The sequence below is a fragment of the Furipterus horrens genome, unplaced genomic scaffold, assembly GCF_987537825.1.
Source record: "Furipterus horrens unplaced genomic scaffold, mFurHor1.1.pri manual_scaffold_12, whole genome shotgun sequence".
Lineage (NCBI taxonomy): Eukaryota > Metazoa > Chordata > Mammalia > Chiroptera > Furipteridae > Furipterus > Furipterus horrens.
In genome coordinates, this window is record NW_028327182.1 from 77,800,384 (window position 1) to 77,943,217 (window position 142,834).

The window sequence follows — 142,834 nt, forward strand, 5'->3', positions numbered from 1 at the left end:
CAAGTTGGTTCTCGGAACCTCAGTTTTGTTTTTTTTTAACTGCAGAATTATTCCAAGTGTTTTTCCTTTTCATAATCTCTTGAGCAAAGACTTCCTTTTCATAAGATTATACGCAATTCCTATGTCTGAATTATTTTATACTTAACATTTTATGACCTCTGGTGTTAGGTTCAAATGCCTGTAAACCATCTGACTACTGAGCTAGTTGTCATTGAGTTGGTTTAAAAATAGATAATTTGTGAGTAGTTGTACCTAATAGTTTTTCACGTTTTGCCTTTTTTAAAAATATGCTTTATTGATTATGCTGTAACAGTTGTCCCAATTTCTTTTCTCTCTGCTCCCCTCCACCTGTGACGGCCCCTCCCTCCATTTGTCCCCCCCTTAGTCCATTCCCATTGGTTGTACATATAGTTCTTCTCAACATCTTCCTGTCTACTCCACTCCCTCCACTATTCTTCTTAATTCCTGTACCATCTCCCTCCCTTTCCCCCCTTCCCACTCCCAGCTGACCTCACCCCATAATGTTCCCCATACCTATAATTCTTTTCCGACTCTCGCTGCCTACTTAGTTTGCCTTTGTTTCAATTCCCTAGCTTCTGTTGTTGGTTGTTGTGATACAATTTTCATTTTAATGTTCATAGTTTCGATCTTTCTCCTAAACGAGTCCCTTTAACATTTCATATAACAGTGGTTTGGATCTGATGAACTTCAGTTTTACTTTGTCCTGGAAGCACTTTCTCTGCCCTTCTATTCTGAATGACAGCTTCACTGGATAGAGTAATCATGATTGTAGGTTTTTGCTTTTCATTACTGTGAATATTTCTTGCCAGTCCCTTCTTGTCTGAAGAGTTTCTTTTGAGAAATCAGCTGATAGTATTATTGGGACCCTTTGTACGTAATTCTCTTCTTCTCTCTTGCTGCTTTTAAGATTGTCTCTTTATCTTTAATTTTTGACATTTTGATTATAATGTGTCTTGGTGTGGTTCTCCCTGGGTCCAGTTTTTTTGGAACTCTCTGTGCTTCCTGGACCCGTAGGTCTATTTCCTTCCCCAAGTTAGGGGAGTTCTGCTTCATTATTTTTTCACATAATTTTTCAATTTCTAGTTCTTCTTCACCTTCTGACAACCCTATGATTCAGATGTTGGCTTCGCTTATAGCTGTGCTATAGGTTTCTGAGCCTCCTCATTTTCCTCACTTTTTGTTTCCTCTTTTTGCACTGGTTGACTGTTTGTTCCTTCCTTATGTTCTGACTTGTTGATTTGATTCCTGGTTTTCTTTCCCTCACCACTTGTTTCGTATGTGTTTTCATTCATTTCAGCCGGACAAGCTTTCATTCCTTCCCTGTCTTGTTTAAGATCTGCTGTTAGGTCTGTAAGCATTCTTGTAACCAAAGCTCTGGACTGAGCCTCAGAAAGATTTCCTATCTGCTGAGCTGTTAGATTAGATATTTGCTGTCTGGTCAGCTGCATCACTGGGATCTCTTACTATGATCTGTGCCATCCTGACAATTTTGTGTTTACCTTTGTTTCTTGGACGGGGCAGTCACACCTCCTGTGCTATAGGGGACGGAAACTCGTGCACTTGCCACAACCGGGTGACCCTTGTCACCACAATGTCCCGTTTTCTGCGGGGGTGGGGATCCAAGATGGATTCTTGCCATTCACTCTGCTGAGAGACCGGGAGCTTCTTCCTCCATCCCCACCCCCTCCAGCCTTCACAGTCTGAGGCAATGGGGGTCTGCCTTCCGGCATTGGAGTTGCGAGCTGATGGGTCTGGTCTGCAGCTGCTGGTACTCCCCAGGTGTTTCTCACCTCTTTTTAAATACGGTGTCTGTGCTTACCGCTGTCCCACCACGGTCGCCACCGTTGCCAGCACACCTTGACCTCTCCACCCCGGTTTCACCCCTTCTACCCGTCTGGACAAACACCACTTGTTTATAACTTCATACATTGGACTTCCATTTAGCTTTATTTTCTGGAACTTCTGATTATTTCTGGCTTTTCGGTAGATGTATTCCTTCTTAGTTGTGGAGGGAGCCAGAGCATGTCAGTCTAGGCCTCCATCTTGGCTGGAAGTTCTGTTTTGCCTTTAATCTTACTATTTAATAACCAGAATTTGTTTTTGTTTTTCTGAGCACCAGTTTCAGAACCTCTGACATTTGAAGGAATTTAGACTGTAGTTACCTTGTTTTTCAACCTTTAAACACTCCAAATGCAATAATGAGTTATAGTTCATTCTTATGTTAAAGGAGAAGGGACTGAAATTCAATGGGTCAAGAATTTCCCAGTGATTGCAAGGTTTTGACCATTGCTTTTAGACCTTTTGTCACACAGGCAGCAGCTAAGAATTGTACCTAACAAATGAAACCAGACTATTAATTTCCTTCTTCCTAGTCTCCAGGGTGCTCAGCAAAATGGCTTGCCATTAACTCTGCCTAGCCCAGGATTTTTGCAGATACTAAAATCATATGTTTTTCCTGTTCATACCTCTGTTTTATCTTTAATAGTTTCTTCCAACAGGGGTTCCCATGAAACTGCTTTCAAAGGAGACAAATAAAGAAGCTCTACCAAAGCCCCTTTCTTGGCCCTCTTTATTCTGATACAGTTGTGTACAGCAGCATATCTCTTTCTCTTCCAGCTGGTCTCTTTCCCTTTCCTTGGCCCTTGGTCTTAACATTGCATGCTCTTAGCTACATTTAAACCACAGTATCTGCTCTGCTCCCCGACTGATAAACCTCACTCCCAACTGGCCCTGCATACTAAGTGATAGCCAGGTACCCTTATACTGTCCATTGTGGAGGGTTTCTCAGGGAAGCCTATCAACGTGAACCTCTGAGGTATTACAAAGAGGTGAAGAAGGCTGGAAAATGGTCTTTTTCTCACAAGAGTGTTGGCTGGCAGTCTCAGGCAGAGGGCAGTGCGGACAGCAGAGGGTGCACAGAACAGATGGCAGAGCGGATGCACCAGGCAACCACTGGGCAGTTGCCAACCTCTAGTCTTTCATGGCAGCACTGCTCGGCTCAGGAAATGGATCAGAAGAACGTATGCACACCTATGTTCATAGCAGCACTTTTTACAATAGCCAAATGCTGGAAGGAGCCTAAGCGCTCATCAGCGAATGCGTGGATCAAAAAATTGGTACATTTACACAATGGACTACTACGCAGAAGAAAGAAAGAACTACCTTTTTGCAGCAGGACGGATGAAACTGGAGAGAACTATGCTTAGTGAAATAAGCCAGACAGCAAAAGATGAATACCATATGATCTTACGTAATACAGGAACCTAATGAACAAAACAAATGAGCAAAATAGAACCAGAGGCATGGTAACAAGGAATAGATTGACAATGACCAGATGGGAGTGGGAGAAGGGAAAGAAGGGGAAGTGTCTAGTCAAGGAACTAGTATAAATGACCCATGGCCATGGACAACAGGGTGGGGATTGACTGGGAGAAGGGGGAATAAGTAGGACAGGGGAAAGCAATGGGGGAAAATGGGACAACTCTAACAGAATAACAATAAAAAAAAAGAAACAGATCCCAGGAATTGTACCTGGCAAGGAAATATTAGATGAGAGGCAGTTAATAAACAGTTCCCTACACTTTGGTTGCCCCTCCCAAATTATGCATACAAAGGAGGACCCAAAAACTGGAATTTATAAAAAACTGTATTCCTATATGTTTAAACTTCAGTCTGCTTCAAAGTACTCTGCATTTGATGCAGTACACCTGTCAGGATGTTTTTCCCCTGCTCAAAACAGGTTTTGCACTCATCAATTTTGATGCCTTTTAGTGCTTCTGTTTTTGTTGTTTCACCTCTTCCATATCAGCGAAATGTTTCCCTTTGAGGACTTTTTCCATACAGGGAAACCAAAAAAAAAACAAAACGAAACAAAACACGGGGTGAGATTGGATGAATAGGGGTGTTGGGCCATGGGGGTCATGCTGTTATGGAGTCAAAAACCACAGAACACTCAGTGTGGTGTAGGCAGGTGTGCTCGTAAATCACCCACTGTGAAATGGGCAAACACACTTGAGTCGTCAAAAAAATTTTCACTGAAGTCAAACACAGCCTCTCACAACAACGTCAGCTGGTACACTGAAAGACAGGTTCCTAGAACACTCACCTAGTGGGGGAAGCCTGTACTACAAGGGGCTGGCCCTCCAGAAGATAATTCCAAGTTTTTATATCCCTCCCTTGTATGTACTTAAGTGTGTGTGCGTGTGTGTATATCTGTGGGCATTTTCTCACCTTTCAAAAGTCATAATACAAGATGAGCTGCATCTAACTTCCTTTCCCATTAGGAGCCATCATTCCCAGGGAGGTACGAAGCAGGCATTTCAGTTGTAGGTGTGGCATGGCCAATGTCCTAATGCTGAATCAACCTTCCAGCTGGAAGCTAACCAACCCTGCTCATAAGGAAAGAGGAGCAGCAGAGACTCTAGTCTGAGCCATCACCTTGGAGTTAATGTGAGCTGAGCAGGAATGTCGTTGATGACACAGCTCATGTGCACATGTGCTGTATACCAATGCAAGGACTCCTAATGATGATGGCCTGTTAGGAATATATTAAATCCTGGAGAGGTGAAGTTTTGGCCAATGAGACTGAACATGATCAACTTACTTTAAACCTGGGTTGCAACCTACTAGGTCTTGATAGGGATTTAGGGGATTATAACCAGCATTTTTTTATATTGGCTTTTGTTTTTTTGATGTTGTTTGTGCTACTTATTTTTTACTGTTATTCTATTACAGTTCTCCCAATTTTCCCCCTTTGCCCCCTTCCATCCAGCCCACCTCCCACTCACAGTCAATCCCCACACCATTGTTCATGACCATGGGTCATTCATATATGTCCTTTGACTAGTCCCTTCCCCTTCTTTCCACCTTTATCCCACCCCTGGCCACTGTCAGTCTGTTCCATGTTTCCATGTCTCTGGTTTTATTTTGCTCATTAGATTCCTTTTATAAGTAAGATCATTTTTTTGTCTTTCACTGACCAGCTTCTTTCACTTCAGTTCCATCCATGCTGCTGCAAAAGGCAGGAATTCTTTCTCTCTTCTGTGTAGTATTTCATTGTGTAAATGTACCACAGTTTTTTGATCCACTCATCTACTGATGGGCACTTAGGCTTCTTCCAGCACTTGGCTATTGTAAATAATGCTGCTATGAACACGGTGCATAGGTTCTTCTGAATTGGTGTTTTGGGATTCTTAGGGTATATTCCCAGCAATGAAATCACTGGGTCGAAAGGCAGTTCCATTGTTAATTTTTTGAGGAAATTCCATACTGTTCTCCATAGTGGCTGCACCAGTCTGCATTCCCACCAACAGTGCACTAAGGTTCCCTGTTCTCCACATCCTTGCCAGCACTTGTTTGTTGATTTATTAATGATGGCTATTCTGACAGGAATGAGGTGATGTTACATTGTGGTTTTAATTTGCATCTCTCTGATGGCTAGTGATGTTGAGCATCTTTTCATATGTCTATGAGCCCTCTGTATGTCCTCCTTGGAGAAGTGTCTATGCAGGTCCTTTGCCCGTCTTTCCTGGTGTTGAGTCGTAAGAGTTCTTTATATATTTTGGAGATTAAACCCTTGTCCAAGGTATCATTGGCAAATATGTTCTCACAAATACGGTCAGTTCCCTTTTAATTTTGATGATGGTTTCTCTAGCCATGCAGAAACTCTTTAATTTGATGTAGTCCCCTTTGTTTATTTTGTCCTTTATTTCCCTTGCCCTAGGAGATATATCAGCAAAAATATTGCTGTGTGGAATATCTGAAATTTTACTGCCTATATTTTCCACTAGGACTTTTATGGTATTATAACCAGCATTTTCTAAAAGATTTTATTTATTTTTAGAGCAAGGGGAAAGGAGGGAGAAAGAGAGGGAGAAAAACATGGATGTGCAAGAGAAACATCAATCAGTTGCCTCTCTCACTCCCCCAACTGAGGACCTCGCCTGCGAACCAGGCACATGCCCTGATCGGGAATCAAACTGGCAAGTTTTCGGTCCAGAGGCCAGCACTCAATCCCCTGAGCCACACCAGCCAGGACTATAACCGGCATTTTAAAAAATTGGAATAAATAGAAAATAGAGTGCATTACATAATAAAATTAGGTTGTGTGTGAAACTTCTCATATGCATGTATATAAATATTATACACATGTATGAAGTTTTATACACGGATACATGCATGTATAAAATATAATTGTTACTGTGGGTAGCTGAAAAACTGCCTTAGTTTGTAGTAAGTTGTTAGGTGCTATTGCAATTAGGAAGTAAAGGTATATGTCCGTTCCCCATCTTTACTTCCTGAAAATTACTCCCTGGATGGAGCTAGAATTTGCCCCAGATGGCTGCAGGGTCCTTCTCTCACAATCTTCAGATCTCAGCTCAACTTTCACCTTCCCTGACTACCTGTTTTAAGTAGCACTCCTCTCCCTCTCCCTACCTGTTTCCTTTCCAACTTTATTTTTCACTATAGCAAGCATCACAATCTGACATCAATACACTTGTTTACTGTCTGCTCCCCTCAGCCACTAAAACATAAACCCTGAGGACAGGATTTTTGTCTGTTGTGTTCACTCCTATATTCCCTCATATAGAATGATGCCTCGTATATAGTAGGTCTCAAAGGATGGAAGGATGGATAGATGGATAACTGAGAGCATGCAGTGAATTCAAGCTTCAGATACTTCAGAGACGAGAAAGGCACCAAAAGGTAAGAACAGCTGGACCCACTGAGCAACCAGGAGTTGAGTAATTAGTAGGAATCCTTACATTGAATATGGCACTGTTCTGTCAGGACAGCCTTCACTCTATACCACAGCTCTCCAAGGTGTGAAGAGTTTGGAGATACTTAGTGTCAAAATATCTAGAAGAGCATCTCAGGGAAACCTGGGGTCAGGGGTGAGAGAGGACTTGTCAGGGTTTCTGGAAGTAAATAGATACTCTAATGCCTGTTTTTCCTCCCAACTGCCCTCCAGGCCAAACTGGGCTGTAGTGCCCCCCCATCTTGACATCACCACTCCAATGGATACCCTAGAGAAAGAGTGTAAGAGGCAGTTTCATGGGTGCTTGCTTTTACAGAGCTTGTATCCAGATAAGGGAGCCAAGATCAAAAGTAAAGTTTCCTATCCTTCTCCCAAGATCTCCTAGCCTGAAAGGATTAGGAAACCAACCCTAGGAAATGGAAGGTATATGCTGCTTCCCTGCTTCAAACTCAGGGTCAGTCTGCCTGGCTAGGACTCCCCTACCTCTCTACTCCTCAGGTTCTGCCAGGAGACTTGGAAGTACAGAATAAAATCAGGTCCTTCTTTTCTCCTATTTTCTACCTACTCTCTTTCCCTGCTACCCATCCTTTTAAAAAAAATAACCCCCCCTAACTACAGCCACTTGGCTAGACCCATGGGTAGAAAATGGCCTCAAGCTGTTGCTCTGGAAATATAGAAAATTGTGTGGTGTTGAGGCACCAGCTAACCAGTAGCTAGGACTTATAGGAAGAGAGAGGGCTCAATGTTGGGCATAGCTGAAGGTCAGAAACCCAGGTTATCTGGGATTCCATCTCTAAGACCTAATTTTATGGACATATAATTTACCTCTAGTAAAATGCAGTCTTTTTAATGCATGAGTCTATGAATTTAACCACTGCTTCTAGTTGTATACTATCACCCTTGCCCCTTTATGTATTTAACTTCTCCCTCCTTCTCCAGCCCTGGCAACCACTGATTTGTTTTCTGTCCCTATAGTTTATGTTGACAACTAATTGAACTTTTTCTTAAAATAGTGTGCAAGTCAAATGAAATAGCTGGAAGGTTAAATTCAGCCTACTTGCCTTCAGTTTGCTGTCCTGGGTTAGGCTTTTACAAAAGACAGGAAACTTTATGTTCCCTGTCACATTCCCTGGGCAAAGAAACCTACAGCCTGTCTCGGCTGTTGGAAATGGAGGGTGAAGGGCAAACAAGGGAACCGAGTAAAATCTAACAACTGAATAGTCATTCAACACCCTCAAACTTGTTGAGCAGCTACTATGTGCCAGGTTTACACTATGAGAGACAACTATTGGCCTCATTTTTCCAGAGAAAAATGAGATTTTAAAAGTTAAGTTGTATAACCAAGAGCACAGACTGGATTGCCTGACTTTGCATCCTGGTTTCTTCACTTCAACAGCTCTCTGAACTTGGTCAAGTTTCTCATCTGTAAAATAGGGGTAATAATTTTACCAACTTCTTGGGTGGTGATAATGAGTATTAAGTGCGTTAATGTGTAAAAAGAGTTTAGAATGGCGCCTGGCACAGAAGGAGTTCTCATGGTCAATTATAATCTGCTGAATCCTCCATGCTGTGCCAGACTCGGGATACATTCCATACCCTCAATGATGAACTTAAACTTACAGTCGCCCTTGTGCAAATAATGATATCTATGAGATAATGGTGACTAACTCAGATTAAGGAATTAAGTGCTGGATTACATAAAAATGTGCTCTAAAGGAAAGTAATCTATAGTTACCTCCAATCCAATGAGTCAAACTTGCCCAACTTTCTTTTCCCTTCTCATAATGGCCACTTTGGAGAAAACACTCCATTCTCTCAATATGCCCTATAAGCAGTCCAAGGTTTGCCCTCACCTCTAGGCTGGCCACCCTTAAGAGATGGAAAAAAATCAGCATTTACTGAGAATCTACAAATTACTAGGTTCTGTGCTTTTCAATTATTTATAAAATATTTATTCAGTACCTGTTAATTATCTAGCACTGTGCTAAGTGCTAGGTATTAAAAACCTTGGGAAAAATGCAAGACCTTATGGAATTTACAAATATGTAAAAAATGGGGAACTGCGTCAGGGAGCAGAGGGTATATGGAAAATCTCTGTACCTTCCTTTCAATTTTGCTGAGCTAAAACTACTCTAAAAAATTAAATCTTTTAAAAAGTGTGGGGCGGGGGGACACAGGAGGAGGGAAATGGGCAACAGTCTTATTGATACTGTAACAAATATTTACCAAGGGGGCCCAAAGGAAAAAGTATTGATTCTAATTAAAAAGTAGGGTAAGGTGGGGCCCAAAGGGAAATCCTTGAGGACAGAGAATACTGTGGGCTGCCTTAAACGTGGAGAAGTTATGCATGGGGCAGACTGCAGGTGGGCACCTCAGCACAGTGCTGAGCATCGCTGGAGAAGACAGCCAGGTGAAAGTTCAGAGGGCCCGAGACTGGGCTGGGAAGGCTGGACTTCTCCTTATATGCTCTTTATGTGCTGTTACCTCCTTTAAGCCGTACAACCAACCTAAAGGGATTACAAAAAGAAAAAGAAAACATATCCCTATTTTACAGATAAGAAAGTTGAGATTGAAGAAATGAGCAGCTCCCATCATAAAGTGGGGGAACCAAGACTGGAGGTCTCTGAATCCAAAAGCTGTGCTTTCTCCACTCCAATTCACAGAATCCCCACTATCATTCCAGTAAACATAAGACAGGTGGTGTTACCCAGACAAGCTCAAGGTCCCACTCCCAGCATCTGCCTCCTAAGAACCTGCAGTCTTCCACCACACCCTGTAAACATTCCATGGCTGAACAACCAAAGTTCCCCAGGACAGCCAGTTCTAAATCCTCAGATCCCTGCTCCATGCTATTGGCCACTTGTTCTATCTGAATACCCACACCCCACCCTCTGTCTCAAACCTGGCTCACTCCTTATTGTACTTCCCACACTCAGCCCTAATGTCACTTTCTCCCAGAAGCCTTCCATGACACTCCTCCCTCTCCCTGTGTAATGAGGTGTTCCATCCCCTTGTACTTCCAAAACCCCTCATCTGTTCTACAGCTTCCATATGGGTGATCTGGTGCATTTTCCTCACACAGTGACTAAGTAAAGATTGTTGAGTGAATGGTACGTGGAGTCCTCTTCTTCTCTGCTCATCTGTCTCCCTCCCCTGGCCCTGGGGCCTTCCTCTCCAGCACTCTGCACAGCCTGAGTCAGAGCTCTGTTATCTTCCTTCCTGACCAGTTGTGTCCATCTGATCTCCGGGGGGGCGGGGACCTCTGCTCTCACCAAAATCAAAGCCAGGCCCTGGCCAGGTAGCTCAGTTGTTAACAGTATCATCCTGATACTCCAAGGTTGTGGGTTTGATCCTTGGTCAGGGCACATACAATAATCAAGCAATGAATGAACCAATAAGTGGAACAACAAATCAACAAGTCGATGTTTCTCTCTCGCTCTCTCACTTTCCATCTTCTCTCTCTCTCAAATCAGTAAGTTAAAAAAAAAAAAAAAAACTAAAGAAGGCAAAGCCAGATACAATGTATGAATCAGATACAGATGACATCAAGAACCAGAGGAAATTCCCAGACCTCTCTCCTCACCTTCCTCAGAGGGACAGTAAGAGTTAACTAGTCACGCAGCCTGGAAAAGATGAGGAAGAGAGGAAAGCCTTGGCCCCATGGGAGGTCACCAGCACCCCCTCCTGTGAGTCAGTGGCAGCCTCTGACATCAGCAGCAGCAGCCCCCGCCTCAGTCCTCCAGGCTCCCCACACCGCCTCCTCCCCTCTCCCAAAGGCCATAATTCTCCATGGGATGGCAACAGCAGGGCCTTGAACATTATCTGCAGGGCCTATCCCATAATAACCCCCTCCCCACCTCCACTGGAACACACATGTGCATGACTGTGCACGTGTACCAAGAAGGGAGGAGCAGCTGCCCCAGCACACCATCTGTACCTTCTCTTTCCAAGTCTGTAAAAGGCAAAACTCCCATTCCCACCCGCTTCCGCACAATGAAAAACAGACCAAACCCTCTCCCTTCTGTCCTGTCTTCCCTTTGGGGCTCTTTGAGGACTGGAAACAAAACCAAGAGGCAGGTTTCCTAATTCAAAAGACATACTCTGCACCCCCAGCTGCTTCCCCAACTGGTCACCCGATAGAGAAGGAGCAAGAGCCTGCTCTGTGCCCTGCCTGAAGCTGAGTGCTGGGGGGCGGGGGCGGGTGCAGACAAGGAGTCTCGGGGACAAACAGTCTCACAGAGGAGACAAGCAAGCACACACAAACTGTTACACAAATCAGGACCAGAGCTGTGTCCTCCGGGTACGCACAGTGAGGATGTGAGTCAAAGGAACAAGCCATTCCAGAAGGCTGCACCGAGGAGGGCCCCAGGGGGCCTGGAGCAATGGGCCTGGGGCCTGCAGACAGCCACTGGTGAGAGATGAGCTGAGCTGCTGGGCGGTTCCCACTGCTTCACCAGGGACTGAAATGGGGGGAGTGGGACTCTCCCTGTTCTGTATGGATTTCAGGCACCAGGCCTGGCTCTGAGCAGGTCCTGTCCCTTTCGTCCTTTCTGTAGTGAGGGAAACAGTGGGCACCTGCTGCTGCTCCCTGCTTTTTAGGCCTCCATCTCTGGGCAGTGGTGACAGGGCACAGAAGTCTCACACAGGAGGCAGGCTCAGCCAGTGGCAAATCCGTGTGATTCTCTCAACCCCCCAATATTCCTTCCACGTGAATTTGCCTTAAAAGCAACTGCAAGGTCAACCTTAAAGGGAAAAGATTTCACCTGAGACTAGCATGCAGGCTAGGAGGGGAATCTCCCTCACTGGGCCTGGGGAACAGGGTGTATGGACAGCAGAGAAGACTCAACTGCCTCGTGAGTCTCATTTTAGAGCACAGGCCCCCCCAAAGTGCAAAGACCAGGGCAAGCACCCCAGGACCCTGTCTTTTCAGCCTTTCAGCTCATGCCCAGCCCTGTGGCACAGCCTGCCCCATAGAGGCACTTGGAAAAAGTGTGAGGAAGGGTAAAGGGCACAGCCAGGCTCAAGTTCCCTGTCCTTGTACCTCCTCTAGCCAATTCTCCCTCCTGCTTTGCGACCTTACAAGACTCAGCCCTGAGGTATCATACTCACACCAGCACAAACCCATAAGCAGGAGGAACTAACTCTGAGCTAGGTTTTGGTACAGTAGTTCATGTAAATGGTTGAGTAATTAATTCAGCAGTTCAACACACAGGTGTCTGAGGGCTGTGTATGTAAAGATGAACTGAAGGTCAGAGGATTTATTGGTGTTCCAGCCCTGACACTGACTAGATGATTGATCTTGAACAAGTCATTTCCACTCTCTGGATTTTGGGCTCCTCATCCAAGGGCTAGATGGCCTCTACCAGCTCTGACCCACTAAGTTCTTAGCAGATACCCTGGGCACTCTCCTAGGCAGCGTTTCTCAAAGCCTATGGCAATCACCTGTGAATTTTTTTAAATAACAGTTTTCAGAGCCTCTCAATTCTAGAACTATTAAATCTGGAGTTTCTGAGGACAAGGGCTAGATATCTGTTTTAAACAGCAGCCCATGTGCTATTTGAGAGCCACTGTTGGATGGTGTATGCTTCCTTCTACACTGCCTTTAACTCAGCTGCTTCTTTTTCTCTCCCCTTCATCCACTGAGTCTGGCACCAACCTCTCTACTCCTTTCCGTGCACTGTTCTACCCCCCCACCCCCCAATGGCCAAAGCTGCAGCGTGAGGCAATCCCTCTATCCTTGACCCCTTCCTCTGCACAGTGAGTGATGGCTTTCTTATCTCCCGGTGATGAAACACAGCCTTCAGCTGGGAGCATTTAAGACGCAAAACACACAGTCACAGTCACAGCTGCAGGGCCCAGAAGCAGACCCTGACGGGCTCAGGAAGGACAGGAGCTGCCTTTGAGAGCAGACAGCAGCAGCAGCCGCAGTGCTACCAGCCACTGGAAAAGAATGCTCCTCGCGACGTTTAAGCTGTGTGCTGGGAGCTCCTACCGACACGTGCACAACATGAAGGGTGAGTTCTCTTTGGGGAGAGGGTGTTCGTAGTGGTGACCAGAAGCTCTCAGGCATGCCATTTAGTGGCGAAGGTGCTGGACTGGGGGCAGGCCACTCAGGTTCTGATCCCAGCTGTGCCTCTTACTGGGCGAGTCTGTGCAACTCTTCTCCCTTCTGGACCTCAAATTTCCCACCTGAACAACTGGGCTAGATATGAAGATGCCTATATTCCTTACAGATTCTGTAATTCCTGGTCTCCCCCCCAGGGCTCCAATCTTCCTTGAACTCTTCCTGACTTAGCCTTCCTTTGGGATTGGTCCCAGGGGTACCAGGGAAGTCCTAGCCACAAGCCTTGACTCCAACAAGCAGTGCTGGCAAACCTGAGACATGCACAGGAAAGGAGGGGGTGGATGGAGAGAAGAAAAAGAGAGTGAAGTAGCAAGTAGCAAAGACCCCAGAAGCTGGCTAGGGGATGGGTGTCTTTAATTCTCTGGGTTTTTCTGGTTTGAATAAAGCTTCTCTCCCTTTCAAGGAAACTCTGGTGTGGCCCCTGTCCCCAAGCAGGGCCAAGCCAGGCCCAGTCTGGCCAGCCCACATGGAAGGCAGGTTTCTGGGCCCTGGAGGCAGCCTGGTGCAGCCTAAGAAGCACTGAGAGTTGACCTGACTCCAGTTCAGGTCCCTACTAGGAATCTGTGTGTTCCTGATCAAGTCACTTCCCTCTCTAAGCCAGTTTCCTCATCTGTGACAAGCTGAAGGGGTGGAGGGGACTTTCCCACCCCTAGCAACAGTTTCCTTTCCTTCCTGCAGGGCTGAGGCAACAAGCTATGCAGGCCATTGGCCAGGAGCTGAACCGGAGGGCACTGGGGGGCCCGACCCCAAGTGCATGGATTAACCAGGTTCGGCGTCGGAGCTCTCTGCTTGGTAAGTGCTGAGGCTTCTGCCAGTGGCAGGAAGCTCCCAGGGTGCAAACACTGTGCATGTAGCTCTGGTCCCCACCACCCCCATGACTTTTCTTACTTGCTTGGAGAGAGTAGGAAGAGAGCTCCTCACCGCCAGATCCTCTCCCTGTCACCTGCTGCTGCTGTGTCAAACTTGCCCTGCAGGCTGAATCCTACGGCTCTCATCTTGGCTCTTCAGAGGAAAGAGCAGACTGGTGGGAAGCTAGAGGACAGGTAGGAAGCTTGGTCTCTCCTTGGCTGTGTATCCAGGTTCTCGACTGGAAGACACTCTCTATAGCGACCAGGAGCTGGCCTATATCCACCAGGGAGAGGAGGCCATGCAGAAGGCCCTGGGCATCCTCAGCAGCCAGGAGGGCTGGAAGAAGGAAAACCAGCAGGTGAGGGAGGGTGTGGAGGAATGCACTGTCCTTCAGCATTCCACTGCTATCCTCAAGGCCGGCTGGGGGGTTTCTGCTCTTCTCAGAATTCCTGCCTTGTGCAGTAGTCACTGGGCAACAAGTAGTTTTGAGAATTCTCCTTTCTCAAGAATATATCCTCAAATACTCCCTTCTCCTACCAAAGAAAACCTGGAGACTCACATTTAAGAAACATTGTTTCTGTATCCTTATCCCCTCTAAATACATTGTATACCTATGCAGCAGAGACCATGCAATGGAGATTCTGCATACATTAGAGGCCTCAGTACCCTGGGCTAGAAGTTCCAGTGCCAAGGTAGTGTCTGTGTTGTACAGCCTGCCTTATGGCTGAGCTTGCAGGGGTGATCTGGGCTCACCAACAGGGCTGTACTGAACACAGATGGCCCAAACCTTCTGAGCTCTCTTCTCCTGAGCACTGTACCTCCACTGGGAGCCAGTAACACGGCACATGTTCAAGGCCAGTGGCTCTATGGAGACTCTGATTTTATCTTCATCAAAAGCTTACATGCTGGCCATTGCCTGAAGTTACAGTAAAACTTCTCCTTCTCTGAGTTAATAGACTACTAGATTGAGAGTCAAGCAATCTGGGAATTTAGGCCCAGTATTGCTCTTAGCTCTGGGCAAATCCTGACCTTCTCTGGCTCTACATCTCTCTTGGGTGAAATGAAGTACTAGGACTAAAAAAGTCTTTAAGTTCCTACTGAACATTCTGTGCGTGTGATTAGTTGGTTTTAGGCCAGACTTTCCCCACTCCAAGTTTGTCTCTCCCAGGATCTTTGAACTTCTTAAGTCAACTATTAAGTTCTTTTCAGTTGGGCCTGCCCATACCCATGCCCATCAATATTTGCCACCAAGACAAAAGGACCCAGGGAGCAGACAGGTAACTTCTAGTCTTCAGCAATGTATAAGGCTTGTGGCAGGAAAGATTGCCTCCTCTATTTTAATCAGAAATATTATAGTTTCAGATTTCCTCATACTTGAGTTCTTATCCCTGTCCCCTTCCTCCCTTGACTGATATTGTCTTTGTGCCCCAGGCTAGGATATTTTTCTCCAATTTTATCCTCGGGCTCCTTTCTCTCCCTGGCAGGCCAATGGGGACAAGGTGCTGAGTAAAGTGGTCCCAGATGTGGGCAAGGTATTCCGGCTGGAGGTGGTGGTGGACCAGCCCATGGAGAGGCTTTATGAAGAGCTTGTGGAACGCATGGAGGCAATGGGAGAGTGGAACCCGAATGTCAAGGAGATCAAGGTGAGAGAGTGCTCAGGGATAAGTGGCAGGGATCCATGAGAGCCCAGGCTGAAAGGTGGTAATGCCTTACCCCCAGCACTGGCTAAGTTGATTCTGGTTCCTTGTGGCCTGGCAGGTCCTGCAGAAGATTGGGAAGGACACACTGATCACCCATGAGCTGGCTGCAGAATCAGCAGGAAACCTTGTGGGACCCCGTGACTTTGTGAGTGTGCGCTGTGCCAAGCGCCGAGGCTCCACCTGTGTGTTGGCTGGCATGGCCACGCATTTCGGGGAGATGCCCAAGCAGAAAGGTGTCATAAGGTAATACTGGCAGCAGGCTCAGATGCTCCCTTTCTTAACACAGGCTTGGGGGCCATGGATATGATGAATCCCTGGCTCCAAGAAACCAATCCTTGGTCCCTAACTCTCAGCTTCCTTTTACAAAGGAAGATTCTCATTTTTCATAGCAGGAGACAAAGACAAGATGAGCCTTAGTTATATAGCCAGTTTGTCCTGATCTTCCCCAAAAGTTTAAAGGCCTGAATAGTTTACTAAAGCAAGAGGCAGGGTTGAGTTTTAGCTGGTACAGTCAGGTAAGGCTGTACTAGAGATTAAAACATACTCCATACCTCTTAGAGCAGAGCTGCTGAGTTCCTCAGGGGCCTCAGCCACCAACCTCCTTGTTATCCAGCAACTAAAAGGCACCACAGGAAGCCTCTAGGTTCCAGCTCCAGTTCTCATCAGCCTTTGTTTTGATTAAGCTGATAACCATGCAATTGTTCAGTATCACCCTTGGCAAAGGATACTTCCCTGATATTTGGAAAGACAAAGCACTCGAGAAATGTGGTTAGCATAACTAGTCAGCATCAGAGAACTCTGAAATGTCCTGCTGACTTTACTTCTCAATTGCCAGAGCTGAGCATGGTCCCACGTGCATGGTGCTCCACCCCCTGGCTGGAAGTCCCTCAAAGACCAAACTCACTTGGCTGCTCAGCATTGACCTCAAGGTGAGAGGCACGGGAGGTGGCACAATGGGCAGGTGGTGAGAGAAAAATAGGTTCTTACCCCTATTACCACATTATCCCACACAGAATAGGAAAAGTCCTTCCATTCTGAGGGAATCAGTTGAAGAGGGAAGAGATTTAAGTAATGGCTTGATATTCCACCATCTCAACATTCTGCAATGGGCCCCTCTTACCTCTCATCCAATTTCAACTCTAGTTATTTTAGAAAATAGAAAACTTGGGCCCAGAAAGATGTGCAAACTAGCTCAGGGTCACACAAATGGAAAGACAGGTCTGAATTTTGTCTTGAGAGCAAATCCTGTGCTTCTGACACTATCATGACGGCAGAGCAGCAAAGCAGACCTCCAGTCCTGGACCCTGGTCAACAAGGTTGCACCTATAAACAGAACTCAAAGACCAAGGCCATACCAACCCATGTTTGTGATAGGGTCCAGAGGTGTCAAGAGTGGAATACCGCCCACAAAATGGCAAAATTCTTCTATCTTCTACTCTAGGGATGGCTGCCAAAGACTATCATCAACCAGGTCCTATCACAGACCCAGATGGACTTTGCCAACCACCTGCGCAAGCACCTGGAGTCCAGTTCTTCTTCTGAAGCCAGGTGTTGAAGACCAGCCCACTGCTTCCAGCTGTTGTAGCTGCACTGGCTTGCATGCTCATCAGGAAAATCCCTCCCAGAAAACTACAAGTCTGCTTGAGATCTTCATCTGCAGACAGTGGGTTGGGGTGGCAGTGTATTTACATTATGATACTAGGACTCAGATTGGTAAAATTTCAGCACCAAGAAAACAGGGATGGGGCTCTTACACAGAGAGGATGAGCCTTCTAACTTCATTCACTGATTAGCTGTGAAATGAAGGCTAAGGGTCCCTTAACCTGTAAAACTTTTCTCTGGGCCCTTTGCATGTCTACCTAAAAACATCTCACAATGCTACTAGCTGAGAGAGGGTGCAGAGGGTGCTAAATACAAGGATTGGGACCTCAAGCTTTATGGGCTCAAGAGCTCCATTCCCTGCAGGCAGTGTGTGGATACAGCAGGGTCTTACAAGAGGGGCTCCAGCAACTCTCTGCCCCTCCACCAAATAAGCAGAGAGCTGCACTCAAGTGCAAGCTACTCCTGCAGCAGGTGCCGTCCAGAGACCTAGTTCAAGTTTTCCTAATGAAAAAACACAAAATATTAGACTGGTTTACCTACTTCTTCCATAAGCACCAGTCAGAATAAAGAATTATAAGATACAAAAACTTCAGTCTGTACCTGTTTTAAAATTCTACTGTTAAGAGATCTATTTCATTAAACTGCAACTTCATATTGAAGTAGTCCTAAACAAAAATTTTAATCAAATTTAAATCCCCTAGCTCATCAACATGAAAAATTACCAGGGACTTAAGTCATTCATTATTTAGAATCTGTTATCAAAACCTTTCCTAAAAATTTAATTTCCATAATAGGCACAAGCCTAAATCTTAAAAAAACTTCATAACTGATAGCTGATGGATGGGTATTGAAAGATGAAGATAATGACTAAGGATTTTTATTTACTTAATTAAAAGGAAGGATAGTGCAAAAAAAAAAAAAAAAAAAAAGGAAGGATAGTGCAACCTTGGGGTTGTGAACATACAATATACAGATAATGTATTTCAGAACTACACCTGAAACCTGTATGATTCTATTAACCAATGTCACCCCAATAAATTCAATAAAAACAAAGGAAGGATAGTGCCAAATATCAGTGAATGAACAGTATTACTAAAATAAGAGTTAAATTTTTGTTTTCCCATTAGTGACTGTTTAGACCTAACAAGGCAACTGAATCTTTACTTCAAAGTCTATTTATTACATATCAGCTCTCAGCTTGGCTCAGGACTGCCAATTTCTCTGCTTTAGTAAGTCAATATTTTACTATTTTGAGGGATGACTGGAAGGATATGGTGATAGAAAATTTCCTTTCCAAGATTCAGAGAATTTATGCTTTAAAAATTTAAATGGGATAGGATTAATTTGCTAAAATGTATACCACTTGAAGTTTTTCCATTCTAGTGCTAATAGAGTTGATGATTTATACCATTTGGAAATATAGCTCTATTTTATTTATTTAATAAATTAGCAGTAGCATAAATTCTAGTATTTATTGAGGTACTGAAATTTTACAACTACAAGTATTTATTATTATTTATTCTGATTGTTTCTTAAGAGTAGTCTTATTTTTGGCATAGATAAAATTATGGCTTATCTGTCCAGGAGCTTTAGAGTAGAAATATACTTGTAGAAGTCTTTCTAGAACAGAATTATCATCTACTCCCAGCTATAAGAAAAAGGTTATTTGTTTAAAGATGTGTAGAGCAATATACACTCCAGTTTCAAAAGAGAACGGGATGATAATAAAGAAATGGTCTTTCAACACACAACATGGTTTTGAGTTTGATTATAATTTGCATTCTTTGAATTATGCAACTGTGTCTTTGAGATGACTGGGGAGATATTCTCCCACTTGTTTAATTTTACATTGGAATGAAATAAGTTGTGATGATCTGCTGACAGAAACCACTATTTATTCACCTCATCTGAGGACATTTCCATTGCTTTAGAAAGGAAAAGGGGGGGGCGGGGGGGGCTTCAATTGGTTGCCTCTCGTAAGGTCCCAAATTGGGGATTGAACCTGCAACCCAGGTTATGTGCCCTGACTGGGAATTGGATCTGCAATCTTTTGGTCATGGGATGATGCTCCAACCAAATAAATTACACTGGCCAGGGCCAGAAACCATTTCATACAGGACTATATAGAGTGGGTATTTTTTGAGCCCTTCAAATGAACCTTATCAAAACACACGCACACATTTTGACTCCGAAGTATAAACAGACAAAATCATTACTGCTGTTATCTCTGATTTATGAAAGCCAAATGTACAAAAAACTAATTTTGTCATTAAAAGAGTGAGTTGTATAGGTGGAATTATGTTTATATTTTATAATGTATACAATTATGTAAGTGGTAATTTATATTACAAAGAATTTACCTCCAGCTTCCTCTAAATAACACCACCCTCATCTTCTTAAAAGTTCTTCAAACTCTGATGATCCAGAAGCTTTACAACTATGTCTGCCCTTTCCAGTCATGAATGAACAGGTGTCCAGGGACGACAGGCTGAGACTGCAGCCTAAGATGACACTGATTCAGTGTTAGGTTTCCTGTTAAGAGATGTGGAATGGCCAAAACTAATATATCTGTCTCCTTAGGAGACAGATATATTAATCAAAGCTACTGTGTTAAGATCCCAACAGTCACTTGAAATTCTGGAAATTTCTTAAACAGGCATAATATATGGTGATTCTTGGTAACATGTTACCCTACCTCACAGCAAACCACTCTATTAACACAGGTAGAAATTTATATGTGGGGCCATCCTAGGAGGGCCACATTGCTACTGATGTATGAAAAAGGGAGACAGAGAAGCCACAAAGGGACCCCAAGAAAAGGCTCATTCTTACATTCTAGTTTTTAGTTTCTGAAAATTGCCCTTTAATCATCAGCCATACAAAGGACTATAAGCAAAGGCAGGAAAACAACCTGTATATATTAATATACATGTTCAAGGAGAACTGGAGGGAGACCACTAACCCTTCACTCTTCTTCACCTCTTGAGAGCCTGATTTTCTCAGAATAAAGAAGGTGGCTGGACAGAAGGGAAGCAAGAGGAGAGGGGTGAGATGCAAGTCGGAAGCCTGTTTCCTCCAATGCAGGCTACCCTTCCTCAGCCCGCCCACATTTCCGACACTGTCACCAAGAGGAACACACCTTGAAAGGGAAGCAAAGTGCCACACATGCTTGATCACAAGTTTTATTTGGGAAGTTTCTAATTGTTAAAGCTGCAAGCGAGTTCCTTTCACAATTAAGAGTACTAGAGACGGGTAGTTTCAGATCCCAGTGTTCAAAAGCACATTTCAAAGTTAGTAACAAAAACCCCCACCCGAAGGAAAGCTCTTTGATTGGTTATAGAATGTACAACCACTGATTTCGGCTATTCTCAGAAACAGGCCTACCGCTTCCTTGGAAATCAGGTGGGATGCAGTCAGTGCCTACAGGAAGAAAATGTCTTTAAATAAGTTAGCCACTTAGGTAATTTCATCCACTCCTTAGGAAATACAGTATGCTAACAAGCCCCCGGTGGGGTACGTGGCACAGCACCAGTTTCACAGGGAGCTTATGGGATCCTAGGGTCAGCAGGCGTTGGCCTATGGCACACAAAATGAGAGCAGTCACCAGAAGTGGAGAAGTACTGAAGGGCAGGGAATCTCTCCCGGTGCCACCCAGCCTTTACCTTGTTAACAACAGAGGCTGTGTTCTGCAGTACGTATCTTTGGGATAACATTTGCAACAGTTAAAAAAAAAAAAGAAAATCCCCCAACATTATTCCCCAGAAAGTTCATGTCTGCAAAGAAAGAGGGACCTGGTCAGGGTTCCCACGGGGGACTCCGCCTCCCATCCACTTCTGTTTCCACGTGATATAAGACATCAGCCAGAGTATGTTCCACGACTGCGCCCCAGCCCATGTCACTCATCTGTGGGAGGAATGAGAAACAGGAATGAGGTGATTAGAATAACCACAGCAAGAAGTAAAAAAGATGCTGAGGATGCATGCAGACATTTTTAATGGTACTCACAGGGCGGTAAGTGAGATCCTTTGGAGGATACTTAAAGCACGGTCCAAAGTTAATGGAAACCTGGGATAAATTCAATTCAAGCAGACATAACAAAATAAGCATATAGTGAAAAAGTTAATCGGACATGGGAAATTTTTCTCTTTAAAGGTAGCAGTGACATTCAGGGTATAACTAGAACAATGATATGTATTCATATTGCTGAAAGTGGTCAACACCTTAATGTCCATCAAGAATTAGGTAAATAAATAGACATATTGATTTCTGTTTATAACTTAAAGATTTCCTTATTTTACTTCCATGATGCCTAAGCAATAGACTAAAAATACACAGAAACTTCCAGGCATTACATTTTCTAATCACTTAAAGAAAAAAAAAGGCTCTAATGACTAATGATAGTCCCCTTTACACTGAATCATACACACACACACAGGTAAATTCAATACAATAGTTACAAACTAATGATGGTAGGTTATCATGACATATAATGCCAAATTAACTTATACACATAAGTACATTATAGCCTTTACAGTGAACAAGAACATCACCACACAGTACATTCAAAGAACAAGTATGGGGCACACTAATTGCATGATCTAAGCAAATTCTTCCTAAAACACCCACCTGTTTTTGGAACAGTGACAATTGGAAACCATTTCCATTTCACTTAGGCTATTTATATTTCTTTCTAGAAATCAATCAATGGCTCTTCCATCACAACCATTCACCTATTTCTCTCAAGTTCCGTTCACAGGATAAACAGGTGATACATACCGTGCAGCTCTTATACAGTGAGATGGCTGGAAAGTAAACCCCCTCAAAAATGTCTTTGTAAGCCACACCTTGATTAACACCATTTTTATAAAATATTATCTGAAACAAAAACCATGGTTTTACTTTAGAATTTAAGAACAGAACAAACAAATTGAAGAAGAACTGACTTGGAGAACCCTTTATAAGTGCTGCCACCATACAGGTAATACTGAATTCCAAGAACAGCATATAGCTTGTGTAGTAACATCATCTTATATAATCAGGGTTCTCAGAGCCTATTTACATGCACTATTCTATTCTAGCTGGTCTTCAGTTTTATTTGCTTTCTACATTCCTATGCTACTTCTACCAGTTAGACTTTCTATTATCCATTATATTGCATTTATAGAAAGTAATCTGGGCCCTGGCTGGGTAGCTCAGATGGTTAGAGCAACATTCTGATATACCAAGGTTGCAGGTTTGATCCCCAGTCAGGGCACATACAAGAATCAATCAATGAATGCATAAATAAGTGGAACAACAAATTGAAATTTCTCTCTTTCAAATCAATAAATTTTTTAAAAAGTATAGAAAAAGTAATTTGGTTTTTTACCAATACCTATTTAAGCTTATTTATGTCTCCTTCCCTTACATTTCTACTTTGAAAATTTCTTAGGATATTCTGTCAGTTTCTGAATCCTCATTTTCTTTGTCCTTTACCTCCCAAAACTATTCTGAATATTCTCTCTTAATCATTATACATTTGGACTTCAGAAAAGGTTCCTTTTTCTGAATTAATTTTCTGTCTCTTCTTCCCTGCAAGAGATCTCCTTAGCTGTACAATAATCTCTCACTTAACATCATCAACAGGTTCTTGGAACTGCGGCAAAACATATTTTGATACCAGTAAAGTTTCTATGGCATCTTCATCGATGTTATAATAAAACAATGCTATTTGAGGACTTGCTGTATTTTCTGACTGTATCATCTTTAGATCTATTAAGTGGTTCCCTTCACTATTTTTTCAACTGGAATCCCAGTTTATTTTTTAATATTTTATTTATTTATTTTTAGAGAGAGGTGAAATCAGTTGCCTCTCACACACCCAACTGGGAACCTGGCCCACAACCCAGGCATGGTGCCCTGACTGGAAACTGAACCAGAAACCTTTTGGTTTGCAGTCTGGCGCTCAATCCACTGATCCACAACAGCCAGGGCAGGACCCTACTTGTTAAAAAATTTCTCCTACATTAGTTTCTATTATGGACTCAGGTGGCTTCACAGCATTTTTATGGAAAAATATTACCAGCTCAGAATTTTCTTCTTTCTCTTCCCCTTCTGACTTTGAATAGACATGTTCCATAATTCTGGGACAGGGAGGTGGGGAAAGTTCTAGAAGACACTAAACGAGCCATTACAGCTCTGGCTGCCCCCAGGTTATACAGCAAGGTTCTCTCCTCTTCTATTCCAGCGTTCCCCCCTCTGTATGCGATACCTCCTCTGATAAAGAATACACATCTCTACCATAACTGGTGTGGCTCAGTTGGCTGGGCGTCATCCTGCAAAGCAAAAGGTCACCAGTTTGATTCCCTGGTCAGGGCACATGTCTGGCTTGCGGGCCTGGTCCCTGGTCAGGGCATATGCAAGAGGTAACCAATCAACGTTTCTTTCACACATCGATGTTTCTCTCCCTCTCTTTCTCTCTCCCTTCCTCTAAGAATAATTTTTTAAAATGTTAAAAAAAAAAAAAAAAGAATACACATCTCTGACTTGCTTCCTCAATCACTTATAGATTTCTTTCTTAGACTATTGTTTTCACCATTTTTATAGAGTGCTCCTGAAAGAACCTTGGTCATTCCGCTAATAGTATCACAGAAAGAGCACAAACACAGTAGGCAGAGTGTGAGCTTACTCTGCCTAGCTCATTTCCTCACTTATAATTAGGGGGTTGGTCCCAATCTTCAAGGTCTTCTAATTCTGACATTTTTGTGACCATGACTTACCTCACTATTGGGAGTCTGCTTTAGACTCTTCTCCGCTTTATCCACAAAGTCTTTTTCCTCAAAGTACAAGTAACTCTTGAACTTTATCAAAGCCTTGAAAACCAAAAGAGAAAGGAAGAAAGGCTTATTGAAGCATCCACAGCATCACACAAACAGCACTGAGTCATGCGCTCTACAACAGAAATTTAAAATCTTTGCAGAGTTGGCTCTGCTAGATTTTGAACTACATGCTTCTTAAAAAGCAGATGGCACATGTTTGTTCAACATTTTTTAAAAAGGCCTTTTCTAATAAGATTTACAAGAAAACACATACATATAAATACATATACACTCTCACCACAACATCAGAGTAACTAAAATTCTCATATGTGATTAGTGAGAATGGAAAGTCTGGCAATTTCTCATAAAATAAATATGTAATTACCCTACAACCCAGTAGTTCCATTTCTAGGTACAGATCCAAGAGAAATGCATGTTTACAAAGAGATTTGTTCAAGAATGGTCACAGTCTCAAATGTTAAAGACCTCAAGTGTCCATCAACAAGAAAATGGGTATTATATGTTAGTTATTTTTCAATAAATCTGGAAAAAAATAGAAAAGTGGATAAACTGTGGCATATTCATAGTGAAATGCTACTCTGCAGTATAAAGCAAACTATGGATACATGCCACAAAATGGATGAATCTCTAAAGCATTATGCCAAATGACAAAATCTAGATACAAGACAACATACTGCATGGTTCCATTTATATAAGATCAAGAACGAGTAAAACCTACAGAATAGAATTATGATGGGAAAAAATTCTAAATGTAGTCGCCTCTATGGGGATAGACAGGGGACTGACTGGGAAAGGGCATGAGGGAACTTCCTGGCATGATGACAGATTCTATGTCTCAATAGGGGTTTGGGTTAAATTTAAATCTCAGTGAATGAAAATCTGTATATTTCATTTTACATAAATTTTATATCAAAATAAAAAACTAAACAAAGGTTAAGCTCTAGCTAATGATGTGCATCCTGAGTACTTGGTCAGGAATGTGCAGATGTTTGCAATGTTTTCTGAAATACATTAAAAAAAAAAAAAAAGATGAATGAATGGACGGATGGGTGAGTGGAGAATAAATGGATAACATAGTAATAGAATTTAGGTGATGGATATTCGGACACTGACTTTTAAATTCTTTCAACTGTTATATCTTAAAATTTTCATAACGAAATGTTGGAAAAAATGTGAATGGTAGGTCAGCATCAGCAGAGGCCACAGGCCACAGCTGCAGGCACTGGCTGCCACAGGTCTTCAAACCCTGGAACATCTCAGGGGGACAAACTTACCTTATCTTTATAGGTATCGGGCAGTGACTTGGCTGTCTCTGTGTCTTCAGGAAGATTGATATAGAATCCCAGGACATCTCCCTGTCCATAGCCAGAAGAGTAGTGTTTGCCAATGGACTGGTGGAACTTGGTTCCCTTTTTGCTCCGCCAAGAATAGCTAAATTTATCATAACCTAAGGGAGCTTGAAGGTTACCTGTCCCAATAAAAAGATATGCAGGAAGTCAGAGGACTGCAACTTCTGGTTTGCTAAAGAAAAAAATTCTTACTCTCTTTTTTAGGGGGAGGGGAGTGGTCAACTTTGTAAAACTGCTAACAAACTATTTCTCACAAGTAAAGAATTATAAAAATATTCCAGGAATTTCCAGCTACCTAAATCCTCAGGAACTTAATTTTATGCCTACAAGTTGACAGGCACCAAAGTAGTAAACTTAGCCAGGCAGTCTTATACCTCTCTATTTGCTCCAATGTCCATACCACAGCCCCTACTTACCTAAGGGCTGGGACCAACCCAGTCTAGCAGCAGTGTCTGGCGGCATCTCATCCACCGTAATTTCAAAGTACCAGGTGCCTTTCCGTACCCCATGAGAAGCCCGCACCATAGAGTAGCCTTTCTCTCCAACCACAGTCAGCCGGTCATCAGAGATCTTTAACTGGGGAGCTGCAGAGATGGAGATAAAAACAAAAGTCTGTCACTTATTTGAGACACCTGGAGACAGCTGCCACAAAACCATGGGTCCCTTACACTCCAGTAAAACAAAATCAAAGATCAGAAATAGCAGGTCAGGAATTGGAAATATTAATCAAGGAGTTTAAAAATCTCAACGTAAGATAAAGATGATGGAGATGAAGGAAAAGGAAGAAAGTTGTTAGGTAAACCAGTTTTATTATATTTGATTATATTTAAGAGGACAAGTTAAAATTAATTATACTGTTTATTCTCTAAAATATAATAAACCAATTATAATGTGTTTGGATCCTGATTTGAATCGATGATCCTTTTAAGACTTAACTTTTTACTTTGAAACAATTTCAGATTTTCAAAAATAGTCAGGAGGTCCTCACTCAGCTTCCCCAAAAGTTAAGACCATATGCAACCATATATAATTATCAAAACCAGAAAACATTAATACAATACTATTAATTAGCCAACAGAACTTCAAAATAAGCCAATTATCAACGTACTATCCTTTCTCTGGTCCTGGCTCTAATCTAAGATCCCACAATTCATTTAGCTGTCGTATCTTCTTAGTGTCTTTCAATCTAGAACAGTTCCTCAAGCCTTTCATGACAGTGACATTTTGAAAAGTACTAGTCATTTGTATAATATCCCTCGCTTTGGTTTGTTTGATGTTTCTTCCCATTTAAGTTCAGGTTATGCATTTTTGTCAGGAGCATCACTGAGGTAATGCTGTGCCTCTCAAGAGTATCATATAAAGAAGCACGTGATGTCAAAATGGTGATGTTCAACTTTGATCACTTGATTAAGGTGATGCCTTTCAGGTTTCTCCACTACAAAATTACTATTTTCCCTTTATAGTTAATAAGTATTTTGTGGGGAGATAACAAGATATTTGAAAAAATCAAGAAAACCTGATTATGAACTGAAGCCACACAATAGCAATTATTTGTTTTGTTCAGCGTGATAATAGCATATTGATTATAAAACAAAATACCCATATTTTTTAGAAATGCCTATTTTTAAAAGAGTATATAGAGTGAGGTGTACTTCTTAAAAATTCAGATAAAGAGACACAGAAATAAAGGAACAGGCAAAGCAAATATGGAAAATCGTGACAACTGTTAACTATGGGTAAAAAGTATTTGGAGATTCACTATACTCATGTCTCTGCCTTTGCATATGGTTTGAGCCTTACTTTATTATGAGGCCATTATGTAAGATAAGGGAGACAAGTCTAAACCAACTGGAGGGGATATTGTGACTTGGAAGTGAAGAAAAATTATAAAAGGTGGGAGGCTTGATTTTACAAATGTAAAAACATCTCCACCCCAACTAAGGCTTAACTGAGAAAAAAACATTTGAAACAATATTTATAACACTGTAGAAGTTGTCTGAATTCTATTGGAAGAAACAAAATTTAGATTAAGTAGCTTTTATAAGGGCCTGAAAATTTTACAAAGTACTTTTATAGTATGTAGGTAGACAGATAGACTCACTTAAGCCTCACAACTAGCATTTCAAAACATTGTGCTGAGGGAGAAGATTATGTGCCCTTTCGAGACCACACATGTATGTGGCAGACCCTGAATGAAACCCTGGCCTTACACTTCCCTTTATATCACAATGGCTCTTGTATTAGGCAGATACAATGACGTCCTCCTTATATTAAATGCATACTGTTTAACAGAACTTTCTTAGGGATTTGGCAAATTCTACCTTCTCAAATACAAATACCTCTTCCTTTACCCCTTCCTAAACAATTCAGTCCCAAAGCCACTGTGTGGGGCTGAGCAAGCAAGTGTCCATGATAGAATAGGATATTAAAGGGTTTACCTCCTCACAGAATACTTATTAATTACAAAGAGGAAAAAAGTAACTTCACAGGGATAATCTTGGCAGATACACTGCATTAGTCAAATGATCGAAGTGGACATCACCAGCAATGAGACAAATTAAAATCATGTACCATGTGACAGGATGCAATATGAAGAATACAGCATCATTTCAATGATATTCTTGTCAAAGATGCATAATTTGAATGGAATCATGAGGAACCAGACAAACCCAAACTGAGTGATATTCTATAAAGTAACTGGCTTCTGCCCTGGCCAGTGTGGCTCAGTTGGTTGGAGCATCGCCCCCTAAACTGAAGGGTTGCAGGTTCAATTTCCAGTCAGGACACATGTCTAGGTTGTGGGTTCTGTTCCTAGTTGGGGCATTTACAAGAGAAAATTTATCAATATTTCTCCCCATTGATGTTTCTCTCTCTCTTTCCTTCTCTCTCCCACTGTCTAAGCACATTCCCAGGTGAGGAAAAGAAAGGAAAGGAAGGGAAGGGAGGGGAGGGAAGAAAGACAAGGAAGGGAGGAAGGAAGAAAGGAAGGAAGGAAGCAAGCAAGCCCCTAATTTTCAAAGCATCAAGGGAAAGATGAGAGTATTCCAGACTGAAGACTTAAGAAACATGACAACTAAATGCAGCAAGTGATTCTCAACTGGATCCTTTGCTATAATGGACATTATTGGATCACCTTGAGAAACCTAAATAGGATCTGAAAATCAGATGGTAGTAATTAGATGTTAATTTCCTGATTTTGATGGTTGTATAGATTCTATAAGAATGTGAAAATTTTAAAATATCCACTAATTCTTTGGTACTCCTCCTTTCAGGAGGTAGAGCCTAATTTCCCTCCACTTGAGTGGGTTAAGCTTAGTGACTCACTTCTAACAAAATATAGTTGAAATGACTATCCAATTTCAAAGATAGAATCACAAAAGGTACTTAAAGACTTTATTACTCTCTCTTGGATCACATGCTCTTGGTGAAGCTGCCATGGATGGGAACAAATGACAGTCTATGGAGATGGCTACATGGTGAGGATCTGAGAGCATCCTACCCATCACAGCCACATGAGGAAGCCAGCTTGGAAACAGATCCTTGACCCCATCAAGTTTCCAGAGAAGGTAGCCCCAAATAAGAGCTTGACTACCTCATGAGTCTCCCTGAACCAGACTGCACAGCTAAGCTGCTCCCAGATTCCTGACTCTCAGAAACTGTGGGAAATATTAAACATTTGTAGTTTAGACTGCTAAGTTTTATGGGAGTTTGTTACACAGTATTAAGAGAATACCCTTGTTTGTAAGAAATATACAATAAAGTTCTCAAAAGGGAGAGAGCAGCATAGCAAATTACTCTCAAATGGTTCAGAAAAAAAGTTTTGGGCCCTGGCCAGATAGTTCAGTTGGTTAAAGCATCATCCTGATACACTAGCATTGTAGGTTCGATCCTGGGCCAGGGCACATATAAGAATCAACCGGTGTAGCCTGGCTGCTGTGGCTCAGTGGATTGAGCATCGGCCTGCAAGCCAAGTGTCGCTGGTTTGATTCCCAATCAGGGCACATGACTGGGTTGCACATCAGGTTCCCAGTTGGGGGCACAAGTGAGAGGCAACCACACAGTGATGTTTCTCTCCCTCTCTTTCTCCTTTCCCCTCTCTCTAAAAATAAATAAACAAACAAACAAATTATTTAAAAAAAAAAAGAATCAACTGGTGAGTGCAAAAATAAGTGAAACACTAATCAATATTTCTCTTCTCCCCCTCCCTAAAATCGATAAAAGAGAGCAAAGTTTTGTACTGTTCTTACAACATTTTTTATAAGTCTGAGATTATTTCAAAATAAAGTTTAAGATAAAATATAAATTTATCACTAATTTTTATAAGGCTCAGCATAGTCGGTTGCTATTGCTATCCCAAGTATCAAGTTCTAACAAGTGACCATTATAGGTCAGTGTTTTCACTTTTTTTCCTCTCCAGAATTACAGCTATGATGTATAGTGAAACAAGACAAGTCTCACTTTTTAAACCCAGAAGTCACTTATTTGGCCCTTCCCTACTATCAAAGTATGCCTGTCATTGACATAAGCCAAACAAACCCACATATATTGGACTTTACATCACAGGATCACATTACATTACAGTTTTCAGCATTAAATCAAGAAATAATGGCCTTCCAAATACATGAATCTGTTTAGATCCAATTCAAAAAAAAAGAGGCATATTTTTAAACAACCACGGAAATGTGAATACAGACCAGGTATTAGGTAATTAGGGAATTATTATTTGCCTTAGGTATGATAATGACATACTGGTTATGTTTTTAAAAAGTCTTATTGCCCTGACTGGTGTGGCTCAGTTGGTTGGGCATCATCCCACAAAGTGAAAGGTCGCTGGTCCAATTCCTGGTCAGGGCACACACCTGGGTTGTTGGCCTGGTCCCTGGTCGGGGCATGGGCAGGAGGCAGCCAATCGATGTTTGCCTCACACACCAATGTCTCTCTCTTTCTCCCTCCCTTCCCTTCTAAGAATACATATATAAAATATTTTTTAAAAATCCTTGTGAGAGATAAATACTGAAGCATTTATGGATAAGAGAATATGCGCATCTGGAATTTGCATTGACAGTCCACAAAAACAACAAAAAATAATGAAGTATACTCCTCTAAAAGCAAGTAATTTAAATTCACTTTCACATTCTAAAGGATAATGAATGCTATTTGTTAATAATTGAGTAAATTATGTCATTAAAAGAACTACTATATATTAAAGAGTTTTGTATGACAAGAAAGTCATAAATAAAGTCGCAGACAACTGACACAGTTGGAAAAATGTTTACAACCCATACCACAAAGGGCAATATCCCTAATATCCACAGGAACAAAAGACCAAGTTCCCAATAGAAAAAAAGGGGAAAAAATAATCAGGTAATTCATGAGGTAAGAATTCTTAAACATGAAAAAATATTCAAAGTCAAAAAGATACAAATTAAAACACGACAAATACCACTTCTCACCTATCAGACCAGCCAAAATTAAAATATAAGACAACACATTCTGTTTGTGAGGCTATGGGAAAACAAACACTCTACACTGCTGGTGGAAATGCAAATTAGTACAACCTTCTGAAGGGAAATTTGGCAATATCTAACCAAACCACACATACGGTTACCTTTCGGTCCAGTAATTCCACTTCCAGAATTCTACCCTGAAAATATACCAACAGTCCAAAAATACATATGCTCATGATTATTCACTGCCTCTCTGTTGATTGCAAAATACTGGCAACACTCTAAATGCCTGTACACAGAGTGGCTGAATAAACTATGTACAATCACGTAACATAGCATCATAAAGATAAAAAAAAGAAAGTAATAGGGATGATCTCTCTCTAAACTAAGTGATCTAGAGTAACTGCATGAAGCAAAATACAAAAGAGTATCTATAGTATGCTGCCCTTCATGCACAAAAAAAAGGAGATAAAAGGAAATATACGTGTATCTGCTCATTTGTACAGAAGAAATACAGCAAGGACAAACTAGAAACCAAAGAGAATGGTTAATTATAGGAGACAGGTGAGGAAAATGATAGAAAAAAAGGAAAGAGAAAGGAGTGGGGAGAATGGTGGGAGGAGGCGGCGCCACACGGAGTAAGCCTTTTTGTACAACTCTAACTCTCAGAACCAGAGGAATGTTTCACATACGCCCACCTCACTCACAGGCCCAAGAGGTGGGAGAACCCAAACAAACACTAACAAATGAGCCTAACTGTATTGCAAACGGAAAACATAATCACGTTGAAGAAGGTGGGGAAGAAAAGACCTAATCCGAGTTAACAGTATCTTGATAGGATACTGCAAAGCTAAAGAGAAAAAGAGCTGTACATAAATGCTACAATCTACTTAGTGAATGTTTCTCACAGGTGTTAGCGATTCTGAAACTACTTTATGTGCTTATCAGAAATGAACAAATATATTGTAGAGTTAGGTCTCTTACTGCTGAAGAAAGAAGTTACAAAGAAGGAAAGGTAGAAGGCTGGAACAACCCTGTGGTGTTTGGCTTCCAAGGCACTGGTGTAAACTCGGTATAGCCATGTATGTATGTGCCAGTGTACATACATACATTCCCTACTTCTGTCTACTGAAGCCACACCCAGTAACAGTGAGCATACCTAATAGTCTTAAAAAATAAGGTTTCATTCTCCGATCAAAGGAGCCAGGGTTCCTTGGAGGAGTAGCTGATACTTGGTCTGGGGCATGGAAAACACCAGATGATCCAGGAATGTCTTGTGATATCAGAAAGTAAGAAAGTACTAAAAAAAAAAAGGCCAGGCCCTGGCTGCTGTGGCTCAGTGGATTGAGCGTCAGCCTGCGAGCCAAGTGTTGCTGGTTGGATTCCCAGTCAGGGCACATGACTAGGTTGCACGTCAGGTCCCCAGTTGGGGGCACAAGTGAGAGGCAACCACACAGTGATGTTTCTCTCCCTCTCTTTCTCCTTTCCCCTCTCTCTAAAAATATATAAATAAACAAATAAACAAATAAATAAGTTAAAAAAAAAAAAAAAGGCTGCACATCAAAAGAACACAGAAACCAGCCTAAAGAAGCTTCTAATGGCCAAAGCTGGAATAATTTGAGTAACAAAATAAAGTATACCCCACAAAATAAAATGACTATCTATGAGTCCACATTTAATAATAAATGGAGAAGAAATAAGAAATCATCAGGCAACCACCACATTTATAATCATATCAGATAAGATTCACTGATGGATGCTAAAATTAGGGCACAAAACTTTACAGAGAAACAAGTTATTTGCATAGCCTCAAAGTATTTTTCCCTATGATATTTATTAAGTACAAAGGAGAAGACAGTAGAGAAAGCCAGCAGAAACCACCTCAACCAAATGATCATGGTCAACATAAGCAATTAGAAGACGTAGTGACATCATGAACTCCATGAGATGATGCAACGAGGACTCATTTCTGTAGTGTTTTTCCAAGAACTGCAAAACTTCAGTTTGATTGTGAGAAAAAGGCAAACCCTCACTGAGAAATATTGGGCAAAATAACTGATTAATACACTTAAAAAGTTTTACGGCCACAAAAAACAAGCAACTACTGAGGATCTATTGAAGACTGCAACAGGCTAAGTAGATACAACTAAATATAGCCTAGAAAAGAGGCATTACTGAAATTTAAATAAAGTCTTTAGTTTCATTAATAGCATTTACCAATGTTAATTTCATGGTTTTGATCACTGTACTATGGTTGTGTAAGATGCTATCATTAAAAGAAGCTTGATGAGGGATATATGAAAACTATTGTTTTTGTAAGTTTAAAGTTAGTTCAAAATAGCAAGTTTTAATAAATCATATATACATGTATCTGTGTGTGTGTATAAAATGGCTAGAGCTTATAAGAAGAGACAGAAAAGCAAATTATTTCTTGTGCATTCTGGCTGAGTCTAGAACTGGAGTGTGGAGGAGTTGCTTTAGACTGACACATGTATCTAATTTTAGATTGGACAAAGCTGATGACAGTAGTTCAGGGTAACTCTGGATCCAACATGAACATTAATAACTTACATACCTCGATCATGTAAGGCTAACAAAACCCGTTCATACAAGCAGGCTCTGTAGAGGTCTCCAGGAATAGGTTTTCCTGCCCAGCAGTCAAGTTCAAGCTTCTCCGGATCAGGGGCATGGGGATCAGGCTCAGCTAGAATATACCGATAGCCATCTTTGTTAAATGGGTGTTCCAATGGGTAGCCATGAGGGGGCAGGCGCTGAGCAGAAAACAAAGGGTCACTGCAGAAAGAAAATAAATAAAATTAATAAGTTAAAACCTCCTCTAGCTCAACTGCCTTCAATTCTGTAAGAAACGCATCTCTGATTTATTTCAGCTGAAACACAAGCAACTTAACAAATGCTGTTCATTACTCATATAGATTGCCCTGCCCTCTGCAGGCAAAACAGAGAAATAAAAAATATTTGCTTTATTTAGTAAAATAGTTGGTTAAATTACCTTAGTCTGTGGGGTTATCTGTATCTATGACACTGAGCCAGTAAGTACATCATACGGAAGGGAGAAGAGGAATGAGGACGATTTCCTTTACTATATTTATTATTATAAACTAATAAACAGAAACTCAGCGATATGAACACTTACTACCTGCTGTCTAAATGAGAACTGACCTGAATTTCATCACAGTATTGAACAAAGTGAAAGGAAGAGGCATGAAAGGGAAGAGGCAGAAAGTTTAAGGAGCCAGCATTCAATGTTGGTTTCACTCCCCCTCCCCCATCTAGCCTTTGTGAGGATGTGTTAGTTACTAGAACTTTACTCCCCAGGTAAATCAACAGAGTGCTGCCCCGGAGCTGGATTGTACAGTACCAAGTTTGTAAATCAGGAGGATACCTAGCCTGGGGTTATTTTACCTCTCAAAGCGCTAAAGATTTGAGAAAACTGGATAGGCTTTTTAATCTCAGACATGCGATCTACTGAAAAATACGGCTCTTTTCCCTCTGATGGACTTTGCCAGCACCAAACAATACTCCAACAGTGGTGGACGGGGGTGAGGGTTCTCTGCCCACCTCCGGGCCTTCTTGGTGGTCCCTGTAGTCCCTCCATCCTGCTGTTTGCGCTTAGCTCCTCTTCCTTTTCCACTGCTTCCTGCTGCAATTCCCCCTTTAAGAGAAGACAGATGACTTTCAATGAGCTGTGACAGAAGCACCACGTGGACACTGAAATTCCAGGGGGACTAACACTCCCAACGTGCATTTGTGCAACACCTACAGGAGGATTTCCTTCCCGAAAGCGTACTGGGTTTCACTCTGGTTCTGAATGAATGTGCTGAGTGTCTCGCACCCCAGAACACTGGGTTCTGGCAGTAAGCTCAAATGAACCTGGGTTACTCTCAGCCTTTCTTAGTGAACTGCAACTACCAGTACACTTCCTGAGGATGGGACACAAATGCATTTTCATTCATCCAGATTCTCAACACCCACAGCTAAGAACAACTGCTTGGGCAAAGCTCTTTTTTCCAACCAAGTCAATACAAACATCCACAGAGAGAACATCCTCACTGTAAGTGGACGTTCGCTTGTTTGAACTACATATTATATATTCCATAAACATAATAAAGGCACAATATCTGCAAAAGCACTTAATGTGAATATCCAACAAGACAAAAGTACATCAAACATGGAGAACAAAAACGGAGGTACTAAAAAGGTGTTTCTCTCCAGTGCTGCTACTGTGGTATCTAGTGTGGTAGTGCATGACAGAAGTTTAAGAAAGGCAGCTTTAAATTTAGTGAGCAATTTTTACTATTATTAGGACTGCCAATGCATAAAATTTAGGTTAGACTAACTGAAACTTGAACCTGGCTTGTAGAATTAAGTGCAAATATTAATAGGTAATTTACATATTGAATATAAAAACGTTTAGCTACATACTAAGGCCACAAGGACCACTACCTTGTGTATTTCTGAAATAGCCACTTCAAACTTTTTGTCCAATGGTGTCATTCCTCTCAATTAGTTTGTCTTCCAGAAAAGGTCCCTGAACTGCAGGAAAACACCTTTATGTAAACAACTGGATGTACAGAGTACTATATCTTAATTTGGGGCAAGCTTAGAAATTATCAGCAGTTCTGCTGCAATAAAAAGGATCGAGACGCTGAGGGCAGGTCATATTCTGCATATACAGGACCAGATTTATATAGAACTTCCTTTTATGAACACATCAGGTGTGATTCCTATTTCTCATAGAAGGTTTAATGTTAAATTGTTGCAATATCAATATCTCTAGTTTGAGGTACCTCATTCAAAGAACTGTTAGGTTTCTATTGTCACTTGCATCTTAATTATTTTAAGAGTTTTAGATTTAGCTTGAACAAAACAATTCTGGCCATGTTAGACAGAATATGACAACGTACAAGCTCTTAATTACTAACTTTAAACTGAACTGTTTCATATTAAATGCTACTGCCACCGTTTACACAATGCTTTAAATTTTTAATTCAGTTTTTAGCTTCCACCACAACTCAGCAAAAAAGCATTTTCCAAAGCACAAAATACTTAAGTCTGAGAGGCTGAAAGAAGACAGAGGAGGAATTCACCTCCAAAAGATGCTCCACCTGTAAGAACAGAAGTGGCACCACACATTTGTCAAATGTTAACAATTATGAGGGGGGAAATGGTGTAAAGATAAACAATACACTTAGCTATTTTCAATCTTAGAATATAACAAGAGAAAACGATTACATATTTAAGATGCCACCGCTCCAAAAAGAAACACAAGTTAATGATGCTATGTGTCACATAAATAACTAGGTACCACCCAGCAACCCCAACTCTCATTAGATTACCATTAGCGATGAAGGGCACTCTTGCTATTTATTAGATGGGTTCCTGATAGAAAAAGCATGCTGTAGTGGGTAATCAATACAGAAAATGCTGTCATGTGAGTAAGCTAAAATTCCAGGGCAAGAAAACTAGATGATGGGAATAGGAAGTTTTTAAAATAACAGCTGAATTAAGGAAAAAGAATGGAAAGCAACTGAATCTAAACTGTTAGTTATAAGGACAGTCTAATGTGAACATAGTAAATCTGTCCTTAAAATTGTACCTTATTTTATGCTACATCTGTTTCACTTAAGACCAAACTGTGGTGTAAAGTGCCAGTTCCTCACTACCATCTGTTCTAACATTGGCTAGCTCCTAAAAATTGAGTTTGGTGCTTTAAAGTATTTTAGTGAATATGCAGTTAAGAGTCAACCCAAAGAATGCCCAACTCTAGGCACGTTTGGATTTAATAGCTTACAAATATTTCATCAATGAGACATTTAAACACCTACCATTTAAATTCCCACTGGTAGACACAGCACTGCTTTGTTTTTGATTGTCATAAGCAGGACCAATGTTACTAAGATCCTAGAGAGAAAAGTATTCAATTATGAAGGAAGCTTATATAATTAAACCAATCTGGCAATGCTCAAAAAACACAGGAGAAATTCTGACAGAATTGGAAATGAAACTGACAACCCTAAAAAGTCTGAAATTTGCCAGGGTCCTGAGCTTGGATTCTTTAGGGATCAGCAAATAACAAGTAAAGCAGACCAAATGTAAGAAGCAAAGTGGTTTAAGAACAATGATGAATGACAATCGCCAGGGAGTAGGGGTGATAGTAGGTCAATGGCCAACTGGAGTGCCTATGTCCCATTCACTCAGCTTCCAGAGATTCAGGCCCAATGTAGCCCAATCTTTTCATTTTACAAGAAAAAGACTGAAACCTAAATTTCTATGTGAAATCTTGAATTTTCAAGGCTGGCAAATAAAACATTTTAATGTACAGCAGAACGATATGACCAACTGAGATGCCAAATGTGGTCCATCAGTAAACAAAGAGTGGAAATTTTCTTCCTTATGTTATGTTAGATGCAACAGAAATCCTTCACACAAAATTTTTCTTCGAAATAACAAATTTAAGATAGAAAGAAAACCAGAAATAACCTGGAATGGTATATTTGTGTATAAGGGAACGAAAGTTAAAAAATATAATAATAATATGCGTAAAGTGGTAACATTTTGGGGAAGAGCCAGAACTAATACACTAATTTCCTGGTTAAGGTTAGTGTTCTTTTTTTCCCACATGTGCCAATAATGATTTATTTGGAGCCCACCATGTTATGGGCATGTAATGGCAGTGTGTTATATGTGGCAAATATACAAATGTAAACAAAACTCAATCCCCTGTCCCCAAGTGGCCTAAAATCAAAAGGGCAATATAAAGCATATTAACATACCTGATCCAAAAGTCCAAATTTGGGATAATCTTCTTCTGGGTCCTTACTCCCAGGATCAGGGTGTTCCTTTACCAAGAACACATCTCTTTCTTTACTCTAAAAGGAAATAGTATTTTATTACTGAAAATTTTATTCTTAAAAGAAGTACTGAATGAATGATCAATAACCAACTCTAATTCCTAGGTATAATCTCCAAAAAAAAGACTGTAATATTTTTCTCTCTGATTAGAAAATTAATACATGATCATCAAAAAATTCAAACAGTGAAACTTAAAATGAGAGCCAAAGTCCTTCATAATCCCCACCTATCCCTCCACCTCACAGAGATAAGCACTGTTAACACCTTGCTGTTGACCTCTCCCAAGTGCTCTTTAATTCTAAGGACAATAACATTTATAACAGTGTTATTGTTGTTGTTGGTTTTTTTAATTTAAAAAAAAATTGTCTCCAATTTCAATATAAAATTATACTTGCAAGGGTGCAGTGGACAAAAGTTTCAGTGTCATATAAAACAAGTGATGCAGGCACAATAAGAAATAATATTCAACTTACTGATTTTGTGTAGAAACTATTAAAATTGGCAAGTAGTTATACTGTACTCCCCAAGACTTATAATAAGTTGTTCTCATTTTCTTACTCATAACACAATTTCAGTGAGACTAAAGAGGATTTAATTCGTATGAAGAACACTGCCTAAATGTCAGGTGCAATCAATTTCTGCCAACTTACCATTGTTTTAACAATGTTATTTGGCCAAGTCATTTTCCCAGGTCTCTGTCTGGTCGTCATGCACTCCCAGTATTTATCAATAAATGGTATGATATCCTAATTTTTAAAACAAAATATTAAAATGTTTATAGTTGGTTTCGAAGTTATGCTCCCAAAAAAGGGAAAGAAAACTGCAACATTTTCAAAGACCCATATTTAGTCTTAATGACTGAACGAATATATAATTGCACACAAACAACATACAGATTGTGAAGAATTTTAAATAAGTATATACAAATCTTAGCAACAGAGTTTACAATCAAACTAGAGTGTAATCTTGGTTGCAAACTGAAAGATGAATACAAAGTTATTCTCTGAGCTCCTATTTCTACATGCTTGAGACATCTCCACCTGCACCTCAACCTTCTTGTGAATAAAACTGAATGCTATATCTTACCTCAAATATCTGTTCTGCAGATTTTTATATTTATTGTTAATACTAAAGTCAAGTATCAACCAAATCCCAAACTAGACACCATGGAGTCATCCTTAATTCTTCTTGCATAACCCTCACAACTAATCAGTCACCAAATGAATTTTATTTTTTTATTTATTGACCAGAGAGAGAGATTGATTTGCTGTTCTACTATTTATGCATTCACTGGTTGATTCTTGTGTGTGTCCTGATTGGAGAGCAAACCCACAACCTTGGTGTATCAAGACAACACTCTAAGCAACCAAGTTACCCAGCCAGGGCACCAAATGAATTTAAAATTTTCAGAAATCTGTCACCAATCAGGCCTCCTTTCCGTCCCCACTGCTTTGACTGTGGTCCCTTGCCAGTTCTTGCCTTCATGACTGAAACAATGTCTGAGCTTGATCTACTGGCATCAACTCTTCCCTTTCTAAGCCATTCTGCCACAGTCCACCAGAGTTAAGAGCCCACCACTAACATCTTCCACTAGTTAGTTCCATGAAAACCATATCTTTACTGAAAGGAGCCAGGACTGAATCAGGCAAAGTACAACAAAAGCCTGGAATATTTTGTTGTTCCAGAAAGCAAGAAAGAGTTAAAAAAAAAAACTATAGGGACATATCATTAAGTTTCAGGCGTTAGCCTGGATGGGGGCTACACTAGTCAAATCTGAGTAGCACAAACACAGAAAGCTGAAACCTTTAATAATGAACTATAAAAATCCATAAATCCACAGGGCAACTTAAAAAAAAAAAAAAAAAAGATGGGGGAAAGGGAAAACTTCACGAAGGAACTGCAACCAACAAATGTAGTCTGTTTTGCAACCACCTCTATTAACAGATGCAGGCTAGGATAATCAACAATTGCTAAAGCCACTGTTTGAAAGGGTTAGGATAATACGACATTCACACAAACTTGATGTATCATGCCACAGATTACTTAATAATTACAAAGAAAAAAAAAGCTTCTTTAAATGGAGAAATCTGGTAGATACCTCTTTACCCAAGTAGTCAAATTTAGGATCATCAATAATAAAACAAACCATTACCGTATGCCTTCTGATGTGATTCATAGAAAAACATCCATTACCTACATACATAATATTCTTGCCAAAAATATTTCACCTCAACCTAATGAGGAAGCAATTCTAGTCTAAGGATCATGCTGTGTACCCTGAGAAAGAAGACAGCTGATAAGAAGGGCTCCACGTGGCTAACTAGGCTTAAATTTTAAAAATAATAAAAGAGTCCAGCAGCCATTTTCTATACAGAGGCCACACAAACTGCACTTCGGGGAGAGACCTGCACTGAACTGCTTGCCAGCAGTGTGTATTTCAACCAGTGGGACTGAGGCTTTCCCCATCCAATCAGAGCTATGCATCTCTGACCAACCAGAATGGCTCTATTCTGACCAATCAGGACAGAGCCTTTTGAACCAATCAAACTACGATGATTTGGAGTCCTCATTTGCATGAGGGCAGACCAATCAGGACCCAGCGGCAGGGACTTCTGTCCATATAAGCCAGCTCCCCCAGTGGCTCTGAGCAAGCAGTTTCTCCTTACACTGAAGGCTGTGTCTCTTTGGATGAGCTGAACTGTCAACTATGTGTTGCCAGAGCAGAGGCGCCAGGGCTGCTTCATGGCCAAGCTGTTTTCACAACTGCGCTTATCATAATTGAGCCATTTTGCAATGAATAAAAAGTTTCCTTCTTCACTGCATCCCAAATTGGGGATTCCTGTTAGTGTTGATTTTGCACCAACCACCAGTTAACAATGCCAATTGGGAATATCATGCCAACTGTCTAGGCTCTTCAAACAAAAATTTTCTTAAAATTTTAAATGTCACAGCACACACACAAAAATAAAGTAAAATAAGTAAAGAAACTATTCCAGATTACAGACAAAAGAGGGAAAAGCTATGAAGGATATTATTAAGACAATAATAATATTGAGAAAATATGTATGTATATTGTATATAAAAGAATACAAGTTGTATAAATAGTTTATTGCATCAACATTAAATTTTTTGAGTATGATCACCATATTGTGGTTATGAGATGATATTGGGTAAAGTGTAATGTATGTAATTTAGAGGGAAAATATAGATGTGGAGAGATAAAGCACATTAGCAAAATGTTAACTGGCAAATCTAGATGAAGAATAAACACATGTTCATTTGTACTATTTGAATTTTTCTGTATGTTTGAAAATTTCAAAATAATAATTTGGGAAAAAAATAAAGTAAGAGAAAAAAACAAGTCTATCACAGCACATCTCTATTTAAAACACTTTTAATGCAGGGTAAAAAGAGGTAAGGAGGGGACCCTCTGCCGACTCCTGCAACTTATAGAATTAAGTCCTAGTTTCTGTTTAGTAGGAAAAGCCCTTGCCAAAATCTGATCCTGACTATGTTGATCTCATTACGCATCCGACAGCAATGCCTTTCAAACTGTAAATTGCAAACTATTAGTAGATTACAGATCAAAATTGTTTTATAGACTAGGATAGATAGATGTCAGAGTGCAGATGGAAAAGATCAGAGGGTAAGTCTCATTAGATGAAACTTTGTTTTCAAGTTTTAAATGAGAGTGGGTAGGTATGAATGTATACTAGGTCACAAAGTATCATCATTTTAAATTACTTAATTTTTGTATTTCTTAACATGAATCACAGCAGAAAGGACTCATGGATGGAATAATCAAGTAATTTTGAATCCTGACTTCAGTCATGTGGTTTCCCAGTTTAATAATAAAAAGTAATTGTTTTTAATAAAAGGCATGCATAAACTGACCACCTTTCCCCATGACAAATCTGTAATGGCACCTATAAAAACAGCTCAACTAGGCTGAAAAGGTTCACCCCAGGATCTGATTATTAATTGTGGGCTAGACAGTTATTTGCTTCTATAAAGCAAACCAAAACTATTTAAGGATTTATCCTACTATTAGTTAAGCCAAGTGACATAACATACATACACAAGGAAGTTATCAAATTACATAAAATAAGGACAAAATAACCACTGAATTTAGTAATATATTCATAAAAATTGGGGGAAAAGTACTTATTGTTAAAGAGTGTATGGAGATGTCCACCTGATTCTTTGGCATAATTACAATTACATTAATTGCATCTCTACCTTATCTTTGGAAAACATGGTTTTCGGATGTTCATCTTGTGTTCGGGACTGCCACGTTAAGTTGGCCAAAGCACTAAGGCACATCTCCTTCAAGTCTATCAAAAAGGAAGAAAAAGTTATCTATAACACTAGCTATTACCAAAAGAATATTCAACTATATGGTCTACAAAGGAACAACTATAGTACCAAAAAGTAGAGTCATCATTTATCTGAAATGGACAATAGCAATTATTCAGAGCTAAACCCCAATGCAACTTCTACCAGCTACCAGGCAAAGGAATCCTGATTCTGCTAAGCCCAAATACTTTTTCTTTCCCAGCTAACTAGAGGACAATTCTATTGCAGTACTCCAAAGTACTCTGCTCTTACTTGCTTGCTTCCGGAGGAAATAGGTATTCCCACTATGATGGCACACATTGCAGTGAAAACTATAGTTGGTCATGAATGGTAGACAGGATCTGTAGAACAGCCAAATTGGACAATCAGCGAACTTCTGAACACGCTTCTTTACATGAAGTAAAACAACAAAGTTATACAGTAATGTGAATATTCGTATATAACATTAAAACTTAAAAAGGCCCCTGGCTGCTGTGGCTCAGTGGATTGAGCGTCGGCCTGCGAGCCAAGTGTCACCGGTTCAATTCCCAGTCAGGGCACATGACTAGGTTGCATGTCAGGTCCCCAGTTGGGGGCGCGAGTGAAAGGCAACCACACAGTGATGTTTCTCTCCCTCTCTTTCTCCTTTCCCCTCTCTCTAAAAATAAATAAAAACAAATAAGTAAATAAATTATTTAAAAAAAAATTAAAAAGGTAACCAAAATCAAAACAGGGCTTGTAGTTTTACAAATACCTGGATTTTTCTGTCACAAATATTTAACAAGACATTCTAAGCCTCACCTAGAGTGATATTAATAAAAATGGAAATGACACACAAGTGTAGAAGAAGAAAAACTGGTAAAGCTTGGTGGCTGACTAAAAGGGGGGGGGTGAGGGCGTGGGCAGAAACCAAAGGAGTTCTAACCACTTAAGACAGCTTATATCATAAAGAGGAAGGCTCCTGAAAGGGGGAGTTAGGGGCAAGAGAAAACTTGTCTGTTTGAAGACAGAGAGGAAGAATTCAGTAGAGGGAGCGAAGCTGAAGATGGCAGAGACTAAGAAACTGATGCATTAGAGAAGGAAAGTGTGGTGGTGATGATATTGGATAACTAGAAAAGCACAGGGAGAAAGCAGTCTTGAAAAAAAGAAAGTAACAGAAAAATAAAAGATCCGTTTAAGTTGGAAGAGAAATCAAGATAAAGGCAGGTTTATCTTGAACTGAAACTAGCTTAAGGTATCCTCAAAAAGAAGGTTCCCAAGTGTGTGTCCAACTGCCACCACTCAAGGAATGAAGAAACATTCTTATGAATGTTAAGACTGAGCTCCCTTACCTTTACTTCTCTCTAGAACCCCTTCCGTTAAACAGCCTATTGTGATAAACTCATTTACAGAAGGCAAAGTCTCATACCAGAGGTAGGTATATACATAATTATTTAATTCAAACAAAATCAGGTGTTCAGAGCAGCCTTTTTCATACCTCTCTACCTCACTTCCTCTTCTCAGCCACAGAAAATAAGCTGTCCCACTTAGTTGGGCTTCAGGTGTTAACTTCTCAGATTCAGGTGCAAACTGCTATCAAAACTCTGAACTGTGGTTTGATTCTTCCCTGGATTGCTCCAAGTTATCTCTTTGGTAAATTTCCTTTGCTAGGTCCTATCTATCCAAACCACCAAAGTGGCCAGATTTTAAGTATTTTCTAAATGACAAGATTTGCTTAGCTACTTTATTTTCCCTATAGATATTTCTACCATGATCAATTCTTTCTTCCTGACCCTCCAGTACTTTTCTTTCTTTTGTAAACATTTTATCCTAAGTCACCAGTCGCATGTTAATTGAACATTAGCATTTCTAAACCACTTTAAGTTTTTCACTCGAAAGCATTCAACAAATTACAAACAAGCGTATTTCTCCACAATCCCACCCAAGGAAATTAATTTCATCATGCAACCTTATTTTGAGATAGTCTTGGCTAAATTTACTTGTATAATATGGATCATAAGAAACACCAGAGAGCCAGCAATACATTACCGTAGACAGTGAGTCAGTAATTGTCACTTGCTAGCTATATATAAGTCTTCCATTCTCACTCATAAAGTGATTTTAATTCACTAGAAGAGGTAAAAGACTGGAAATAGGTTTTGCTGAGGAGAGAACTCAGGATACCTAAAGGAGTGAATTAGACGCAAAAGCTAAAAAGGGATGGCTCAGGCATCTCCAATTTTTGACATCAGGCTTTGTCCACACATACACAACCCTTTCCCCAATACCCACAATACCCAATACAACGTTTAGATGATACTCTCTCAGATCTGTTTATACACTTTGTAATTGTATGGTTTTGTCTCCAAATGGTTGTAAGCTCAAAAGCAGGGATATCTATCATTGTACGGACCAGCGCTGGGCTCTCCGTAAGTAGAAACATGCTCAGGGTATTAGAACAACTGATTAAAATCCTACTACTCATTGAACAGAGGTTAGGAGGCACAGGAAAAACTATACATTTCCATTGGTCTAAAACTATTACACTGTTGAACAGGTGAAGAACTATGTTACAAAGTAATTCTTACAGACTACAAAAAGTACTCACGAGGTATCGATGCCAAAGGTGTCTGCTGTGAACCATTTTGTACATATCCCGCACTGCAGCTCTACTTCTCCCAACTGTCGGCCATTCTCTTCATCCACAGAGCCCGCCTGAGTATCCATCACCTCCGAAGTGTCCCCAGCACCTTCCTGTGTCCAGAGAGCAATTAGAGAATCAAGTTCGTTGACCTGACTGTATTTTTGACTCACTTAAAACACTTAAAAAAACCCTATTTTGCCTTGCAAACATCCAAAGAGAAATACTTACTAGTGTATCTTTTCCATTAGAGGATTCTGTCTCCAAACCACCGCTCACATCAACAGAGTTTGCATCCCTACAAAATAACGAAAGCACTCAAGTAAAAGTTTTCAAGAGAAACAAAGCTCAAAACGCCTATTCCCGAAGATAATGATCAAAGTACTGCTAAACTTCACACTCAGCTTTTTCAGCTAAGCCCGTTCTCAGGCTCCATGCCCAGGGTTAGGAAGAATGTGGCTCAGACAGAAGCAGGCCCATGGGACACAAGGATGCCTCATCGGCCCTTACAGGCAAATCTACAAAAGTTGGAATCGGTCCTGGGGCAGGTTCGCAGACGTACAGCTCTCCCACTGTTTCAGAGGGACCGCCACTTCGTCTAGCCTGGCAATGGCAAAGTGGTTTCTTCTCTGGGATATTTGAGGGGTTTCGGCTAGAAAACCCGCCGGGGTGCAAGCACCGGAGACAAGACAAGAAAGTTAGCTCTCACAGACCTTAAAAGGTGCAGAAAGGGGCGTCGTCTGAGATACAGCTCAGAGGGGACGGGCTAAGCGGCGGGCGGGGCTATAGTCCCGGAGGGGGCAGGGCAAGCAGATGACAGCAGGGAACTAGGTTCGCAAGGGGCGGGCAGGAGGGCTCCCGGGAGCCGCAGGGTTCCAAGGGCGGGCCTCCCTTCCCGTGTCCTCCAGTGGCTGCAGGACATTTTACCCGCTTTCGGCCTCTCCGGAACTGGGCTCCGCTGCTGGAGCAGCAGATGTCCCCTCTCCGGCTGGAGCAGCCGCTACCGCTACCACCGGCTTTGTCTCTCCTTCCTCGGTTGCTGTTGCATTTGCAGCCGCTGCTGGGCCAGGTCCTGCACCCACTCCAGGTCCCGGTCCACTTCCCGCCGTCGCCATCACTGCCGCCTCCTAACCTTCTCGCGAGATTACTACATCCGTCTCGCGCGAGTTCCTGACTGATTGTGTAATCTTCAAATAGTAAAGGCCCGTGGTGGGTCCCCCGCCTGACGAGTAATGCACACTGCCAGCCCTCTTTAAGTCCCGAAGGCAGGCACAGTGGGCGGGGCTTGGCTAGCCACCGGCAAAGGATGGTGAAGGCAAAGGAGGCTTGAATATTAGTGGGATTTTCTTTAGCACTAATATCCTTCCAGGGGCGGACGCGCCTTGAGAGCGCAGGCTGCCTACAGTCTTGAACGCAGGTGTGTGCATGGCAAACGTCCCTTACCTGTAAATGTGGGAAACGTCTTCGGGAAAAACTAGCACTGACTGCTCTGCTCCAGAAGTAGTAGTGCCCTAAAGACCTGCCATTTGGGGCACGTTTCCAAGTTGCCTTTAGAAATGGGAGCCTAAACAGTCTGAATCCAGAGCCTCAGCTACGAAGCGAGCACCGGGGAGGGGATGTGGCTGGAGAATCCAGGCGGGAAGGCAAGAAGCGCTGTGTTTTCTAGAAGCTGCAAGCCGCTTAATATTTTAAGAGGTGGAAAAGGAAGCCCGCAAGTTAGGGAGCCAGGTGCTGGGGGGCTTAAGAGTTTAGATCTTAGTCCTTAGAGAAAGGAACAGGTACGGGCTAAAGGTAACAGCGACAATGTTGGAAGGTGAAGTCATTGGAATGGAATCATTCAGAGCCATGATCTTCAAACTGGAGAATAAAAACCCTTATAAGTATTTGGGACAAGACAGTTTTCAGGAAAATCAGCGTTTACAACCTACTTACTAAAAAGTTGCCGAAAGATATGCCTTGTTCCACTTTACAGAAAAAAAAAAAAAAAAAAAAGAAAGCCTGCTTTTCTCCAATCCTGCATCTAATCTCTGATATGTTGCCCCAGGGTGTACAAACGTCTGGGAGGTTAGGCCCAAGAACAATTGGAAATATGTAGATATTTTGATTTCCCAATTGGTTCTCAATTATTTGTTTTTAACAAAACTGAAAAAGGATATAACTAAATTACCAAGTGATAGATCATTTTAAAAATCGTTGGTGATAAATACTACTAGTAGAGAGTAAACCTTTAAGAAAAACAGAACATTTACACAGATTCAAAGTACATCCCTCAAAATATTTGTTGTAGTGGCAGTTTTAACGTGGCAACAAAACCTTTTTTTTAAAAAAAATTTTATTTTTAGTCGCACATTCCCAGCTGGGGACCTGGTCCACAACACAGGCATGTGTCCTGACTGGGACTCAAACCTATGACCTCAAGTAACCACATAGAATGGTTCAATTAGTTGGAGTGTAGTTCCAATGCTCCAGGGTTGCAGGTTCCATTCCTGGTCATGGCACATGCAGGAGTCAACCAATGGATACATGGATGGGTGGAGCAGTGGGTCGATGTCCATGTGTGTATGTGTGTGTCTCAACCAATAAATAAAAAAATTAAAGTTATGATAGTGAGAAAGCAGTCCAGGTGATTAACCATGGCACATAAGAAAGCAGAAGGACAGGAAAAATGAGAATTCAGCATCCAGAAATCCAAATGAGAAGGCAGGAACTGAGATGGTGAGAGGTTGCAGTAAGAGAAGAGAATATTTGAGTTTCAAGATTTTAGAATTCCTTCCTTTCCCATAGCCAAATTACCTGTGGGTAAAAGTGGGCCAGGCTAAGGTAGAATCAGACATAATTTCTGGGATGGGAAAGCAAGGCACCAAACGGGGCACCTTCTCAAGATAAGGTTAATTAAAATCACTAACAGAGCACTGGGTAGGATGTTTAGGATGGACAAACAGGAGGAACATTGTTAGGAGCTCTCTGTCCCCTGCAGAGAACTAAGTCACTGGCTTGCCAAAAGCTGACTGGATACAGCTGCTTGCTGGAGGCTAAGTTATTTGCCCCGTGGTGGTGAAAATACAGAGCCCATTCTTCTCTCCTCAAATATAGTACTCAAATGCTCACAGTTGTTATTCTTGAGTGGTGGATTTATAAAGAGTACTGCTTATTTTTTTCTTTATATTTTCCAAGTGTTCAACAGTATACATCTGTTGCTCAAATCAGAAGTAAATAAAGGCATTTAGAAAGTACTCTTTGTCTTCTTCTTCACCTTTTTCCACCATGCCTCACTTTTGTCCTTTCTCAATTTTTAAAAAAGGTTTTATTTATTTATTTTTAGAGAGAGGGGGAGGAAGAGAGAAAGAGAGGGCGAGAAACATCAGTGTGTGGTTGCCTCTTACTTGTCCCTAACTGTGGACCTGGCCTGCAACCCAGGCATGTGCCCTGACTAGGAGTCAAACTGGTGACCCTTTGGTTTGCAGGCCAGTGCTCAATCCACTGAGCCACACCAGCAAGGGCTGTCCCTTCTCAATTTATTTTTTGAGTTTTTATAAGAGTTTACTTGCACCAAACTGACGATATTTGCTGGGAAGCAAGATCCCAAATGCTCCCTTGTCCCTTCTCAGTTCTGCTGCCTCTCACCAGCATGCTATTTGTAATTTTATTTCCTCTTGAGGATTATCACACTGAATCTTCCTGTTTCAGGCTTTCCTACTCCAGTCCATCTTGGCCAGTCCCTCAGCACCTCTGCATCACCTTATTTTTCCTTAGGAAGCTACTTACTGCCTTTCAGAGAGAATTCAGACTCAGCTCAGTGTTCAAGAGTGCCCAGCAAATGACCTCCCAGTCCTGTTGGAATACCCCCTTCTCAGCATACTCCACTCCATCCTTAGCTCTCTAGGTTTGGGCTTGCTTCCCTGCTTTTCCCCTTCTGGATTGTGCCTTGCTCCTTGTATCCATGTCCATTACATCAAGACCTGTGTCAAAATTACTTCCTCCAGAAACTGTGTTTCACGGAAGTTTTTATGTGAGTGTAGTCCTCAGTTACAAAGTAGAACATTTTATGGTGGACCCAGATGACCAGTATCCCATTTGGCTCATTTATATGAAGACAAGTGCAGGTGATTATTCCTGATGCGTATTTGTAACATACTTCTTTGAAAAATTCAAAAGCAGTCAACTCACTACTCAACACTCAGTGCAGTTTTGCCTGCTTTTCTTTGCTTGCACTATTCTTTCAGCTTGAATGCCAAATGTTAAAAGTTTCAAGACAGTATTATAGATACAGCCTATTATTGTTTCACCCCACAAGATTGAGTTATTTTGGGTGAAGTTAATAAAGAGGTGTTCGTTTTGACTGATGGATTTTTCTGGACTTAAGAATGAAAAAGGAGTATTAAAAAAACAGCATTACATTGTGATCCAATGTGTGTGCATTCATTAGTACACACAAATAAAAAGAGATCTGGACTTAAGTTCACTGGACTTTTACTAGTGATTATCTCTGAAGGAAGGGAGGTGGTTGTGGAGACTGCCTATTCTTTCCATAATATACGTCTGTAGTATTTTAGATTTTTCTATGAATTAGATTTATAGTCAGGAAAAAAGTGAACACATTTTTTAAAAAGATTATTTTAAAATTTTTATTTATTGGTTGATTTTAGAGAGGAAGGGAGAGAGAGAAGCATTGATTTGTTGTTCCATCTATTTTTGCATATATTGGTTGATTCTTGTGTGCCTTGACCAGGGATCAAACCCATAACCTTGGCACATCAGGGTGATGCTCCAACCAAACTTAGCTACCCGGCTAGAGCACGAACATATTTTTAAAAGCTTTAAACATACATGAACTAAGCCACACAAAGTAAATTCCCCAGAACAGGTGCTAAAGTGAACTAGCCTACTTCTATCACCTGTTGAGCAGCAAAAAGAGGTTCTAGACCCTTAAGGAACTGAGGACTTTCTTTCCATTTAAAAGGAAAATAGAGATATAGGTAAGCTGAATTTTAATTGTTGCTTATTACATCTCACTCCAGAAACTGACCTAAAGCTGTGTTCATATTGTCTCTCTGCTCACAGCCACACTCACTCCTTATGTGAATATTTTCTTGCTGTTTCCTTGAAGGTGAATGAAGCTTTCCAGAGAGCTTTCCAACTTAAAAACTCAGTTGCAGACCTTCATCCTCCTGGGAGCCTGCTTTAGTGAAATAGCAGACAGAGCACGGCCTCAGAGATGCCCAAGGCTGGGCTGGGGCCTAAGATTCTTGCATTTCTAACAAGCTCTGGATGATGCCCAGGATTCTAGTCTAAGAATCATGCTTTGAGGAGCAGGGAGTAGAGTATTTTTCTCTTTCACCTCCCCATTAGCTTCTCTAGTGCAGTCCCTTTCAACAGGGCTTTGGGTATACCTGGCAATAACTAACCCTGCTTTGCTATTGCCTAATGTAGCAGAATAGTTCTGAATAGTATTGGACTGATTTCCTCTCTTTCCTTTTCCCTCTTCTGTCTTCTTGCTATACTCCTCTCCCTCCCACATAGTGCCTAACACTGGCTATACAGTAGAATCACCTAGGGAGCTTAACAAAAAACAAAATACAAACAGACAAGACAATGCCCTTTTTTTTTACACTTGGAATTCTTTAACGTGTCCAGTTAACGCCATTCACGCCATTCGTATCAGTAACTGCAACGTTGTAACTCAGCATTTCACAGACAGAACGCAGGAAGTACATGTGTCGGGCTTCACCCCTCCGATAAAAACTCGAACTCAAAACCGCTTTCTTCTCTGCACCGCAACTGCACACACACAGTGAAGGCTGTTCCAGTGTTAATCCCACGACTCGTCGTCCACGGGGTTAGGAACTTGCGAAGAAGAGAACGCTGCTGGGTTCAGAGCGCTCTTGCCCTGGTAATTCTTTCTCGTGTCCATTGAGGCGAACACAGTTCCCCTCGGGTGCCCGCTGAAGCCAGGACCGCGCGTGCTGTAGGCCATTCCTTCCAGCCATGCAGGGACGTCCTGCTGAGCGTCAGACAGCACCTTCACCAGCGGCTGTGCCGATGCAATTAGACTGCATAAAGGAGGGATCTAGATATTGGCAGCTTTAAAAACAAACAAAAGCTTCCCCTTGATTCTAATGTGCAACCAGGGCCTCAAGGAGAGACAGGGCAGGGTGAAAAAAAAAAAAAAAGTCTATTATCTATGTTCCTTAGGGAAGGAGGGAGGTTAAATTTTTCCTTTTTAGTCATATTGAGTTCTGCCCGGGATGTGGTAGATGATGGTTGTGTTGGAGTTGCAGGGCCTGAGACATAGGGATGGAACTCAGAGTGTAAAAGAAGCCATGTAGGCCTTGGCTGCTGTGGCTCAGTGGATTGAGCGTCGGCCCGCGAGCCAAGTGTCACTGGTTCAATTCCCAGTCAGGGCACATGACTAGGGTACACGTAAGGTCCCCAGTTGGGGGCGCAAGTGAGAGGCAGCCACACAGTGATGTTTCTCTCCCTCTCTTTCTCCTTTCCTCTCTCTAAAAATAAAATAAATAAACAAACAAATAATTAATTATTTAAAAAAAAAAAAAAAGAAGCCGTGTAGTACAAGAAACCCACATACCTGGGAAAGGTCAAGAAGACAGCATTTACCAAAGGAGGCTTGAGGTCGGGAAAATCTGAGCGTGAGCTTGTCTTATTGAGTGATAGACGGACTCCCGGGAAGAGGCAATGTCACGACCTTTCTTTCCCTCCCTTGACAAAAGGATGGTTCTCACTGAACCATAAACTTTAATGGTAGTTACTCATTCAGATAATTAAGTTTTCATAATGTTGGCCCAAAGCCCGGGCCCTCTGCTACCCACTCTACCCTGGGTCCAAACACCCATCTGGTCACAAACACTTGATGCAGCACCTATGTGAGTGCTACACTCAGCAGGCAAGCTGTCTGACAGAGCAGGATTGACTGTCCCCCTCCTTGGGCTGACAATGTCCTGTTTGTGATGGCCCATCATCAACCCTGGAGGAACTGGACATAAAAGAACTGGAGCCTCCAAGAGGAAGAATGGAGGCAGCAGCTGAAGGTGCTAAATAGACCATCCTGTCAACAGACGAACTCAAGATCGAGTGGCGTTTCCAATTGCATCTTGATACAGCAAAGAATGTATGTAGTGCTAACTTGTTCCTCTGTGGTTTGAGACCTTCCTAAACTAGGGCTGAATAGGTAGAGGTGGTGGACCTGAGGGCTCACACAAGGTGCCCATACTAAAAACATCCCTTTGGCCTCTGGGCAGTGCACATGTCATGAGCTGATCAGGTTTAGATGCCATCCACAGAGGAGAGAAGAAATGAAGCCATGCTATTTTTTCCCCTGAAACAGACCAGCATAATCTGTCAGTGAATTGAGTAAGAGCATGGCAAAGTTCATCAGGCTTAGAGAGTACGTGGGTATCAACACCAGAGGTTTCTAGCACACTAAATGTCCCTTGTCTGAGTTAAGAGGCTCAGCTCGAGAGCTAGGAAACACAGCTGTGGATGGGCTTCGTGGTAGTTCTTGAAGGTCACAGAAGCTGATACTATCCAGGAGTTGGGAGATTACCTGAGTGACTACATTTATTGCCATGATACTGATGCAAATCTGAAACTATCCTACAGCGGCTAAGGGAGGAGTCCCTTTGGAAGGCAGTCTTGCTTCTCCCAAGATAGGGTGGAGTGACTAGGAAAATGTTTAAATGCCACCTAATGGCAGCTCACGTTGATAAGAGCCCTAACTGGGCAAACTTTGATGGTAGGTGGAGTTCCCTGGTGAGTAGAGCCACCTGGTATTGCTGGAGAGTGGTGAATCGAGGGACTGAGGGCAGTACGCTTGGCTGTTTGGCTGGAGGGCAGAGGCAGGACTCAGCCAGCTTGTCCCACACCAGACATGGCACGGGTGTCTTCTCCTCTATTCTACCTGCCATACATCTCTGGTCACGCCATCTGGAAAACTCCCTCAATCTTCTTCCCAGAGAATGAGGGTCTAGCTGTGTAATCTTGAGATGATAATGCTGAGCGTGCTCAGGTCTAGAACGCATGTGGCACCCTGCCCTTTCCATCTGCACGTGAAGGCAAGGGGAACTGAGTAACTGTTGGGGAGGTGTGTGCTCCCTTCCTTGTTTTAACTTAACGCTCCCAGCAGGTGGCAGCGCTATATTGAGCATCGTAACTGGAAACTAAGTAACACTCGTTCCTCTTGAGAATTGAGGAGTAAGGAGCAAAGGAGGGCTAAAACCTGCTTTCTTGTGCTATGGCCTCTGAACAGTTGGGGGAAGGAGATTCCTGGCCACTTTGGCAATGGGGCTTCCTCTCCTACTCGCCCTGCAGGATACATTTAAGTCACACTCATTCAAGAAAACCTAATCTTTAGGGGTTGCCCTTTTCCCTAGTTAACCTGCATTTCCTTACTTTCTCATGCTTATTTAATCTGCTGCAGATGAGGCTTTGCTCAAGTTATTTCCAGAAACCGAGGTGCCTGCTGCCTGTCACTGAGGTGCTGGCTCTTCCATGCAGGATTAATTGTCCCCAGGGCAAGGAGCACATGTCCTCTGCTCAGCAGGGGCAGGGAGGGTTGGCCATGCTAAGTTTTGAAACTTATTTTGAGGAGGCCAGGTTTCTGATTTCAGCAATGAAAGCTGAATGCACAAAATGAGAATCACACATGGCTTCAATCCCTAAAGGTATGTTGCATCAGCTTCTGAAAGGCTTAGTTTTGCCCACTGCTCTCTCTCTAGTGCTTAAAACAGTTTCTGCACATAGGCACTCAATAAATAGCCCTTTCATAAATGAGAAAATGTTATCCATCTCCTTTCACTTCTTTGTCCCCCTCACACACCCCACCCCACTAGCTCTAAGAGGTTGGAATATCTGAATGACTCTAGTTCCTTTCATCTGATTTACCTTAACCCCAATCTGTTACTGACTTGTTCTAATACCTCCATCCAATACCCTAGTTGCCTACAGCTCAGCATCTTAACAGCCCAGACCTCAGTTCCAACCAATGTGGTATAAAGAGCATGGAATTCCACGCTGGACAGATAAAAGCTGAAATCCTATTCTGACGTATGCTATCCAAGGACATGTGTAAAATGGGAATAAAAGGCTACTTGTAAGTGATGTATACCATAAAGAAGATTGCAGTAAAGCTCCAGAATACAGAAGGCATTCATTCAATCAGTGCTTTTTGTTTGTTTGTTTCAATAACCTAATCCTATGCTCCCTAAGTTTACCTTGTGCTGCCCAATACACTTCGGCCTCACATAGTATCCCTGCACAACTATATTCACTCTAGACACCACACCTTTGTTCCAGTACTTTCCCCTACTGCCTCCATATCCTTCGCACCTCACTCTTCCATTGCTCCTCTGCTGACAGTCAAACTCTCCTTATTGGCACTTAATTGTGCCTCCAGGGATTATTTTTTTCTCGGGTGTTTGTCTTGAAATTCTCTTGTATTGCCTTAAGATCTAGCATCATGCTGGGCATGGATGAGAGGCTTAGCAAAGGCTTGTTAAATCAGAATGAGGTTGGATTTAGCTGAAAAAGACCACCTGTTGGGTCTATTAATAAACCCAACTCTTCCTGAAGTACTGGTTTTCAGACCTTGGGATTTCTTTGTTGGCCATGTGTTCTTGGACTTTCTTTGTGTTTTTTCAACAATGAATAATGTCACACTAAAGGGCACCAGTAAAAATATGGCCTCCATCCATACCTCACCAGGCTACCTGAGAGCTGGAGGGATGCCCACAGCTGTGCCAAAAGCAGCATGGAGGGTGGAAAATCACTGGAATTTCACTTGTGCTCACAGTGAACAGTCCCCAAAGTTTGTTTCTAGCCTTCTCACTGTTTACTCTGTGCAGCTCCTAAACTGACATTTTCTGACCTCTCTTCTGAGTCAGCCAGACCAGAAATCTCCATGACACTTCTCTCCTCCTTCTACCTCACCAAATGCTGTCAAGCCTCCTTTCCCAATGTAGCCTATTCCCATTTCCACTGGCCTTGTTCAGCCTCTTCCTTCATGTATGGAAAATGCAATAGCTTCAACATGCTTCCAGCTAAACTGCTCTCCTGGTGCCTGTACTTCAGGCCATTCATCCAGGAAGGCAATCCCCAAATTAAATCCTGCTTGTCCCATCAAGTCCCTCTTCCTTTGTGAAGGATTGTGATTCCCTTACTCATGGCATTGACACAGCCTCCAATTCTTGGACAATCACATATTGTTTTATGACATTTCCAGGTGTCCTTTTGCTATTAATAGTTTTCTACAAAAGCTTTAAGACTCCATACACTGGGATGTTAAATTGGACCGTGGGAGCTTCATCTCCCCCAAATTTTAACTTCCTTGCGGACAAGAGCTGTGTCACAGATCTCTGCTATTCCACAGCATCCAGCCAGAATGATGCTCAAGAAATACCGAGGTTTTCTGGAGGATACTTTTGTGCAGTGGGAAAGGTACACAATTTGTGAACAATTTTCTTATTGTCAGTGAAGCTGACGCCTGCCCCCCAGTCTCTTGCATCCTGAAATATGGAACCTAGAAGAGGAATAGATCTGATATATAGACTTGTGAGCAAGACCTCCAGTTGGATGTCAGGAGAGAGTACAATGCTTTCAATGGGAAGCTAAGGGATGGGGAAGGGTGATCCCATCTCTAGTTTGATCCTAGTTGGAGCATTAGTTGTCTTTCCTCTGGTGGTGGTCCCTCCAGTCTCACTTTCTTTGTATATAGAAAGGGCATGCTGTGTGCCTATAGTCAACATGCCACTGTGGCCAGGTCCTTCCACATACCATCATCAGACACATCAATTCCAGCTACCTTCACAGGGGAGGGGACTCCCTCTTAGCTATAGAAAAGGTCACTAAGGCCCGCTGCTCCCCACACAGCAGATTGACAAGTGCTATGAGCCCAGACCTTGTGAAGTCCATGTTAGCCACTGACTCTTGGTCAAAGGTCATCCATTCCTGAGCACATCCTATGATGAGAAACACCTTCTGTTCCTCAGCGAAGACCCAGTTCGAACCCAGCCCCATGTCTATAGTGTGCTCTTTTAACTTCCGAGCTGGTCTTCTGAGCTGTAAAATGAGGATAACCCTTGACTACTAGGTTGCAGGATCAGTATGAGATTCAAATGAGATGATATATAGGAAAGTGCTTCACATGCATTGTGCAATAGTAATTGGTGTTATTTACCCCTATGGAGTTGAAAAGACCTCAGACAGAAGCCAACTCTTGGCCCTGGGGCGAAGGTGGCTTTTATTTCCTCTTAGGGAAGGAAGGGGAGGGGAACTTTCCCAGGCACACCAACCTAAGGAAGGGGTGGGTGTGCCTTCAGAGGAAGAGCCATGATCATTCAGAAGATCTCCCTCCATGTCCACTTCCTGGCCCCAGGCTGCAGGGTGTGTGTTCAAGTCACTCCCCTTGGGTGCCAGCTCCTGCATGAGTGGAGGCACATAGAGGTATCTGCTGGTGTTCAACAAGAGGAAGGGGGAGCTGGTGTCCTGACTGAGGGAGCAGAGGACTGGGGTGGTCCACTCCACACCCAATGCTCCCAGGATGATAACTGGCTGGTGTGGTTCTCCTCCTGAGAAGGGCCAGAGAGGCCCAGAGGCATTGCTCGATCTGATGGCTGGTCCCTTAAATGTCCATCTCAAACTGTGACTCTTCACCTGGGGGGAGATAAAGGACAGAAGGTCAGGTGAGCAATGAGCAACTGGCAGGACTGACATTTTAGAGGTCAGGGAGAGGGATTAGCTTTTCATTTTGATGTTCTTACAAAAAGAGCAGAGGCCAGATTTACATTTCCAAGGAGAATGGAGGGAGGGGGGGACTATACTAGGTATTCTTGTAAACACAGGCCGGAAGGTGCCCCATCCAGCTGTGTCCTCTTCCCAAATCCCAAAGAAAAAGCAGAGAGCACATCTCCCACAGGAGGTCACAGTCCTGAATTTTGTATAAGTTATACTATTTTTAATAAGAATGAACGGTTACTTGTGAATTGACATAAACACAATTTCATAGAAAAATATTCCTTAAGCCCTGGCCAATGTGGCTCAAGAAGGGTTGGGCACTGTCCTGCAAAGCAAAAGAAAGATTGCAGGTTTGATTCCCAATTGGGGCACATGCCTGGGTTGTGGGTTCGATCCCCAGTAGGGGCATGTATGAGAGGCAACTGATCAGTATTTCCTTCACATCGATGGTTTGTTCCCTCCTTCTCTTTCTCCCTCCCTACCCCTGTCTCTAAAATTAAATAAATAAAATGTTTGAAAAAAAAAAGGAAAGAAAAGAAAAATAGTTCTTATTGCTCTCTGTGTCACTTCCCTACTGTCTCTTGCTCTCCAAGTCTGAAAGGCAAGGCAACTGTCTCCTTGGGCTGTGACGTCCCCAAGGTAATTATGAGGCATGTCCTGCAGGCCCTGAGTAGATGAATTCTGCTGCTGTCAGCAGAGCCAGCCCAACCCGAGGTCCCAGCTGCTTCCTGTCTGTCCCCGTTGTACTGCCTTCTGGGTGAAGAGTGAGCAGGTCCCAGGCCGACTCAGTTTGTCTGCACATGCTTATACTGCATCCTCCCACAGTGGGCAAGCTCAGATGCTCAGACACGTCAGTTATGGTGCCACAAAAACTATACTCACACACACCTCTGCCGGGGATGCTGCTCTGATTACTTGGGGAGAGGAATGGGGGGACCAGAAGGGTTTAGAGACCCCATGGCAAACCTGCAGGAACAACTGGTTACATTGTTTCTACCCGTTTTCATTAAGAATTCATTAGTGGACCAGCACCCTGACAGAAGGCATCCCGGATGCCTTTCTGAGCCTGTTAGACATGTTATATTCGCAGAGGACAAGTACACCACGTCTTTGAAAAGTTGTCTGTTGCACATGAACATCGTGAGTGTGTTTCAAGTGTTGTACGTACAAGGTAGTGCTTTAGGGACAATTATATAAAGGGGCACACTTGTGGAAGTTGCTATGTGGAACCTCTCCCATTTCAATCAAGCTCCCCACTGATCTGATTACCTAATGAGGCCAAATCATCTTTCCTGGGGTACTTGGGCCCCATTCATGGGGAAAGCTGGTATTGATGAAAGTTTTCCCACCATCCCCCTAATCCTTACTCTGACCCTCTGACTCTGAGTTGCTCCACAGGTGGGGCAGTCACCATCACTCCCTCCCTGGAATTCCCCCTATGGGACAGAACTCTTGTGCCCCATACATTTCCATCCCAAGAAGAGGTTGACCAAGCCCAGCCACTCACTGCCTGCTGGCTTATCTTCGGTGCTGTTTTGCAGGTGGTTCCGGCTGGTTTCCAGGGGGGGCTCATCACTTAAAGGGCTAGTGACCCCCGGAATGGTGGGCAGGTCCCGTGGGGGTGTTTTGGTCACAGGTGAGTTCCGACACTCCATCAGGAACTTCCGGTCATAGATGATCCTGGTACCTAGAAAGGAACAGGGACGTTGGTAAAGCCATCTTGAACCCCCTGCCTGCTCATTTTTCTGCTTCTTTGAGGCATGGCTGCAGCAGAGCCAGCAGGCTTTCCTGTAAATGCCGGACCTATAAAAGGAGTGAGACTTATTCAGATGCCTGTCTTTAGCCAAGGACTCTGCTGCCACCAAACCACCCTGACTCCCCGTTACAAGGGGTGCTCTGATGGAAAACGAGGCCCACTGGCCACCAGACTGCACCCTTCCTCCCCTCAGAGCTTTGCACACCCTGTGCTCTCTCCGTAAAGCCCACCAACTCACTCACCTAATGGGTGTTCAATGTTATTACTTGTGACCATCACATCCCACTGTGGAAAAGGAGCATTTTTTACTTTTCAATTCCATCCTTGCAGTACCTCCCCGTAGGATATCCAGAATCTTTAACTCCATTTTACAAATGAACGAACAGAAAAATAAAGTGATTCCCCAATTAGTGAAAATGAGAACTTTCCTGCCTGGGCTTTGTAGAGAGGAGTGATTCAGAGGCTCCTGCTCTGCCCCTGGCGTGGGTTTGCCCATTGCTCTGAGGTGTCACCACACTTCAGGGTTTGTCCATGGTCTGCGATCCATTCATTTTCTTTTTGTTCTCCTTTCAGAAGCCTCGCCTAGGGTGAGCTCTGTGTCTTATGGAATTATTCACTATCCTAAAACCACGCCCTAGGCCCATCCTGTGATACTTCAAAAAGGAGTGTTTTCTAAAGTACAGGTCTCAGGGTCCTTGTGGGAGACCCAGCTGACTCACCGAATAACAGTGAACAGTGAGAGGTTATTCCTGTTTGGTCTTTGTCTAATCCTGATCACCTCTGAAGCACCAGTAATATAATATCTCACTAACATTTGCTGATTGTTCCCTTTCAACAAGGGCAGGCCTCAGGTTCAAAGCTTTCAGCAGGCAGGGGGATCTAGCAAGAACTTAAAACTGTCTTGTTATTATATTTCTTTTTATAGTTACCTTCTATTTATGGCAAGTGAATCTAGTTTTCCATATTTAGTCATGGTATCAAGTTTCCTTTTAATACACAATAGGATATAATTTAAAACAGGGTGGGGCAAAAGTAGGTTTGCAATTATTTGTATGGAAAATAATACAATAATTAATAAATAATAATACAAGAATAAACTCTGTGCTTCCTGTACTCACAACTGTAAACCTACGTTTGCCCCACCTTCTATAACAGTAAGTTATATAATACATAATGTATGACATAAAATATAATAAAAATGAGATTAAAAGGTAAGGTGACAAGAAAATACATTAAATACGTGCACAAGTAGAATGCAAGGTATGATGAAAACTGCAGCTGAAAGATGAATGGCCAGAATTTAGAAGCCATGACTTCAGGAATGCCCTTTCTTATCAATAACCCTGAAATATCTCCCTCACAGAAGAGCTGTGAGCAGTGACACTCCAATAGCTGGGATTTAATTCTCGAAGTTAACCACAGGACTCTCTGTTTACCCCTGGAAAGGAACCACCTGCATCTCTGAGCTCTGAGCAGGAGTTCCCGAGGTTGGGCTCCAGGTGCTTGGGAGGATCCCGGATGCTGAAGGAGGAAGAACGGGAGCTCCACCTGCTTCCACGGTTGTCCCAGTCTGACCCTGGCTCCATCTGGGCTGTCACCTAGTCTTGCTCTCCTGGTCGGAGAGGCAATAATACTGAAGCTAACAGCCCTGCTCATCATCCCCAGGTGGTTAAAGTTCACAGTTCACATTTGCTGGAGGGAGGGGTGTAATAAAACACAGAGCTGGGGCTGCACTTGAGGCTCTACTACCAGGCATCTGTGCCACTGACCTTGTGTACCTCACCCTCTGTGCCTGCCCCTTCCCCATTTGGGCATCAGTTTCCTCAACTGTAATACGACGGATTGTGTGCTTATGAAGCAAGGAGGTTATAAATGGAGAATGGTCCCCTCTACTTGAGCAGAGATGTCCTGGCTTCAGAGATGGGACCACTTTCCTCTGTTACTTAATTCTCCAGGCTTAGCAATTTACCTCATCTCCTTGCTTCCCTGCACCTTTGCTTTTCGGTTGATTTGTTGGCTATAGAGTGGGAACTGACCCTATCAGAGTGGAACCTAAGAGCTGGGGATTCAGCAGTCTTTAAAAAAAGAACTTGGAGGTCAGCAGCTTCTGGAAAGGTCCTTTAAAGATCACCAGCCCTCAGTAATATTTTTTAAAAATATTTATTTATTTACTTACTTATTTATGGGGGGGCACAGGGATAAAAAGAGAGAGAAGCATCTATCTGTTGTTGCACTTATTTATGCAATTCATTGGTTGATTCTTGTATGTGTCCTCACTGGGAATCGAACCTACAACATTGGTGTATTGAGATGACACTCTAACCAACTGAGCTACCTAGCCAGAGCACCCAGTGATCTTTTTTTAAAATTGTGATAAAACATAAATAACAAAATTTACCATCTTAACCATTCACATTGTTGTGCAACCAAACTCCAGAACTCATTTCTTCTTGCAAAACTGAAACTCTGTAACCAGTAAACAACTCATTTCCCTCTCCCGTGAACCCCTGGCAAACCACCGTTCCACTTTCTGCCTCTGTGGCTTGGACTCCTCTAGGTCCCTCATGTAAGTGGAATTATACAGTACTTTTCTCTTTAGGACTGGCTCATCCCACTTAGCATGTTTTCAAGGTTCACCTATGTGGTGGCAGCATGTACCAGAATTTCCTTCCTTTTTAAGGCTGAGTAGTATTCCATTATACGGAGATACCACGTTTTGTGCATCCACAGGCACTTGGGTTGCTTCCACCTTTAGGCTACATATTGTGAATAATGCTGCTAAGGGTGTGCAAATATTTCTTTGAAACCTTGCTTTCAAGTCGTAGGGGTATATACCCCAAAGAGCCCCTGGCAATTTTTAAATCATTAATTACGCTTAAAAGAGAAAAAGAAACAGCCTTTGTGCCCTTTCTCTTATAGCTAGAGCACTTCATTAAAAATTAAAATCCTAATTTGTGCTAATAAAATCCATACACTAAGTGATGGGAGACGTGCCAGCAGCACGAGGGTATTTCAGCTGCAGAGGGTAAACAGTGGTGTTCAGAAAATCAGCTGACAAGGCACCAAGCCTAGGAGGGGAGGAGCAGGAGGGGACCACAAAGCCACTTCTGACTCAGTTGGGGCCAAGGAGGAACAGAAGCTACAGATCAATGTGGTGGAAATATTTCCTACGAAGCTCTTTGTCTTGTTAAGCCTTTTTTCTTCCATCCCTTCATGGGATTCACCACTACACAGCTTCAGTTTAACAGGGATCTTCTGGAAATTCCCTAAACCTCCCACAGATGAGGAAAACTTAACAAAACACATGCAATTCCATATAGTCAAAAATAGGAACCCTTGGCTGAAAACACTGCTGTGGTCTCCCGGTGCTGGGGACTTGGCCTGCATATAGGGACAGGAAATGGACACCAGAGGGGGATGCCAAGGTCTCTGCAAGGAGCTAAGCAGCAGCAGCTGGAGGGGGCTAGTCAGCTGTGGTCTTATGGAGCTTACAACAGGAAGCAAGTGGGGCTGGCCCAGAGAACCCCAAATTCAGGAATTAGAGGCCTCATGGCAAATGAAATGGGGGCTGATAACAGGGAGAGGTGTCTTCGGTTCCTCACCCCAGGAGGGAGGGGAAATTGAGTTAAAGTTGACCTCTAAATGGTAAGCCTGAAATCCCCTGCCCTGTTCTGCTTCAAGATAATGAATAAAGATAAAGACATAAAGAAACTGATTTGGAGAGGGGGTTCCCAGTGAAAAAAATCCAGCTAGCTACCAGATTGAGCCCCCCAGTCTCCAGAACGCACAAGGGGCTTCCAGTCAGCTCTTGAGCACTTCACTCTTAAATATAAACTGCCAAATGCCCCCACACATTTCTGAGAATAAATTAACAGGAGGAAACATATAATAAAGGAAGCAGATGATTTCAAAGAACAGAAAGACAAAAATATGAATAGGCAAAAAGATAAATCAGAGATTTGATATTGGATAATAGGAAGTTAAGAAAGAGAAGAGCCCTAGCTGGGTTTGATCCCTGGTCAGGGCACATACCTAAGTTGTAGGTTCAATCCCCAGTTAGGGCACATATCTAGGTTGCCGGTTCAATCCCTGGTTGCAGTAAGTATGGGAGGCAACCAATGTCTCTCTCTCTTTCTCTCTCTCAAATCAATAAATATATCCTCTGGTGAGAATTAGAGAAAAATAAAAGAGAGAGAGGAAGAGAAGAAATTGGTAAAAAGAATTTACTTAAATAGAAAAAAAAGGATTTTCCTGAATTAAAAGAGATGAGTCTTAAAATGTCCTTTGAGTATCTAGGGCAATGAATTAAAAACACCAATTTAACATTCACTGCGATACTTCACAATACCAAGAATAAAGAGAAAATCGTAAAATCTCCCAGAAAGAGGGAATAAAAACAACAGGTGTACACAGGACTGGGAATAAGAATGGTAGAAAATTTCTTAATGGCAGCGCTGGAAGCCTGAAGACTGTGTCAAGCTTGAACAGAATCCATTCTGACTTAGTTTTACACTCAGCCCAAAACTAATCAAGTAAAAGTGGAATAAGGATATTTTCAGAAAGCTACAGGAGGACGTATTCTACTGAAATGAGAGGAAGACAACAGGCTTCAGGGAATGCTATGTCGACAGCTGTGTGGCAGGTTCAGAGCAGCCCAACCGTGTTAGTTCAGGAAAGGGGGCGGGGAACGGACCCATATATTCAGAAGGCTGACTGCATGTGCAAAACCATAATAAGAGGTGCTGGAGGGTGTGGGAAGACTTACTTGAATGAAAACTAAGCACACTTTTAAATAAAGCAATTTTCTTGAAAGTTGTTTAAAAATGTAAACACTATTATTGTAAACCACTTGGCTCATCAAGTCATAGCAATAAAAATAATGAATATGTATTTTAAAAAATTTGTGATATAATTATTTTTGGAGAATGAGAGGAGCGGAAGAGGATGTACACATGCTAATAAATTATCATCTATCAAAAAAGTAAGTCAATAGATAAAATCAATAAAAAGTTAGAAATATAGAGATAAATCACCCAGAAAACAGCTGAAAAATGTTGTCATTAGTTGCTTCTGAAGAGTGAATAGGGGCAAAAGGGGCAAGAGGTTACTGTTTTGTTAGAAGCCTTTCAGTACTTCTAAGTTTTAGCTTTTTACATGTATAAACTATTTACATATAGTATCTTTAAAATACTTTTATTAAGAAAAAAATCAAGCACATACAAAAGTAGACAGAATAATATAATTATACACACAAAAAAAACCTTGTATTTATTTATTTTAAACTAAGGCATAGCTTAAATAAATTATGGATTAGACCTACAGTGTAATTCTGTGAAGCTACTATTTGAAACAAGAAAAGTGTACATTGCTCACAATATATCGTATGAGAAAGAGTCACAGAACTATATGTAGTTTATGTTTGGTTACCTTTGGGGATAAGATAAGGATTAAAGCAAAAAAAAAAAAGAAAAGTAATAAAGTAATAATAATAACCCAACCAAACATTTTTACACTGAGCATTTTTTTAAATACAAAATTCTAATAAAGTTATAGGGACAATAAGCAAACAAATAAAGATACAGGGTCAGAATTTTCTTTTCTAGTAAGTCAAGTTAAAACTGCCTCAACTAGAACTACGTAGACTCCTCCCACCCACCCTCAAAGCCCAGCGGCCCTCAGCTGGGCTGGAGAAGTGGCGCGGTGAACTCACCCCTCTAGCACATCTCTGGGCTGGTGTGTACTAACCCCAGTCCACACTACACTTGACTCCTATGAACTGTATTCAAGGACGGGCACTACGGCAACCCAGTGACAAGTGCTAACTCCTCACCTACACAGCAGCCATCTTTGTTCCATCCTATGCCCCAAAAGTAGGCGTTGGGTGTCATGTACCAGCACCATGCTAGGCGCTAGGGATATAAGCAACAGTTAGAGCTTCCTGACCTTGGACGCTCATAATTTAGTCACAGGAGAAGGACCTAAAAACAAATGAATACAGTTAACTGTGTGAAGTCTAAAAATAGAGGCGTATGTGGGGACCACAGAGGGACAGGGGACATACCCACCCTGTGCATGCCAGTGGGGACAGAGAGGGGAATCCAGAACCCAGAGCCTTGTCCCCCAGCAGGGCAGGAGTAGAACAGAGGTGGGTTTCCCCACATTTCAAACCATCTGTGTAGCTGGGGTCCTGTTGTTGCGGGGTTCAGGAGGAGGGTAGAGGTCAAGCTTTGGTCTTGAACTACCTACCTGTAGAGAAGAACGGAGGCTGTTTTCTAATCAAAAGCCTATTTATTTGTTTATTTTAATCCTCACCAGAGGATATGCTTATTGATTTTAGAGAGAGGAAGGGAGAGAGAAACATTGATGTGAGAAACATCAATCGGTTGCCTCCCACGGGCACCCCAACCCGGGGATCGAGACCACAGCCTTTTGGTGTATGGGACGACACTCCAATCAACTGAGCCACCCCGCAGGGCTGTAAGCCTTTTTAAATGAATCACCATATAAGCACGTGTGGGGAAAGTGTAAGTTCAGCGGCCTGAGCTCCCTGCCCTGTGGGGAGAGCGGTTAAGGCCACACCTCAGGAGACTACTTGCTGCTCTTCCTAAAGCCTGGTGGTTAGAAACCCAACTCTAATCACTCTGGGCAAATTATTACTCAATTTCTTCTTCTGGAGCATGGGGATGATGACGATGATAGTGCCAATGTCGGGGCACATTAGAGCGGTGACTGACACAAAGTACGCTCTACAAACAAATCCTAGCTATTATCTTGACCAGTATGGCTTCAAGTGACATATTTTACCCTTTTTTGGGTCCTATCACACCAGGGACCCATATATGGGACAAAACAAGGGAGAGAAAAACAACCCTGGAAAGAGACCTGGGGGAAGGGGAATATGAGAGAGGGGAAGGGCATCCTCCATCCTTCTTTGGACCAAAGAAACATGCCTCAATAACCATTATGAGCTTTGGCACGTCTGGTAAACAGTGTCTTTTGGGACTTTAAACTCCAGGTGTGCACCAAATGCAAGAATGTGTGTGGTATGTTTTCTCAAGGCATGTTCTGTGGTGAGGACAGTTTACTTGAAGATATAAAGTGACTTAGATGTTCCCCCAGGGTCTGGTTTCCTCACCTGTAAACAAGGGTGGTAGATTAGGCTCATGGAACTATTTTTAAAGCATCAACCCTGCGCCAGGCTTTGTAGGTAATCTCTAGGGTCTGTTCCAGCTCTGATATGCTAGCATTTATTTTTAGGATCTCCTTGTTGGCAGGCGCTTAAAGTGGTACAAACAGCACGGGGCCCGAAGGCAGAAGTTCTGGGCTCAGACCTGGGGCCACCGTGTACTAGTCCCTTGACTCCAATTATTAGCAAAGCCTGCACCTCCCAGGAGCCTCATGAAGAATAAGATAACAAGTGTCTTGACTCCTTTTTTGAGAATAAACCATGACATCCACACAAATGCTATTATAAGAAAATCACTTAGGAAAGCACACACAAGCAGGAGACTGAGGAATATTTACTCCTGTCCTCTGCAGCCAGGACAGTGCTCAAAATCGTGTATTGCATAAATGAAGGCCAAGGTTTTCAGGTAAGGTGGCTATAGCAGTCCTTGTCTATCATCACTGCCTGCCTGAGGGCCAGACCCTGCACTCACAGCCTGACATGCTGGGTCTCAGTGTCCCCCAAAACCCCCCAATGAGGGAGAATACATTAATTACCCTCAACTCAGAGACAGGAAACTGAGGCTCAGAAAGGCTGCCCCCACAGCCAGCCAGACATTCAGTGGCAGACCTAGCCTGTCTTATCTCCAATCCTAAACAGCAGCCTTTGTTTAAAATTAGCAAGGCAGACAGGCTATTGCATCTCAGCCAGCACTGGCAACTGGAAAAGTTACAGGGGTCTTCAGACTTTTAGTTCTGAGTGTTTGGCTGGAACGGGACGTTTCCTGAGAAGCCTGCCTTAACTTCTCCTCTACCTCCCCGCAGCACCCACACTCAGTTCCAAATGCTGCTGGATGCGCCTCCTGTAAATTGAGCCGAGCTCATCCCTCACTTCCCCCTGGGCCTCCCCAGGCAGCATTCTTCCCCTGAGCGGGATGTGAGGCCCAGCAAGAGTACAAGAATGGAATTCCTAGAACTGCTGTTCCCATTCCAGGGAAAGGGAGAGCATTTCACAACGGGGTCAGGGGGAGGTTTGAATGACGGCACTCAGATGCAAGCCTGAGCGGCCTGTGGACAAAATAATCTGGACAGTTTTAAATTCAGCTCTCACCAGCTCTGTGTCAACCTGGAGGCAAGTGCACAGGTGTGCCAGGATCCAGCATGTACCCCCCCACCGCCACTACCACCAGGCAGGAACCGCAAGTATCTGGGCAGCTTTTCTGGCTAAGTTGTTTAGCCAGCACAGCCGATTTGTCAGGGAAAGTCTTGGTGAGAGAAGCAGAGAGATATTTCTTCACCTCTGCCCCCACCAGCTCTGCAAAGGGAACCGAGATCCCAGCGTTTCTCATGCAGGAATCTTGTGAAGCTCCTCAAATACCAACTAGGGGCCATCAGCAAATGGCAATGGGCCCTTCTGGCTAGTCCCTCTCTTCAAAGGAATTCCCTTGAAGGGAATAAGGCCAGTTTATTGAAAATAAACAGGAGGAACAAGGCTTTTACAGAGACTTTCAAAACAAAACAGCTAAGGTAATTATTCTAGGGGCTGGCCAAGCTCCTTCCTCTTTTCTCACTCCCCCAAATACTTCAAAATGCACCTGTGCAGAGCAGGGTAAGGGGACCCCTGAAATTCATTACCAATAGGGAGTGCCCTTCTGAAATGCCTCCTGTAACACAGAAATACATGCTATCCTTGGATAGGGGAGGGGCATTGTTTTTTGTGTAAATTTGTGTCCCAACCCCCAGTACACCTCAATGTGTTCAATATTTGGACATAAGGTCTTTAAAGAGGCCATTAGTTAAAATGAAGCCACTGAGGCCCTGGCCAGGTTCGTCCTTTGGTTGGAGTGTCATGGCATACACCAAAAGTTTGTGGGTTCGATTCCTGGTCAGGGCACATACGTAGGTGTGGGTTCGATTCCTGTTTGGGGTGTGTACAGGGGGCAACCGATCAATTTTCCTCTCTCCGTTCCCCCCACCCCCCCGTCTTTGAAATCAATGAACATATCCTCCAGTGACGATTAAAAACAAAAAAAAAATTTTTAATGAAGCCATTGGGGTGGGGCCTTAATCCAATATGCTGGTGTCCTTATGAGAGACACTAGAGAGGAACAAACCACGGCCAAAACCACAACCACAACCACGACCATGACTATGTGAGAAGCAGTAAGAGGGTGGCTGTCTATAAGCCAAGTACAGGGGCCTCAGGAAAACCAACCCGGCCGGCACTTTGATCTTGGACTTCCAGCCTCCAAAACAGTGAGAAAATAAATTTCTATTGTTTAAGCCACCCAGATTGGGTATTTCATTATGGCAGCTCTGGGAAAGTAATATAGGCCTGCTTTACCATTTTCTTCTGAAGCACTGATGAAAGAAATCTGTTTTCACACACATACTCTCTCTAAGACAAGAGACCTAATTCTTATCCTGCACACTCTATGCATCACCAGGAAACCAAAGGGAGCTCTCAACCTGCCTGCACCTCCTGGTATTCTCCCTCCTACACACTTTTGGACTGCTGGGTTCAAAACCTCAACTCCATCCTATTGTCAGTACGTACTCCAGAAAAATCAAGGATATTCAAGGGGGAGGGCAGAGCAAGTGTGGGCTCCTCTGAAGACTGCTCCCAGAGCCCGGCCACTTGAAGGGGAAAGAGAAGGTAGGCTGGGTAGTGGTGAGCAAGAAGAGGCATGACAGAAAGTGAAATGTATTGTCCAGGGATCTGGCATCATGGCCATCTGTACGGTTTGCTTGGTGGAGCTGGCCAAAGCCCTTAAAAATGGGGCATGGGAGCTATGACTCAATGTTTTCCAGGTGTCCTCTGTTCTTAACCCAAAGTGGATTCATAGGCTTGTGATTCTGGTTTGCTTCTACACCTGGCCGTGGCTCTGCTGGCCAGTTAAGTTCCCTCAAGGTACCATTTTTTGAGCCTTGGCCCTAGTGGAAAATGGTCTGAAAACGTGGCCCCGCAAACTCCTCCCATCCTTGTTCACACAAGCAGCTTCCCCCATTCAAAGGCAGTTACCCCCCTACGCCCACCCTTTGAATCTGGGCTAGCCCTCTGTCTTGCTTTGACCAACAGAATACAATGTTTAAGTGATGCTATGTGACTTCTGAGCCGGGGCCTTAAGAGGCCTTGCAAACTGCCAACTAAATAAGCTCAGGTTAAGACTGTTGAATGGCATGAGAGCAAGAGGACAGAGAACTCCCAGCCTTCCTGGTGTCCCCAGCAATGCTCAGATATGTGGGTTAGGCCACCTTGGACCCTCTCTAGCCAAGGGCAATCCAGCTGTCAACTGTAAGTGAGTGCAGGCAAGATCATCAAGGGATGCCCAAGTAGCCCTAAGAATGGAAACAACAGATTGTTGTTGTCAAAGCTACTAGTTTTGTGATGGCTTTTTAGACAGCAATAGCTAACTGATAGTGACATTCTCATCAACACAAGCATCTCTGGGCAACTGGTTAGCCGTGATACTCGGGGCCGGGTCTCTGAGCTCTCTCAGTGAACTTTCATGGGCATAGACATTGGATTACAAGGCCCCTTTTGTTGCCCATGTCCTTGAGCACCCAAATACCACAGGCAGATGTCACTTCCTCCTGCCTAGTCAAGGATGTTGGGTGCAAACATGTATATAAGGAGCATCAATCCCTGTGTCTGGGTCTGGCCCCAAAACTGACTTGTTCAATATAAAAAAGTTATTTCCTTCTACTTTCTGCTCAATAATAATAGTGAAAGGTATGCCTTGGCTGGTGTGGCTCAGTGGATTGAGTGCTGGCCTGCAAATTGAAAGGCTGCTGGTTCGATAGGCAGTCAAGGCACACGCCTGGGTTGCAGGCCAGGTCCTCAGTTGGTGGCATACAAGAGGTAACCAATCGATGTATCACTCGCACATTGTTGTTTCTCTCCCTCTCTTTCTCCCTCCCTTCCCCTCTCTCTAAAAGTAAATAAAATCTTTAAAAAATAAAAATAATAATAGAGAAAAATAATAGCAGTAATACTATTCTCTGCAATACTGGAATACGTGGGAAAGTTGAGAGAAAGTAAGTTTCTGCCCAGAACATCCCAAGATAAACAATTATACCCTGTAAATGTTGTCATTAAGACAGCTCAGACCAGGGCCTGCTGGTAAAAAAAGAAGGTCACCTGAAAATGCTTTCATTCCAGGATTCTCCTCAACCTTTCACATTCTAGACACCGGACCTGGCACTCAGTCGTGGAGACACAAAGATGAATAAGACTGCTCTGGAAGAACTTTTTGGCTAAGCTAGTGAACAAACACATAAACAAATACACGTGATTCATTTGTTATGAATGATAACAGAGGAAGTACACTGGCATGGATCTAGATAAGACCAGAAAGTAACAGGTTTTTCATTTGTTTGAACATGCAAGAAACTGTGTACGAATGAAAAGTTTTTGTTAAAAACTTTCACCTTGGGAAGCCAGTCTGTTTTCAGTACTGTTGCTCCCTTCTAATTTCTCTTATGGAACAACATTGAATAAAGTCCCATATAAGAAAATACCTACAGATAAAGATGGTACCACTCTCCCTGCCTTTTCAATAAATTTGGTACTAAAGGACTTTTTTGCTCTTTCAGGGAAAAAAAATCAAAATCCTCTTTCAATTAATAAAGGCCCGTTGCCTTTGAGGATATTGAAATATATATATAAGCCTTTGAATGCAATTAAAATCTAAGAGCTGTGTCTGCATTGTTAGAATGTGAGGCCTACCAGGGTGACTTCTCTGAGTGGGCAGTTCTCACTTGAGTATCATACAAGCCCTACTGGTTATAGGTTGGGGGTTGTCTGTCTAAATGCTTCATTCTAGGGATACAACTTTGATGCTTATAATTCTATTTCCTCAACTACATGCTTAAAATTCACCTTCTTCAGATAGAAATCTAGGCCCTTGAGGTTAGACTGCCTTCCAATTCTGGATGTGGTAAATGCCTTAAAAACAGGGAGGATGCTGGTGTGGCTCATTGGACTGAGCGCCGACCAGCAAACCAAAGGGTTGCCGGTTCGATTCCCAGTCAGGGAACGTTCCTGGGTTGCGGCCCAGGTCCCCAGTTGGGGGCATGCAAGAGACAACTGCACATTGATGCTTCTCTTCCTCTTTCTCCTTCCCTTCCCCTCTCTAAAAATAAAATAAGTAAAATCTTTTAAAAAAAACCCAAAACAGAGAGGCTCATGGGCCTCAGAGGGAGATTGGAGTGCTCTACAACACAGCCCCCATCAAAGTCTCTGATGAGGGACATACAGTGGAATGTTCTAAATGCTTTAAAAGGAAGCTCAGGTCAGTGTGAAAAGACGTCCATATTTCCCTCGCTGCCTTAATGTCCAAGTCCTTTTAACCTGTCCTTAATAATGAGACAGTCTCTTTCATGTGACTAAGGCCTTGGGATACTGGCTGTGCTCTGGCTTCAGTGCTCAGAGACCTCCCCCTCTTCCCGGCACTATCTGTTCCATAGCCAAACACTTGGGAGCTGCTCCAAGGTAAGCTTCCTGGGCACAGACTTTGTTTGTCTAACCAAACAAGGTGTCATGAACACCTGTAGTCCTACCTACCTACCTCGGATTAACCTTATCCAGGTATAGAGCTTAAGTATGACTACCACCCAAACAACCCCTGTAGGCTTTAGGGTCAAACATCCAACATGTAACTGGGAATGCAGAGGTTAGTGGGGGTGGGGTGGAGCAAAGGAAGGTTTCTGACCCATTGAAACATTCTGTTGATTTATGGTACCACTGGACTCAAGACTCCAATGGACTCAAATATTTATAAACGACACTCCTTTCAGCAAATTCCTCTTGAGTTCTTCAGACATTTAACTTCAGATCACTGGCTCAGCCTGTGTGTGTATGTGCATGTGTGGTGGTGGTGGTGGTCCTGGTGGTGGTGAAGGTAAATGACCATGGAAGGTAAACTGGAGTCATGGGAATGGAAATGGTTCAAATCAACTGCTGCTCCTTTTCCTCCAGGGACAAACACTGCAATGCCATATGCAGCAAGAGTGACCGCTGGACACTCTCTCCAACAGCTGCTGATGCCTCCTATAAACGAATGCAGGCACCCATGCAGACTCTCTCCAGACTCTGGTTTAAAGACTGATGCCAAACCCAACCTCAAGAGAAGTTTACTTGGATAGAAGCATCACTTTTAGCCAGGCCCCAAGATCTAAAAAGGGGAGGGAAGTCACATTCCACTAACTCCTAAGTACAGTGGTCCCCCCTTATCCATGGGGGACACATTCCAAAACCCCTAGAGGATGACTGAAACCACAATAGTAGTGCACCCCAAGTGACTAACAGGTGGTTAGTATATTCAGTGTGTATTTGCTGGACAAAGAGATGATTCACTACCCAGGTGGGGCAGAGAAAGTTGTCATATGATTTCATCATGATCAGAATAATGTGCAATTTAAAACTTAGAAATTGTCTATTTCTTGAATTTTCCACTTAATCTTTGCAGAGCATGGATAACTGAAATGGAGGAAAGTGAAACCATGGATAAACACAGGACTATAATGTTCAGAGTGTGGTATTTAAACCAATCACTGGGAGCTAGTTAGAAATACAGACTCTCAGGCTCTGCCCCAGAATCTACAGAATCAGAATCTGCATTTAAATGAGGTCCCCGGATAATTCATAGGCACACTGAAGACTGAGAAACAGCACTTTAGACTGGAGCAAAAGGACACCAGGATGACCTTTCCTCATTAGTTCAAACTTTTTTTTTTTTTTAGATCAAGTGTGTTTTGGAGGAAGATGTCACACCTTGGCTAACTAAGGCAGGCCAGATTTGCTAATTGAGGCCAGGGTTCTCTGGTTATAGACAGTGAGCTGTGCCTGAACCACTGGACACCCCAGACAAGAAAGACCTGGCTTTAGGCTCTGGGCACTGCTAGCGTTCTCCCAGTTGGCCTCAGAAACTAAGTTACACTCTGATGCAGAAGCCCATTCCCCTCTCTCCCAACTAAAGACCCTCAAAGAGAGGAGAATTTGTTGTGGTCTGCCCCCAAACACCCATTTCCTAGTCCAAAGTGAGAAGTAGGGAGTTCCCTATATGAACAATATTGCTGGGTATTGCTTCCAATCTGATCTGTCCCCATCTAGAAACAAAAGGTGCAAAAAAGGGCTTCCAGGACCTTCAGGCCTGCCTCAGTGCCCACCCTGAGCAGACTAGCAGATTCACACCCTTGCTTGAAGAAACCCCCCAAACTGTTGGGAAAGGTCCTGAAAGACACACCATGACACAGAAAAGCAGAGCAGCATGGGAAAGGGAATTTGAATCAAGAGTGGCAGGAAGGGTCCCTGGAAACTTTTCTTTCGGTCACTTTTAATAGGAGAGAGAGCAGTTTCCCCCTCTATGCTTGGCTGCTGCTTCTTGCCCAACTTGGGAAAACGGTGTGACACTGGACAATGGACACATATTTTTAAGCTTTGGGGCCTCAGTGCCACGTTCTGTAGCATAAGGCAGCACGGCGGGACACGGATCCCCTAACAAGTCTAACGTTGTATGTTTTGGATCAAACAGCCCAAGACCTCAGATCTGGCTGTACTCGCTGGTGGTGGGACAGCTGCCTGAGAAAATAAGCATGTGGCCCCGGACGCTGGCAAGAGATGAGGCTGCACTCCGCGCGCCCCGCCCGCGTCTGCCCGCACCCTTGTCTCTCAGCGCAGCGCCAGGATCTGTGGCCGATTTTTGAGCAGTTTGGGCAGCAGCAGTGGAGGAGGGTGTAGGGGAGGGAAGAAAGGCAAAAGGGGGTGAGGGCAGTGCGAGGATGGGAGGGACGTAGTGAGCCACGAGGAGGATTTCATTATGCAAACAGGCGGGCAGGTTTCATCAGCGCCTGTGCGCCGGGGCTCCCGGGCTGGGAGGTAATGCCTGGCTCCCGAGGGCAGCCCAAGGCTGGCCCCAACCTCTGCCAACTCAGCTTCCTCTTCCTCATCCACTCCTAGGGAGGTCACACGGGTCCCCCCTCCCTCCCGGACAGAGGAACGTGTTTTTCTGCACAGCCCTGCCCGAAGCCCCAGGTCCCTCGGCGGAGTTCCCACACCCGAAAACGGGCAATCTGCCGCAGGTGCGGGCGAGGCGCTGCTGGAGCAGGCGAGCACCCTCAGCCCAAAGCCTCCGTCAGAGGGTGCTTGCCCGATGCAAAACTAGGGGTATCTTGGGAAGGAAAAAGGACTCCACAAGTACATTTATCCTAACAGAGAATGCCCGTCCCACCCACCCCCCAAAGCCCTAGGCCAGTCCTCTCCTTGACCTCACCGTATTCCGCCTCGTAAGTGCCCCCAACATCGCCAAGGCGCAGCATGCCCCGGCAAGTGGCAGCCCTGGAAGCGTGCCTATCTGTGTGCGTGGGGGCACTAGGCTGTCTCACCCAGGAGGAAACTAATGGGGCAGTTTGCAACCCCAGCTCTGGAGGACGAACCGAGAAGGCAGGCAACGGGACGCGGCCACTCGCTCGTCCTCTGGGGCCACCTCCGTGACCCTCGCTGCCTCCCTGATGCCCCTTCCCGGTTCTTTCCAGTCACCGCGCCTCTGGGTCTGGTCGCCGCGCCCAATGGTCGGTTCCCAATCCACCCTGCTCTGCCCATTCCGTCCTCCCCATCGCCCGCACCCGGACCCCACGAGCCCGCACCTACCTCCCGGGGTGGTGCTGAAGAGCGTGCCGCCGGGGGTGGTGCTGTAGTCCCCGGGTGGCAGCTGCACACCGTCGCTGAGGACTACCCGGTGAGTGGCGGGGATGGCCCGGCTTGGGGTCTGGCTGCAGCTGCTGCCCCCGGACATGGTCTCCCGCGCACAGTGCCAGCAGCCAGGCTTGGCCCTCCTGCGGTTTCTGCCTGGCCCCGCCTTGCTCCGGCCGGCCCCGCCCAGGGCGGTCCCTTCCGCCTTTCTCTCGATGACCCCTGGGATTTGTAGTCCCCGCGGTGCCGCCGCCCCACCGGCCCCCAAGCAGCTGCCTGCACGTGGGTTCCTCCTCATCCTGCGAGGCCCCCTACCGACCATCGCTTGCGCACAAGTGCCAGCGCCAACCCCGTTTTTCCTACCACTTCGGCTCCTGGGTCCCTCCCGGCCTCACTGGCCGGGGGTGGGCAGGGATGAGGTGGGCGTGGGGGTTCGGGAGGCTGGTCTAGGTTAGAGCATCACTGGGTCGGGGGCGTGCCTGCCCGCTCTGCGGGAATCCTAACCGACCCGGGCCCCTCTGGGAAGGCCCGCAGGAGGACATCAGGCCGCGTGTTACCGGCAGCCGTTCTGTTATGTGCTTTGGTACCTCAGATTAGAAAGTGAGAATTCGCTGGGGATTGAGCATTTACGATGTGGCAGGTTTTGAAGAAATGGCCAAGAACGCTCTCTCCCTGACTTTGGGGAGGGTGTAGAAGACATGAACAAACCATCCAGCTGGGTGATATGGCTAAACCCGGAACGAGATGGAGCAGGAAGGGATAGGACTATCAGTGGAGGCTGAGGGAGGGGGAGGGGTAAGAGTTGATCAAAGAAGTTTCTTTGTAGTCCTTCAAGTTGGGTCTAAGCCCCGCAGGCTGCCTGAGATTTCTAGTCACTCCTTGAGTGGATGAAGGAATGAATCTTCAAGGAAAATGGAGAGAGATAAATGCAAGGAGGCTGGAAAAGCCTGTTGGGTGAGAGAACAGTTAATGTTGCTGTGGCCACAACTTGGGAGAAGAAAAGCGAACAGTTTAAAAGGATATTTGGGGCAAGCTTGTGAAGGATCTTTTCAATTATGTCAAGGTGTCCAGACTTTGTCCTGCAAGGGCAGGAGAGGGCAGAAATCTTTTAGGCTGGGCAATGGCAGGATTTAGTGTTGTTTAGAAAGATAACTGGGGGCTCTGGAGTTAGAACGGACTGCAGGAGGGTGCGGCCCGAGGTAGGTTACTCCTGAGCTAAACTCTAGGCCTACACTGTCCAGTAGGGTAGCCAGTGGGCACATGTCCTTGTGAAGCACTTGAAATATGGCTAGTCCACATTCACAAGTGTAAAATACACACTGGACTTCAAAGAGCTGGTATGAAAAAATGATGTATCTCAATAATTTTTTATATTGATTACATGTTGAAATAATATTTTGAACATACTGGGTTAAGTGAAATCCATTATTTAAATTAATTTCACCTGTTTCTTTTTACTCTTTTTAGTGGGACTATAAGAAGTATTTTATATATATATATATATATATATATATATATATATACATATATATATATATACACACACACACATATATATGGTTTATAATGTATTCCTATTGAATAGTGCTGCTCTAGAAAGAGGTGATATGAAAGCAATCCCAAAGTTCTCAGAACGTATCTCTGAGAAAACTACAGAATCGTCAAATTTTACCTCTGTCCAGGTACCTTAGAGCTTATCCAGGACAATATTCATCTCCATTTTATCAAAAAATAAAAACAAAAACCTGAAGCCCAAGAGGAGCAGGGTTTGTCCAAGAATACACAGCTTTGAAAAGCCGGAGGCAGGACTAGAACCCAGTCTGCCTCCCTCCAGGCCAGTCCTTTTCCTCACCACGCTAGAAAACAAAGTGGCCCATTCTCCTCTCCTGGGAGGAACTTAAAAGCGGGGGTTGCTCTGGTGCCTTATCGGACATGTATATTTGGTTAGCTGAGATTGTAGGGAAGGGGCCTACTTAGAAAGCTCAATCCTCAGTAGGAATGGCAGTATCCTGGGCAGAGGGGTGTGGGTTCCAGCCCGAGCGCTGCCTGCTAAAGCCTTGAGTCTTGGACAATCCCTTTCCCTTTCTAGCCTCAGTTTCATCATCTGTCAGATGAGAAGGATAGATTTGGAGATATCTGAGAGCCCTCAGCAGTGACATTTTACTTTATTTTTCTTTCACGATTGGAATTTTATTGGTTGTTTTGAAGCAGCAACATTTTATGTCTTTGCAAACTCATTCTGAATTCTGTTCCCTGCCCAGCCATTTTTGCTTGTGGAGGTTTCTACCTCTTTATAGAGCAGGCATATCAAGTTTTGCAATCATGTATCAGTTCCTGTAAGTCAGAGACATGTTGAGAGTTGTCTTTTAGAAAGATAACTGGTGGCATCAAAGGCATGTGTTTTTTCAATCTCACTCCTGACAGCACTTACCTTAGAGAGGCCATTGACAATCCTTTTGGGTGCTCAGCTGTGCAAAGCTAAAATTGTTTATTTCTGTCTTCCCTTCGGGATTCTTTTAAATCTATTAGCTTATTACTGTTCTAGCACTTCTAGCTGGAGGTCAAAAGAACAAAAGCAGAATGAGAGACAGTGTTTTCTAGAAGAAAGATAATGAAGGAGATGCAGAATGACCAGTTTCCATTCTATCTTGCTCTACTTGAGCAAGGCAGTGAGGAATAAGGAGCTGATTTTTTAACATCTTAAGTGGAATTTATCTGGATAGCCAACCAGGCACACAGGCCCAATCCTTCTGGTATCAAACGCTTTGTGAGATTAACAAAAAATATCAATGAAAACTAAGAACAGCCCTAAGCAGGCACAGGTCTTCCCTGGTGTTCATTTCAACACAGCTGGGCTAAACCAGTGTAGGGAAGGAGCGCCACGAGAGGGTCCCCAGGAGTGGCTGCCTGTAACAGGAACCACAAGAGGAAGAAGTGCTTCCAGCTTCATGGAGTTACACTACAGCTTCCAGATTCACTGAGTTACACTACAGTAGAGACTGACTTCCGAAACCCCTCAGTTTAGGGAGGGATGAGAAGTGACCTCTTGAGTTTGTTTGTTTTAATCCTTTTCTAATGTTATTTGATGCTGACAGTGTTTCCCCTTCAACACTGGCAGTCCTTCACATTAGCTAGCAGTGCTGTCACCATGGCCCCAGTGGCCCCTGGAGGCTCCTGTACTTTCTTACATGATAAGGGATGCTGGGCCCTTCTCTACTTCCTGCCTCAAAAATAGATTCAGCCTTTCTTCTGGAGCTCTGGTTTCCATGCCAGATGGATTCACAGTATCACTTCATCCCCAGGCATGCAGGCCTGGTCTTTCTGGTGGGAAATGCTTTGTAAGGTTAATGGACATGATTGGAATGAAGATTGCCCCAGGGAGGCCTGCAGGGGCCTGTTGTGCTTGGTGAGTGGCTTTGTGGTCCTTGTCTATCTTGATCCTGGTTAATGTGTTTGTCTCCTTGTACTCTCTCTGTGGTATTTGGTCTTTTTAGATAGCCCTGCTTGCAAATCCAAGGTGTTGGTTGAAAAATACCTCCACTCTGTACCATCAGGCCCTCAACATTCAGCACCTTGGTGCTCATCAGCGGTGACCCCATGGCTCTCCGTTCTGCTTTGCCTCACATAAACTCAATGGCAAGGCTCTTTCTCACAGTAAGAGCTATTTCTTTTCAGCCATAACCTGTTCTCTAGTCAATAGAGAAACTGCCTGTTTTTCTTAAATGTCTTTTTTAAATGATTGAATCTTGATCTGGGGCGGAAAGTATAGGAAACCCTTTTGGTACAAAAAAGCAGAGCAGTTTCTAAAGATCATACGGCCATATGATCAACAGGACATATGAGCTAACGTGAAGGATTCCCAATGGTGGATTCAACGTTTTAATATGGCTCCTGGGCTCAAGGGTTTATAAAATATTTTAGTGGCTCAGAGTAGAGTCTGCAGTCTTTACCTTACATCAAGAGCTGGTTGTAGGCTTAATTCCTTGTGAATCATCTTCCTTTTGTAGGGATAATACAACAATGCTGGAGAGTAGAGGGAGTGCCCATGATATGACTTACCTGGGGTGTCCTTCTGTAGATGGCCCTGGGTGTGTCTACCTGAGATGTCTTAGAAGGTATTGTGTGTTGGCCAGGAGAGTGAAACTCAAAGAGATCCTTCCATGACAACAAAGAACAGTAGCACGGTAGTCACCAGGGATCAGCAAAAGGCCGGCTTCTTGGAGCTAACCAGCCTTCATGGATGGTCAGCCAGTGTCACTCAAACTGGGTAATTTGAGGAGGTTTAATAAAGGGAAAATTTATAAAGGAATGAGCTAGAGGTAGGGAAAACACAAGGGAAACCTTGGTACTTGGGGAAGGAACAAGGCAAAGCATAATTACTGGAGCGGGAGCGGGGGAGTTCAAGGGGAAAAGAGTGCCCACGAGCATGAGAGCTGTGTGGAGAGGCACTATGTGGAGCTGCCACCTTCAGTCCTGAATGGCACAGGGTGGGAGCAGGAAGTAGAAACTCATGCCTTGCTGGCCTCCTACCCGATCCCTGGTGGTCTAATCCAGCTGGAGGACAAAGGACAAGGCAGCCCATTGATGCTGCTGTATAGGCCTACTTCTTGGGGCACAGAGAAAGGGAGAAAAGGGCGGGGAGTGAATCTAAAGGGGCAACAGAAGTTCCAGCACAGTGGAGTAGAAGAAAAATCAGGAGGGCGTGTATGAAAGCATTCCGGAGCAAATCCTAGCCCTGAGCAGATCCACGCATGTGCAGGTAGTGTGTTACGGCCCTCGTCTTCCTTTGGAATTAGGGTTGGAACTCGCATCCACAATCCCCTAATGTGTCCAGAGTGCAGGGGGCCTTGCACTGCGCATAAATAGCCTGCGATCCTAATCGCTGGGTCAAGGAGTTGGCTTGTACAAGAGAGAAAACATATAGACAAATGAAAAGGAAAGCAAGACGCGGGGGTGTGATTTACTCTTCTGAAGCCACCCTAGAGCATGAGAAGTGCTAGGAAAACCCGAAGATTCTCCCTGAGTGTAGTTATTTACCCAGCCTGTTAGCTACTGGACTGGAGCGCCCTCTTGCGGTCCTCTCGCTAAGTCTGTACGGTTTGCTTTGTAAATTTTTCTTCTTTTAATAAGTCCAGTTTTTTTGAGAGTCTGTCCCTCCAAGTTGTACTGAGAATATTTCTTGCCAGGGGATATTCTAAGCACTGGGGATATAGCGGTATTGAAAATTCCTGCAGCCCTGACTGGTGTGACCCAGTGGGTTGGGCGTCCTCCTGCAAACCAGAAGGTCGCCAGTTGGATTCCCATCAGGGTCCTTACCTGGGTTGCAGGCCAGTTCCAGGTTGGGGGCGTGGGAGAGGCAACCAACCAATCGATGTTTCTCTTCTTCTCTTTCTCTCTCACTTCACCTCTCTCTATCAATCAATCAATAAATCTTTAAAAAATTTAATCTTTATTGTATTTTTCCCATTATCATTTAGTCCCCTTGTATCCCTCTCCCCCAGCAATCACCACTGTTGTCCATGTCCATGAGTCCTTTTTGTTCAATCTCTCCGCCCCCTCACCCCCCTCCACCCACTAGCTGTCATCCTGCTCTCCATCTATGAGTTTGCCCCCGTTTTCCTTGTTAGTTCAGTTTGTTCATTTAGATTCCACATATGAGTGACATCATATGGTATTTGTCTTTCTCTGCCTGGCTTATTTCACTTAGCATAATGTTCTCTAGGTCCATTCATGCTGTCCAAAAGATAAAATTTTCTTCTCTTTTTATGACTGAGTAATATTCCATTGTGTAAATGTCCCATAGTTGTTTTACCCACTCATCTACTTATGGACACTTGGGCTGCTTCCAGATCTTGGTGATAGTAAATAAATGCTGCAATGAACATAGGAGTGGTTATGTTCTTTCAAATTAGTGTTTTGGGTTTTTTTGGATATATTCCCAGAAGTGGGATTGCTGGGCCAAAAGGCAGATCCATTATTAATTTTTTGAGGTATCTCCTTATCATTTTTCTCAGTGGCTGCACCAGTCTGCATTCCCACCAACAGTGCAGAAGGGTTCCCGTTTCTCCACATCCTCACCAGCACTTGTTGTTTGTTGATTTGTTGATGATGGCCATTCTGACAGGTGTGAGATGATATCTCATTGTGGTTTTAATTTGCATTAGTCTGATGGTTAGTGATGTTGAGCATCCTTTCATATGTCTATTGGCCAGCTGTATGTCCTCTTTGGAGAAGTGTCTATTCAAGTCCTTTGCCCATTTTTAAATTGGGTTGTTTGTTTGGTGTTGAGTTTTGTAAGTTCTTTATAAATTTTGAATATTAACCCCTTATCAGATGTATGGACAAATATGTTCTCCCATTCTGTGGGTTGTCTTTTAATTTTGTTGATTATTTCCTTTGCTGCAGTGTTCTTTCTTTCTTTAAACTAACTCAATATCTGATTATTAGCTTATATTTGCAACCCTGAAGCTTATAATTTGCTCCATTTCATGTATTGCAAAAAGTGAATTTTTAAAAACTAGCAGGCATAGAACCCAAATAAAACGAAACCAGAACATCTTGTAACATTGATGTAAATTTGAGAAATGAGGGGTTTTTTTTAGCTCAATTTGATGTGACTTGCCATTGTATCTTAGTAATTCTTTCCTTTATTATACAGTATACTTCTGACTTTCATATGCTTTTTAGGTTTGTCTATGAATGTATTTTACCACTTTCAGGGGTTCTTCTAGTTCTTTATTAAAATGTAATATGTGATGATGTATTTTATTTTAACTCCCTTAAATCTCTCTGTCTTTTTAATTTATTGATTTTAGAGAGGGAGCGGGAGAGATGGAGGGAGAGAGAGAACTAGAGAGAAACATCGGTCTGTTGTTCCACTTATATATACATTCATTGGTTGTTTCTTGTATGTGCTCTGACCAGGGTTAGAACCCACAGCCTTGGGGTACCAGGATGATACTCTAATCAACTGAGCTACCCAGCCAGGGTGGGGTTCCTTTAGTTCTGCACTATTCAGTACAGTAGTCACATATGACTATTTAAATTGATTAAAACTAAATAAGATTTAAAATTGGTTCTTTCGTTGCACTATTAACATTTCCAGTGCTCACTACCCACATGTCACTCACTGGTGGCTATCTTGTTGGACAGCACAGATATATAATTCCATCTGAGGAGGTTCTATTGGACAACAATGTTGTGATGGGAAATCCAGCTCTGGGAATGTTGCATTATGTTAGCATGCAGATGTAATTCATTCACTCCTTTCTTCTGCAGTTTAGAAAATAGCTTTCAGCTGCTACCATAAGGAACACAGCGAGTGTGAGAGCTGAAAGACCTAACTTCCTACTGTTCGAAGACTCCATTGGGCGAGGTGTCCACTTTCTTTGTTCTCCTTTGGCTCAGTTGATCATCTCAAAGTGCATCAAACCAATAGAGGGAGCTGGTTCCCAGGCTGCTCAGCTCCGTGGTTGCTTCTTCCTTGGGAGATTTTGGTTGCTAAAGCTTTGCCTCTCTGCCCCCTTTGCCCTGGGTTGCCCGCTCTACTCTTGCCCTCTGCCCTTCCTAGTTCTAATTTTGGGCTAGAAGAGACTTGGGGGAGGGTCTGCTTATTGATGACTTATACACAGAAAAGTGTATATTTCTTCCTATGAAAGAGCAAGTAGGCAATAAATGTGAAGGTCTCTGAAACACTGAGAGTCTTTCCTTTTTGAGCCATTACCATTTTCTTTGCTTCAACAGCAAAAAAAAAAAAAAAAAAAAAAAAAATCGGACTGAGCATACTCAACCACAGGCTCTTCCCATTTCTGCTGCTAACCAGCTCTGTGACTTTGGACAAGTCATTTCCCTCACCCCTATTCCTCTTTTTTTTTTTCACATGTGGTAAGGGATGTGGGACTTGTTGTTTCTGAGGTCTTCTGCAATTCTTGTGACTCCAGTGGACAATGAGGTTGTGATCAAAACAGAGTCTCTCCCCAAAGATAAATCTCCAGACTCAGATGGTTTCACTGGAGAATTCTTTCAAACACTTAAAGAATAAACACCGGTTTTATACAACCTCTTCCAGAAAACTGAGGAGGGAACACTTCCCAGCTCATTTTATGAGGCCAAATTGTCTTGATACAAAAACCAGACAAAGACAGTACTAAAAAAAGAAAACTCTAAACCAATATCTCTCATGAACTTAGATGCACAATCTTCAATAAAATATTAGCAAATTGAATCCATCATCATTATAAAACAATTATAAATATAAGAAGAATTACATACCGAGACCAAGTAGGATTTATTCCAGATATGCAGTCTGTTTCAATATTCAAAAGTCCACCATATCAAGTGGTCGATAAAGTTTAGATACTTTTAAGTTCACTATATCAACAGGCTAAACGATAAAAATCATATAATCTCATAAATTGGTACAGAAAAACCATTTGATAAAATCCAACACCCATTTATGATGAAAACTTTCATCAACTTAGGAATAAAGAGTAACTAACTCAATTTTACAAAGAGTATCTACAAAATCCCACAGTAAACATCAGAGTTGATGGTGAAAGACTGAAAGTTCTAGTCACTGCAATAAGGAAAGAAAAAGAAATTACAAGTATACTGAATGGAAAGGAAGAAACAAAGCTGTTTCTATTTGCAGATGACATGATTGTCTCTCAAGAAAATCCAAAAAAACCTACAAAAAGGTTAATAAAAACTCCTGTGACTGCTATATGAGTTCTGCAAGGTCACAGAATATGAAATCAACATACTAAAATTAATTACATTTCTTTTAAAAGTATATTTTATTGATTATGCTGTCATGGTTGTCCCAATTTATTTTCCCCACACAGTACCCCCTTTCCCTCCAGCAGTTCCACCCCCCTTAATTCATGTCCATGGGTCATGCATTTAAGTTATTTGGCTTCACTATTTCCTATATTATTCTTAACTTCCCCCTGTCTATTTTGTACCTACCAATTATGCTTCTTAATCCCTGCACCATTTCCCCATTTCTCCCCCTTCCCCCTCCTACCTGATAACCCTCCAAATGATCCCCATACCTATGATTCTGTTCCTATTATGGTTGTTTGCTTAGTTTATTTTTGTTTTTGTTTTCTAGGTCCTATTTTTGATAGTTGTGAGTTTGTTGTCATTTGAATGTTCATAATTTTGATCCTCTTCTTCTTAAATAAGTCCCTTTAACATTTCATATAATAAGGGCTTGGTGATGACGAAGTCCTTTAGCTTTACCTTGTCTAGAAAGCACTTTATCCGCTCTTGCATTCTAAATGATAGCTTTGCTGGATAGAGTAATCTTGGTTGTAAGTCCTTGCTTTTCATCACTTTGGATACTTCTTGCCAGCCCCTTCTTGCCTGCAAAGTTTCTTTTGAGAAATCAACTGATAGTCTTAATAGGCACCCCTTTGTAGGCAACTCTCTGCTTTTCTCTTGCTTCTGTTAAGATTCTCTCTTTATCTTTAACCTTTGGCATTTTAATTATGATGTGTCTTGGTGTAGTTCTCTTTTGGTCCAACTTGTTTGGGACTCTGTGTTTCCTCGACTTGTATGTCTTTCCTTCGCCAAATTAGGGAAGTTTTCCTTCATTATTTTTTCAGATAAGCACCCAATTTCTTGCCTTCCTCTTCTCCTTCTGGCACCCCTATGAACTGGATGTTGGTATGTTTAAAGCTGCCCCAGAGGTTCCTAAGCCTCTCCTCATTTTTGTTTTTGTGTGTTTTTTGCATTCTTGTTTCTTTTTTACGTTCTCATTGAATGTTTATTTCTTCCTTTTATTCCAAATTGTTGATTTGAACCCTGACTTCCTTCCCTTCACTGTTGGTTCCCTGTATATTTTTCTTTATTTTACTTTGGATAACCTTCATTTCTTCCTTTATTTTTTCCCCATACTCTATGAGTTCTCTGGGCATCTTTGTCACCAGTGTTTTGAACTCTTCATCTGCTAGGTTGGCTACCTCCATTTCATTTAGTTCTTTTTCTGGGGTTTTGTTTTATCCTTTTATTTGGGCTATATTTCTTTTTCTCCTCAATTTGGCAGCCTCCCTGTGTTTGTTTCAGTGTATTGGGTAGAGCTGGTTTTACTCCCTGTCTTAGCAGCATGGCCTATGTAGCAAAGGCACCTGTAAATTGTTTGGAGGGGAGCTTTAGGTAATTACCAGGGCGGGGTCACTTGCTTCACTGCTCTGTGGCTCTGTTTGTGGTAGGGCCTTGGAAAGGGGACAATGCCACTGCCTGGCTTCTGATGATTTTCCCAGTGCTCACCTCATTTTCAGTCACTTCACCCACTTCCCGTATCTAATCGGCACCCTTCCAGTTGCTGCCCTAATGTTTGCGTAAGTTTTAAGACTATGCAGGCCCTTTAAGTGGCGAAAATTCAGGAGTTTCTTCTGCTGCCCCAACCCCCACTGGTTTTTACAGCTAGAGATAATGGGGGTTTATTTTCTTGGTGCTAGAACCCTGGGCCATGGGGTCTGGCCTGCGGCTGGGATTGCTTCCAATTTTTACCCACCACTTGTGAATGTGAGACTGTCCATTCTGCCACAGTGGCTTGTCCAAGCCACATCATCTCTCCACCCCATTTCTCTGACTCTGCCCATCCTACCCATCTAGATGAATGTGGCTTCTTTAAATTCTTGGTTGTCAGACTTCCATGTAGCTTGATTTTTTGAGGGTTCTGGTTCTTATTTGTCTTTGAGATCTAGTTGTAGTTCTTTCTGTTGTTGGAGAAGGAGGTGAAGCACATCTACCTGTGCCTCCATCTTTATTTATTTATTTTTAATCATTCAAAAAATTTATTCATTAGAGAGAGAGAGAGAAACATTCCTTTGTTGTTTCATTTATTTATGCATTCATTGGTTGTTTCTTGTATGTGCCTTAACCAGGGATCGAACCTACAACCTTAGCATAGTTGGGACAATGCTCTAACCAACTGAGCTAGCTGGCCATGGTCCATATGCCTCCATCTTTACCAGAAGTCTAATTATCTCTCTATATGCTAAGAACAAACAGGGAGGAATTGTAATTTAAAATGCTATACCAAACCCTGGCTGGTGTGGCTCAATGCATTGAGCGTTGGCCTGTGAACCAAGTGTTGCTGGTTCAATTTCCCAGTCAGGGCACATAACTAGGTTGCACATCAAGTCCCCAGTTGGGGGTGCGAGTGAGAGACAACTACACAGTGATATTTCTCTCCCTCTCTCTCTCCTTTCCCCTCTCTCTAAAAATAAATAAATAAACAAATAAATAAATAAAATATTTTTAAAAAATGCTATACAAAGAAATGTTACAAAGAAAATGAAATACTTCGACTTCTGGCCAAGATGGATGCCTAGACTGACATGCTGCATCTCCCTCCAAAACTAAGAAGGAATACGACTACTTCAAAACTAGAAACAACCAGAAGTTCCAGAAAATCAGACTGCATGGAAGTCCAGCAAACAAAGATATAAAGAAGAGATATTCATCCAGACAGGTAGGAGGGGTGGAGCCGGGACAGAGAGGATGCAGTGTGGTGGTGGCAGCAGTGGCAGGCCAGCAGAAACTGCAGTCACATATTTTAAAAAGTCAGGAGGGACACCTGGAGAGCATTCCCAGCTCCTCACTGGACGTCGAAGCTCACAGTCCCAGCACCAGGGAAAATCTAGCCTCATTGCTTCTGACTGTGCAAACCAGTGGGGGTTGGGGTGGAGGCGGAAACTTCTGGTCTCAGCAGAGTCCCCTTGTTTAAAGGGTCCTCATGGTCCTAGAACGTCTGCAGAACCACCCACTCTGGGAACGACGACCAGGGCAGCAACTAGAGGGGCGCCAGTCTAGTTCAGAAGTGAAGGAGGTGCCTGGAAAAGGGGTGAGTGCTGGGAAGGCAGATTTATTCCCTCTCAGACCCCTCCCCCACATACAGCACCACAATGTGGTGAAACAGGTCACCCTGTACTGATGAATCCCTAAGGCTTCGGCCTTACAACGTAACAGGAGGGACAGCTGTACCTGGGATGCAGAGGCAAACAAACACAAGAGCCTGTCAGAATGAGGAGACAGAGAAGTACGGCCCAAGAGGGGGAACGAATCAAGGTTCCAGTGGGAGAACTAAGCGACGAAGAAATAGCCAACCTAACAGATGAGGAGATAGACAACCTAACAGACGCAGAATTCCAAATACTGATGATAAAAATGTTCACAGGCTTGACAGATATGCTTGAGAATGGCAAACTCATGAGAGAAGAAGTAAAGGTTATGCTAAGTGAAACGAAGGAAAATCCACACAAAACCAATGGTGAAGGGAAGGAAACTGGGGTTCAAATCAATGATTTGGAACATAAGGAAGAAAAAAACAGTCAACCAGTACAGAATGAGGAAGCAAGAATTGAAAAAAATGAAGAAAACTTCCCAAATTTTGTGAAGAAGGTGGACATACAAGTCCGGGAAGCACGGAGGGTCCTGGGCAAGCTGGACCCAAGGGGACCACACCAGGATGCATCATGATTGAGATGCCAAAGATGAAAGATAAAGAGAGAGTCCTGGGGGCAGCAAGAGAGAGGTGGAGAGTTGCCTATAGGATAGTGCCTATAAGACTATCAGCTGATTTCTCAGAGGACACTTTGCAGGTAAGAAGGGACTAGCAAACAGTATTCAATGTGATAAAAGGCAACCTGCAACCAGGATTACTCTATCCAGCAAAGCTATCATTTAAAATAGAAGGGCAGATGAAGTGCTTCCCAGACAAGGTGAAGCAAAAGGAGTTCATCATCACCAAGCCATTATTATATGAAATGTCAAAGGGACTTATTTAAAAAAAAGAAGATCAAAACTATGAACACTTAAATGACAACAAACTCACAACTATCAACAACTGAATATAAAAAATAAAAACAAAATCCAAATAAGCAAACCAGAACAGGAACAGATTCAAAGGTATGGGGATCATTGGGAAGGGGGAGGGAGAGAAATGGGGAAATGGTGCAGGGACTAAGAAGCATAATTGGTTGGTACAAAATAGACAGGGGAAGTTAAGAATAATTTAGGGAAAGGTGAAGACAAAGAACTTATATGCACAATCCATGGACATGAACTAAGAGGGGGTGGGATTGCTGGAGGGAAAGTGAGTACTGGGCAGAGGGGAGTGAAGGGGAAAAATATTGGAGGTACTGTAACAACATAATCAATAAAATATACTTAAAAAATAAAAAGAAGTTCCAGAAAATAAATGAAAGTCCAACATATGAAGTTATAAAGAAGTGGTGCTCATCCGGATGGGTAGGAGGGGTGAAGTCAGGGCAGAGAGGTCAAGCTGTGCTGGCGGCAATGGTGGCAGGACAGCAGTAAGCACAGACATCCATATTTAGGGGGAGGCAAGAAGAACCTGGGGAGCACCCCCGGCTGCAGACCAGACTTGTCAGCTTGTGATTTCAATGCCGGGGAAGGTAGACCCTCATTGCCCTGGACTGTGAGGCCCAGAGGGTATGGGGATGGAGGACAAGGCTCCCAGTCTCTTAGAGGAGAGTGAATGGCAGAAATCCATCTTGGACCCCCACCCCCACAGAAAATGCCACAGCGTAGTGAGAAGGGTTGCCCAGTTGTGACGAGTACACGGGTCTCTTCCCCCTATAGCATAGGAGGTGTGATAGCTCTGCCCAGGAAACAAAGATAAGCACAAAATTGTCAGGATGGCACAGATCATGATAGAGATCTCAGTGATGCAGCTGACCAGACAGCAAATATCTAACCTAACGAAGCAGCAGATAGGAAATCTTTCTAAGGCACAGTTGAGAGCTTTGGTTATAGAAATGCTTATAGACCTAACAGCAGATCTTAAACAAGACGGGGAAGGAATGAAGGCTAGTCCTGCTGAAATGAACAAAAACACATATGAAACTCATGGTGAGGGAAAGAAAACCAGGAATCAAATCAACAAATCAGAACATACAGAAGGAACAAACAGTCAACTAGTGCAGAAAGAGGAAATGAAAAGTGAGGAAAATGAGGAGAGGCTCAGAAACCTATGGGACAGCTATAAGCAGGCCAACATCCGAATCATAGGGTTGCCAGAAAGTGAAAAAGAAGAACTAGAAATTGAAAAGTTATGTGAAAAAATAATGAAGCAGAACTCCCCTAACTTGGGGAAGGAAATAGATCTACAGGTCTAGGAAGCACAGAGAGTTCCAAAAAAACTGGACCCAAGGAGAACCACACCAAGACACATTATAATCAAAATGTCAAAAATTAAAGATAAAGAGACAATCTTAAAAGCAGCAAGAGAGAAGAAGAGAATTACGTACAAAGGGTCCCAATAATACTATCAGCTGATTTCTCAAAAGAAACTCTGCAGGCAAGAAAGGACTGGCAAGAAATATTCAGAGTAATGAAAAGCAAAAACCTACAGCCATGATTACTCTATCCAGCAAAGCTGTCATTCAGACTAGATGGGCAGAGAAAGTGCTTCCAGGACAAAGTGAAACTGAAGGAGTTCATCAGACCCAAACCACTATTATATGAAATGTTAAAGGGACTTGTTTAGGAGAAAGAGGATCAAAACTATGAACATTAAAATGAAAACTGTATCACAACAACCAACAGCAGAAGCTAGGGAATCAAAACAAAGGCAAACTAAGTAGGCAACAAGAGTGGGAAAAAAATTATAGGTATGGGGAACATTATGGGGGGAGGTCAGTGGGGAGGGGGAAGGGGGAAAAGGGAGGGAGGTGGTACAGGAATTAAGAAGCATAGTAGGAGGGAGTGGAGTAGACAGGAAGATGTTGAGAAGAACTATATGCACAACCAATGGGCATAGACTAAGGGGGGACAACTGGAGGGAGGGGAGTCACTGGGTGAAGGGGAACAAGGGAAAAGAAATTGAGACAACCAACAGCATAATCAATAAAGCATATTTAAAAAAAAGAAAATGAAATACTTAAGTGTAAGCTTAAAACATGCATAAGATTTGTATGCTGAAAATTACTAAATGCTGCTGAAACAAATTTTAAAAGAAAACCTAAATGAATGTGGAGATATATTGTGGGCATTGGTTGGAAGACTCAACATAGCAGGGATATCAATTCTTCCCAAATCCTATAATTTCTATCAAAATTCCAGTAAGGTATTTTTGTAGACCTAGACAAGCTTATTCTAAGATTTAGATGGAAAAGCAGAAGGTCTAGAATAATTCTAACAATCTTGAAAATAAAAGAATAACTAGGGAGAATTATTCCATCTCATATGAAGATAAAGCAGGAGACCAGGATGATAGAAAAGAGAAATCAAATCCTGTTCAGCCCTTTCCTGACTGAGTAGAGATGGAACCTCAGAAAACTTCTCTTCGTCTCATAGCTGAAGCAATGGTGATCATGGGAACACTGGAAAGCCATAGAGGACACAGGAAGTCCTATTTCCCAGAGAAAATCCCCCGTCTTCTTTGAACTCTGTCATGAATAGCAAGGCCTTTAGTGAAAGGAACATGAAGTACTTGAGAGGGAGGTGCACCTGTAATATGAAGGCAGACTGATATCTTCTTGTTCCTGGTTGATGGTTGTGTGCTAGATCTTATCTTGGCCATAATATTTGCTCTTTTGCCTTCTGTGAACTCTCGTTTTAATAGGAGAAAGAAAAGGTGTAGAGTCTGCTTCAAGTTTAGGTTAAGAGGCAGGATTGAAATTGGGGCTACCTAGAACAAGTCACACACATCAGGAATTTCGGGGATGGTTAATTTCTAGATATTCTATTTGGCTCTTTTCCAAATCTGTCTGTTCTTTTCTAAAAATTTCCTAATTTTTTTCATTACAGGCTCTATTCTTTTACCTCTTTAGTAACTTTAAACTTGCTTGTTTTGCAGTATCTTTCAGATTGTTCCATCATTTCTGGTTCTTGGGATGCCAATTCATTGATTACCTATGTCTACCCAGGTGGTTCATTTCTTCTTGTGGTTTTTAAGTTTTTATTGTGTCCTCATCTTCAGCTAGGACTGTTTTATTCTCAGTGAGAGAAGTAAAGCCATTTTGCATTTGCTTTTGCCGGGGCTCCAGGGTTGAACAGAGCCTAGATGAACTTTTGTGCTAATTCCCTGGCCTAGAATTCTCATTATCATAGGGCAGGTAGTGGAAATTTGGATCCATACAGCATAAACTTGGTCTGGTAATTTCTTGTAGAAGAGTTCCCGTTCTCTGCCCACTCTCCTCCTGCTCCCTGTCTCAAGCTCTGAGACACAACAATCTTGCTTTCTGTTTCTCTGGACTGGTGGGAAGAGTGTTTCAAGTCCCTTTTGGGCAGCTTTACACAAGGTCTCAGTTCCAGCCTGTACCCAGGCCCAGTCCCCACCTCTTCCCTGACTGTCACATCAGGCTCATGTGACAGCTCTCTCAGGTTGTCAGTTACCCTCTTTTTTTTAAATTTATTTTTTATTAATTTATTTTTAGAGAGAGGAGAAGGGAAGGAGAAAGAGAGGGAGAGAAACATGGGTCAGCTGCCTCATGCAGGCTCCCAGCCGGGGATATGGCCCACAACCCAGGCATGTGTCCTGACCGGGAATAGGACCAGTGACCTTCCAGTTTGCAGGCTGGAGCTCAATCCACACCAGCCAGGCCAGTTCCCTCTTTGGTTCTGAAACATGATGATTTCCCTTCTCTTTTTTTTCTTTTTTTTTGGCCTTGGTTGTATATATATTGATATGTTTATATTCATATCTACCTATCTATCTACCTATCTAGAGTGATTTGGTTTACCCACATTTATGTATCTGTAGGGTCAGGAGACCCATTCCCATTAACCTAGTCCTACATGTTGTAAGAACCTCCTGTCTTTTGAGGAATCTGTTCAACAAAATAACTTCCAGAATACCCACAATATGTCTTGGGCTAAATATAAAGTCATGCCAGGATTCTTAATAAGCATAAATTTGTACTTATATGAGTAATTAAGAGATTTTGGCTTTTGATTAACTAGAACATTCTAATTACACCAACATGCTGAGTAATTCTGGTGAGTGTTTCATCACCTTAAACTTGACATTTCTTGTTGCAAAGGGGTAGGAATATCTTTGGTCTGAAAATTTTTCACTTGTGTTTTTCCTTCTCCAGGTAACATCTTTTCTCTCTGCAGGGATATAACTTATACCTCTAATCATAAACTTCATATCTACACACATTTGCCCCCTCACCCATCAGGAAACAGTTAAAAACTCGAAACTCACATCCTCCCAGAAGTCTTTCTGGATTAGTTCCTGTACTTGTCTCGCCCCTACACTTACTTTACTTGACTCACATAAAATTATTTTGCCTGCATTAACGTAAGAGTAGGTAAGTATTCCTGTTTTTCAGACATGTATCCAATAATCTATAATAACACAGGGCCTGGTGAGGGCATTATCGTGTCTTCTACTTTTATGCATATCTCACCAGGCCCAGGAAGGTATTCTGTACCCAAAGAGTATTTGGTTGTTTTGCAGACAGCTCAGATGAATATCCTCATCCTACTCTTTTGTTTCCCCATTTTATTGTATTTATTAGGGTGACACTGGTTAACAAAATTATAGAGGTTTCAGGTGTACAATTCTACAGTACATCATCCGTACATTGTATTGTGTGTTCACCACCCAAATCAAGTCTCCATCCTTGTCCTACTTGTCTCAGGACCTCCTGGTTGCCTCCAGCCATTTTGTCTCCAGAGGGCATCAGCAACTCAGGATCCCAATTTGAGAACTCAGAAGCTTTGTCTCTTCCCAGTACCAGCTGCTGAGCCCATGACCCAGACTAGGCAGGAAGAGCCCAGACCCTTGAATAGCGACGATATCAAGACAACCCTCCTTCCGGAAGCCAAGCGCTACTTTGGAGCCAGTGAGGCAATCAGGCCCCCAGCCCTGCTGGCATTTCCTCTTCTGGTACTCAGTGGCTCATTAAGGGTTGGAAGGCTTGGGTAGGGGCCAGGAGAAATGGGAACAGCTACTGGAATGAAAGGCAGGCGCCAGTGACTCTTTGGTTTCCAGGCTGGAAGCATTTCTAGGGAGGCAGCACCTCGTTTTCATATTGGGATTACACTGGAGGGACTTCCTTCCTGTAGCATATGGAGAGGACCCCAGATACGAGAAGCAGCTAAAAAGACAACCCCCTACTCTGTGGGATATGAGGTTGTCCCCCATTCCATAGGCTCCATTATATCTCTCTTTTTTTTTTTTTTCACTGTGTGGTTGCCTCTCACTCATGCCCCCAACTGGGGACCTGACATGCAACCTAGTAATGTGCCCTGACTGGGAAGCAAACCAGCGACACTTGGCTCGCAGGTCGGTGCTCAATCCACTGAGCCACAGCAGCCAGGGCTTCCATTATATTTCTCCACTATTCACAGATGGTGTCTGAGTACTCTCTCTGCTCCCTGCAAGCCCAGGAATTCCTTACTCCTGCCACACCATCCTGGAATGCCTTCCTAGCTTCTGGGACTGCCTTTGGTCTTAAGTGGCATCATGATATTGGAATTACTTTCTGATCGTGGGGGCGGGGGTAGATGTGAGTCCAGGCATGTGGAAAGTAAGGCAGGCCAACCCAAGCAGAGGAGCGTAACTAAAAAAATGAACGCTAAACAATGCTTAATTGCTCAAGCAAGACCTGGGTGGATACCGTTGCTGTCATGGTCCAGCACAGCATGGGGCTGAGTGGGCCACTTCTGCACAGGTCTTCCCTCTTCCTGTGTTTTCCACAGCTCTCGCTCCCCATTGCCCTACAGGATCCCTGGTCCGTGCCTCCATGGTACCTCCACACACCCCACAGATGGGACAGCTTAGCCAGAGGCAGCTAGAGAAGACTCCCCACCAACGTCTGAGCAGTTGCTGGTATTGAAGGTGGCTTCCCTTCCACTGCTCAACTTGTCAGCTTTCTCACATCCCTCACACAGGGCTCCGGAAAGCCTGGGGTGGGGGTAGGGGTGGGGGGCGGCAGGGAAGAGGGTGTGGACAGTGGGGTGGTGCAGCTCACGCCTTGATTTACCACTTTCTTTCCACTCTCAAGCCTCTTCCTTCACCCTAGGAGTTACTGAGGGAACAGAGAGGAGGTATGGTCCCTGGAGAAGACCTCCCCAGTGGGACAGAGGTTGGGCACAGTTGTCTGCTGGCCTGAAATTGGAGAAGTAGTGGGACAGGCAGTGGAGCTCTCAGGAGGGAAGTTTCTGTTTTTCGTCTTTTTTTTTTAATGTACTTGGGACACTGGGGAAAGTGGGGGGAAGGGTGCAGACAGGAAGCAGGGATTGGAAGCAAGGAAAAAACAGTAACTATCATTTGACTTGCTGCATTCCTAACCTTGGACTCATTCTAGTCTGCTCCCAATATAAAAGGAAAGGGGTGGGGCATCACTGGCTGCCTCAAAGACTCCAGATAGACTATTCAGACCCGGGCCTCTGGTGGGATGTGATGGAGTCAGTTGCAGTGGCCCTAAGGAACCTGTGCAAACTTGACTCATTACACAGAACCCAGAGACTCTTTAAGAGACTCCCAACTGACCTGCATTTCGCTGGCAGTGCTGGTCAAACCCAGACAGGTTCTTTCCTGGTCTACAATGAGTTTGGCACGTAAACACAATGCAGTTGTGAAAGGTTTAACATTCTGTAAACAACCCTGGTAGAGTTAACAAGTTAGTCTTATGGTTTCAGATCAGTCTTGGGAATCTCCAATCCTTACAACGATGCTTGGGAGCAAGCCCTGCCTTTGCCTCTACTGCTGTGGCATGAAAGCAGCCATGGACTCAGTGTGGCTGTGTTCCAATCAAACTTTATGAAGGCACACTTAAATTTGAATTTCTTATGGTTCTCATATATCATGAAATACTAACCACCCTTCTTTTTTAAATTTATTTTTATTTTTTTATCCTCACCCCAGGACATACTTTTTGCATTGCTTTTAGAGAGAGAGGGAGAGAGAGGAACATCTATGTGAGAGAGTAACATTGATTAGTTGCCCCTCTGCGCTCGCCCAGACCAGGGATTGGACCAGGGATCATATGTGCCCAGATCATGGATGGAATCTACAACTTGGGTATGTGGCCTGATCAGGAATTGGACCTACAACCTTTGGGTTATGGGATGATGCTCCAAGCCACTGAGCCACTCAGACCAGGGCTAACCACTCTCCTTTTTAAAAAAAATTGTGGTAAGAATACATCATGAATTCTATTATCTTAACAAATTTTAAGCATATAATACATTACGTGTTGTCAACTATAGGTCTTTTACTTGTTTTTTATTTTTTTAATTTTTTTTGAAGGACATTATTCTGTTTACCACAGCTAATGATGTCCAGCACTTTCTCATGCGTTTATTTGTCATCCACATATCCTCTTTAGCAATGTCTTTTTGTCATATTTGAATGGATTGATTGGGTGTTGTTTTGTTTTACTATAGAGTTATGAGAATTCTTTGTATATTTTAGATAAAAGATCTTTGTCGGATCTATTTCTTTTCATCTTTTAAAAAAAAATTGTTTTTCTATCACAGTTGTCCCACTCTTTTCCCCATTACTTGTTTTTTATGCTTTAAAAATGTAGAAGCTATTCTTAGTTCCCAGGCCATACAAAAATGGATGTGGGCCAGAACTCGCCCCTGGGCTGTGCTCTGCCAGCCTCTGGTCTAGAAACTTGGTCAATGACAGCCAGTTTGTTAGTTTCTGTTTCAGCTACCAAGAAACAAGGACAATGAAATCTGTGTTTGTGAACCCAAGGGCCCCTAGAGAAGAATCCCTAATCATTTTGGTTCTTTCTCTCTCTGTCAATAAACCCCAGTTTTTTTAGTTCCACATAAAAAGAGTCGATGAAGTTTCACTTTTGTTTTTGTATAAGAAGGTGGTAAATGTGTGCCAGCCATTTTATCACATGCCGAGCAGCCCCGAAACAACAGACGCTGGGAACCAACAGCTACGAAGCTGCTCAAGGACAGAGTCAGGTCCTTCACTTTGCAGAATGCATTTCCTCAGTCTGTCATGGCACTCACTGAGGCAGGCAGATGGGTCCTTGCTGAGGGCAGGGACCTGCATCTTGGTCTTCACCCATCAGCCAGATCTCTAGAAATTTACAGAACTGGAGGAATCCTCTTGTACACTCAATCCCATCACCTCTGCCACAGGCAGGCACTGGTGGCTTCCAACATGGTGCCATGAGCCCTGAGTTCCTTTCTGGTACACATGTTTCCTGACCTCAGGTCCTCGATTTCTTTTCTTTTTTCTCCAAGAAGATAAGGCCACCTATCGCTGGCAGAAAAGCAGATTTGAAATGGAAATCTCCCTTTATCTTTTCTACCATGATCTAATGGCTCCTACTCTTCCACTGGTTTCAGAGGGTTGGAATCCCCAAAACAAACCCACTCATCTGGTCAGTGCCTTGAGCAGATTTGCATTACTGGGTTCAGCTCCACATCAAGGATATTATTAGGAGTTTCTTTGTAAATGGTTGGCTGGTCGCCATTCAGCTGCTTGAACTTCTATCATTTCCCTAAATAATATACCCATGCAGAGAACCCTAGCTGGTAGCAGGGTGGGATTGGGTCCATGAGCGCCAGGGACTGGAGTTCTCAGATGTTCTTCACGTGGAAGAACCGGTGTTCTTGTGGGCAGCAGCCTCATATCTCAGCTGAGTTTGATTCCTTAAGGTTTCCCTCGGCAAGCCCAGAACAACTCAACAGCTACCCACCACTTAATTAAAAACAACAACAACTCTGAAGACCATCTTTACACTCCGCAACACTGACCAAATAATTCTTTGAAGCACCTACCGCTTAAAGCCACTGTATCTCGGCTCATGCTGTTCCAGGCTGTTCCCTCTACATAGAATGCCCTCCTTCCTTTGATCTGGCTAATGGCATCACTTCACAAAGAAAGCCTTCCCTTACCCCACCCCTCTCAGCAGAGCTAAATGTCCTTCCTCTCTGCTCCCTCTACATATCTGATTTTACATTTCTTCCATGCCTATCACAAGCCCTTCATCAGCCACATCACACCTGACTTGAAGCTGGACTTAAAAAAAGCAACATTGATTAAAGATTAGGAAATACGGTTTTACATCTTCTAGCCTTAATGATGAACTTCTCGAAAGGTGTACTGTGAGGCTTAAAAGACTAGCTATACCTAGTTTGAGGCCACTATGATTAGTATGAATTTAAAATTCTAGTTTCCAAGCCAAGTTAGTTGTACTATTTCATTAGAAAATACAAAAATAACTTTTGAATTATTGATAAATAAATTATTTAAAATATTATTTATATGCATCTCATTATTCCAAGATTTCAATATTTGTGCCTGTCTTGTAATAACTATTAACATATAGACCACTGAAAACAGTGTATAGCATATCATAAGCAATCAATGATTGTTAGCCAATTTTAAATGCAAATTCAAAAATTTTAGTTTTTTACATATATACACAATGTATAGAGAAGATCCATACAGAACATCATTTTTTTTTACTGAGATATGAACATTAAAAAACATTTTGATGTTCTGGACTGTAAGTTCCCGAAGGGGCAGAAAGTGCATGTTAACTATCTTTTATTTTTCCTAAGCATATAGCATGGCACCGGGCATATAGGAGGCACTGAAAAAACAACCGAACATTATCCTGAGCTGTGCACCTTTTGTAAGCCAGCCACGCAAGTTTATGTGGAAGGTGAATAGGTCACAATAAATAGAGGACAGCTTTAGAAGTAAAAAGGGGTAAAACAAACAGACTTGTGCTGTGGGGGCAGAGGGAGCGGAGCTAAGTGGGCATGCTTTCTGTCAGCAGCAAAAAGCTGGCATGAAAGCGGCCTTTCCACCTGTGCTGGAGTGGTGGGTCCTCCCCTCTTTCTGCTTCTCCGGGGATCCTGCTCTCTGTCTGACCAGCCTGGAGGGGCCAGGCTGTTCTCCAGCACCACCTGAGTCTTGGCATTCCAACTGAGAGCAGCTGGGCTATAAATAAAGATCTTTTCCTTCTAGCTCATTTGTAACAACATAGCAACTGAGGCTTTTGTTTTGTTTTGTTTTCTATGTTTTCTTCCACTTATTTTTATTAATACTTTTTCATAAATGTTACCAATTCTGTATTTGGTATTCTGTATGCCCTAACTTCCTTATTTATTTATTTATTTAACATTTTGACCTTCTTTATCCATTTCTTTCACTGCCACCCCCACCTCTGGTAACCATCAATCTATTCTCTGTATCTGTGAGCTTGGTTTAAAAACAAATTTTTTAAAGATTCCATATATAAGAGAGACCATAGATATTTGTCTTTCTCTGTTTGACTTATTTCACTTAGCATAATGCCTTTGAGGTCTAGTTATGTTGTCTCAAATGGCAAGATTTTTTTCATTTTTATGGCTGAATGATATTCCATTGTATACATGCACCATAATTTCTTTATTCATTTATCCATCAGGGGACGCTTAGCTTGTTTCCGTATCTTAGTTATGGTAAATAGTGCTACAGTGAACGTGAAGGTGTACAAATCTTTTTGAGTTAGTGTTTTTATTTTCACTTTATATTGTGGACTATTTCAAACACACACAAAAGTAGAGAGAATAGCATCAATATTTCCCCTTCCAAGTACCGACTACCCACCTGCCAGAATGGCCAATACATGGCCAGTCTTGCTTCACTTATAATGTCTTGGATGGTCTCATATTTTTATTCATATTTTATAAGATTTTTTAATTGTGGTAAAGCATATATAACATAAAATTTGTCATCTTAACCACTTTCAGATGAACACTAGTGGCATTAATTATATTCACAATGTTGTACAATTATTACCACTATCTATTTCTAAAAATTTTTTTTATCATCCCAAACAGAAATTCTGTTCCTGTTGAGCAATAACTCTCCTTCCCCCTGATCTCAGCCTCTGGTAATTTCTAATCTACTTCCTGTCTCTATGAATTTACTTTTTCTAGATATTTCATATAAGTGGAATCATACTGTACTTGTCCTTATGCATGTTGCTTATTTTACTTAGCATCATGTTTTCAAACTTCATCCATATTTTAGCATGTATCAGAACTTATTCCTCCTTAAAGCTGAATAATATTCCATTGCATGTATACATCACATTTTGTTTATCCATTCATCTGTTGATGGACACTGGGTTGTTTACACCTTTTGATTGTTGTAAGTAATACTTTAATGAACATAGGTGTACAAATATCTGTTTGAACCCTGCTTTCAATTCTTTTTTTAAAAGACTGTACTTATTTATTTTTAGAGAGAGAGGAAGGGAGGGAGAAAGAGAAGGAGAAAAACATCAATGTGTGGTTGTCTCTCATGCACCCCCAACTGGAGACCTAGCCTGCAACCCAGACATGTGCCCTGACCGGGAATTGAACCAGGGACCTTTTGGTTCACAGGCTGGCACTCAATCCACTGAGTCACGCCAGCCAGGGCTACTTTCAATTCTTTTGGGTACATACCTAAGAATGGAATTGCTGGGCCATGTGATAATCTATGTTTAACTTTTTGAGGAATGGCCAAACTGTTTACCATGACTGAAGGGTAAATGACTGAAGGTTCCCAATTTCTCCACATCTTCTCCAATAGTTATTTTCTATTTAAAATAAATCATAGTCATCCTAGTAGGTGTGAAGACACATCTCATTGTGGCTTTGATTTGCATTTCCCTGATGTTGACCATCTTTTCATGTTCTTACTGGGTATTTGTATATCTTTTTTGGACAAATATCTACTTAAGTCCTTTGCCCATTTTAAAATTGGGTTGTTTAACAGGGTGGGGACTGACTGTAGGAGCAGGGGTGGGCTGGGCAGGGGAGAGCAATGGAGGAAAATTGGAACAACTGTAACAGAACAACAATAAAAAAGTTAAAAAAAATAAAATAAAATTGGGTTGCTTATCTTTTTGTTGTTAAGTTGCAGGAGTTCTTTATATATTCTGGATATTAAACTTTTATTAAACATATGACTTACAAATATTTTCTCCCATACTGAGGATTGTCATTTCACTTTCTTGATAGTGTTTTTTGATGCACAAAAGTTTTAAGTTTTAATCAAATTCAATTTATCTATTTTTCCTTTGATGCCTGTGCTTTTTAAGTGTAATATTTTAAAAACGGTTGCCAAATCTAAGATCATGAAGACTTGCCCCTTGGTTTTCCTTTAAGAGTTTTGTAGTTTTATTTCTTAAATTTAGATATGAATATTATCTATTTTTAGCTCATTGTTATATATGGAATGAGATTCAGAGGTATATTGTTATAAAGCAGCTTATATAGTGAGGAGACAGTGACTATTCTTTGCAGTGATTGGTTATAATATAAAATTTTTCTTAAATGATAGCAAATTGGTTAGTGGTTACCTCATATAAAGTTTAGGGAACAGTTTAAATTTCACTTACAGTTTTCAGAGACATGAGCAAGAAGTGATACAGGTCAAATTAGTCTCGCTTGTCTTGCAAAATAAGCAAACTAAACTTTGCTGTATGACTAACCTGGTTTTGTTCTGCTCAGGGAATTTTGTGTTTGATTTTAACAGGTGTAATGTAAAGGCCCAACATTGTGCTTTTCCATGTGAATATCCAGTTTTCCCAGCACCATTTGTGGAAGAGACTGTTCTCTCCCTATTGAATGGTTGTCCCCCTTCTTGACTATCGCTCAACCTTGTGAAGGGTTATTTCTGAGCTCTCGATCTTATTCTGTTGGCCTATATACTAATCCTTATGCCAGTACTATGCTGTTTTTTAATTTGTTGACTTTAGAGAGAGGAAGGGGGGGGGAGTCAGGGGGAGAGAGAGAGAAATTGACTTGTTTTTCCACTTATTTATGCATTCATCAGTTGCTTCCTGTATGTGCCCTGACCAGAGATGGAACCTGCAACTTCAGCATATGAGGACGATGCTCTATTCAACTGAGCCGCCCAGGCAGGGCCACACTGTTTTGATTGCTTTGTAGTAAGTTTTGAAATCAAGAGGTATGAGTTCTCCAACTTTGTTCTTCTTTTTCAAGATTGTTTTGGCTATTTGAAATCCCTTGAGATTTTGTATACATTTTAGGATGAGTTTTTCTATCTCTGAAAAAAAAAAAAAAAAAAAGCCTAGGGATGCAACATATAAAATCAATGTACTATGTGACATTAATAGAATTAAGGGTGAAAAACACATGATCATTTTAACTGATGCAAAAAAGGTTGATGGTAACAAAATCTACTGGATTTTTACATAGATTGCAATGAATCTGTATATTGCTTGAGGTATAATAGTATTGTCATCTTAACAACATTAAACCTTCCAATCCAGGAACATGGGATGTTTTTCCATTTATTTCTTTCAGCAATTTGTAGTTTTCAGTGTACCAGTCTTTGGCCTCCTTGGTTAAGTTTATTCATAAATATTTTATTCTTTTTGATACTATTATAAGTGAAATTATTTTCTCAATTTCCTTCTGGATTGTTCCATGGTAGTGTATAGAAATACAACTGATTTGGAAGCTGTACGAGGGAAAGACTCCCTTTAAATGTTCCCAGAGAGGGCTCATCGCAGTCATTTAGGCTGGTGAACTAAGTGATAAAATTACCCTTGGAGGAGGTGAAAGTGGATGAGGGTCCTAGGGGCAAGTCAGTTAGGGAAAGAGGGTGTTGTTCAAGGAAGTTTGTGGTGGAATAGCCAGCCTTGGGATAGAGAAACCTTATTGGTAGAAAGGTATTACCTTTGGTTAACTTCAAAATGAGAGGTGAGAACCAAATATAATGAGTATCAAGCCTTTAAGTTTGAATGTAACTAGGAAAGAATGAACAAACGAAGGGAAAGCATCCAGGACCGAGACTGAGAACGGTGAGTAAATGCCAGTAGGCCCCTTTCCCAAGGTGCCTACATATTAACCAAAGCAGACCAGGCAGCTTAAAGAAGCCACACCAGTCTGGCATCTCTACACTTCTGTGTATGATAGTCCTATCATCTGGGAGGCTGTTTCTTCTTTTCTGTGCCTTTCCAAGTCCTGCTCATTTGTTAACACTCAACTTCAATTCCCACCTTCGTGAACGTTTTTCTGATTACCCTTATCTGGAAGTGATTTCTTCTTCCTTAGGACCCAGCTATCACTGGTGTTCACCTCCCTCCTTCTGTCCTTGCCATTTAGCAGAGATTCTCCTGTGTTTAAGTCTTGCCTTCTAGAGCAGAATCTGTTTGAGGGTAGCAATCATACCTGATGCCTCTTGGTATCTCCCAGCACCTGGCCTGGTGCCCTGCACACGGTGGTGTGCACTGAGTGCTGACTGAGGAATAAGTCATCGTTTCAATAGGGCAGACAGACGTTCTTTCTCAGCCACCCTCTTTCAGGAGAAGGACTTGCTTGAGGAGTTTCCCTGGGACAAATGACAGTGAACATGGAGAAGTGGCTACCCAGGCACTCATTCCCTCTGAGCAAAGAGGGCTGGGCTGGTGCTGGGTTTAGGCTGCTCTGCCTGCCTTGCTTTAAAAAGACTTTCCCACAACAGATTCAGGACCTGAAGTTCTGCCGCGTTAGCACCACGACTGAGAGGAGAGTGGTGAGGAGATGCAGCCAAGCATACAGGTCTCTGACCTGGTTCCGCTCTGCACTTTTTGCAGCAAGGGGGTTTGGTGGTTCGTTCCCAGCTCAACACATGGAGTGTGCCAAAACGGGGTACTAAGTGGGCTTTGGTGCAGGGTGTGGACTTGCGTGTCTGAGTGGGTGGACCTGGGCTGGGTGCACATGTCTGTGCATAGGAGCGTGAAGATTCTTTTAGTGGGAGCGGTGTACACCTGAGTATCTGAGTTTCTGTCGATTGTGTGGATGCATCTCTGAGTCTGTGTGACTGATGGTGGAGAGTCCTTGTCTACACATGTGTGTGTCGTGTGATTGTTATACTTGTGCCCATCTGTGTGTGTGACTGTATGTGAGGGCGTCGCCATCCGAGTTTGTGCCTTGCTGGGTGTGTGCCTCAGTATGTCTCACCTTCAAGTGTGTATGTATGGCCATTCAAAGTGGCTCTCCAGCTGGTTCCTAAGAAAAATGGCTCCTGCTTGTCCCGAGACCCTAACTTTGACCACATGAAACAGATTCCAATGCGTTCATTGGGTCCTCCTTCTCCTTCTTGAGATGGGGATGAAGGCATGGAGGAGGCTGGTGCTGCCCCTCGCCAGGGCTCTTTTCCTTCGTAATGCCACTTGTTTCTCGTACTGTGTGGTCCTGGTCAGGCCTTGGAGCTGCAGAAGCCCTGGGCCTTGAGTTCCCATGGCATCCTTTGGAATATTTCAATGAGATCTAAATGCCAAAAAGGGAAGACCTTTTTATTTCTATATTGATTACTTACTTAATTAATTAATTAATCAAAGGGAGGACCTTTATAGAAACCCAGGGATGCCTTCCACTCCCCCACTTCCCAGGAGAGAGCTGACATTTCCAGCACTTTCTTTTCCTTCTTGCCTCCCTGCTCCCCACCCTTTTCAGGATCTCCTTACTTTGGGCTTGTAGATAAACCCTGCCTCTACAAACAAAGCCATCCTTCCTGCTCTCAGGGGAGCCCAGCTGCACCCTGGCCCCTGTTGGGCCACCACTCAGAGGTCTCCCCTTCCTTCACCCATTCTTCTTCTACACCCTCCTTCTCGACTGGATTAACCCTTTCATCTTCTCCAGGAAGCAGAGGATGTCAATGTTAATTACTGGCTTTTTGTCTCCAGCCCTCCCTGCATCTCCTCCTCACTATCTACACTCTCCACCCCCTCTCCAGCACAGAAGGAAGAATAAGCTGCAGTTAAAGGCCAGAGGGAACATTTCAGGCTGAAGACCCAGGAGAACTGGTTTCTTTTCCCAGCTCCATCACCACATTTTCTTTGTGACCCTGAACAGTCTCCTCACTAAATCTTATTAGCATGATTTGTAAAAAGAACAGGATCCTGCTGCCACCAGTATCTTGCAGAGCATCTGTGGAGCACCATTTTCTCAGGAGCCCAGGACTGTTGGGGACCAGCTCAGGCATGAGGTGGGCAGGATGAGTGACCCAGGATTGGGTTGAATGCAATGATCTTACTAGTGGGAAAGGGCCGTCTGGGTCTGCACAAGGTGGGTGCTGAGTAAAAAGTACAGCAGGCTCTCCTCAGAGATGTCACCATGGTGTGCGCTTCCGTGGTTTCTTTCCCATCTCCACCATGAATACAGCTGCCCTACCCAGCGGCTGTGCCCAAAGCTGCCCACCACAGCACTGGCAGGAGTGCCTTGGGAGAACAAAGTGAAACACATCCCCTTCTATGTGGCTGGGAGTCCCCTATCTGGGCGCAGGGTCTCAGTCCTAGTCCGCTCTCCATCAACATGCTTAACGTGGGGACTGGTGCAGGGGAAAGCGTACCCAGTGGTGACTGGGAGGCTGACAGCCCACCAGCAAGTCCTCCGGTGGTGACTTAGGCTGAGTGGCAGGCTTGAGGAGGTCTCCTCCTGCTGTTTCCCACGTATCAGGAAAGGGGAAGGCAGTCCTCTCCTGACTTGAAGCAAATGCTTTGTCTCCTCTTGAGAGTTAAAAAAAAAAAAAAAAAAAAGTGGCACTTACCCCATCATGATTTCTTCAAAAACAGGAACCACTTCCCTTTCCCCCTCTCACAGCCTCTCCCCTGGCATCTGGACCTTGACCCACCCTAGTTTCCTGATGGGCTTCTGACCATCCAAAAGGGCTTGTGGGGCTCCTCTTCCTTCTCTTTCCAGCCACAAAGCTCCTCGTTCCTGTCGTAATTGGAAGGGTCTAATTACTCAAGACATTGGTTTCCCTGTTGGAGGAGACACCGTCCTCACTGTTTTGCACTCGTTCCTTCTGAGTGCCAGCCACCGTTCCTCAGCCCCAGCTTCCCAGGGGGAAAGATGTCGGTCTACGGGAGAAGGGACCAGAGTGTGTTCAGAGTGAGTACCAGCCTCTTTTTGAGCCAGACAGGCTCCAGGCTTGCATGAGCTCTCCCTCCCAGGGGAGAGTGGGGGAGAGCCCACGGCTCCAAGAAGCATGGATGACGTGGCCTCTTCCATGCTGCCTCCATCTCCCAGTCAAAGAAAAGGCCTTGCAAAAAAACCAGCTACAGCAGCACTCCTGTGTGACTTGGAAGGTGATGGGAGAGGTTTATCTGCAGGTTGGTGGGCACCCTGTCCACCTCTCTCCCAGTCCCACTGGCTTTATCTCTCTCCATGAGGCATCCTCTGAGGGAGAGGGTGCCTTACTGGATCCCAATAAAGTCTTGTCTGGTCTGCAAGTAGGATGTGTGACATTTCCCAGCTCCCGGGTGCAGCTTCTCCAATAGTCAAGGAGTTTGATGATTATTCTAAGAGACCAGAACAAAAACTCCACGGTAAGCTAGGGAGAAGAGGCGCAGAGTATATGAATGGGGGTGGGGTGGGGGGACCCTTCCACCTAGTTTTTGCTCTCTTCCAAGAACTTTAAGGCCAGAAGGGAAAGATATAAATTATAGACTATAATACTTCTAACATGTGTTGTCTTTGATGAGGTGCAAGGCTGCAGTCACCTGAGCTCCTGAGTTTCTTTCTATCCTGTTACATAAATGTGCACACAGATAAACACACATACATGCAGTCAGCTATGAGGTGCATAGGACAAACCACAAGCTACAACTCCTGTGCTATTAGAACTTCTGCTGCCTCTTCTGCTTCTGCTGACCACATAATCTAAGTCATAGATCATCATACATCTACCCCTGATGCAACAGGATAACTTGCATCTTTGGAGCCCCCAACAAATAAACAGCAGCCCGGTGGCCTGAATTCAGTAGATTCAGAGGCCCTCATTCACTGTCTGCTTCCAAGGGCACAGAACAAAGGTCATCTGGGGGCCCAGGGCCAGGATCAACCTCCCTCTGGGCAACATACGCTTCTGTTCAGAGTTGGATGACCTCTGTAGACCAGGCAGCGCTATATCCCTAGGGCCAGTCATTAGGATGACTTCCCAAAGCAGCAGGTCATTTGCCTCCAAACCCTGGCTGGCCATCAGAAAATGATGACAAGAGTGTAAGTCGGTATTTTGCCTGGGAAGGGTAATTTAGTAATACCTTTTAAATTTGCAAAAGTAGATGCATTATGATATAGTGATTCTATTTGTAGGAATTTATTCTACAAATATACTATGCACATACAAAATGATATGTGAACAAGTTCACTGTAACATCATTTATTAGTAAAGATTGAGAGAAAGTTAGATGTCCATGAGTAGCCAACCAGTTTCATGGATTATGGTATATCCATACAGTGGAATACTAAAAATAGGAAGATTTTGTGTATTGGTATGAAAGGGTCACAGATATAGATTGTTAAATTAAAATAGTGTGCAGAACAGTGGGTACATTTTACTACTATTAGTGTAGAAAAGAAAGGACAAAAGCACATCTATTTGTATTGACTCACTTATATATAAAATATTACTGGAAGGATAAACAAGAGAGTAATGGTGGTTACCTGCTAGGAACATAAAAACCAGGATGAAGCCATTTTGTATGGTTTTGCATGCATTTTGTATAGTTTGATCATTGACAAATTACCTATTCAAAAGATTAAATTTAAAAAGAAACCAAAGTGGCAAAAGGAAGAGCCTTTCACTCTGTCATCAGTGTGGGCTACGGGAAGAACGTCCCCCCACCCCTACTCCAGCAGAGGACTGAGTGCACCAGGTGCTTCAAGGTTGCTCTGCTGGCTCATAAAAGCCTCCACTAACCGAGGCCTGGAATTCTTCTTCTCACAGCCTCCTGTGGTTATTGGCATAACCATTTCCCCAAACTCAGGTACATTTACATAATTAGGGGATTTTGGGGGGGGGGGGATTTTTTTAAATTTAAACATTTTTACACACTTCTTCAGAATAACAAGGTCAACCTCTAAAATAACAGGCATTCTTTAAAGTTGCTTGACTTCCTGGCACCCCTTTCCCTTCCCCCACCAATCCTGAGTCCTGGAAAAAAAAATTGGTGAATGGCATGCATTTGTTTTAGAGATTACTCTTTAAGAATCTTATGACACCCCTTTGAGATAACTGGCAACACTCTGGGGTGTTGCAAAAACAACTTGGGAGTGACTGCCTTGATGATCAGCAAGAGGCCCCAGCCAAGACTCAGGCCAAGTGGGGCCTCCACCACTCAAACCTGGGGCAGGGTTTGGTGTTGAGCTCTTCACCTGCACTGCTGAGGCTTTTCGTTGGAGCCCAAGGTCTGCTTGGGGGACTGCCTGGGCACAGAAGCCATTTACTTGGGAGCCACTGACAAACCCAGTTCATGGGTGAGCTGCTGGGTCCCTGGGAGATGAAACTGGTTTTTTTTCCTCAGAGATAATTTTAGGTCCTCATTTCCCTTCCAATCTTTCAAACTCCCAGCCCCTGGCTCAGCCTCCCAGAGGGATTGCTTAGACTAGTGACTATACAGTGTTCTTTTGAAATATAGAGCTGTTCAAAAGAGACATGCTAGGGCATGGCCCTGGAGGCATTTTCTATGATAATTTTTCCCCTTTTTGTTGCATTGTTTCAGAGGAGGAAGCAAGACAGCTCAAGTCACTTCTGACAGGACTTAACAGAGGTATCATATCTTCCTGATCCTGACCTTGAACCCAGGGGCTTATTTTCCAGCTTCACCTCCCCACACCCAATTTCAGAGGAATTGGCTTAGAGATTGGAATAGCTTTGCTGGCAGAACCAGCTTTAAGGGTGGGGAAGGGTAGGAGGAGCGGAAGTAGGCTCTGGGCTTCTTCAGGTGGAGGGAACCTCTAATGAGACTGTATGAGTGACTTCCAGAGCACCGAAACACCAGGCCTCTCATTCCATACACTCAGCCATGCCACATGTGAATTTTTTAATTCGATGTCTTCTAATTTTTAAAAGTTCACGAATATAATCTTCAAGAAAATAGAGTGAACACATTCCCATTGGGATGGTGGTGATGGAAGATTTTTGAATAGTTGGGGTGATATAGACAAACCTCAACCTCAAACCCATTCATTTGTTTTTAACATGTCTTTACAACAGAAGATTTTTTTTTAATTTCAAAGATTTTATTATTTTTTTAAAGACTTTATTTATTTATTTTTAGGGTGAGGGGAAGGGAAAGAGAAAGAGAGAGAAAGAAACAATTATATGTGATGGTTGCCTCTTGCATGGGCCCCAGATGGGGAACCTGCAGCCCAGCCATGTGCCCTGACCAGGGAATCCAACCAGCTTTCTGGTACTAGCCCAACAACTGAGCCACACCAGTCAGGACACAACAAAAGATTTTTTCAGAGAAAGGGCCCATCTAGATAATTTCGCTTTTTCACAAGATGGGACCCAAAGCAAAGTAGGAAACCCCTGCGCCTCCCAAAGCCGAAGTCAAGGCAAAGGCTTTGAAGGCAAAGAAAGCAGTGCTAAAAGGCGTCCACAACCACACACACACACACAAAAAGAAGATCCACAAGTCAGCCACCTTCCAGAGGCCCAAGAAACTGTAGCTCAGGAGGCAGCCTAAATATCCTCAGAGAGCGCCCCCAGGAGAAACAGGCTTGACCGCTCTGCCATTATCATCAAGTTCCCCTGACCACCAAGTCAGCCATGAAGAAGACAGAACAATACACTTGTGTTCATTGTGGATGTCAAGGCCAACAAGCACCAGACCAAACAGGCTGTGAAGAAGCCCTGTGACTTTGATGTGGCCGAGGGCAACACCCTGATCAGGCCTGATGGAGAGAAGAAGGCATATGTTCACTTGGCTCTTGACTAGGATGCTTTGGATGTTGCCAACAACATTGGGATCATCTAAACCAGTGGTTCTCAACCTTCCTAATGCTGTGATCCTTTAATACAGTTCCTCATGTTGTGGTGACCCCAACCATAAAATTATTTTTGTTGCTACTTCATAACTGTAATTTTGCTACTGTTATGAATTGTAATGTAAATATCTGATATGCAGAATGTATTTTCATTGTTACAAATTGAACATAAAGCATAGTGATTAACCTCAAAAACAATATGTAATTATATATGTGTTTTCCGATCTTAGAAGACCCCTGTGAAAGGGTCGTTTGACCTCCAAAGGGGTTGCGACCCACAGGTTGAGAACCATTGATCTAAACTGAGTCCACCTGGTTAATTCTAAATATAAAAATTTTATACTATAAAAAAGAAAAGAAAATGTCAAGGTAGAAAGGTGTGTGGGAGAGGCAATGTGAATGGGGGAAGATGGGAAAATCGAAATTCTCAGCATCCCAGGCTACATGAGGCCAAATCCAAATTCAGATAAAGGGACAATGATAAAGGCTCCTGAAAAACGGCAACTTTCCCCAGTAGCTGGGGGGGGGGGGGCAGAACAGAATAATGGACGGTAAGTGAAATAGAAGGAAAGAGGACAAATTTCACTGCAATGACCTCTTGGGAGGAGAGAGGATGCTGATTGCCCTCTATTACTTAACGTACCGTATCTCAGCGGAGGGAACCCAAGCAGCTGAGGGGCTACTGTGGATGGAAAGGGTTACCTTTCCTCAGACACGGCAAGCCGGGAGGCCCGGAAACCAGTGCTGACCAATGCTGTGCAGAGTGTGTGGAACTGGTCATGGCAGGAGTGGGCACATCGTGGGAGAGAAGTCAGGGCCGCCGTTCTCCAGATTTGTCTAAAGGAAAAGCCAGTCGCCCATCTCGCTTCCCTCCCTGTCCTCCAGTTCCCCCTCCTGGTGCCAAGTGTTGAGACTATTGGCCGCTGCCCCTTTAAAGGGCTGCCACTCCCCCGCCCCCAGCGGTGGCACCAAGTTGTGTGGGGTGGGGGTATACGACGGGGGACGGGACAGGGTAGGCTAAGTTTTCTCTCGCAGTCAACTAAGGAAGATGGCCCAGGCCTGAGAGATCGCTCCCACGCCCCGCTACCCCCTCCTCTGAGCCGCATGAGCTGGGAGCTCCCTTCCCTTTCCCTGCCGCCCCTTGCACGACGTGGGAATGGCTCCGCGGCCAGACGGGAACAGCTCTTTGGCCTCGTGGCCATATGCCCCTACCCTGACGCCCAATACTGCCAACACGAGCGGGCTGTCAGGGGTGCCGTGGGCAGTGGCACTGGCGGGGGCGCTGTTGACTCTGACCGTGCTGGCCACCGTGGGAGGCAACCTGTTGGTAATCGTGGCCATCGCCCGGACACCGAGACTCCAGACCATGACCAACATGTTCGTGACTTCTCTGGCCGCAGCCGACCTGGTGGTAGGACTCCTGGTTGTGCCGCCGGCGGCCACCTTGGCGCTGACTGGCCACTGGCCTCTGGGCGCCACTGGTTGCGAGCTGTGGACTTCGGTGGACGTGCTGTGTGTTACCGCCAGCATCGAAACCCTGTGCGCCCTGGCGGTGGACCGATACCTGGCCGTGACCAACCCGCTGCGCTACCGCGCGCTGGTCACCAAACGTCGAGCCCGGGCAGCCGTGGTCTTCGTGTGGGTCGTGTCCTCCGCGGTGTCATTTGCTCCCATCATGAGCAAATGGTGGAGTGTAGGGGCTGACGCTGAGGCGCAGCGCTGCCACTCCAACCCGCGCTGCTGCGCCTTCGCCTCCAACATGCCCTACGCGCTGCTTTCCTCCTCCATCTCCTTCTACCTTCCCCTGCTTGTGATGCTCTTCGTCTACGCGCGAGTTTTCGTCGTGGCTACGCGCCAACTGCGCTTGCTGCGTCGGGAGCTGGGCCGCTTCCCGCCAGAGCAGTCTCCGCCGGCTCCGTCTCAATCTCTGTCCCCAGCGGTGCACTCCTACGATCGCAGGCCGGCGCGCCTCCTGCCTCACCGGGAACACCGGGCCCTGCGCACCTTGGGTATTATCATGGGTACCTTCACTCTTTGCTGGTTGCCCTTCTTTGTGGCCAACGTGGTGCGTGCCCTCGGGGGCCCCTCTCTGGTTCCCAATCCGGCTTTCCTCGCCCTCAACTGGCTAGGCTATGCCAACTCTGCCTTCAACCCGCTTATCTACTGCCGAAGCCCCGGCTTTCGCTGCGCCTTTCGCCGCCTGCTGTGCAGCTGCCGGCCGGTGAAGCAGCCCGCCGCTGACTCCCCTTCCTGCACCGCTGCGGCCCTGACCAGCTCTGCGGAGTCCAGGCAGTGCCCACCGCTCGACGGGTAGGTACCCCAGGCAAAGGGGCCGACAGCTCAGGATCCGGAAGCATTCGGTGTCTCCTCTGGCCAATTTTTTTAGTTTGGGGTTTGGTAGAAGAAGGTGGAGCTGGGGAGAGGGACACTGCATTGAAAGGCGAGGAAGACATGGATTAGGGAACAAAATGAAAACCACGCTCTATTCCTTTCCCGAATCCGACCCACCGGGCCCCCTAGGACTGAAACAAAGAAGGATGGGTGGTGGGTTGTTCCTCACTCCAGCATCCAATGTGTGCGCCAGGAAAGTGCCGCTGTGCCCACGGCCTGTGGCCTGCCTTGTCAGCTCAAGTTTTGAGTTTTTAGCTCAGTTCTATGGCCACCCGGATTTCTTGCCATCACGAGGGCTGGCTTTGGCTCAGAAACAGGATTGGAGACCCCCCCCCCCCAAGTCTTTGGCCACAGTTCTGGTTTCTTTGAAAGGTTTGATAGCTATGAAGGTGAGAATCCACTTTAGGTGCTAAGGGCAGAGGGGAGTGAAGAACCAGTGGTGGGGTGGGGCCCAGATGCTTTTGTACAGTTATATGTTTTCCAGGGTCCCTGACCTCACCCCCCCCCCAGTTCCCCTGTCCCCACCCAGTGAGTCCCCACCCCAAGATTTGCTGTCTTCATTTTTTCCCAGGGCTTCCTGGGGAATTTCTTAAGCCTTGAAGGACAAGAAACCAGAGCTCTGTTGATCCAGGACCCTTGGAAAGCTCTGACCTCTGCATAGAATGAGCCCCGTGGAGTTTCCCAGCTGGAAAACTCCGCCCTCCGGACCTGATGACTGGGCCACCTGATGGGGAGGGAGGGGCACTGACCTGGGAGGGGAATCCTTACCAAGCAGGGTTTTTTTTTTATCATCCTCTCTCTTTCTTTCTGAAATAAGCTTTCTAAACCCTATCCCTGAACGTCACCTGAACCTCAGCAGCTGGAGAGCTGGGTTGCCTGTGCTCATCTGCCCTCCCAGAGCAGCCGGGCTAGCTTTGGTGGGGCCCCTTGCTCACTTGTGTGCATGTGTTTAGGGAAGATAGAGCACCCCTCTTTCTATTCCTCCCTGCCTCCCACCCCCAGACCTGATGAACCACTCAGTGTTCTCTAGGCTTGGCTGCCCAGGCTGAGAGCAGGAAGCTTCAGAAGGTCAAGGCTTGGGATTTTTGTCCCTGGCTTCCTCACCAAAGTTCTTGAAGCACCAGCCTCACTTTAGACACGGAACAGCTCTGATCTACCTCACGACAGTGTCAGAAGGACTTCTTCAGGGTTTGGTGGACTCTGAGGGTTCATAGGAAGGCGAACCATTAGAATGGAAACCTTCTTTACTTTTTAAAATCAGCTTAATAAATATTATTGAATGCAGTTCATCCATGCCCTCTTTTTTTCTCCATTTGTTTTCTTTTCATAATCCACTTACTCCCTTCTTAGAGCTGGCTTTTAACAGAAGCAATAAATTAGGACTAATCCTTGTGCCTTTCTTCCTAATCCTGATGAAATGAAAATAAAACATCTGCTTGGATAAAGGGGAGCAAGCTTGACACTCCTGCCTCCCCACCCTTTCCAAAACTCCTGGAATCCAGTTCAAGTGAGTAGTAAAGCCGTGCTATACACAGGGCTTGAGCAAAGTGTCCATAAGATTGGGTTGGCTGGGCTCAAGATCAGAGCACATGGAGCATACATCAGCTCCCATGCTATAAGCCAGTGGTGGCTTCATCAGATCCTGTTGCCAGCAGGGACCAGTTTTGTTATGCACTGTACGTGTGTGTTTCTGGAGGCACAGAGCATTGTTTGTGTTGGGCAAATGTCTTGGGTTATAAATATATTCTGACATTTCCCATTCTCTTTTTAACCTCTATCTTCCCACTCCCTTTCCTGGGCTGAAGAAATCTATATTATTCTCTGGAAGTAGACCTGGAGTTACAAGTTTGAGCCAGTTGATAATTTTTTCTTATTCCAATTTTTATGAACCTTATCAGGCATTTTTCGATGGAATAAACATTTCTATGGAAATCACTGCATTGTTTTGTGAGTGCTTATTTAAACTCCATGAGCAGAAGCCATTGTCCTGGCTGATTTACAGGGTAGCCTGTAAATCATAAAAAGTTTAATGTGCTGTAATGACAGCAGCTACAATGCATTGGCTAGGTTCAGGGGCTCCAGAGCTATAAAACTTTGATCTGCCCCAAGGATAAGCTTGGTGGATTTCCACATATGGGTGTTCCCTGTGAATTGGACCTGATCTAGCTTCTCTCATTTCTCCTGGAGCCAGGTTTTACTTCTTAGGATGTTTGCATACCAAAGATGACTTTCTCCTTTTTGACCTAGAGCAGTGTGAGATCTCTGCTGTCTAAGGTGTAGAAGGTTTCTGGACACGGACTCAACTTCTGAACCCTTAGTAGGGAAGGAAGTCTTGCTTTAGCCTGAGGATAACTAAGAGGGCCTCCTCCCCTAATCTCTGAATATTTTCTCCACATCACTAAGGGAATTTGCCCAGTCAGTCCCTAGGCATGGGAGAAAGATGATTTAGGGGGAGAAAGGAGGGTGGAGTGGAGTAGATCCTGGTTTGTAGAAATGTCCTTGAACATTATCCAGGAACTCATACTGCTTGAGTCTTGCTTGACATATACCCATGTGCCAGCTGTCAGACTCCTCTGAAGTGTTTAGACTTGCACTGGGGCTGTGGACTCCATCTGTGAATTGTCACCAGTGTACCTGACAGATGGAGAAGCAGCTGCTCTGGTCATAGCTCCAGCAACTTGTGGCCAGGTGTCAGGCTGAGGGAGATTTACTTTCTTGGATGGGGAGCAGGCTGCTTTTGTTAGCATGAAGCCTGAGCACTTGAACTGTGGAAGACAAACAACCATCCTCTGAACCTAGAGATGTGAAGACTTACAGACCAGTTAGAACGAAAGCGCCTGTGGGGCCCCTGGCCCTGCCAGAGTCTGTTAACAGGTGCTGGGCGTGGGGCAGACATGACAGGGAGATGGGGGCTGAGTTGGAGGAGAGGGAATGAGGAGTGAATGGATTTTCCAGAAGAATTGCTAAGGAACAGGCAGAATGAGGGCAAGGGAGAGACTTATAACAGATTTTCTTCGGACTCTCTCCATGGTAGATTCCTCTGGGGAACAGAGATAAGTTCAGGCTGTGTCCTCGGCTATAATTCCATACCAGCTTTATTCCACACCCTTTATAGAGTAGAAGCAGCCTTTCCCTGTTGTCGAGGGAGCATGGGTGAAGGCCATAGAAGTAGCGTTCTTTTATATTTCCATCCTGAAAACCAAAGATCCAGGCTCCCTTTTGGGCCTCCCGGGGACTATGTCTATGTTTGTGTGTCTGCCCAGAGGGGAAGCAGACACCTGCAGTGGGGAGTATTGTTCATGCTCTCCCTCTACTCCTCCATACAAAAAGTCCTAAATATCATCAGCCTTAGGATAATTAATCAGTGGCTGAAACATAATGCACAACTCAGTTTGATTAGCAGAAACTCCAGAAGACCTTCTAATCTTTCATTAACTCATCCTATTATGAGATTAAGAAAATCAAAATGCTTTTCTCATCTATACTATAAATGGAGAATAAAACTTTCTCTCCTCTCTTGCCTTCAGAAGGGGAATGGCTGTTTCTGGGATGACTGGCTCTCCTCAAGTTCTGTGAAGTCCTACGCAGAGCTTAACACCTTCACCGGCTGCTCCATTCAAGGCATAAGCGATGCTGGGCGCCCCCTGATGGAGATATGAGGTACAACAGGCGTGGGCTTCACAAGGTTGATCTGGTGGAAACATAAGTGGTGGTGTCCCACCCCACTCCTCACTCCCACCCCAGCTTATGCCACTAAGAGAGACCATAGAAATGATTTAGTCTAATCCTTTGATAAAGTGGATGAAGAAACTGACTTCCAGACAGGCGAATTATGAGAAGCCAAGACTACTTTAGTAAGTGAAATGCAACACTGCGGTTGGTAGTAGAAAGAGCACAGAATTCAGAGCTAGAAAGCACGTAAGAAAGGGAGGGGGAAAGAAATGATCATTAACTGATCACTAATAAGTATGACTATTTTATTTGGTGTCACTGCAAATGTTATGTTGTAATGACACAAGTAAAAAATAGAGCCTCATAGAAATCAAATAGCTTGCCTGTGTTGATTCTAATGCAGTCTATCAGACTCCAAAGACTATTTTCTCTTCTCTACACACACTGCTAGTAATCAGTTATGTGACACTGAGCAAGTTACTTACATCTCTGAAGCGTTGTTTGCCAGTGAGTCAACTGGAGATTTTATTATTGCTCCACTCAGTTCATGCAGATTTGTTTTAGAGACCAAATGTGAGACTGTATGTAAAAATGGTTTGGGAACTGAGAGGGTATCTCCAAGTGTAAGTGGTGTCATTAGAGTATGGAGCTGGGACTAGTCCCACATCTCCTGCTTTTGATTCTTGTGTAGTCCTGCTTCTGTCGATAGCCTGGATCTTGGACCCACTTGTCTTTGGTCACTGTGAACATGCCCTACCTTAGCTCTCTCCTGCAGGTTCCTCCCCACCTCTGACTGGTTCTGCTGGCTCCATATCCAGGTCATTGTATACATCTCCCCACTCTGGCTCTCTTTTCACGGTCAGACCCTGATCTGGCCTGTGCATGACATTTTGGTTCTGGTTCGGCTCAACTTATCATTGCCCATGCAGCATTTATAATGAGCTAAATTTTAAGGATGGGCAGAAGGTTTAGGACAGAGGGCACTTCCAGATGTCAGTGCTTTATGAAACATAGTCAGGGTTTGTGAGAAGGGGGCCCTGAGGAACCAGGAAAAAACGATGGTGTATTAGTTTTCTAGGGCTTCCATAACAAATTACCCCAAACAGAAATGCATTCTCTCACAGTTCTAGAAGCAAGAAGTCCAAAGTTCAGGTGATGGTTGGATCATGTTCTCTGAAGGCTCTAGGGGATGAATCTCTCTTTGCCATCCTTGGTTGCTTGGCTTGTAGCAGCATCGCTCCAATTCTGCCTGCATCTTCACATGGCTTTCTTCACTTACATGTCTGTGTCCAATTTCACCTCTTCTTATAGGAACATCAACCCTGGCTGGGTTGCTCAGTTGATTGGAGCATTGTCCCATACACCAAAAAGGATGCAGCTTTGATCCCTGGTCAGGGCACCTGCGTAGGTTGCCAGTTCAATCTCCAGTCAGGGTGCATGTGGAAGGCAACTGATTGATGTTTCCCTATCAAATCTCTCTCTCTCTCTCTCTCCCCCTTCCTCCCTCTCTCTAAAAATCAATATAAACATATCCTCGGGTGAGGATTTAAAAAAAAAACAAAACCCACCAGTTATTGGATCAGGGCCCAAGTTAACTCAGTAAGACTTAATTTTAACATGATTACATCTACAAAAATCTTATTTCCAAATAGGTTCACATTCACAAGTTCTGGGGGTTAGGACTTCGACATATCTCAGGGGAACATAATTCAACCCACAACAGGGGGTGTGATAGGGAAGAAAGAACACTATCATGCCTGGCCTTTTCATGCTCATCTTCTTCCTGCTGTTTCCCACATTTCCGAGGCTCTGCTTCATCTGATACACAGTCAGAATGGTGGTGAGAGCCCTTTCACTCCTGGACTTTCGTTTCTAGGCCTTTCCTCCCATCTCCCTGGGCCTCAGATTGGAAAGACCTGTGTTTGTTGTCACCTGTGGGCTGAAATTGCTACTCATTCTCCATTCTTCCCTTCATCCTTTAGTGATAGGTCCCCTAATTTTAGCTTGGCCTCGCTATAGGTATTTGCAGCCTTACTTGCAGCTGGTTGTGACTATCTGACTAAGTTCGAGCAGCTGCATTGTGCAGCTCCATGTCTGCCACGCAAGGGGAAAGGCAGATCCCCATGTCCATTGCTCCCCTTCCTGATGACTATAATGCAGATGCGATGGTAAGAACTGAAGTAGCCCCCTTGGGTCATAAGATGGCAACCATGTGTTGCAGATGGCAGAAAAGCCGATAGAAGAAGCCTGGGCGTCTAGCATTTTGGCCCTGACTGCTTATTTTTAAGGCTCTTAAGTAAAAGAGAAATAAACTTTTATTTTGTTTAAGCCACAGTTATTTTAACTTTTTTAAAAACAGTAGCTGAATTAAACAAATACATCAATGAAGGGATGATAAAAGAGAGTATAAATATATGGGCATCTGCCTACATTCTGTGATGAACGTAGGTTGGGTTACAAAGCTGCCTTGCTGTGGTACCTCTTAGGGTACTTCTGATCTCTGGGAACCGGCATTTCTGTAGTGTCAGAGTTTGTGCTGCACCTGAGCCCACCAAGTCCATCTCCTTGACATTGATTTGTATGGAGGCAATGATCAGTAAGTGTATTACTTTTTCAAGACTGCCACCAAAATTACCACAACATTAGTGGCTTCAGACAAAAAAATTTACTCTTTCATAGTTCTGGAGGCCAGAAATCTGAAATCAGGTGTCAATAAGACTGGTTCCTTCTGGAGACTCTAAAGGAGAATCTGTGCCATGCTTCTTTTCTAGCTTCTGGTGGCTCCAGCAATTCTTGGCATTCCTTGACTTATACATATCATTCACCTCTGTCTTCACTTTCCCCTTGTAACCCTGTGTGTCTTCACCATTTCTGTCTTTTATAATGATGTATGTACATCATTGAATTTTGGGCCTTTCCTAATCCAGGATGATCTCACTTCAATTATATCTGCAAATTCTCTTATTCCAAATAAGGCACATTCTGAGGTGGACATATCTGTTAGGGGCCACTATTCAAACCACTACAGTGAGAGACACTTATGAACCCTTTAACTAAAAGTTCTGGTCTCATAAGATTATTATCCACACCAGGCACCCCTCAGGGAAGGGCTATTCTCTTGGACAATGTAGCAGGAAGAGTTCTGAAATGACTCCAATAAACCATGTCCTTGGATAATCCCCTCCCCTTGAATGTGGATAGAACCTGTAATTCGCTTCTAACAAACAGGATATAGCAAAGGTGATGGGATGTTACTACTGTGATAATGTCATATGAGAGAGGTGAAGGGACTCCTAAGATGCCGTTAAGGTCATTTACATTAATAAAAAGGAAGATCCTCCAGAGGGACTGACCTGATGAGGCGAGCTCTTTTAAAGAAAGTGAGAGGTCAGAGACAAAAGGAGTGAGAGGGACAATCCTGCTGGCCTTCAGAAAGCTAACCACCGTGGGTTCTACAACTGCGAGGAGTGGAGTCTGCCAACAACCATGTGAGTGGGAAGAAGACCCTGAATTTTGGATGGGACTGTGGCCCTGGGTGACATTTTCATTGTAGTCTGGTGAGATCCTGAGCAGAAGACCCAGCTAACCCATATACAGACTCCTGACACAGGAAAATCGTGACATAATAAATGTGTGTTCTGAGCTGCTAAGTGCGTGGTGATTTATTTCACAACATTAGAAAATGAATATAGACTCACTGCACAATTCCGCCTAAGCTTATTCTTTCTAACAGTCCTCGCTAGTGTTTTAAAAGGCTTCCCATCAGAAATGAAAATATAATCGGACCAAGAGCTATGGAGATCCCATAATCTGCCATGGCCTACTGTTCTTGCTGAAGGCCTCTTCGGGACTTCTGACTGGGTGCCCCAGGAACAGGGTCTCTCTGTCTCCATCCTTCACCTCTGAGACAATAACCAGTCATCCCATGGTACCTTGACCTGCCTCCACACAGCTTTTAAGAAAACTAGGAGCTAACGGTTCAGAAGCTATTTACTACAGTTTTCATTTCTAGGTTGCTAGTGAGATGCCGCACTTTATAATGCAAAGGCACGCAAACATAGTTCTCAAAATCTGTTTAGTAAGAAACAAGAGGAAATATTATTGCTTCCACTACTGGTATTCCCAGAAAGGGGAAGAGAGAAGTGGGCATAGGAGAGCTTTGCGTCAGCTCAGCACTGCTCGCAGTGTCTCTGGTTTCCCTTCCAGTCTCTGGGCCTGTGAGTGAGCCTGTCCTCTAAGACCTCCCCTTAGGCCCAAGTCTGAATCTGGTAGACATTAGAACACTTTTCTGGAACTTCAGCGAGAGGGGCTGGTAGAAGGAGGTGCATAGACAGCTGCTTTTCCAATGGAGAAATTCTTTCCATCTCTGGGGAAGGGGAAACATACGGGGCTGAGGGCGAACTTCACTCTCCAGCAACCTCAGAACTCAGAGGCTAGCTGTGTGACAGCATCCCCTCGCTGGATGGAGGAAGAACTAATCTTAACAACAAACTCATTCTTACCCCTAACCTACTCTCATGCCCATCCTCTTGGCAGGGCTGCTGGCTCACTGAAATTGACCTGGGAGGTCTGGTATTGGACTTTGACCTGACTTTCCTTGCAAGTTGTCTGTTTCTTTAAAAAACAAAAAGAAGGTATACAAGTGGTGCAAAAATAAGTGTAAACTATTATTTAAACACAGGATACTAAAGTAAGCAGATATTTTTCAGAATCACCCCTGCCTGCCAATATCTCCCTCCAGGCCTGAGCTGGTTCCCTATATTTTCACAGAGGATATCTGGCAAGTCTACCCAATAGCCACTGCCATAGCCTGAGGTCTTCTTCTCCTCTTAACTGAATTAACTAAAATAGTCTCCACTTGGCCTTCCTGCATTGTCCTGACTTCTCTCTAATTCATCCTCCATAAGCCCTCGGGGGGATTTTTCTAAAATATAAGTCTGACTATGTCATTCCCCTTTTAAAATCACTCGATGGCTTCCTAAAATATTTAGGGTAAGATTCAGACCCCTTAACATAAAGGCCTCGCATTAGATGGACAGTGCCTACCTTTCTAACCTGACTTCCCACTGCTCTCCTCCCTCGTCCACTTTTGATTCCAACCAGGCTTAAATTTGCTAAAGAACTTATCTACTTTTTGGGCCTCTGTACATTCACACGAACTGTACCCTCTGTCATGCACCCAAACACAAACTGTACACTGCTTATCCACCCATCTGTTCACACCAGCCGTAAGTTTTTGTCAAGAGAATAGACTCTGGATACGTTGCAAGGTGAAGCTGACAAAGTTTGTCAATGGCTTGGATGTTCTGTATAAGAGAAAAAGGGAGAGGTCAGGGATGAGACCAAGATTTTTGGCCTGAGCACCTGGCAGGATGGACTTGCCACTTACTAAAACGGGGGAAAAGGGAAGGGAATATGAAACTATGAGTTAGTTTTCGGACATAGTAAATTTGAAAAGTCTGTTTAGCATGTCTTAGAGTATCAAGTAGGCATTTGGATTTCCAAGTCTGGAGGTTAGAAGGGAAGTCAGAGGTGGAGGTATACATTTGACAGAAGGGTATTTAAGCTCATGGAAGTGAATAAGCGCACCTGCGTGGTGACCGTGGATAGAGAATTCAGACTGTATCAAACCAACACGTACACCTTAAACTTACACAGTGTTGAATGTCAATTATACCTCAATAAAGCTTGAAAAAATAAAACAAAATAACTCGAGGCATTAAAAAAAAAAACAACAGAATTCAGAGCACTGAGCCCTGGAGCACTGTAACATCTAGAGGTCAGAAATAGAAGGAACCAGGAAAGCCACTGAAAAGCAGCAGCAATGAGGTGAGAGGAGAAGCAAAAGCAAGTAGCAACCTGGATACCACTGGAAGGGGGTACTTTCAGGAGGAAGTAGTCAATTTTGTCACCTGCTGTTGAAACATCAAATAAGAGGAGAACTAAGAATACACTTTCGGATTTGACAGAACAAAGGTCTGTCATTTGTTACCTTGATAAGAGCAGTTTGATGGTGTGGAGGTGAGGAAATGCTGATCAGAGTGGGTTTAACAGAACTTGGGAAGTGAAGAAGTTGAAGAAGTGGAGATAGAGAGTATAAAACATTCTTTCAGTAGCTACTGCTCTGAAAGGGACCAGAGAAATGTGGTGTGGTCGATGATCCTGTTGTTATTTTGGTCAGTCTGGGCACCCTGTTTCCTAGAATCCTGTTGGATTCCAGGTTAGAGTTCTTTAAAAGAGGATCTTGTTCCAGATTTAAGACGCAGAAGTGAACAGAGTCCACTAATACCTGAAGGACTCCAGGGTGAGATATGGAAGCAGAGGTAGTAGGTGGGTTCTGACTTGTCTTCAGACAGCTCTCTGTTCAGCTCTGCTGTCAGACTGCTGACCCTGCCATCCGTTGGAGTACCTGGGCCCACCACCAGACGCGTGGCTGCAGACCCACAGGTGTGGTAGCTACCCAGAAGCTATATCTTCCCCATAGACTTCTCCACGCATTTCTCCTTTTCTGTGCCATTTTTGCAGCTAGATGTTATCTGGCTTCTTGAATTTCCCTGCAAGCTCTGATTTGTCCACACCCTGGTGCTTCGGGAAGCCTGATTAATGATTTTTCTCTGATTCTTCAGCTCCCCCTTCTGGACCTTCATTTCCCCAGGTCCTCCTCCAATAGCGTGAGGTATAATTCCTATAACACCCACATCAGTCCCAGCAGAGCTGTTTCCTTGGCTGAATCCAGACTGACATGTGGGGTAATAGCTGCAGGGGGAGGGAATGTGAGGTCAAAGGAGTGTTGTTTGTTTTTAAGGTGGGAGTTTTGCTGCCTGTTTGTTTGCTTGAGGGAATGTTCCAGTAAAGAGGAGGAATCGATGGTAGAGAAGAGAAAGGGCAACTTTGGGAGTATTGTAGCTGGGACCCAGGGCACAAAGGGAAAGGCTGGGCTGAGAGAGGGGCACAGGAGAGATGGGCTCCAGCACTGTACTAAGAGAAAAGACAGAGTAGTTGGGCACCTATGTAAGTAGATTGGTAGTTACAATTGGAACACATGGAAGTCTCTTTCAATTGCTTTTGTTGTCTCTGAAATAAGAAGTACCAGCAGTAGATGAGTCCACTGGGAGAAGAAAGAGAAAGGTGTGATATAACTGTGAAAATTTGTTTTTTGTTTTTGCTTTTTTTCGCTACCTTGCCTGTGGACCTCTTTCTAGCGTTTGAAGAATTCTGGTTTTCTGAGTCTTGGTGGGAGACAGAACCCACAATCACAATTGAAACTGAAATAATCAGACCCTTAGTCCCATCAACCCTTAGTTAGAGCATAGGGAAGGGCCATCAGGTCACGTGAGTAGGTTCAGCCAATTAGATACAGACCTCCTGGACTGTGTGTCTGGCAGGTGAAGTTAGAGAGCCCCACATCGTGACACAGCAGCTGTGGCACCAAAGCCCTATCCATCCGACATACAGTGGCATTGGGGATGGTCACAGTGTTGTCTGTTGTTCAGAAGTGGGATCCTCACCTGTTTCTTTCTGTTCCAAAATCTCCAGCCTCCCTGTCAAATTATGTGAGCTACCAGATATCCTTTCACCAAAACCCTCATACGCTAAAATCAGCGAGGCAGTTCCTGTTGCTCATAACCGAGAACCCAAACTGATACTGACAGGACTTAAAGGCTTGAATCAGCTAATGTTCTTTCTAGCTTCTCCCCTTAGGCAGTTGGCATCATTTTGGGGGATTTCCTCCAAGTCAGGGGCCAGTAACTTCTGGAAGCTTTAGCTAGGATCATTTCTTTATAACTGCATGATTAGAGGGCAATGAAAGGCTCTCTCCAACAGGACTCCAGTAGGCCAGGCTTGAACCACATTCCCCTTCTCAGAGCAAACACTGTGACTCAGGATTCAGGAACCAAAGTTCCATTCCTGGCTGTGCAATTTGGGAGGGAATGACACCACCCTCAGCTCTAGGTAGTTGGGTTAAACTCACTAGAGGATCCCATCCTCTGCCGTGAGAAGGTCAGAGATGAGCCAGTGAGTCACCGCAGCCAAAAGAAAGGAGAAGGAAAGTCTGGGGCTTCAGGAAAGGAAATTTCTGTATTCTCCCAGGGAGCAAAGAGAAGAGACGCTCTGTCTTTCTCTGGATAATAAGGATGTAGTGTCTGGAAAGGCTGCAGCCATTTTTTAAAAACATAAACACTGTTGGTTTTGTTGTTGTTAAAGATTTTATTTGTTTTTTAGAGAGGGGGAAGGGAGGGAGAAAGAGAGGGAGAGAAACATCATCATTCACTTGCCTCTTGCATGCCCCTAACTGGAGACCTGGCCCACAACCCAGGCATGTGCCTTGATTTGGAATTGAACTAGCGACCTTTCAGTTTGCAGGCTGGCACTCAATCCACTGAGCCACACTAGCCAGGGCTAAGCACTATTTTTGAATGGGAAATCTATGCATGTGGTTTAATATTTCAAAGGTACAAAGTTGTATACAGTGAAAAGCAAGTCAGCCTTCTTCCCTTTCCATGTCCAACTGCCACCCAATTCTACTTTCCAGAGGAAACCACAGTTATGTGCTTCTGTGTGTCTTTCCAGAGATTCTCTGTGCATATACAAGCACATGCAAGTGTATGTTATATTTCCCCCCAAAATATTCCCCTCTTTCCTCCCTATTCTCTATCTCCCTTGTTTTTACGTCATGATATATCTTGGAGATTTTCCACAGCTATACCCATAAATCTGCCTTTAACAGTGGCACGGAATTCTGTTTTATGGATAGTACATTATTAAGTTAAGCATTCCTTCAGTGGTTGACATTTAGGTTATTTGCACATAAGTTGCCATGAAAATTCCTCAAATACCTATAATTTTGCACATATGCTACATTTGTTTTTGCTCCCATGCCCAGAGTCAGCTGGAGACCAAAGCTGAAGCAATCAGAAGAGCAGAGCTAAGGTGACCACAGAGAATGAAGCTGGAGCCCTGATGACACAGTGACACACTGGACTGGACTGGGAATGAAGTCAGATGTACCTGGGCCTGTCCAGTTAAAGCGCCAATAAATTCTCTCTCTAGCTCCAGTCAGTTTAAGTTGGGTATTTTATTTTATTTTTTAAAGATTTTGTTAATTAATTAATTAATTAATTTTTAGAGAGAGGGGGTTGGGGGAGAAAGAGAGGGAAAGAAGCATCAATGTGTGGTTGCCTCTTGCATACTCCGAACTGGGGACCTGGCCTGCAACCCAGGCAGGTGCCCTGACTGGGAATTGAACCGGTGACCCTTTGTTCACAGGTCAGCACTCAATCCACTGAGCCATACCATCCAGGGCTGAGTTGGGTATTTTAAATTACTTGTACCATAAAAAATTCTCATTGCACATATGTTAAAATTCTCACAAGTGAAATGGGAAGTGTGATGAAAATGACATGTAAATTTGATATCAATTATCTTAAAATTTGAGCATCATTTTTAAAAAATTGGAAGGGGGTACACTAAAATGTTAACTGTGGTTACAGATTGATGGTAGAAAATCTTCATTATAGTTTTTTTAGGATTAAACAACAGGTTTATTGAGGGAAAAGGGGGGAGGGGGAGGAAAGAGGAAACTCCCACACTAACTCAAGGGCCTGTAGGAGCAACGGGAAGGGGGAAAGGTGACTCCTGGTCCGCCTCGAGGGCCCATAAGGAGTCACCTTCATTATAGTTTTTTTGGAGTTTTAAAGTTTTCTACAGTAATGGGGTTTACTTTCATAATCATTTGTCTCAAGGCAGGCTCCCTGACAGCACAGCCTTGGAAAGGGGTTGTGGGTACATGATTTGTAGAGGGAGTGCCCTGTAGGAGGAACTGTAAGGGACTGAGGGAGGCAAAATTATGAAGGGGAAGGGGCCATGCAAAGATGGGGTCCCAGATCCCAAGTCAAATTTTGGCCTGATTTGTGGATGGGCCCTGGCATACAAATTGAGTCACAGAGATACCCCAAGACAAGGGGCTGGCCTTTTGTATACCTAGATCAGGCAGTCATTGGCTACCCATCTTGGTGGGGCTGTGACCTACCAGACAATTTTTAGATCAGGTGGCTCCTGTCAGCCAAAGACAATTCTCCAGAGAAGGGAGATATGGAAGATAAGCCTGACGCCACCTGCAGGGCTGGTGAATCATATCTGTTTGCAACAACCCTATGAAGATTTTTTTTAAATACAAGAAAAAGAAACCAAAATGCAAGACTAATTCTACAGGGGCCAACTCTTTCCACCTTGACCTTTGCCTTTTAACCTGCTGCTTGGCTGCCATTGAAACAGTTAACAGTGTAGAAGTCTCGACTCTAGGTAACAGAAAAATAGGCTGGCTTACCGAATCGTAACTTATACTGTTCCTAAACATAGGTCTCTTTATTAAAATAACTATGGAAGAAAACTAAACTGTGCTTTCTTTCTATTCCTTGTAAAATTGGGATCCCTTAGCAAAATGAAAATAGAAGCTTTTCAAACATATCCCTTGATTCGCAGGGTCAAGATACTGCTGGATCTGAGGTTTTCACTTCTGCTGGAGAAGCCCTCATCTGGCCCATTGGCTTCCTGCCTCGCCCTGTCTTCTAAAGGGCTGACATGTTATTTTGGAGCCAGAGAAGAGAAGAAGGCAATGACTTAGGGAGGAGTACTGGGAATTCTGGGGCCCTCTCTACTCCCTCACCAAGCCACCTTTCAGGGGATTCTCCGCAAGTGCCATGGAATATTCCCATAGTCCTTGAGGGTCGCCACCACGGAGACTTGGAGCTGGGTTCTGTTGCTCTGGTGACCCGTTGTCTGGGCCTCTGCCTTGAAGCCTCCATGGTTCCGGAAGAGGCTCAGGCTTAGAGGAAGGCTTCGGGCAGAAGCAGGAGAAAACACAGGAGTGGAGTCATAGTCTTGATTCTATTTTCATCTCAGTGATGTCCACCCTTTCAGTGTTCTTGGACGTGCCCCTGGCCCAGAAGCTAGAAGGCAGCTTGTTAAAGATATACAAACAAGACGATTGCCCTAATAAGATGTTCCTGGCCTACAAAGGTAGATGCCTATGACTTAGTACATCATAAATGCCTCTAGAGGGCAGTATTCCATTGCCGCAGAGGAATCAGAGATCAGTCTGTTCCTGTTAGCAAAATTGCCCAGTGTGCAAAAGAGCAGAAAACGACATGGGTCATTTCGTGCCTTCTGCCTTTCTCTGGGGGCCTCCAGATCGTTGGTAGAAGCTCTGGTGTATCCATTCCCTCAGCTCTGCGTGGGGCCTGCCTGGGCACTGACTGCACTTTTTCCCTCCTCTTCTTCCACCCCTTTCTGTTCCTGAACCAAGAAAGGTTCCCAAAACGGACTCTTCTGAGGTACAGCCAGCCCTTGCCACTGTGAAAGTGTTACCTTTGTTTAATCTCAGGTAGCTATAACTCCCAGGTCGTGTATCATTTTTACTCTTAATAAAGTGGCATAGGTTTCCGTTGTCTTCTTTAAAAAGACAAAAATTATCCATATTCACTAACAGCGCATTGTTTTTATATAAGAGAGGGGAAAAGGGAAGTTGTCTTTTCCTAGGCAACTTTCGAAAGCCAGGACAGATGAAGTGTCCGTGGGCTGTCTGCAGAGCCCCACGGCCCGGCCTCCAGAGCGCTCTCTGTGGTTCCTCTCACAGTCTGCATGACTCCTGAAGGCCAACCCTGGGTTTCCTCCGTGGTGCGCAAGACCCGGCTGCAGATCACACAGGATCCCTCCCTGAACCATGAGTACATGCCGGTGATGGGCATGAAGTCATTCATCCAGGCCTGCTTGGAACTCCTCTTTGGCAAGCACAGCCAAGTCATTGTGGAGAACAGGGTGAGAAGAAGGGCCCCTCCTTTACTCACCCAGACACAGAGATTGCACAATCTTAAGCCCGAAAGGGGTATGGAGGGTCCCCTGGCATTGACAATGGGAGACCTGAGGCTCACAGAGTCCAAAGTGTATCACAGAAGGGCAGAGCCAGCATCAGAACCCAAAGCCCGTCTTCGTGGCGCCAGCAAGGTCTTTCAGGAAAGGAATGACTTGAATCTGACGTGGTACTAGCATTACTCTTTTTTTTTTTTTTTTTTTTTTAAACAGTGCGGTTTTTTTTAGTGCTTTCTTCATTTATTTTCTAAAAGATGTTATTTACTTCTTTTTAAAGAGAGAGGAAGGGAGGGAGAAATAGAGAGAGAGAAACATCGATGTGTGAGAGATACATTGATCAGTTGCCTCTGGCCCACAACCCAGGCATGTGCCCTGACTGGGAATCGAACCGGTGCCAAGGCTCACCATTGCTCTTTTAAAGTGTTATTTCTGTTTATTTTTTGCTGGCAGGTAGGGGGCATACACACTGTTGGTGACAGCGGCGCCTTCCAACTTGGGGCCCGGTTCCTCAAAACTTGGCGTCGGGATTCTCAAATAGTTTACATAATTTCTTCTCAAAAAGGTGAGTGTTATGCAAGGTGAGGGTCACAGAAGATCCCTGTCCCCTGTTCCTCATTCCCACCCCGTTTACAATCTTCACTGTTATCCTTCTCGTTCTCTGTCATCACAAATGGTGGACAAGCCAAGGTATGCTTGTCCTTTTCCTATCATTGCCCCACTTTCAGCCAGTGACCCTCAGGCCTATCCTCTGGTGTGTCTGCCTCCATCTCTCCATTTCCCATGTACTAGCTGGTGGGGGCGGGGGGCTGTGTTCCCACAGAGCAGCATGGATTCATCTTCCAGGACATGGGTTTTACAGTTTATGAGCACTGCTTCTGGGACTCCAAGCAGCTGTGCATGGACCCCGACATGCTCCTCAATGTGGTGAAGGTAGAGAAGGGGCCCCCTCAGAATCTTTTCCCCATACCTGATTTATAGTTTTGTTTTCCTTTCCTCCCCACCCCTGTGATTATCGAAGGCCTTTTCTGGGCTTGGTTTGTCTAATTCTTTGGTAGGTACCAACATGGTGGGTTCTTCTCCTCCAAACACCCTGGCGCCACTACCATTCGGTAGGGGCAGTGCCTGACGAGATAGTCTCTACCCGCAGCAGGCCCCACATGGCTGTATCTTTGTGATGGGGAACATTGGCAACTGCAAGTTGACACCGGGTCAGTGGGTACAGTTGACGGCCGTCATGAAGGTGAGCCCAATGTTTCACCTGACTTTCCCCCTCTCACCAGCTACTATCACCTTCATCGGTCTCACCCTGTTTTCATTCTCCTATCTCCTGCAGAGAAAGCAGATATTCCCATTTTTTGACATCCCCTATCAAGGTTTATCCACTGGTGACCTGGAAGAAGATACTAGATTCTTACAATACTTTGTGTCTGGAGGCTTTGAGTTCTTCTGCAGCCAGTCTCTGTCCAGGAATTTTGGCATTTATGGTATGGCATGGGCAGAAGGAGAGGGAGGTCTGGTGCCAAAGTGGTGCCACACCCCTGGCGCGAGTGATGTTAGACATCTCCTACCCCGTGGAGAGAGCTGAGGCCCCCAGAGAGAGCAGCATGAAGGCCCAAGAGAAGAGGTAGACATCAGCTTCTTGGTATCACCTTAGCTCAGTTAGTAAAACTGGCTCCAGTTACATCATTTCTCCCCTCAGGCCTCATTTCCTCATCTATATGATGAGGAGGTAAGATTAGTTATCTTTCTAGCCCCCTCCACCTCTGAGACAATTACTTACATCTACTCTTTCTGGAAGAAGAGCCTCTGGCAACCTCCTGGGGCCTGGACAACAGCTTGGCTGGGCTGGGATGAGGGCTCTCTAGGTTACCCTGCTCTTCTGCAAGGCTGGAGGCCAAGTTACAGAGGAAAGCCCTGGTAAGGGGGGGAAAGACTGAGAAGGAGGCTGTCTCTCCCAATGCTGCAGATGAAGGAGTGGGGATTCTAGCTGTGGTGGCACTCAACAATCAGCTCCTGCTGAGTGCCCTCTCCCAGCTGACGAACTTCGCCCTGGCCCTGTGGCTAAACCCTCCTGCCTCTGGTTCTCGAATTATCACCTCCATCCTCTGTAACCCTGCTCTGCAGGAAGCATGGTAAGGGTGAAGGGTGTGGGCAGGGAGGGATGGGCAGAGCCTCTGGATGCGTAGACTTCCTGGTTCACAGGCTTCTGCTGGGTGCTTCTCTTCCTGCCCCTGTTGTCCTTCTCTCCATTCATTCATCAGCTTTCACTGAGGACCCACTGTGTTCCGATGACAGTGGTTATGCCAACACTCACCCTGCTACGGGCAAGTAGGTAATAGGGCAATCTTTGGGGATGCAGGCGGATAAATTATTTGAACTCTTCCATATTGCAGAACATTAGGAAGGCTCAAGGGCTTGCTACTTTGGCAAAATCTGCTAGGAGTCTGCTTGGCTTGCTTGAATTAATACAGGCTGAAACTTTTCTCCTATTCATAACCATCTCGGATCACTGGCCCCACGAGTGTGCCCTGGGGCACTCTGGTTGGGGGCTTTTGAAGGGAAGAGGAGTGGAATGGCAATGAAGAGGCTGGGAGCAGGGGGAGACCTCACACTTTAATTCCTCCCTGTCCTTCCTTTGGCAGGAAGCAGAGTCTGAAAGGGGTTGTAGAGAACATCATGCTGATCAAGGAAAAGGTTAAGGAGAAACTCCGGCTCCTGGGAACCCCTGGCTCCTGGGATCACATCACCAATCAGAGTGGGACCCATGGCTATCTTGGACTCAACTGTAATTGTCTAGAAGGGGATAGCTCTACCATTTCTGACCTTGGGCTTGTATTTGAACATTAAATTTCATTGACTAGGTGACCAATCCTTAGCTTCACACCAGATTTTGATTCTTTCTTGAGGAAAGTGAAGACCCCTCTGCTGCCGCCCCTCCCCCCACGCGAAATGTTGACATTCCTTATCCCCCATAATCCACCTTGGGCTAGAGGGGACTTAGAGGTGGCCACCCCAGGATCTGAGACTCTATGATTATCACCAGTCCAACAGGTGGAATACCTGGTCAAGAAGAAACATATCTACATCCCCAAGAATGGTCGCATCAACTTCACCTGCATCAATGCCTATAACATAGATTACGTCACTGAGAGCATCAACGAGGCCATCCTCTCCACAACGGGCTAGAAGAAGTGTCTTCAGAAAGTAAATGACCCCTTGTTAGAATAAAAGCTTTAGTCCCTGCAAATATCCTGTGCTGATTAGTCACTGCTACGACTCATTTTTCTGCAAAAGACTCTGTTTCTCTCTCTACCTACTTACAGAGCATTGGTCTGATCTCAGCAAAGAGGGGGGAAAGGCCCAGAGAAAAAGGGGATGTCTACCTTAATATACCATCTCATATTTATTGAACACATACCACATAAAGGCCTTGATCTGGTGTCTTGGTTTGTTTGGGCTGCTATAACAAAACACTATAGGATGGGTGGCTTATAAACAACAGAAATTGGTTTGTCATATTTCTGAAGGCTGGGCAGTCCAAGATCAAGGCACCAACAGATTCAATGTGTGGTGAAGGCCCACCACCTGGTACATAGAGAGCATCTTCTAGCTGTAACCTCATATGGCAGAAGGGGCTTCTTTTATAAGAGCACTAATTCCATTCATGAGGGTTCTATCTTCACAACCTAACTACCTCCAACTACCATCACATTGGTGATTAGGGTTCAACGTATGAATTTGGGACAAACACATTCAGACCATTGCATCTGGGCATCAAAAGGAATGTAAAGGAACAAGTATAATCCAGTCCTTTTATTTCCAGAAGCTTAATTGGGAGACAGTCTTAGTTATGTGAAACAGTTAAGTGACATTTCAAGGCTGGATGTAATAAAATGTCACAACAGATTATATAGATATGAAGATTCCAATCCCGAACTGTCATGTCATTCCAGTGGAGTAAAGATGAATTGTTCTGAAGAGCCCTTCCCAAATTACAGATTCATGAGCAGATTTAATGTTACTGTTGTTTTAAGATACTAGGTTTGGGAGTGACTTGTAACACAAGTTTAGATAGCTGTAACAATTATTTTTATCTTTTGTGTTTCTTTTAGTCTGTAGTATTCCCTTCTATCTTTTTTTTTTTCCTTGCAATTTTTAAAAATCGGAGAACTGGGTTTTTGTCCTGTAAGTTTTCTCACAGACTGAATTTTGCTAATTTCATTTCTATGGTATCATTAACATGTTCCTCTGTCTCCCTTCATTTTTAATTCTTTAAAAGCTTTTATTTATTTATTTTTAGAGAGAGGAGAAGGGAGGGAGAAAGAGAGGGAGAGAAACATCAATGTGTGGTCGTCTCTCACGCACCCCCAAACGGGGACCTGGCTGGCAACCCAGGCATGTGCCCTGACTGGGAATCGAACTGGCGACCCTCTGGGTCACAGGCCAGTGCTCAATCCACTGAGCCGCACCAGCCAGAGGTCCCTATATTTCTTAAAGTAAAAATCTAAATTAGAGGCTTGATCAGATTCAGGTTAATTTTTTATTTTTGTCTTAGTAAGGCCACATCATAGGTGGTGACATTGTGTTCCATCGGGAGGCATGGGCTACTGGCTTTTCCCTGTGGTGTCAGCAACCATTGATGATTATCACTGAGCTCCATTAATCCATTGCGTGACAGAGAGGCAGATTTCTAATTCTAACATCACTTATTCACTTGTTAGCTGGAACACTTTTATACAGAGAAATTTCCCCTCACTGTGATGTGCTTAATGTGAGGTAGATTTTATATACAACAGACATAATTAATGCTTGATTCTTTTGTTTACCAGATTAAAAAAAAATCTATGAATTCATGAATTTAAAATGAGTTGATGTTTTATTCTCATGCAAACATTATCCTTATTGCTATTTAAAATGTCTGACCTCGTCCTGGCTGGTGTGGTTCAGTGGATTGAGCACCAGCCTGCAAACCAAAGGGTCACTGGTTCAATTCCCAGTCAGGGCACATGCCTGGGTTGCAGACCAGGTCCCCAGTTGGGGACGCATGAGAGGCAACCACACATTGATGTTTCTCTCCTTCTCTTTCTCCCTCCCTAACCCTCTATAAATAAATAAATTAAATATATTAAAAAAAATAGTCTGACTTTTGCCCTGGCTGGCGTGGCTCAGTTGGTTGGGTGTCCCACAAACCAAAAAGTCACTGGTTCAATTCCCGGTCAGGGCACATGCCTGGATTGCAGGCTCTGTGTTTTGTCCCTGGTTGGGGTGTGATGTTTCTCTCCCTCTCGTTCTCCCTCTCTTCCCCTCTTTTTAAAATTAAAAAATAAAAAATAAAACAAAACAGTGAATAGTCAATAAGTTAAAATCTTCAGAGACTATCACAGCATGTCTGACCATAATAGCTTGATTGAGAGCATTAAAAATTTTTCTAAAAAATCTGACCTTTGAGTTGTAGGAACCAATTTAAATTAGTTTGTGAGATCTTTTTATAGCACCCTAGTACTCTTTCATCGCTTCTTTACTTTCTGGCATGAGAAAGACTTCCAAGACTATTTTGAACATTTTCTGCCCCAGACCCAGATTCAGTCATTCCTCAAAGGAGCTCTATTCACTTTTTGCAGATATAAGTATTGATACACCACAATCTGGGCTGTTAAGACGCTTGTTGCTATCGGATTGGTCATCATTTCCAACTCTTTTCAGTAACATAAAATATGTTGAGTGCCTGTCTTCTTTGGCAAAGCAGCCTAGGACATCGGAGACACGGGGGCTTAGGCTGAGTAAACTGTAAGTAAATGCATCTGACTCTTCCAAGGAGTTCAGACTGTCATCACTATTACAGCTCATGGTTGTTGAGTGCTCATCCAGAGCTGTACTGTCCTAAGAGCTTTAACTCCATCATCTCATTCAGTCCTCATAACAGTTCAAAGAGGTAGGCTATTAATATTATCATCTCACTTCACAGTCTTGGGAGCATAGGTAACCTGACCAAGTTCATGCCCACAGTAAAGGGTGCAGGAGTCGACATTCTCACCCCCTCCGCGCCCCCCTCCCTCCCAAGGGCTCCTGAACCTAACCCTGAAGAGGTAATACGCACCCAGAGAAGGCCCAGAGGAACCTCCAGAGTCTGGGCGCGCCACGACCCAACTGTGCCGCCTGTGCCTTATGGAGAATGGGGAGCTGCAGAACTGTGTCCCCGCGGAGCAGATGCTGTTCTTTGCGGGGAGGAAAACTTGCCCACAGTGGGGCTTGTATCACAAGGAGATGAAGGGACAGGCAGGACGAAGGGACAGGTCCACAGCCTTTCTGATGACTGGGTAAGCCAGGTGAAGGGACGAGCGGCGCCACCAGCTGCGCAAGAGTAGCTGCGGGCCAGCGTGGCTACAGAGAGGCCAACTTCTGCGGCTGGGGCTCCGGGCAGCTTCTGCCAAGACACCGCATCTCCGCTTTCGCGGGTGGCAGTCAGGTTCCTCGTTATCGTTGCTGACGGCTGGCCGACATGGACCGGGTGGGCCCAAGCTTCTACGAATGTCTCGGGAGGCGGACGCCTGCTGAGGAGCAAGTATTCCAAAATGCAGTAACGGAGGCCCCGCCACCCGCCGTGACCTGCTCTCTGGGATCTCACGTCGTCGAGTACATCCACCTCTGAAGGTGCCTGGCAACTCCGAGGTTCTCCTCCGGGGGGCACGCTGGGATTCCAGAGGGTCCCAGCGTCTACTGGCCGAAGCGGACGCCTGAGCCCAGCAGTTTGTGGGTGCGCGCTTTGAGGCGGGTTTCTTGGGCTTTCTTCTCCCCTTTTCCATCGGCTGTGGGTCCCATAACCTGGTAGTAAGTGAAAAGGAAACGGGGGTTAGGTAGGCCTGCCCCGGTTGGCAGGTGGCTGAGGATGCACCATAAGCCTGGGAACAAGGGCGCTTCTTCCAGGACACCCTGTTCTCTGCTCTGCGCAGGCAGAGATGGCTTTGGGGTCAGCCTCAAATCCGGGTGTGTGGGGAGGGGTGGGGGAGGTGGAGCCCAGGGTCAGGAGGATGCCCCAGCTTCGTCTGAGGAAAAGTCAAGAATGGTGTCCCGGGGCAGGCCAAGCGCGCGTCCTTCCAAACCGAGCGGAGACCCCAGGCGCTACCTACGGTCTCGCTACCATAGCGACGTGCAGGGGTTACGGGGCCAAGGACCAGCTTGCCCCGTAGGTGGGAGCCCAGAGGTGAGAGAAAGGCGTTTTCTACCTCGGTATCGGTCTGAGCGGGATGAAGGTAGGGGTTGGTTGGAGTGGATGGAGGGGATCTCGAAACTGCTCTTGAGCGCTCCCAGTGGGCCTTCGCCTTTTCTGGCGGTTTTCACCCTGTCCTCGCTCTAGGGTTTTCCTGGGCAGCCGAATCTTGTGTTCTTGCCTACTCTTCTCCCTTGCACAAGCAACAAGGACCCTAGCCCTACTCCATAATTTCAGATTTAAGTGCCGTTCTCTCTCTTGCTCACCACACTCCAGCTACACCGGTCTTCTTCCAGCTCCTCAAATACAAGCAGGTCTTCCTGTCGCAGGGCCTTTGCACGTGCTGTCTCTTCTGCCAATAACACTTTCTCTGCTTTTACAAGGTTAGCTCTGTCTCATTGTGTGAGTCTCAGCTCTTAGCTTATATGTCTCCCCTCAAAGAAGCTTTCATCTAGCCCTCTTACCAGGTAAGGTTTCCCTTTCTGCACATTTATTTCCTATCTTTCTGGTTTCCTTTATACCTCTTGCCACACTTTGTAATTATTCTATGTTATTCTCTGATTTTGACAGCTTAATGTAAAATAGGGCAGGAGACGTATTGCCTTGTCAAGCCCGCGACTCTCATTTAATAGGTCGTCAAATTTTTGTGAAAGCACTTTTATTAATTCATTGACTTCTTGCTCTACAACATTAGAGCCAGAAAATGCCTCTGGGAATAGGGCAGGCAGTCTATCCAGCTTTGCAGGAATCTGCTGTTTGTCATGGCCTAAGGCTGATGCCTAAGTATAGTTTTCATTCACCCAATCCTCCCTTAGGGATCTAAAAGTCAGCTACCTCTGCAGGGCAGTATTCTTGGGCTCTCATACAGGGTCTGGCACTCAGAAGCTCAATACATGTGGGACGTTCCCAGTCACAGCCTTGACTCTTCTTCGTCTCCCTTTGAGGCAAACTCAGCATATCCCTGCGTTCCTCTACCACTGACCTCACACCACAAAGCTGAAGCTGTCATGGGGACAGGGGGAAGAGAAGTGATCCAATATGGTACACTTAGTAAAATCCCCACCACCTCCCTGTTGTTCCCCCAAAGTCCCTGGCTGGCTACCGGTGACCTTATTTTCCTCCTTTTCCTTTTATCTGTTTAAGCCTCTCAAATCTCTTCATGACCTTCAGCAATTCAGTTCAGATTTCATGCTTATACCCTCCACTCAGTATAGTCCAGCCCTTAGAAGGCAGTTTAGAGAGCACCTCCTGCTCCTGGAGTATGCCCCCTGGGGCTGTTGCCTCCCCCTCCACATAGAGGAGCAGCTTATTTAGAATTTTCCCAGAGAAAATGGATTTCCTTGCATGGAGTGGAAGACGGAGGGTGTGATTGGTACTTAAGAAAAATTAACTTTTCTCCAATTTATCACAACTTAAAAAAAAAAGGATTGCTTCATGGTTAGAAGACTGTACTTCAGAGGGAGGCAGAACTGACTTTGAATCTGTGCTCTGCATTTATCTGACTTTGGGAAAATTACCTATTATCCTGAAGGCTCTGTTTTTCCCTCTGTAAAATGGGGATTGAAATACCCACTTTTATGGGTTGTGGTAAGATCATGTCTGCAAAAGACATAGTAAGTGTTATTATTAGAAGTCTTCTGGAAAGTTCTGTGGTCACTCAAGTCCCCAGCAGAGAACTCAGGGAGTCACCCAAGGCCACAGTGGGTTATGAAAGGCTTCACAAGGATTCATAGTGTCAGTGAAAAAAAAATGTATGGCAATCAAGAAGCACTCGAGATATGAGAGGGGAAATGGTCAGAACTGGGGAGAAAGTGATGTTGAAAGTGTTACTGGGGCTCAGATGAAAAGAGTTTCAGGAGACTGGTTGCACAAGAATGTGAATTGCTTTCTGTGCAGCCTCCTCATATCTCTGGCTTCCCAAGAATGTCTGCAGATTTATAACCCTTCCCGTGTGATTCCACTTCAATCTTTCTTCCTAGCTCTTTGCTCTGATTTTCTTTGTGTGATGTCCTTGCCACTCTGTTGGCCTCACTCACTGGGTCCACAACTGTGGTCACACATGAGGAAGGGATACTGTTGAACATCACGTGGTTCACAGCCTGTGATGGTCCAAGAAAGGATCTTGATACATCCATGAAAGCCCCAGATGCTAATCTCCAAGGGTGCCTGTGGTGGTCTTAGCCTTTTCTGGGTCAGGGACTCCCTTGGGAACCTAAGGTAGAGAATGTCTCCCTAGAAAAAGATATATTCCTACATGCACATGAAGTTTGCATACAATCTCGGGGCTCGAGGGCTCAATGAAGCCTGACCAGTGCCCCCTACGTGTCCTCCACACCCAGGCAGCTCAGATGCCAATTCTTCAGGCCTTTCCTGGTCAGTGCCTCACAGCCGCAGCAGCAGAAAAACAAGCAAACTTCAACTGTTGCCCCTTTCCCTGCCTTCTCTTTGTCAGGAGGTGCCAAACACCAGGAAATAAAAGCTGCTTTGAGGAGTGGGGGAGACAAAAACTAAACAAACCAGTGTTTATAGACAGCCTGTGGGGAAATAAGAAATGGCTGAGCTAATGGGCTATATTTTCTGAGCTCCACAGGGATTCATGGTGTCAGTGAAAAAAAAAAGTATGGCAATTAAGAAGAACTTGAGATATGAGAAAGGAAATGGTCAGAACTCGGGGGAGAATGGTGTTGAAAATGTTACTGGGGTCAGATGAACAGGAGTTTGGGAGACTGGTAGTGCAAGAATGTGAATTACTTAACAGCACTGAACTGGACACTTAAAAATGTGAATTTTATGTTATGTGTGTTTTACCACAATTACAGAAAAATGACTGAGCAGCATGTCCTCTATGAAAATTTTTAGGGCTTTACCCTACAGACCCTGAGCAGACCAGACGCCTTTCTATCAGGATGTGCAGAGGTTCAATGGCAGAATTTGGGTTTAGGACCTCTTTTATCAGTGGTAAGCTGATTTTGGAGGGATCACTGATGTGGTGCTGGAATTAGCTCTGGGAACCTGGTGGTTTCATGGAGGAAGGGCTGGAGTGGAGCAGGCAGAGACGGTGGAGGAGAGGGCATGGAACCGGCCGGGAGGTCTGCCTTTTCTGGCCTCAGGCGCGGTGGAAATGTGAACCTGTAAGGCTGAGCATACGTGGGCTTTCTCCGGGTTGCTGATTTTGAGGCAGCAGGTGGTGCTGTTGAGCAAACTTGGGAGCCGAGGAGAAACCTGAACTTTACTTGAAGAGCGGGGCACCTCTGCCCTGGTAACTCCCTCCCTTTGTGTCGTTCAGAGCAGAGGAGGAGGGAGGGCGGGCTGGGATTTGCTCTTGGGTGTGTTTCCCACGTGTGTTGGTATCCCAAGTGTCTTTGGAATGTGGCTCAGGTGAAGTCCTGGGTGGTGGCTACCAATAGCTTGTCTGGGAGGGGTAAAGAAATTCAGAGGCATTGTAACACACCCCAATATCAGCCAGGCTGACTCGCCTTCCACTCAGCTGTGTGTGTGTGTGTGTGTGTGTGTGTGTGTGTGTAGGGGATGGCGGGTGGGGGTTGGTGCTGCTGCAATGGCCTTGCCTGCTCCTGTGCACCTAGGATTCTCTTTTCCTCAGGAAGCTCAAACTGCTCTTAGGAGTCTGGGACCTCACAGCAAAACAGACCAACACTTGGAAAACATCTCCTTGCATGTACTTTTCAGTTGCAAAGCTTTTATCAGTAAGTTCAGATTCCAGAAAGGATACATGAGGAGCAGTTGGTAAGCTGGGGTGCTCTCCACGTGGTTTAGGGTACTGAATTAGGTCGGGGGTCTCCTTTTAGCTTGTGAATCTGGATTTGACTGTTCCACTGGGTTTTGTCCCCAACAATGATGGGATTCTGGGGAATGAAAACATAGCACTGGTTTAACAGCTTCAGCAAGTTTTAGAAAGCCTAACAGTTGCCAAAGCCCAGTGTGCCTTTGGGACTTTACAGCATGTCGGTCTCAATCTTAGCACACTTCCCAGTCCCTGCCCTTTTTTTCCCTCTGCCTCACCCTTCTTGTGGTGTTCTGGTTTATGTTGTTTAGCGTCATTTATGTGGTTTTGTAAACAACATTAAATTCTTTTTGAAACAGGGCAGGGTAGAAATAAATAGAAAGAAAAACATGACTCTTAAAGGTTAGATATTTTGATATTGGCTGAGCCTTGTGCTAAAGTAAGAAAATGGCCACCTCCTTTACTGACCATGACATCCAGAATCTTCCAAGACTGATGGTTCCCTTATGGGAACCACATAGCCTTGACTTTTGACCCCTGGCATTCCTGATGACTCACCAAGCTTTAGGATGGGGTGGGGTCGAGGCTGCTGTGTCCCTTTAGCTATTTGGCCATTGTGGACTCATGACCTTTCACTTAATAGTTCCCTCAGAGCTTCTAAATTTCTAAACTCATAAGGCTGGAATATTTGAAATGACTCCTAAAAAGACGATGAGATAAATAAACTATAAGTAGAAAATAACATGAAACTAGGTCATCCAAAGTGATAACCTGTGATTTTAAATTTTATTTTCCATTAGAAGAGCTGCTCTTCCCTGGTCTTCTGGACTGCCTCACGATAGTGCTACCATTTTAGGACACACCCGTACGCCTCTTGCAAGTCTAGAGCTAAGAGAGCAATGTCTAGACAGAAATAGGGAATGTCCTTGTCTGCCAACAATCCTAAGGCCCCTTTCCCAATCTCTCTTCTATCTGAGGATCTGCTTCTTTTCCAGATGATTGAAACTTGCAATGACTCCCTTGTTCATAACAGAACCGTAGACCACACGGTGACCTTAATTTTCGTACAAAAGCTGATCAAGGCAGTGGCCATTTTCTTACACTGGTTATAAGCCTAGGCAATTCTCAAGCTGCAGGACCTCCTATTTCCCTTCCTCAACAGGGTGGCCCTTCCAACACATCTTCCTAAAGCCACTTTCAAACCAGATGATGTTTTCTAACATCCGGCGCCAATCTTGGCCCCACTCTTAAAAGGTGAATGTAGCCATACGAAATACTTAGAGGTATTTTCTTGCCTTCTCTGAGGTGTTTTGATCAGTCCCACAGCCAGAGACACCTAAGTGTTAAAGACATTTTTACTATCAAATTATATTTCAAAAGATTTTAGAGATGTAAGAGGCCATAGAGATCATTTAATGCCATTCTTGTGGAGTACTGAGTCTTCAGACTTGCTGAAGTTCCCAGAGCTAAGAGTTGCATCTGAACAGAAGTGTAATCATGACTGAACTTTTTTTTTTTATAGAAGTAGTTGGCACATATACATATGCAAGATGATAGAATTAGGAATTAAAGTCATAAAGGAATGATTATTTGTGTTTTGTATGTAATTTTAGCTGTTTGTGATGGGTCTTAAGATATGCATGGAAATAAATCTGGACTCTTAATAGATGGAATAAATAAATGAGTCTGGGGAGAAGAAAATTAATTCCATTGAATACAGAGATTTAGGGGAAACAGGGAAATTTAGACATGGTTCTATCCTTTAGAAGTTCATAAAGGGTAAATATATGCTTAAATAATTCTAATATAAAGCAGACTTTTATCAAACCTGTCACAATTTAATAAGGAGTTCAGGATCACTACATGTGAAAAAATAGCAATACAAACCAGGAAACTTATCAGTAAACTACAAGCAAATTAAATGTGTATAAGTATGTAGCAGGTGTATAAATACCTGTGTGTAGATATGTAGTGGCTGCCTATTCACACATGTTATTTTTTCATTGCATTATAAGTAAACAGTAAACAAGGATGGTGGCATTTGGAATGAATTTTTTTTTTTTCATTACTCTTCACCCGAGGATATGTTTATTGATTTCAGAGTAAGAGGAAGGAAGAGAGAGAGAGAGAGAGACATCAATGTGAGAGAGAAACATAGATTGGTTGCCTCCCGTATGCGCCCCAGCTGGGGATCAAATGTGCAACCTTGGTGTATGCGACAACACTTGAACCAACTGAGCCACCTGACCAGGGCTGGAATGAATTCTTGTGCAACTTCCAGCTCAGCTTTAAGTACACAAAGAGATTTTAATGGTATGTCTCCTGTCTCTTGGTTTTGTTCTGTGGTCCTGATGAAGTAAATATATTCCCAGTACAGACCTCTCCCCTGAGCTCCAGACCCACATACCCAACAGTCTATTTGCCATTCTCTTGGGTGTCTGAAAGGTACTCAAAGCTCAACATGTCCAAAATGGAACCTGCTCTTTCTTCCAGTGTTCCCTATATTAGTTAATGGTATCATTGCGTGCACAGTTATGCAAGCCAGAAACCTGGAGGAGGAACACAGTCTTCTTGCCTTGTTTCCTGCCACAGCTTCAGGACCTACAACACCACATGGCACAGTGTGGGTATTTCACAGGTCCTGTAGAATCACAGCCTGCAAGCTCTAGATTGCATTCATTTCCCTCCTTCTCTGCCATTACTACTCAGCCCAAGCTGCCATAGGTACTCACTGGCACTACTGCAATAGCCCATCTAACTCATCTCCGTTCACCATGCTCAGCCCTATTCTGTGTCCACCCTTCAGCCTGTGGCCTTTTCAAAACACAAATCTCATCCTAAGACAAGTGTTCTTGCCATGGCCTCTAAGGTTGTGCATGGTCTGTATCCTACTGTTTTCCCAGCCTTATCTTATACCATGCTCTTTGGATCTAGACATTAGCCTTTTTACACTGCCTCCCATTGCTGCTCTCTCCTGCCACAGGGCCTTTGCACATATCATTTTCTCTGTTTGGACCATTATTCCCCTCTTCACCCATTTAACGTCTACCAGCTTCGAGTGTCACTCTCAGAGAAGCTCAGATGCATTTGCTGTCCTGATGTCAGATGCATCTGAAGATGTCATAGTCAAAACAAGTTGAAAAATGACAAGATCTCTTAATAGCATTTGTCGTGGTTTTATTTTTATATTTGTTTGTATAATAATTTTCTGCATAAAACTTTTCACTGTTTGTTAGAGGTTTTTTTCTGTTTTCCTATAGGAGGTTAAGCCTCTAGTCAAAGACCATTAAAACATGTCACCATTTCTCTCTTCATGTATTTTATGGAAAGCGCCACCAAATATATTTAACATATATTCTTCTTTTCTATTGAATATAAATCCTCAAAAAATAGATCCCACTCTGTTTTTGGATTAAAGTTTATGAAGATCCATCCCTAGTACAATATGAATGTTTAATGTTCGATAAAAATACCCCATGGTGATAGATTGTGAGGTTTTCTGTAGCTCATGAATGCTTCAAGGGATAGTTTAAGTGTAGTCCAGCCTGAAGACAGGGTATGGACCTTTGGAGTTTTTTCTTACTCTGTGATATGAGGATTCAGTAAAACCAAGCAAAGAGGAGCCTTTCCAGGGGATAGATAAACACACACACACACACAATCTTTTCTTTTCATGAAATGTACAGAAGTAAGTTAACCCAATCCTATGTAATCAGATGGTCAGAATCACTCAGGAAGACTATCTGTTTCAAACAGACCCTGTTGGTATATGTAAGAATTTATTATACAAGTAAAAAGGATCATAAATCCAATAAGGGAAGAGTGAGTTTATTTAATAAATTATGTTTTAATACTTAATTAGAACTTTGTGGAAAAAAGTAAAATTTATCTTTATACCACATCATATATCAATATAAATACCAGAGAGATTAACACATAAAATGGTAAAAATTCCAGCCTAAACAAGCTAAGTGAAAAACATAAGCAAATATTCATCTGATATCCAAAGGGAAGGAGACCTTCCAAGCTTAAAACAGTGGAAAACATTACCCTCTCCCCTTATAAAAAATATTTTTGTCTATACAAAAATAAAAAATTAATGATCAAATTAAAAGGTAAATGACAAAAATGGAGGAAAAAATATACTAGCAGAAACTATACAAAGAGTCAACATCTATATAAGGATATTTATAAATTAATAGAAAAGCACTAAGACCCCAAGAGAGAAGTTAGACAAAAGGTACAAATGGACAATTCACATGTAGAATAAAATAATTAATTGACTCACATAAAACAATATTCAGCCTTGCAAGAAATCAAAGAAATGCAAATTACACTGTTTTGCAGTTGCATAAACACAGAAATTACCATTCCAATCTATCAAATTAACATATATAAAAAGTTCATAATATTGGTAAAGGTTGGGTGAAATAGCTTTCCAATACATTATTGGGGGAATGATATTTGTCATTATGGATAATAGACATTAAGACTGTTCACAGCTTTTCACCCATTTTCCAGAATACATCCTAAGAAAATATGTTAAGGAAGTAAATCTAAATATGTACAGTGTTTTTTAAAAATTGATTTTTAGAGAGAGAGAGAGAGGAAGGTAGAGAGAGAGAGATTTGTTGTTCCACACATTTATGCATTCATTGATTGATTCCTGTATGTGCCCTGACCAGGGATCAAATGGGCAAACTTTGTGTATCGGGACAATGCTTTAACCAACCAAGCTATCCTGCCAGGGCTAAATATGAACAGTGTTCTATGCACAAAGATCTTCATGTTAGTGTTATAGGATTATATTCCATAATAGGGAGATGGTCAAAAAAACTAATTTACATTCTCATAATGAAATTAGGCAACCATTGGAAATTAAGTAAATGAAATTGTTTAATAAAATGAGAAAATGTAGGGAAAATAGGACACAATATTGTATATATTTTGTACACAGTATAATACCAACTACATTTAATGTGTACATAGAAAAGTATTTTTAAAAATACACTGAAACAATAACAGTTGTTATTTTTCCAAGGTGGAAGATGTGATTTTTGAAAACTTTTTTCTACCTTTTTTATTTTCCGTGTTTCCTGTGAACCAGATCTCTTTCCTTTCCTAGATTAAAACTCAGGCAATGCCATCAAAACAAATGAAGTACTGTTATGTGCTACAACCTGGATGAACTTTGAAAACATTAGGATAAGTTAAAAAAAGAAAAGAAAAAGTAAAAGAAAAGCCAGACACAAAAGGCCACATATATATAGCCTGATTTCATTCATAAGAAATGTTTAGAAGAGGCAAATCTATAGAGACAGAAAGCAGATTAGTGGTAGGTAGTCCAGGGATAGGGGAGGAGGAATTGGGACTGGTTGCTAATAGGTATGGGGTTTCTTTTTCTTATGACGGAAATGTTCTGGAATGATGTAGTGGTGATGATTGCACAACATCGTGAATATACTAAAAACCACATTTTAAAATGGTGAATTTTATGTTATGTAAATTATATCTCAATAAAATAATTTTTAAAAGGCTTGAGATTTAGAAAAAGAACGAGAAACTAAGATGAGTGAGGGCTCTAGGTTAAGAATATAATAGAGCCCATTTTCAAAAGCTCATTTCTTTGTGTTCTCAAGGGAGCCCTCTTTCTTATTCCTGGTAGGCCCAAAGGACCTCACTAAGTGGTGTGTGTGCCAGAGAGGAAGAGAGGAAGAGGGAGGATGATGGAGAAGGACCAAATATTACTCTGTTTTGTGACTGATTGGCTTCTCTTAGGACCAGAGATGTTTTACAAATTATAAATGGCTATTAAAAATGAAGATGTATAATGATACTATTTATAATAAAATTAAAAACATCAAATACTTAGAAATAAATCTAAGACCTCTATCTAGAAGACTACAAACATTGAAAGAAATTAAATTTAAAAAGGACATCCTTGCTCGTTGTTTTTAAGAGTCAATATTGTAAAGATATAAAATTTTCCCAAATTATTCTGTAAATTCAATGCAATCTCAACCGAAATTTGAGCAGTTTTTTTTTTAAAGATTTAATTTATTTATTTTAAGAAAGAGGGTGAGGGAGGAAGGAAGAGAGGGAGAGAAACATCAGCATGTGGTTGCCTCTCACTTGCCCCTCACTGGGAACCTGGCCTGCAACCCAGGCGTGTGCCCTGATTGGGAATCAACCAGCAACTCTTTGGTTTGCAGGCCAGCTCTCAATCCATTGAGCCACACCAGCCAGGGCTTTTCTTATTTTAGAAATTCACAATTGATTCTAAAATACATATGAAAATGCAAAGGGCCAAGAATAGCCAAGAAATTTAGATATCTAGATATCAAGATGTATTATAAAGCTGTGATGACTAAGA

The 142,834-nt window shown here is 43.6% G+C and overlaps 5 protein-coding genes across 11 annotated transcripts; 3 read left to right on the forward strand and 2 right to left on the reverse strand.

Moving 5' to 3' along the window:
• Positions 1–6,298: 6,298 nt before the first annotated feature.
• On the forward strand, positions 6,299–17,976 carry STAR (steroidogenic acute regulatory protein). The gene is made up of 8 exons (XM_090258711.1): positions 6,299–6,726; positions 12,576–12,792; positions 13,581–13,694; positions 13,982–14,109; positions 15,236–15,394; positions 15,510–15,694; positions 16,287–16,380; positions 16,893–17,976. The coding sequence occupies exons 2-8, from the start codon at positions 12,729–12,731 to the stop codon at positions 17,004–17,006; spliced, it is 858 nt and encodes a 285-aa protein (XP_090114837.1). The 5' UTR covers positions 6,299–6,726; positions 12,576–12,728; the 3' UTR covers positions 17,007–17,976.
• A 1,299-nt stretch (positions 17,977–19,275) lies between these two features.
• On the reverse strand, positions 19,276–45,637 carry ASH2L (ASH2 like, histone lysine methyltransferase complex subunit). 7 transcript variants are annotated; one of them, XR_016507493.1, is made up of 20 exons: positions 45,423–45,637; positions 44,727–44,793; positions 44,463–44,608; positions 42,149–42,237; positions 41,780–41,874; positions 38,191–38,286; positions 37,462–37,557; positions 36,514–36,589; positions 35,776–35,793; positions 34,247–34,340; positions 33,243–33,460; positions 25,637–25,804; positions 25,146–25,339; positions 23,812–23,904; positions 21,830–21,928; positions 21,059–21,118; positions 20,845–20,956; positions 20,438–20,473; positions 20,016–20,070; positions 19,276–19,585 (listed from the first exon to the last, which is right to left on the reverse strand). XR_016507493.1 is itself a non-coding variant. In XM_090258707.1 (19 exons), exons 1-17 carry the CDS (start codon positions 45,608–45,610, stop codon positions 20,849–20,851), a joined length of 1,905 nt encoding a protein of 634 aa, XP_090114833.1. In that variant the 5' UTR covers positions 45,611–45,637; the 3' UTR covers positions 19,277–19,585; positions 20,438–20,473; positions 20,845–20,848. The 7 variants fall into 7 exon arrangements, 6 of the variants coding, with proteins under 6 accessions (XP_090114833.1, XP_090114834.1, XP_090114832.1 ...); XM_090258707.1 differs by lacking the exon at positions 20,016–20,070 and having other exon boundaries at positions 19,277–19,585; XM_090258708.1 differs by lacking the exons at positions 20,016–20,070; positions 20,438–20,473 and having other exon boundaries at positions 19,277–19,585.
• Positions 45,638–55,720: 10,083 nt separating this feature from the next.
• EIF4EBP1 (eukaryotic translation initiation factor 4E binding protein 1) lies at positions 55,721–74,020 on the reverse strand. The gene is made up of 3 exons (XM_090258065.1): positions 73,811–74,020; positions 57,748–57,927; positions 55,721–56,159 (listed from the first exon to the last, which is right to left on the reverse strand). The coding sequence occupies exons 1-3, from the start codon at positions 73,953–73,955 to the stop codon at positions 56,128–56,130; spliced, it is 357 nt and encodes a 118-aa protein (XP_090114191.1). The 5' UTR covers positions 73,956–74,020; the 3' UTR covers positions 55,721–56,127.
• A 34,708-nt stretch (positions 74,021–108,728) lies between these two features.
• On the forward strand, positions 108,729–110,749 carry ADRB3 (adrenoceptor beta 3). The gene is made up of 2 exons (XM_090258069.1): positions 108,729–109,891; positions 110,544–110,749. The coding sequence occupies exons 1-2, from the start codon at positions 108,738–108,740 to the stop codon at positions 110,563–110,565; spliced, it is 1,176 nt and encodes a 391-aa protein (XP_090114195.1). The 5' UTR covers positions 108,729–108,737; the 3' UTR covers positions 110,566–110,749.
• A 13,799-nt stretch (positions 110,750–124,548) lies between these two features.
• On the forward strand, positions 124,549–128,722 carry GOT1L1 (glutamic-oxaloacetic transaminase 1 like 1). Its single transcript, XM_090258068.1, has 9 exons — positions 124,549–124,663; positions 125,280–125,461; positions 125,963–126,074; positions 126,333–126,442; positions 126,660–126,752; positions 126,846–126,996; positions 127,479–127,644; positions 128,155–128,297; positions 128,556–128,722. The coding sequence occupies exons 1-9, from the start codon at positions 124,549–124,551 to the stop codon at positions 128,696–128,698; spliced, it is 1,215 nt and encodes a 404-aa protein (XP_090114194.1). The 3' UTR covers positions 128,699–128,722.
• Positions 128,723–142,834: the final 14,112 nt, after the last annotated feature.

Excerpts from the sequence above, each read along its gene's own strand:
- STAR (XM_090258711.1), top strand. The coding sequence starts at position 12,729 with ATGCTCCTCGCGACGTTTAAGCTGTGTGCTGGGAGCTCCTACCGACAC. Across the intron at positions 14,110-15,235 it reads GGAAGAAGGAAAACCAGCAG|GCCAATGGGGACAAGGTGCT; the intron begins GTGAGGGAGGGT and ends TCTCCCTGGCAG. Across the intron at positions 15,395-15,509 it reads CGAATGTCAAGGAGATCAAG|GTCCTGCAGAAGATTGGGAA; the intron begins GTGAGAGAGTGC and ends GTGGCCTGGCAG.
- ADRB3 (XM_090258069.1), top strand. The coding sequence starts at position 108,738 with ATGGCTCCGCGGCCAGACGGGAACAGCTCTTTGGCCTCGTGGCCATAT. Across the intron at positions 109,892-110,543 it reads CAGTGCCCACCGCTCGACGG|GGCTTCCTGGGGAATTTCTT; the intron begins GTAGGTACCCCA and ends ATTTTTTCCCAG.
- GOT1L1 (XM_090258068.1), top strand. The coding sequence starts at position 124,549 with ATGTCCACCCTTTCAGTGTTCTTGGACGTGCCCCTGGCCCAGAAGCTA. Across the intron at positions 126,075-126,332 it reads CATAATTTCTTCTCAAAAAG|AGCAGCATGGATTCATCTTC; the intron begins GTGAGTGTTATG and ends GTGTTCCCACAG. Across the intron at positions 127,645-128,154 it reads CCTGCTCTGCAGGAAGCATG|GAAGCAGAGTCTGAAAGGGG; the intron begins GTAAGGGTGAAG and ends TTCCTTTGGCAG.
- ASH2L (XM_090258708.1), bottom strand. The coding sequence starts at position 45,610 with ATGGCGACGGCGGGAAGTGGACCGGGACCTGGAGTGGGTGCAGGACCT. Across the intron at positions 33,461-34,246 it reads ACCACCAAGAAGGCCCGGAG|TGACCCTTTGTTTTCTGCTC; the intron begins GTGGGCAGAGAA and ends TTCTTTCTGCAG. Across the intron at positions 21,929-23,811 it reads AGCAGACTCCCAATAGTGAG|ATAATATTTTATAAAAATGG; the intron begins GTAAGTCATGGT and ends TTTTTGTTTCAG.
- EIF4EBP1 (XM_090258065.1), bottom strand. The coding sequence starts at position 73,955 with ATGTCCGGGGGCAGCAGCTGCAGCCAGACCCCAAGCCGGGCCATCCCC. Across the intron at positions 57,928-73,810 it reads CTTCAGCACCACCCCGGGAG|GTACCAGGATCATCTATGAC; the intron begins GTAGGTGCGGGC and ends GTTCCTTTCTAG. Across the intron at positions 56,160-57,747 it reads CGAAGATAAGCCAGCAGGCA|GTGAAGAGTCACAGTTTGAG; the intron begins GTGAGTGGCTGG and ends ATCTCCCCCCAG.